The 118,306-nt window shown below is 36.0% G+C and overlaps 5 protein-coding genes and 2 long non-coding RNA genes across 9 annotated transcripts; 4 read left to right on the plus strand and 3 right to left on the minus strand.

Moving 5' to 3' along the window:
• Positions 1–14,105: 14,105 nt before the first annotated feature.
• LOC114299217 (uncharacterized) lies at positions 14,106–15,908 on the plus strand. The gene is made up of 2 exons (XM_082890616.1): positions 14,106–14,843; positions 14,949–15,908. Exons 1-2 carry the CDS (start codon positions 14,106–14,108, stop codon positions 15,906–15,908), a joined length of 1,698 nt encoding a protein of 565 aa, XP_082746742.1.
• Positions 15,909–35,851: 19,943 nt separating this feature from the next.
• Positions 35,852–39,462, minus strand: LOC114299234 (uncharacterized). Its single transcript, XR_003642245.2, has 5 exons — positions 39,119–39,462; positions 38,532–38,639; positions 38,351–38,415; positions 38,121–38,223; positions 35,852–36,153 (listed from the first exon to the last, which is right to left on the minus strand). It is a non-coding gene; the product is annotated as an uncharacterized LOC114299234 (long non-coding RNA).
• Positions 39,463–40,822: 1,360 nt separating this feature from the next.
• Positions 40,823–59,291, minus strand: LOC114299218 (1,4-dihydroxy-2-naphthoyl-CoA synthase, peroxisomal-like). The gene is made up of 5 exons (XM_082890617.1): positions 59,268–59,291; positions 57,761–57,916; positions 49,594–49,644; positions 41,308–41,430; positions 40,823–40,939 (listed from the first exon to the last, which is right to left on the minus strand). Exons 1-5 carry the CDS (start codon positions 59,289–59,291, stop codon positions 40,823–40,825), a joined length of 471 nt encoding a protein of 156 aa, XP_082746743.1.
• A 3,716-nt stretch (positions 59,292–63,007) lies between these two features.
• On the plus strand, positions 63,008–69,375 carry LOC145801542 (uncharacterized). The gene is made up of 2 exons (XR_014343151.1): positions 63,008–64,835; positions 67,914–69,375. It is a non-coding gene; the product is annotated as an uncharacterized LOC145801542 (long non-coding RNA).
• LOC114299236 (polygalacturonase At1g48100) lies at positions 66,487–72,486 on the minus strand. Its single transcript, XM_028243926.2, has 7 exons — positions 71,919–72,486; positions 70,348–70,479; positions 68,832–69,065; positions 68,684–68,728; positions 68,393–68,600; positions 67,590–67,780; positions 66,487–67,102 (listed from the first exon to the last, which is right to left on the minus strand). The coding sequence occupies exons 1-7, from the start codon at positions 72,291–72,293 to the stop codon at positions 66,710–66,712; spliced, it is 1,578 nt and encodes a 525-aa protein (XP_028099727.2). The 5' UTR covers positions 72,294–72,486; the 3' UTR covers positions 66,487–66,709.
• Positions 72,487–83,224: 10,738 nt separating this feature from the next.
• Positions 83,225–88,693, plus strand: LOC145801540 (uncharacterized). 2 transcript variants are annotated; one of them, XM_082893319.1, is made up of 5 exons: positions 83,225–83,487; positions 84,316–84,408; positions 84,858–85,091; positions 85,542–86,832; positions 88,456–88,692. In XM_082893319.1, exons 2-4 carry the CDS (start codon positions 84,326–84,328, stop codon positions 85,627–85,629), a joined length of 405 nt encoding a protein of 134 aa, XP_082749445.1. In that variant the 5' UTR covers positions 83,225–83,487; positions 84,316–84,325; the 3' UTR covers positions 85,630–86,832; positions 88,456–88,692. The 2 variants fall into 2 exon arrangements, with proteins under 2 accessions (XP_082749445.1, XP_082749444.1); XM_082893318.1 differs by lacking the exon at positions 83,225–83,487 and adding an exon at positions 83,531–83,916 and having other exon boundaries at positions 88,456–88,693.
• A 240-nt stretch (positions 88,694–88,933) lies between these two features.
• LOC145801541 (uncharacterized) lies at positions 88,934–92,720 on the plus strand. Of its 2 annotated transcripts, none has more exons than XR_014343150.1 (4): positions 88,934–89,178; positions 89,253–90,287; positions 92,308–92,339; positions 92,471–92,720. XR_014343150.1 is itself a non-coding variant. In XM_082893320.1 (4 exons), exons 1-4 carry the CDS (start codon positions 89,131–89,133, stop codon positions 92,638–92,640), a joined length of 357 nt encoding a protein of 118 aa, XP_082749446.1. In that variant the 5' UTR covers positions 88,934–89,130; the 3' UTR covers positions 92,641–92,720. The 2 variants fall into 2 exon arrangements, 1 of the variants encoding a protein (XP_082749446.1); XM_082893320.1 differs by having other exon boundaries at positions 89,253–89,359.
• Positions 92,721–118,306: the final 25,586 nt, after the last annotated feature.

The raw sequence follows: 118,306 nt of genomic DNA on the forward strand, positions 1-118,306 counted from the left end.
AATCCTCACTTCTCCTCTACTTTCATTGTTATTGTTACTAGTTTTACACTCCATGCACTCTGTCTTAGTTCTGCTTATTTGGAAATCTTTAGATTCAAGAGTTTTTCTCCAAATCTCCAACTTTGTGTTAACTCCTTCTCTAATCTCATCCACTAACAAGATATCGTCTGCAAAAAGCATACACCATGGCATGTCATCTTGAATATTTCTTGTCAACTCATCCATAACTAAAGCAAAAAGATAAGGATCTAAGGTAGATCCTTGGTGTAACCCTACAGTGATAGGAAATTCATTTGTCTTTTCAGTAGGCGATCTAATAGTGGTCACCACCCCTTCATACATGTCTCTAATCACATCAATGTAACCTTTTGTCACCCCTTTCTTCTCTAACACCTACCATATTATATCCCGGGGCACTCTATCATATGCTTTCTCAAGGTCGATAAACACCATATGAATGTCTCTTTTCTTTTCTCTATACTTTTCTATTACCCTCCTCAAAAGATAGATTACTTCCATTGTTGACCTGCCAGGCATAAACGCAAATTGATTCTCTAACACCTCTGTTATGTCTCGCAATCGGCGTTCCATCACCCTTTCTCACACTTTCATTATATGAAATATTAGCTTAATTCCTCTATAGTTGTTGCAATTTTGGACATCTCCTTTATTCTTATCAATTGGCACTAAAATACTCTTCTTTCACTCATCTGGCATATTCCTAGTCAATAAAATTTTGCTAAACAACCTAGTCAACCAAGCAACCCCCTTTTTACCCAAACATTTCCAAGCTTCAATAGGGATATCATCAGGTCCTAAAGCTTTATTTGATTTCATCTTCTTAAGTGCAATCTCCACTTTAAAGTTCCTAATCCTGCGATAAAACCTATAGTCTTGGTTTATCGTATTACTGGTTATTTCTTCTCCTATTGTCGTACCTCTATGTTCCTCATTTAATAGTTTCTTAAAATAATTCTTTCATCTTTTCTTAATCTCTCCATCCTTCACTAACACCTTAGAATCCTCACTCTTGATGCACTTAACTTGATTAAAATCTCTTATTTTCCTCTTCCATATCTTAACAAGTTTGTATACCCTCTTCTCTCCCTCTTTGCTATCTAGTCTAGTGTATAGGTCATGATAAGCTTTCAACTTAGTCTTTCTCACTACTTTTTTGACCTCCTTATTAGTTAATCTATAGCTCTTAAGGTTTTCCTCAGTTCTATCATTTTGTCACTTTTTAAAGCACTCTTTTTTTTGCCTTAACTACCACTTGCACCTCTTCCCTCTACCACCAAGTTTTCCTAGAGCTGGGCTCCGTTCCTTTTGACTCTTCAAGCACTTCCCTTGTTATTCTCCTCATACAATTAGCCATCAAGTTCCACATAGTGTTAGCATCATCTTCCAAGTCTCAAGTACCTTCCTTAACCATTCTATTCTTAAATATTTCTAGTTTATCCCCTTTTAGGTCCAACCATCTCATCCTACGACGCCTACCATCATTTTTAGCTTAGTATTGCCCTCTAAAACATAAATCTAGTACCAAAATCCTATGTTGAGAGGCCAAACTCTCTCCAGGAATCACCTTACAATTATTGCATTTTAGGTGGTCCACTTTTCTCACTATGAAGTAATCTATTTTGCTCTTAACTGACCCACTCTTAAAGGCTATCAAATACTCCTCCATTTTCTTATACATAGTATTGGCCACCACCAGGTCATAAGCCAACGTAAAATCTAAGATACTCTCTCTAGCCTCATTTCTGTCACCAAAACCGTAACTACCATGCACCCTTTCATAGCCTAGTTTATCTATGCCTACATGGCCATTAAAATCTCCACCTATAACCAGGTTCCCTCCTACGGGTATCTCCTATAAGATCATCAATTTGCTCCAAAAAATCCCTCTTAGTCTGATCATCTAATCCTACTTAAGGGGCGTATACACTAATAACGTTTACTATATTCTCTCAAATAACTAGTTTAACTAATATAATCATATCCCTTTTCCTAATGACCGCCACCACATTTTCTACAAGACCCTTGTCAATTATGATTCCTATCTCATTCCTGCGTCTATCCTTACCAGTATAATATAATTTAAAACCGGTATCCTCAATTTCCTTAGCTTTCTCACCCGTCCACTTAGTTTCTTGTACGCAAGCTATACTGACTCTCATCCTAATCATAACATCTACCAATTCCATCATTTTACCAGTTAAGGTTCCTATGTTCCAAGTGGCTACCCTAAACCTATAGTCTTGGACTAGCTTCTTTACCCGCACTCGTCTAGAGAAACGCGGGAACCTTTGCCCATTTTTCACCTCACCCAGGCATCGATGCGGCGCCCCTTGCTCACTTTTCGAAACACCCGGATACAGGCGCAACGCGTCACTTGAGGGGAACGACCTAGCATTTTAATGATTCAAAGTAGGATTCATTGTCGTAAGGGATCCGAACGACTTTTTTTACGTGTTGGCTGTCGACTACCTAACACACAACCTTCCTCCTTAACCCGAGCTTGGGGATTAAGATAACATGAATTATGATAAAAGACTTGGCATGGCATGGGTCCCAAGAGAATTGTAAATTATTTAGTGGCAGGCATTGTATATACATGTCACATTTATATCTTTGTTAAGATTTAATATTGTGTTAGATTGATTCTACTGGGGTTTGGCTCACCCTATTGGGAAAAACCATTTTTAGGTGCAGGTGATATGCCTCTGCCAATGACTTAGCTTGGGAGAACTGTGGAGCTGAAGCTCACTTTTGTTCATTTTGTATTTATTTTCTTTTTAAGCCGAGGGCTTTATGTGTATTGAGCTTCTGACTCATTTTGTTGTAACCAAGCCTGGTCGTGGAGAGATGTAAACCTTTAGGGCATTTGGATATCTGTTAGCTTTCATTTCTTATTATTGTTTGTAACACATGTTGTAGATTCAAGATGAATTATTTATGAATGTATAATGCATGTGTCATCCTTTGTATATCAACTCTGATTAATGAAAGTATTTTGTCTCAACTTTATTTTCTCTTATGAGATGAGTTTATTCTGATTATTTTGGGCACGTTACAGTCACTATGTCTTATCTCAACTACATGATGGCTAAGCTTGACAATGTAATCACATATCTTAACTACATGAAAGCCAAGGCAAGCAAAAGTTACTCGATAGTACCTTCCAACCACGACTTTGTTGATTTGGCAAAATATGGTCTATGGAACTTCATCATGGAAAACTCAAAAGCTTTATCGAGGATGGCCATTTTCTTCATGTCTCAGCCTCGCATGATGATCCAAAACTGAATATTAAAATTATTTGACAAACTTTTGCAAATATAAAAAGAAAAATTGTTCAGCAACCTAGCAACTTGGCTGGACCTCGTCTGAAGTACTGAGCATTATTCCACGTGCTCTCATAGTTGTCATTTTGTGCCAAAATTCAACTAGCCAAATGAACTCCCTCATGCCCATCTCATTATGCGTCCCAACAACCTAGCTCCATTGTGAATGCAACATGCCATCCAGTAACAACTCAAGCACAGAAGACCCGAGTCCCATGAAATCTCGATAACGTTTTACAAACTTTCAAATTTCTTAAAGAATGGTATTTAACTTGTTACAATCATGGCCATATCTTGTGGGTTTAAAATAGCAACTGATCGCTGTCACCTTGTGGTTCAACGATAGTTTCTCAACCATCTTTATTAATTTAACAAGATGGATTATGTCCATAACATACAGCTTCAGTAGCCATAACTATCAAACATGATTTATGTTAGGCACAAATTGGACGTCATTAAATGCATCCACGAGATAACTAAATCCTTTGGCTTCAACAATCAAAATGCCGAGGAAATCATTGACATCGACCATCTTTATTAATTCAGCAAGATGGACTACGTCACAACAAACTGCTTCAGTAACCACAACTATCGAATGTGATCCATGTCAGGCACAAATCTAACATCATTAAGTGCATCCATGAGATGGCTAAATTTCTTGGCTTCAGCAATCAAAATACTAAGGCAATCATTCACGCCGCTTGACAAGATCTCGCATCTAAGAAGCTATTCAACAATATCTCCTTGAAGAGAACAAACATTGTTGAGCATTGTAGACAATACAAAGAACGTGAAGTTTTGTTACGCATACAAAGCTTCAAATTGAAGACCTATGCTTAGGTTCGGGCATAAACATTCAACTAAATCACAATTCGAAAGAACTTAATAAAGATAAAGAACGTTGAACCACAGAAGGCTTACCATGACTATGTTTTGAATATTCTGACCAAAGGTCTCCTGATTAGATTGCCCTTCCAAAAGACGAATATCCTCTGGAATTCGCATGCTTTAAGCTATGGCCAGTACAACGCCAACATCTGAAAGAATAGACGCGTGGTCAGTGACCGATCTCCTATCATCAGCTAGAAAAAGTATTCATCTGGGGCCTTAGCTATGGCCTCTACTTGTTCATAACGTCGGCAGTTCAAGGGAGGTGCTTCCTCATAAAGGCGTTCCACTGATTTACAAACGCCTCCTTAGTTTGCCTTTCAGAATGTCATTGGGGACAAATTGGTTTGTCTATTGGAACGGCGTAAACTTGCTATAACTGGTTCAAAGGAATCTGATGACACAATGTCTACTAAAATCAGTACGGCCTCTTCAACAATTTGTTCGGTGTACTAGGACGATTGGTCTCTCTTAGCAGAAGTGACAACAACAATTTTTTCTCTTAAGGCACTTCGACTGTCTCAATAAAAAAAACGGAGGCAAATGTGGGTGAAACAAGAGCTACCCTAGGGAGATAGCAGTCTATCAGCCCTTTCATTAATCAAGAAGTCACTCAACTAAACCTCCAAACAGTTTGCAGAGCTGGAAGGTTAATACCCTATGATTCGTTATGGAAATTGGTGTTGATCTGCAGTTTGGCTGAGAAAATAAAAAAGCCATGGTCAGAATATGCAACTCACAGGAGTAATATGCAATAGAAAAATTTTCAAAGCTGAAGAAGAATGACCTGTACCTAACACTCGAGGCACAGTAGCGGCATCATCCAAGCAGTCGGGAGAAGCAAATTCCCTATCTCCCAGAACCATGACTATATCTTCTTTGTTTATTGGAGAAAACCCAAGAAGCACCCAAGCAAGGGCGCGATCTCGCTCATGATTTTTGGAAACCAGAAAGAAAGCACCATAATGGGATTGGTAAAAACTGTAACAATATTAAAGGTCCTTTACACCTAAGATTGATGTTCAAAAGATTGTTCAGGGACATCGTTCCATTCACAAAACTTGAAGAAATTGGTATTCAGAAGAAATTAAGGAACTCCGCAGTAAAAGAGAAACTCACAAAGAAGGGAATGAAATGGAGACCTAACTCCGCCCTTTACAATAGCAGAGACTAGCTATAGAATCCAATCATCCAATCGAAAATAAGTAATTTTTGCCACAATCAATGGAAAAACTGTCCAAAGGACAGTACTTCGGCAACTAGGTTGCCAATCTCTTGCCTAGGGCAAGGAACAAACCTACAAGGGTTTTTTTTACTAAAAGCTATCCACGAGACAGTACTTCATCGACTAGGTTGTCGATCTCTTGCCTAGGGCAAAGAACAAATGTATGAGGGTTTTCTACTAGAACTTGTCCAAGGGACAATACTACGATGACTAGGTTGTCGATCTCTTACCTAGAGCAAGGAACAAACCTATAAAGTTTTTCTACTAAAACCTATCCAAGGGATAGTACTTCTGCGACTAGGTTATCGATCTCTTGCCCAGGGCAAAGAACAAATCTACGAAGGTTTTCTACTAAAACTTGTCCAAGAGACAGTACTCCGGTGACTAGGTTGCCCATCTTTTGCCTAGGGCAAGGAACAAACCTACGAAGGTTTTCTACTAAAACATGTCCAAGGGACAATACTCTTGCGAATAGGTTGTCAATCTCTTGCCTAGGGCAAGGAGACAACCTACGAAGGTTTTCTACTAAAACTTGTCCAAGGGACAGTACTTTGGTGATTAGATTGTCAATCCTTGCCTAGGGAAAGAAAACAACCTACGAATGTTTTTTACTAAAACCTAGTCCACCGTAAGCCCTAGACTTCCTGAACTTGGGGGCAAATAGCGAAAAAGCCCTAGCTAGGCTAGGCATATCGGAGAATGATTAAGCCCTAGCCGAGCCGAACGAGGCATCAAAAATTGAGTAAGCCCTAGACGAGCTAGGCATCAAAAAATGAGTAAGCCCTAGTCTTACTAGGCATCGAAAATTAAGTAAGCCTTAGCCGAGCTAAGTATCAAAAAATGAGTAAGCCCTGGTCTTATTAGCCATCAAACACTAAAGTCCTTGATAGGTTTGGCACATTGAGCAATGTTATCAACATTTGGATTAAAGGAGCATGCTTGGCTCACATTGAAAGCCATCAACCAGTACAAAAATCAATCTCACCAACACACTCTATGCTTTTACAATATCAAGGGTGATGGAAAACCAAACAACATATCAAAGCCAACTATCACACAAAAGCAATCTTGCTAAAAGCAAGGAAAGGCCTACAAGGGTCTACTCTCAAAACTTTCTTAAAGGTAGTAGTTTGATGACTAGGACGTCAGCATTCTTGCCTAGGGCAAGGAAAGCGTATGAGGGTATACTATTAAAGTCTACTTAAGGGTAGTAGCTCAGCGACCAGGTCGTTAACTTATCTAACCAGGAGAAGGGAAAACTTGTGATGGTCTTAGCAGTAGATCGGCAAAACAAGAAAGATAACATACAAATAAGTGACCACATCAGAATGATTGCAAAATCAAAGGCATCACACATAAAGATCTGAGGGCATGTGAAAAATGTTCACATTATGCAAGTCAAAGGAAAATAAAGTTAGTTTATGACAAGTTCAGGACAAAAAATTCTTTCGGTTACAGAATAAAGGAGTCTAAACAGGGATAAGAGAAGTTTCCACTTTTTCTCACTTCGATTGATTGAAGCGAAGACTTGGGGGCAATTGTGGAGGGATAAAAATTAACTCATATGATGTGGGCCCACCCAATGCCTACATGGATATAGAATTAAGATAATAAAATAATACCTTGCAATATAACATGGCAACTAGCCAAGTTGCTCTGGCATACATGCATCAGATGGATTTTGAACCATATAAGCGACTCATTTTCATTGGACCAAATTGATAACTTAAGCTCATTGGGCAAAATGAGTGGCAAGTTAGCCTATATAAAGGGATGTAATCTTCAACTCCTAAGAGGGTATGTCTAAACTATTCTATTACTTATTCAGTTTGATTTAGATATATGTTATCTAACTTGATTGTTGGAGTGCCCTCTGGCCAGCAACCACCGGTCGAGAGGCACTAACAGTTTAACCTTTTTGCAGATTCGGAACGGTGCTACTCAATTCTTTATTAATCTTTCAATTAATATTTATGGAATAATTTCTGCCTCCACAAATATATATGAATAATTCAAAAAGAATATTAAAGAAAAAATCAAAACTTTACATAATTGTCTATGCCTCTGTTTGGGAAGTGAGTTGGTTTTTTTGGCTATTTTAGCTTGGGTTAAAAAGCTTGGTTTGGGAAGGACTTTTTGACTTTTTGGGTTTTTTGACTTTTTTTGTGAGAGAAGAGTAATGATTATGGGTTGGATGTGATGTTTTGTTTGTTATGGCTAAAATAACCTATTTTGTTTTTTGTGGCTATTTTAGCCCTAAAACCACTTGCCAAACACCACCATAGGCTTTTTTGTGGCTTTTTGTTCTTAATTCAACTACAACATATTTGTATTTAATTTTTTAAATAAATTTTGTTTAACTTTTACTTTTATATATTTTTATTATCCAAATGAATATTGGAATCACTTCTAATTTTATGTTACTAATTCTCCTTCCAATTTAACTATTATCGTTAATATCAAAACAAGTATTTATTTTATTTTCTTATAATTTAATAATATATATCATAACACGATAGGACTAAAATTTATCAAAATACACAAATTATCATCATGCCATCATCATATCATATCATATAATATACATTATTAAAAGTAGTGTTTTTTTCATGCTTAGGTGACACATTATAAGAACTTACTTTTTTCTGAGAAAGCTACGTCAGCCTCTTTTTTTATTATTTATATTGTTTTTAATTTTATTTTTTTAATAGATTTTTATCTCTTCTGAACAAATCCATGCAAATCTCAATTTCAATTGCACAATACTTTTCTCTTTTCACAAAACCAGACAAACTCAAAAATCCAATTCAAGTTTTACATAAAATCTAACTACAAAATCTATATAGATTATATTTTGAAAATTTTCACTATATCATTTTATACAATCAGAAAACCTGCACAAATTGTTGGATGCACTCTCTCATTTCCTCTACCACTTCCCAAACTCCTCTTCATCTCTCTTTCTCTCCAAAACACATCTCTATCACCAATCTCTCAATGATTTGTATTGTTTGATTTTTGAATTTCTTATTCGAACATTGACAGAGCGTCTCTCTTCCCCGTAAGTCTTCTCTCTCTCTATTTGCTTCTTGATTGATTTTTTTTTATACGTTTTTTAAAAGCAAGAAAAAAAATATATAAATTCTATATAAAGTTGTGAGTTTTTACTTTTCTCTATGAATTCCTTTACCTCTCTTTAGGGCTTAAACCTATAATCTAATATCATATAAATTTATTATATATATTTATTTAAGTTATATTTTTGTAGCATGAAAGGTTAAAATTATCAAATGAATGTTTTTTTTTGTGTTATAATTTAAAATTATTGTATATATTTATTTGATTTATATTTTTGTATTATATTTTTATATGTTTATTAGTTCGAGTTATCGTGTTGTGTTATTTTCGATCCATATCTAGTTCGTATTGTAATTAGCACGAAAGGTTAAAATTATCAAATGAATGTTTCTTTTTTTGTGTTATAATTTAATATAATTTAAAATTGTTATAAATATTTATTTAATTTATACTTTTGTGTTATATTTTTATTATTTCATGTTATTGTATCGTGTCATTTTTTATCCATGTCCGGTTTGTGTTGTATAAATGTGTCATGTAAAAAATTTCACTATTAACTAACAATATAATAACCAATTTTAAATGGACTCTATTTGAGAAATACTTATTTTTATATATATTTTTTATTGTGTATTCGATTTTATCGTTATTAGATTTCTTTTATATAGCTGATATTTTAATTTAATTATTGTGATATTAAAAACAATTATCTCGTTATATAAATAAGACAAAATATGCTTAATTATGTATATTGCACTAATCAAATTAATTTTCTTTTACATTTTTTATTTTATGTCGATATTATTGATGTCTTAATATTAATTTATATTTAATTTTTTATTTAACATGAAATTATTGATTACAAAATATTTATATTTAATTTAAATTTTATATACCTATATACAATACGTATGAATAATTCAAAAAAAATATTAAAGAAAAAATTAATACTTTACATAATTAATTTATGTATTTTTTTTTTCTTAATCTAGTCACAACATATTTGTATTTAATCTTTTAAATAAAATTTGTGTAGATCTATTTATACATATTTTTATTTTTCAAATAAATATAAAAAAAATTTAAATTAAATAATTAGAATAATTTTTAGTTTTATATTACTAATTTTCTTTCTAATTTAACTATTATTTTTAATATCAAAATGAGTGTTCATTTTACTATCTTATAATTTAATATATATCATATAAAATCGTTATATAATAATTATACTTTTACAGCACAATAGAACTAAAATTAGCAAAAGAAACAAATAATTTAACTAAATTTATTATACATAAGTATTCAAGTAACACTTTTATAAAACGATAAGACTAAGATTATTAAAATAAATAATTAAAACTAAAATTAATATTATTCTTTTGTGACACATATCATAATACAATACACTATGAGTTATAACCAATTCAAAATTTGTATATTATAGAATTTTTCAGTGTTTTATTTTTGTCAGAAAAAAATATTTTGAAAGAAGTGAAATTCATGATTTTTGGTAAATTTGATTAACACAATTAAGGATTTGATTTCAGGTTGAGAATATACTTTTTTTATAATAAATTTAAAAGAAATTATTTTTATGAGCCTTTTACATAACATCACGCATAATGACAAAAATTTTCATCAGCCATTAGCAAATCTGTTTTATTTGACTTTCAATTGTAAAAATTTTTATACATAAAATATTAAGACTCAAAATTAACTTTTCATTTTAAGAATAAATTCCCCACGGGTCACCTAATAATCATATCATATAATATATAATATTAAAAGTAATATGTACTCTCAATTTTTTTTTTCTTTCCTATGTGGCATCTCTCTCTGTTCTCTTTTTTTTTTTTTTTTTTTTTTTTTTTTTTTTATATATATCTCATTTGTGATGCATTACTTTTCTCTCATACTTTTTAAAAATGTCACACTAATATATCTTTATACTTAGTGCTAAAATCTAATATGTAAAAGAATTCTACTTAATTTGAATTACCTATAGAATTAATACTTTGTGAATTAATTTTCTTATATTAAATAATAAAATAAATACTCATTTTGATATTAAAAATAATAATTAAATTGAAGGAGAATTAGTGACATAAAATTAAAATATGTATAAATAGAAGTTATACAAAATTTATTTTAAAAAATAAAATATAAATATGTTGTAGTTGAATTAAAAAGAAAAAATGTAGAATATCCATTCATTTTTTGTAATACAAATATGATTCAAACATATAACTATCGATGTCTAGGGCTGTAAATCTGGTCTATGAGTCCATATCTTCGGTGTGCTTAGCCTGATTAGGCCCGGACCTGAGCTTAACCTGATCCATTGGGCCTAGGACATGTGTTCTGAAGCTTAATCCGATCTGTGGCCTGATCCATTGGCCTACTTTAGGCCCACTCAAGGCGTTGGCTCGAGGCTTAGTATCATTTTTGGTAGAAAAAAAAAATGATGAAAAAAATGGTTAGGCCCAACTGTCGGCCCACCTGATGCCCAAATACCCCTTAGGTCTGGGCCTAATTTTCTGTCCCTTGGGCTAGCTCGAATTTTGGTGGGAGCCCGTGCGGCCTAACCTGAGCCAGAGTGAACTATTTATATCACTAAAATTGATCCCAAAATAGACATATCAAGTCCAAATACTCTCTAAAGTTGAGTTGATATATATAAGGCCTCGTTTGGCATCCAAGCATTTTAGCCTAAAAGTCAAAAAGTGAATATAAAAAAAAAAAAAAAAAATCAAAAAGCCTACCATTTTATCCTACAAACCTATCTACAATTTGAAATCATGTGTGTCTATAAAAGCCTACCATCTATTATTTTAGCCTAAAAATCTAATAGTATTGATGAGAATTGTAACAACCCGACCCTCATATGTGCTTGTGATATATGTTAGTCCTTTATTCTGTGCTGTTAAATGCCTAAGATGAAACTGTACAAGAAAATAAGTTCAAGTAACTATGTTGTAATGCCTTGTGGAATGAATTGTATCTGTTAGGAAGGAAATGTATCTGTTACTACTAGAATGATAAAGTAGAAATAGAGGGCCTTAGCGGCTTAATAAGTCAAAATTGATCATATATTTGGAACCAGCATAATTTTTAGGTAATATTAAGCACTTCTGTGAAATTTCAATTTTCGGATGTGTAAACGATTGATTTTCGTCTTATTCCCTTTTTATGGAAATATATATGTGTGTTCTTGGTCATTTGACAAACCAAGGAATTCATAACTCTAAACCTAAGAATTGAAGGGTAGAGAGAGAAGGTCCTCAAGAAGGTTGAGATTTGGGCTTAAGGTATGTAAATGTTTGTCTAATTTTCATCCACAACCCTTCTTGTCATAATTTATGTGAAGATGTTTCTATAATCATGTACCTAAGAGTTGGGATTGTGGTGTTGTGAGTATGGGAAGTAAATTAGCAAAAATGACCTTACTTTGCATGTTTTGATTCAATTTGAAGTACTTATGAGGCTTTACTCTACTTCTTCAATTGACTTGTTTGAATTCAAGTAAGTGGCATGATTTTATGTTTATGTATTGAGATGTGAGAACAAGTAGGAACCTTATGAATTGGAGTGAATTTAAGTTGTGGTTTCATGATTTGATTTTTACTCAAATGAAACATGTAATTTGATCCTTGTTCACATGTATTCATATGCTTTGAGCTTATATATTAGTAATTTAAAGCTAGATATTTGAGGCCCTAAACATGTCTACAAGAGGAGGAATTGTGCAGAATTTTCGGACTTTTTGGTGCAGAATCGCCGCACGTGCGGGGCCTAAGGCCGCACGTGCGGGAACCTCAGCCGCACGTGCGGGAGTCAGTGCCGCACGTGCGGGAAAATGGCAAAATTTTGGACTTCAACACTGCAAAAAAAGCACGTGCGGGGCCTCAATGCCGCACGTGCGGGAGGTGTGCCGCACGTGCGGGAGATCCTAGCCGCACGTGCGGCTCAAGTCAAAAAAGTTGGGATGCTCCGTTTTGCGTGTTGGGTCCTCTAATGTTGTCAAAACATGCAATTTATATTGCTTGAATGTTCGTTAATTCAATCAAAGTAAGTGAACCGAATGTTGATTTAACAAGGATAAAAGGGACTAATGTGATTTTTTGTGTGTGTAGGAAACGCCTCAAAAGGAGGTGCACCGACACAACACAGTGAGTAATAGTACTTTAATGTACCTCTACTCAGTATTTATTTTTATTGACATTGTGGCCCTTGTTGAAAGTATTGTCATATTATGTATTGACGTTGTATCTTGACGTTACGAACTTCACTATCAAACTTGTGTTGGCATGAAATGATATATTTGCTATAAGTGATCCAATACGAAATTGTGGAAACATTGAAAAAGGTTGTGAAGTTGCACACATCTTATGTGAAAGCTTGTGACTAATGAAACGTATCAAGGCAATTATGAACTCGTGAACCAATGTGGCTTAGAGCCATTTGTGAATCAATGTGGCTTGGAGCCATTTGTGAATCAATGTGGCTTAGAGCCATTTGTGTATCAATGTGGCTACGAGCCCTAATGTGAAACTACGTGACCAAGGGTCAATTGTGAATTGTGAATCAATGTGGCCAAGGGCCGATGTGTGAAATGTGAATGATACTATTGTAAGCTTGTGAATCAAAAAGAACCAAAGGGCTATGTGATGGATTGTAAATTATGAACCCAAGGACCCTTTCTGAATGTGTGAAGTTCTTAGGCCAGGGGCCACATTATGACAATTATAAACCGATTATGTTGTCCCAACAAGCTGTACAGAGACAGACTGATTACATGATTTCAGCATTAATTATGTTACAAGCATACCAGTACTATTGTTCACTGAGCTTGGCTCACCCTGTGTTATGCCTGTTTCTGTAGGTGATCAACCAGGAGGTCGATCTTAGATCGGCATCGTCATACTTTTGTCAGCCTAGGCACAGCCAAGCTTGGGGTCGGGACCCTACTTTTGCGGAGTTGCTAGATAATGGCTTACACTTTTGCTATTGGCTTAAGGTATTATGTACTTAATGATTTTGTTATATACCCCACCTCGGGGTTGGATTTGTATATGCCTGTAAATAACTAACTCTCAAATGTATTTTGGCTTTTGGTGTACTTGTCCTATGAAATGTTTATGATCCTGGCATGACTTAGTAGCTCAATGGATGTCATATTTTCTGGTTTATATCACTTATTATTACAGTTTCCGGCCAGGCCCCTCTTTGGAACCAGGTTAAGTGTCCTTTTCTGCTTAGGTCATGCCCAAACTTTTAGGGGCAAGTTAGGGGCGTGACAAGTGGTATCAGAGCACGAGTTGCTATCCCACACACAGATCCATTGAGCCTTAGGATGTCTAGAAAAGACTTAAGCATCATGCATGGCATCCTGAGAATGTATGAAAGATCGATGGCAACGTAGAATGTACTCTGCTAACGCTAACAATTTGAACTTTGTTTGCCGGATATAATTGAATGTTATGTAGGTTATGGTGAGAACAAGGGTAGAAGATTCGGACGAGGCTACCTCGGCACAGTTGGACCGAATGGAAAGAATGATTATGGACATGGCGGAGACCCTAAGGCAACAACAGCAACAACCGCCACCACCACCAGTACCTCCACCTGTAGTACAAGATGTTCATGTTGAGGACCGAACCATCACTCTCACAAAGGAGTTTAAAAAGATGAAACCACCGTCATTTAAGGGGGGAATAAAACCTATGAAAGCTGAAGCATGGGTACTGGGAATAGAGAAATTGTTCGAAGTATTTCCATGTACTGAAGCCCAGAAAGTGCAACTTGCCGCCTTTACTCTTGAAGATGAGGCGCGAAGATGGTGGATGCTTACAAGAGCAGTGCATCGGGACTTAACATGGGGTAGATTTCTGGAGCTGTTCTATGATAAGTATTTTCCTCAAAGCATGCGAGATAAGAAGGTGACGGAATTCGAGACTCTTAGACAAGGAAATAAGACTGTTGCAGAGTATGAGGCCCAATTTGCTGAATTAGCTCGGTTTGCACCTCATATGGTAGATACAGACTATAAGAAGGCACGAAAATTTGAAGGGGGATTGCGGGGTGCCATTTTAGACCGGGTCAATATGCTAAAATTACCCACATATGTTGAGGTACTAGAAAGGGCTGTTATCGCAGAAGGAAACCTTGCGGCCCAGAATCGGATTTCCGAGTGGAAAGGGAAGAGACAATACAACCAATGGTCAAAGAGATCCGTTACTCCACCCGCTAAGAAGCACAATTCAGGGAACTTCAGCACCACTACTACTACTCAAAATTCCACTCCGGTGTGTCCAGACTGTGGAAGGCAACATTGAGGAACTTGTCACTGGAAGACAGGAGCATGTTTTAAATGTGGAAAAACGGGACATTTGGTAAGGGATTGCCCACAGTGGGCTCAACAAAAAGGCAATAGATCCGCTACAAGTTCCGCGGGGTCTACACTAACCCCCAATGCGAAGGCGGCTGCCAAACCGAGTAATAACAAAGACACTGCAAGACAAGGTAGGGTGTTCGCTTTGGTTCCCGGTGATGTACAAAATACAGCAACAGTGGTGTCAGGTACATTTACTGTTTATGGTCAATTTGCGCATGTATTGTTTGATTCTGGCTCCACTCACTCTTTTGTGTCGAAACTCTTCGCTCCTAATTTAGATAAAATTGAAGAAAACTTATCTTACATGTTGTGTGTGTCCTCCCCCTTGGGAGAGTCTATGATTTGTGCTACTATATACCTAGCTTGTGAACTTCAACTTGGGGATATTCGGGTGTATGCTAATTTAGTGCCTCTCGATATGACCTATTTTGATGTTATTCTGGGGATGGATTGGCTAAGTGCTTACGGTGCAACTATAAACTGTGTGACTAAGCAAATTAATTTCTATCCTCCGGGACAATCAGAGTCTATGGTTCAAGGACAGGAAGTGATTTCGCCACCTTATCTGATATCTGCCGTGAAGGCTTGCAACTTAATACGAAAAGGTTGTCAGGGGTATTTATGTAGTGTTTTGGAAGGGCAAGGGATGAATGAGAATATTGATGTGATCCCAGTGGTCCGTGAATTTCTGGATGTTTTTCCCGAAGAATTGCCGGGCCAACTAATAGATCGAGAAATCGAGTTTATAATTGAAGTGGCGCCTGGAACCCAACCCATTTCGAAGACACCCTATAGGATGTCACCAGCTGAAATGAAAGAGTTAAAGGTTCAATTACAGGATCTGCTTGACAAGGGATTTATCCGCCAGAGTATATCTCCTTGGGGTGCGCCGGTATTGTTCGTGAAAAAGAAGGACGGAACACTTCGGTTATGTATCGACTATAGGGAACTGAATAAGGTGACAATTAAAAATTAGTACCCCTTACCACGGATAGATGACCTATTTGATCAGTTACAAGGGGCACAAGTTTTCTCAAAAATTGATTTACGGTCTGGTTACCATCAATTGAAAGTTAAAGCCGATGATGTGGAGAAGACAGCTTTTCGAACCCGATACGGTCATTATGAATTTTTGGTTATGCCCTTCGGAGTTACAAACGCACCAACAACATTTATAGATCTAATGAATCGCATCTTCAAGCCCTATCTAGACGAGTTTGTGGTGGTTTTTATTGATGACATCCTTATATACTCGAAGAGTGCAGAAGCTCATGAGAATCATCTTCGCCTAATTCTTCAAACACTCCAGGAGAAGAAACTGTATGCAAAGTTAAAGAAATGTGAATTCTGGCTACAAGAAGTGGCATTTTTGGGGCATGTGGTGACAAAGGAAGGAGTCTCTGTTGATCCACACAAAGTTAAAGCAATTGTGAATTGGCCAACTCCCACTAATGTAACTGAGATACAAAGTTTCATGGGGTTAGTTGGATATTACAGGAGGTTTGTTCAAAATTTCTCCAAAATCGCTGTGCCACTTACCCAACTGACACGAAAAGGAGTTGCATTCGAATGGTCAGAGGAACGGGAATCCGCTTTCCAAGAATTAAAAACAAGATTAACGACAGCACCAGTTCTGGCTTTGCCATCTGGTATCGAAGGATTCGTAATTTACAGTGATGCTTCGCACAAGGGGCTTGGTTGTGTGCTAATGCAAAATGGAAGGGTTATTGCCTATGCTTCTCGACAACTGAAACCCCACAAGAAGAATTATCCCACACACGATCTCGAATTAGCGGCAGTAGTTTTTGCTTTGAAAATATGGCGGCACTATCTTTATGGTACAACCTGCGAAGTTTACACTGATCATAAAAGCCTCAAGTACCTGTTTACCCAGAAAGAGTTGAACATGCGACAACGGCGGTGGCTTGAGTTGATTAAGGATTATGACTTGCAGATCCAATATCATCCTGGTAAAGCTAACATGGTGGCAGATGCACTTAGTCGGAAGAATATGGGGGATTTGGCAAATCTGTTGGTAGAAAGAAAAGAGTTGAGGATCGAACTGGATAAAATGAATATGGACCTGGTGGTACGTGAACAGGAGGCCATACTAGCAGCAGTAAGAGCTCAACCCACCTTGCTAGAAGAGATTAAGTTACATCAACTGGAAGACGAGACTTTAAGGAAAATCTACGAAGAGTTAGAGGCAAAACCAACATCGGGATTCAGTTACGTAGATTCGGTACTAAAGTTTCAAAGTCGAATATGCGTCCCCAATGTGTTGGAGCTTAAACGGAAGTTGCTAGGAGAAGCACATGCCTCGAGATCATCAATACACCCGGGAAGTACTAAAATGTACCGAGACTTAAAACAAAATTTTTGGTGGCCAAATATGAAAAAGGAGATTGCGGAATTTGTTTCTAAGTGTCTACAATGTCAATAAGTAAAAGCGGAACATCAAAGACCAGCAGGATTATTACAACCCCTTCCAATCTCGGAATGGAAATGGGAGCATTTGACCATGGATTTCGTTGTGGGGTTACCGAGGACTCCTCGAGGTATGAATTCGATTTGGGTCATTGTAGACCGATTAACCAAGTCTGCTCACTTCTTGCCTGTGAAGACTCAATATAATGCGGATAAGCTGGCAGTACTGTATATAAATGAAATTGTAAGGCTTCATGGTGTTCCAGTGTCAATTGTGTCAGATAGGGATCCCAAATTTGTTTAAAGATTTTGGCAAAGTTTACAGGAGGCTATGGGTACCGAACTTGCGTTCAGCACCGCTTTTCACCCTCAAACTGATGGTCAATCCGAGAGAACCATACAAACTTTAGAAGATATGCTCCGATTGTGTGTATTGGATTTTCAAGGAAGTTGGGAAACCCATCTACCGCTGATAGAGTTCGCCTACAATAACAGTTACCATTCGAGCATTGAGATGGCACCTTATGAAGCTCTATATGGAAGACCGTGTCGTTCCCCTGTATGTTGGGCTGAAGTTGGGGATAGGGCATTGTTGGGTCCTGAAATTGTGCAACTAACAACTGAAAAGGTTAAAATTATCCGGGAGAGGTTAAAAACGGCACAAAGCAGGCAGAAGAGCTATGCAGATAACAGACGAAGGGATTTGGAATTTGAAGTGGGTAGTTATGTGTTCGTGAAAGTCACCCTGTTAAAGGGACATCCGAGATTTGGGAAAAAGGGTAAATTAACACCCTGGTATGTTGGCCCTTTCCAAATTCTAGAAAGAGTGGGTTTGGTAGCTTACCGAGTGGCTCTTCCGCCGAGTATGAGTCAAATACATAATGTGTTCCATGTTTCCATGCTTCGAGGATACCTATCAGATCCATCTCATGTCATAGACTATCACCAACTTGTGTTAGATGATAAGTTAAGCTATGAAGAAAGACCACTTCGAATTTTGGAGCGACAAGTAAAGCAATTGGGCAATCGGGAAATTCCAATGGTAAAGGTAGAGTGGCAAGAACATTATGGCACTGAAGCTACTTGGGAAAAAGAGGAGGATATGCAGCAACAGTATCAATATCTGTTTCCGTTTTGAGGTAAAAGCAAGTTTGAGGGACCAAACTTTTTTAAGGGGGGGAGAGTGTAACAACCCGACCCTCATATGTGCTTGTGATATATGTTAGTCCTTTATTCTGTGCTGTTAAATGCCTAAGATGAAACTGTACAAGAAAATAAGTTCAAGTAACTATGTTGTAATGCCTTGTGGAATGAATTGTATCTGTTAGGAAGGAAGTGTATCTGTTACTACTAGAATGATAAAGTAGAAATGGAGGGCCTTAGCGGCTTAATAAGTCAAAATTGATCATATATTTGGAACCAGCATAATTTTTAGGTAATATTAAGCACTTCTGTGAAATTTCAATTTTCGGATGTGTAAACGATTGATTTTCGTCTTATTCCCTTTTTATGGAAATATATATGTGTGTTCTTGGTCATTTGACAAACCAAGGAATTCATAACTCTAAACCTAAGAATTGAAGGGTAGAGAGAGAAGGTCCTCAAGAAGGTTGAGATTTGGGCTTAAGGTATGTAAATGTTTGTCTAATTTTCATCCACAACCCTTCTTGTCATAATTTATGTGAAGATGTTTCTATAATCATGTACCTAAGAGTTGGGATTGTGGTGTTGTGAGTATGGGAAGTAAATTAGCAAAATGACCTTACTTTGCATGTTTTGATTCAATTTGAAGTACCTATGAGGCTTTACTCTACTTCTTCAATTGACTTGTTTGAATTCAAGTAAGTGGCATGATTTTATGTTTATGTATTGAGATGTGAGAACAAGTAGGAACCTTATGAATTGGAGTGAATTTAAGTTGTGGTTTCATGATTTGATTTTTACTCAAATGAAACATGTAATTTGATCCTTGTTCACATGTATTCATATGCTTTGAGCTTATATATTAGTAATTTAAAGCTAGATATTTGAGGCCCTAAACATGTCTACAAGAGGAGGAATTGTGCAGAATTTTTGGACTTTTTGGTGCAGAATCGCCGCACGTGCGGGGCCTAAGGCCGCACGTGCGGGAACCTCAGCCGCACGTGCGGGAGTCAGTGCCGCACGTGCGGGAAAATGGCAAAATTTTGGACTTCAACACTGCAAAAAAAGCACGTGCGGGGCCTCAATGCCGCACGTGCGGGAGGTGTGCCGTACGTGCGGGAGATCCTAGCCGCACGTGCGGCTCAAGTCAAAAAAGTTGGGATGCTCCGTTTTGCGTGTTGGGTCCTCTAATGTTGTCAAAATCTGCAATTTATATTGCTTGAATGTTCGTTAATTCAATCAAAGTAAGTGAACCGAATGTTGATTTAACAAGGATAAAAGGGACTAATGTGATTTTTCGTGTGTGTAGGAAACGCCTCAAAAGGAAGTGCACCGACACAACACAGTGAGTAATAGTACTTCAATGTACCTCTACTCAGTATTTATTTTTATTGACGTTGTGACCCTTGTTGAAAGTATTGTCATATTATGTATTGACGTTATATCTTGACGTTACGAACTTCACTATCAAACTTGTGTTGGCATGAAATGATATATTTGCTATAAGTGATCCAATACGAAATTGTGGAAACATTGAAAAAGGTTGTGAAGTTGCACACATCTTATGTGAAATCTTGTGACTAATGAAACGTATCAAGGCAATTGTGAACTCGTGAACCAATGTGGCTTAGAGCCATTTGTGAATCAATGTGGCTTGGAGCCATTTGTGAATCAATGTGGCTTAGAGCCATTTGTGTATCAATGTGGCTACGAGCCCTAATGTGAAACTATGTGACCAAGGGTCAATTGTGAATTGTGAATCAATGTGGACAAGGGCCATTTGTGAACAATGAAATTATGAGGCCAAGGGCCGATGTGTGAAATGTGAATGATACTATTGTAAGCTTGTGAATCAAAAAGAACCAAAGGGCTATGTGATGGATTGTAAATTATGAACCCAAGGACCCTTTCTGAATGTGTGAAGTTCTTAGGCCAGGGGCCACATTATGACAATTATAAACCGATTATGTTGTCCCAACAAGCTGTACAGAGACAGACTGATTACATGATTTCAGCATTAATTATGTTACAGGCATACCAGTACTATTGTTCACTGAGCTTGGCTCACCCTGTGTTATGCCTGTTTCTGTAGGTGATCAACCAGGAGGTCGATCTTAGCTCGGCATCGTCATACTTTTGTTAGCCTAGGCACAACCAAGCTTGGGGTCGAGACCCTACTTTTGCGGAGTTGCTAGATAATGGCTTACACTTTTGCTATTGGCTTAAGTTATTATGTACTTAATGATTTTGTTATATACCCCACCTCGGGGTTGGATTTGTATATGCCTGTAAATAACTAACTCTCAAATGTATTTTGGCTTTTGGTGTACTTGTCCTATGAAATGTTTATGATCCTGGCATGACTTAGTAGCTCAATGGATGTCATATTTTCTGGTTTATATCACTTATTATTACAGCTTCCGGTCAGGCCCCTTTTTGGAACCAGGTTAAGTGTCCTTTTCTGCTTAGGTCATGCCCAAACTTTTAGGGGCAAGTTAGGGGCGTGACAAGAATTTTTTCAAAATAAAAAAATGCTCAAGTCCCATAATGTGTCTTCATGTTTTCCCAACAATCTATTGACTCCCACAGCCAAACAGCAAGCTGTCGCGTCAGCACATTATTTCCCACAGCCAAACAGCAAGCTGTCGCGTCAGCACATTATTTCACCTACAAGTGAGTACAAATTCACGGTCAAAATTGTCAATTTACGTATTTTTTTATTTTATAAATTATTTCATTTCACTTTTTTTTGTAAAACGTTAAAAAATTATTTTCAAACATACTAGTCTTTTTTTACCACATATTTTAGTCAAAAAATCAAAAAAATTATTAAAATAGCATGTTTATTGAAATAGCATGTTTATTAAAATAGCATGTTCTCAAATGAGGCCTAAGTATTCAAGTAATACTTTTATACCATTTTTTAAAATTAAAAAAAAAAACTTTTAATAGAATGGATTTTTATTGATAAATCCTATTTAGAAGTATTATACCCCAAGAAGTTCATGAAGGAATTTTTTAATCCACACTTAGTCCCATGTATTTATACTTTTATTCCGTAAAGTAATTTTTCTTGATTTACAGTATTTTCTTAGGCTCTTATACCCTTAAATTTAATATTGATACTTAATGTTGGGGGAGGAGAGAGAAGGGAAAGGACAAAGGCATAGGAAATTTCATACACAAATTAAATAATATTGATGTTATTATTTATATATGTGAATATATTTTTAATTGACAATACATTAAAAATAATGTAAACATTCTCTCTCATCTGATGTGAATATATTTTTAATTGACAACACATTAAAAATAATGTGAACATTCCCTCTCATTTGATGTGAACGTTCACAATACCTTTTTGAAAAATTATCTCTCATCTAATGTAGTGATGTGAACGTTCACAACATATGAACCTTCTTATTTTTTAATTGACAACACATTAAAAATAACGTTCATTATATTTTTAATTGACAACACATTCTTATTCATAACATGTAATGATGTGAACATTCACAACATGTAGATATTTTCTCTCATCTAATGTAGTGATGTGAATGTTCGCATTCGTATGTTTTAGTATAAATATTCACATCATATAATTGACAACACAGTGACAAAAATTCATTTCAAATTAATGTGAATATTCATTACAATTACATGATGTGAATATTCACATCATGTAATTGACAACACGATAACAAAAATTTATTTCAAATTAATATAAATATAGTGACAGTCAACATCTTGATGTATGAGAATTACCAAAACATAATGACAATCAACATTAAATATCAACATTAATAGGGGTAGGAGAGATTGAGGGTGTTTGGTCTTCTTACCTCAAATAGGATCTAATTGAATAGAATTTTTTGAAAGAGAATTTATCAAAAAAAACCCCTTTATAGAATGATAAACTAAGATTGTCAAAATAAATAAGCAAAATCACACTTCAATTTTAAATTAAAATTAAAATTATTCTTTTTTAACACATACAGCATAATATAAAATATTATTTAAATAAAAAAAATAGCTTATGCAATCTGATCACCTGTTAGTTTTGGCTTCTTTCAAGTTGTCATCTTAATTTGAGAGAGCGTTTAGGGTTGGTAGATCCATTTTGAAATCGATTTAGGTGATTCAAACAATTCACTTTTTAGGATTGATTGAGTAGAATATTCATGTAAAAAATTAAGATGATTGAATAACTGTAACTATATGTTTGAATCATGTTTATTTTTAAAAAATATATGACAAATATAATTTCAAGAATAGCCATTTATTTTTTATAATACAAATCTTATTCAAACGTATAACAATTAATAACCAATCATTTTAATATTTTACATAAATATTCTGCTTGAGAAGTCAAACTTTTTTCCTTTCAATGATAGATCATGCCACATCAGTTTGAATCACAAACCACGACACATACAACATGAGCAATACTAAAATCCAAATATAAAATTTTAGAAAATACATCAATAGTTTAGATTTACTTAAGGTATGGACTTACAACATTAACTTTAAATATCAACTATAGATTTGATATTCCTATCATTTTTAAATAAATTACACTTTGCCCCTTTATATTAGATCACTTTCCCACTTTGACCTTAAAATTTATTTTTCTTCACTTTAACCCTTTATATTTCAATTTTTTCTCAATTTACTCCAAAAATTAATTTATATTCAAACTTAGATAGAAAACATCATAACAACTGTCACATAATATAAAAAAATATATCATTATATTAGAGTTTAACTTTATATTAGAGATGTAAGTTATATATAATAAAATATTTTTATAACACGTGATTGTTAATATGTCATTTTTTGTATAATTTTTAACAAAAATTAACTTTAAGAATAAATTAAGAAAAGCTTGAAGCATGAAAGGTCAAAGTGAGAAAAAATAAACTTTAAGGGTCAAAGTGAAAAAGTAATCAAACAAAGGGGCAAAATGTAATTTATCCATTTTTTATTGTTCCCTTTCTCAGACCATAGAATTATTGATATAACGTAGTTTCCAATTGACGGGTACTCAATTTCTGTTTTCCGAAGAAGACTCATCTGAGATCAAAAAGTTGCTGTGTGGGTGAAAATCTGACCACACTGCCTGTCTAGTGATCAGCTGGAGAGCACAAGCAGAATAGATGGCTTAAGCAACCTGAAACAGAAAGAAAAAGCTCCGGCGGTGGTTCTTCCACCCGGGGGCACTCCGACGATCAAGTCAATATATCTCTCAAAGATAATCAAGTACTAAACTGAATACTCAAAGTATAAATTACATACCTTAGACCCACGGGGGTGCCTCTCTTTTATAATATATTCAATCCAAGTCCCACTAGAAGTATGACTTCTATGAACTTCAATTTACTGTTTACTCTGTACTCTTCAAGAGATAAAGATAAACTCCCTAAGAGCTTTATCCTTATCTTGGTTAAGTCCCCTCTTTGCCTTAGGACTCTTGCCCCTTATCCCGGATTCCGATATCTTCGGAGATGACCTCGGCTTCTCCGAGATTACCTCGGCTTAACTACCAGGGCACGTGGCACCTCGGCTGACACGTCGGCGTCACCATGCTACGTGTTGGTATTCAGAAAATATATCCCCACAACTGCCCCCTAGGTTCTATTACCTCGGCATTCTGAGGTGATGGAATCTATTCCGAAATTTTGTCACTTCTTTTCTGAGTAATGGCTCAAAAACTATTTAGCCAAGATTATCTACTTTCAGCCGACGTGTTCTCTTCGGAGAACAAGGCTTCGGTCGTACTCTCCCACGCACATGAGCTGTCATGCATATCTAACTGTTTCTTTTACGTATTTCATCTTTACTGGAGCGTGTCAGTGACGCGCCTGAAGCTGTCTGTTCATTTCGTCTGCGCCGTCTGACGCGTGCGTTACCCTAGGCGTAATGATTGCCCTAATTTTGCCGCCGTTTCACATTTTTGACAAAACTCTTTTTTGCCTCTTCTTTTCCTTCACTTTTTCATTCCGTCTTCTTGCTCTTTCTCTCTCTGAAAGCTCATTCTTCTTCGAATCTGCCATCGCTTCAATCTCTGTTCTGGAACTGCGCTTAATCCCTCATTCTTGCAAAGCCTTCTTTTGCTGTTGCAAATAATTTCTGGGTTCGGCGAGCATTGCCTTGGCTTCATTTGTCCTAGTAAGACCCTTTCCTTTAATTCTTCCATTCTCTTTATGTGCTTTTGTCTGTCTGTTGCCATTACTGATCTTGTTCGAGGTCTTGGATTTATTTGTATCTTGAATTTGTGGTTTTACCTTGAACTTCTATGCTTTTTTCATCATTCTCTTTACCGCTGTTTTTGATTTGTTTCTACATCTCTATTGTTTCTGAGAACTATACCTCTGTTCTTGAATCTGAAACTTCGTCTTTGTTTTCTCTTTTTTGTATCTGCCCCAGATCTGTGCCCTCGATTTTTATCTTCATACTTCATAGATTTGGGATTTGTCTGTAGAACCCTTAATCTTTAGGGAAACCTGAAAAACGCCCATCTTCTGAAACATATTCCTCTTAGTTTAAGCCGACATAATGGGTATGTGGAGGCATAGGGTAAATACCCCAACAAAACTTGAATACTTTAGGCAAGAATTCTCTATCCCAGCCGACGTTCACCTTAAGCTGGCTGGAGATAATGATACCATCGTGCCCACAGACCATACAATGCCTTTTCCAATAGTTGCTTTTACCGAATGTGGACTTCGGCTTCCACTTGATCCCCTTTTTCGTCAAGTTCTCCATTTCTATAAGCTGAACCCTATGCAGCTTACTATCAATTCCTATAGGGTAATTAACGGTATTATAGCCTTGGCTAGGCAAGAAAACCTTAGAATCACCCTAGCCGACCTTCAATATTGTTATACCATGTGCCCTCTTGATCTGAAGGATAGGGGTTTTGTCTATTACCTTAAGCCGAGATCCACTCAGTACAAAATTATAGCCGACCTCCCAGACTCCAACAAGGGGGCTGGAGATGATTTTCTCATTGCTTCTGGAAATTGGGAATTTGGCCCAGATGAAGATGTCCACCTCTACCCTCTTCCTCGAACAATCACAGAGGGCAAGAGTAAGAGCCCTGAGTCAACACTTAGTTGTTTTTACTTAAGACTTTAATACTTTTTGTTTCTGACGTCCGTTTCTTTGCAGATCTTCATCAGCCACCGAAAAATTTTCGTCAATCCTTCTTCCCAGGAACAGATCTGAAAACACTTCTTGGCCTTCCAATCCATAAACGAAAAGCTCCAGTATTACTAAACTTCATCCCTACATACAAATCCACCTTACCCGACGTCCCAAGAAAAAGGAAGAAGAGTCTTTCTCCACCCACAGCCACAACCTTAACTGCTTCTACATCCCGAACAGATCAAGAATCCACATCTGACCCAGCCGATCTTCCATCAACTTCGGCCCCCTACTTAATACCAATTCCTGAACGTAGACGCCGACGAAAGCTTGTAAAGACTGCCGAAATGGTTCGTCCAAGGCCTGTCGTCCAAGACCTTCTTACCGACCTTCCAACTGACGCTGAAGCCGCACCAACGCAATCAATGCTTCCACCCAAACCAAAGAGAGTAAAAAAGGCTCAGCCTAAGGCCAAGGCTACAGATGCCGAGGCTGAGGATGCTTTGCCAATTTCTAAACTAGCAGAAAGCAAAAAATCAGCCTCTACTTCAACCAAGAGATCTGTTGAGGGCCAACCCTCAGTGTCTACACAATCAAAGCGGCCAAGGTCATCGTCTGCGACGACCTTGGCTTCGAAGAAGCCCGACATCCCCTGGGCCCCTGATCTATCCCTGGAGGATAGGCCCATCATGGCTAGTGAAAGTGCTGACGACATTAATGTTGCTGTCGCCCTTAGCACTGCTCTTCTTCTACCAAATGACTTGGAGCGAAATAGCAAGCTTAGTGAGTATGAAAATTATGCTCTTATGCTCCAACACTCCGCTCAAGTAAGTATTTCTGTTTGTACTTGTGATTTTTCTTCTGTTCTTCACTGAGAGTACTGTCTCACATTTCTGTTTTTCTGCAGGCCATTCAGCATGCTCACTCATTTTCCATGCAATCCTTTGAAAATCGTCAAAGGTTGATTGATATGAAAAGGGAAGCATCTTCTATGAAGAGAGAGATCAAGTCTCTTGAAGCAAAAATGAAAAAATTGGAGGATCAAGCCGAGGCTGCAACTAAAGTTCAAACTTTAGCTCTTGAGAAGGCCGAAGCTGCTGAGGCCGTTAGAAAAGTTGCTGAGGCCGAGAAAAGAGAGGCCGAGGTTCAGAAGGCCCAAGCGGAGAAAGAACTACAGCAAGCTCTGGCCACCAAAGAGGCCGAAATCAAAGAGGCCGATGAAAAGGCCTATGCTCAAGGTATGGCCGACGTCGCAGAAGACTACAAGTTTCAAGTCAGGCAGGCATGCAACAGGGGATTTTCCCTTGGTTGGATGTCCTTGATAAAGAAGCTTGATCTTCCTGCTGACTCGCCATTGCGCCAGGCCGACGCTATTCCTTTACCCTTTCCTCCACCTCCTCCTCAAGGTGGATCAGAGTCTGAGGCCGAGGCCGTGGATGAAGATGAAGAAAAAGATGATGGTGAGGCCTTGGTGAGAAAACCCAAGAATGCTGCCGAAGCCAAGTCCCCTCCTCCTGCTGAGCAGGTTATGGACTTAACTCAAGATGAGGGGGGTGATGATGCTGAGGAAGTGCCCAGGGAGTCTGTTCAAGGGTATCTATCATCTGACCTCCTTCTGACTGAAAGAAGTCTTGACACAACATTGGCAGAGATAGATGCTGAAATACAAGCGGAGAAAGTGGCCGAGGAGATTCCACCTGAATCGTCAGAGGTCCCCGTTCCTGCGGTGGTTGATACTGAAGAATCTTGAAAATGTTTTTTTTTTTTTTTTTTTTTTGCGCTTTGTACTTTTTTACTTTCTGGATTAATGCAAAACTTCTTTCTTTTGGCCGACGTGGTTTCTTCAATATGTAACTGTAACAGTTCGTCTTCTGGATGTTTCAATCTTGTGATATTCTGTTGACTGCTTTTGCATAGTCTTGTACTTATGAAATTTTTGCATATTTCCTCATGTTGCTTCCTTTGTGCAATCTCCTCGGGGTTTCATACCTCGGGTATAACCATAAAACTTTGACTTCGACAAGATACTATCCTGCAAACTTTTCATAAATTTCAACAAGTATAGAACATATATTTCAGAATGTAAACTTTGCAAGCTTCTTCTCAATTCTTGACAAGTACTAAATGATAATCTTAGTCTGACCTACTTGTAAATTGCTACAAATTTCAACAAGTAATGAACAATATACTTAGCCTTTATTTTAACCTGTAACTTTCTGTATACCTCAGCGGGTGGTCATATGTCGGCTTAACATAGACTTGTAAATTGCTACAAATTTCAACAAGTGTTAAGCATCTTCCCTTGGGTTTAAACAACCCACATATTGCTATGAGAACTTAAGCAATAACCTCGGCTTATCTTCGTCTTGTAAATTGCTACAAATTTTAACAAGGGAAGATAAGGAATCAGCTTAATTCCAACTTGTAAATTGCTACAAATTTCAACAAGTGAATTAAGGAATAACATCGGCTTAACTTCAACTTGTAAATTGCTACAAATTTCAACAAGTGAAGATAAGGAATCAGCTTAATTCCAACTTGTAAATTGCTACAAATTTCAACAAGTGAATTAAGGAATAACATCGGCTTAACTTCAACTTGTAAATTGCTACAAATTTCAACAAGTGAAGATAAGGAATCAGCTTAATTCCAACTTGTAAATTGCTACAAATTTCAACAAGTGGATTAAGGAATATCATCGGCTTAACTTCAACTTGTAAATTGCTACAAATTTCAACAAGTGAAGATAAGGAATCAGCTTAATTCCAACTTGTAAATTGCTACAAATTTCAACAAGTGGATTAAGGAATAATATCGGCTTAACTTCAACTTGTAAATTGCTACAAATTTCAACAAGTGAAGATAAGGAATCAGCTTAATTCCAACTTGTAAATTGCTACAAATTTCAACAAGTGAATTAAGGAATAATATCGGCTTATCTTTGCCTGAGTTTGATATGTCTTCGAAAACATCCATGCATAACTTTATCAATCGAACATGTTGAAAGGATTCTGAAAAGACTTTATTGATAACATCGGCCAAACAATGATGTTTATCTAATGATAGAAAAATTTCAAATTACAAGTATTCCAAGGTCTGGGCAATGCTTTGCCCTCATTGTCCTCAAGCCGATATGCTCCATTGCCTAATACTGAAGTAACTCTGTAGGGTCCTTCCCAGTTTGGGCCAAGCTTGCCCTCCCTGGGATCCTTTTTGTTCCCGACGACTTTTCTTAGGACTAGGTCGCCAACTTGAAAATCTCTTGGATTAACCTTCTTGTTGTAAGCTCTGGCAAGCTGTTGCTGGTATACTGCGAGCTGAATCGCAGCTTTTTCTCTTCGTTCTTCCAATAAATCCAGGTCTCGGGCTAACAGAATGTCATTGGTGCCATTCTCTACTCCCTGGGTTCTGATCCCTGGGATGCCGATCTCCAATGGGATGACTGCTTCTGTGCCATAGGCCATGGCAAAGGGGGATTCTCCTGTTGATCTTCTCGGCGTAGTCCGATATGCCCAAAGTACGTTGGGCAGTTCGTCCACCCACTTTCCTTTTGCTGCCTGCAGCCTCTTCTTTATTCCATCCAGGATTACTTTGTTGGATGCTTCTGCTTGCCCATTGCTTTGAGGAAAACTTGGTGTTGAGAAATAATTCTTGATCTTGAATTTTGCACAAAAGTTTTTGATGAGTTTGCTGTCGAACTGTGTCCCGTTGTCGGCAATAATTGCTCTTGGAATCCCAAATCTGGTGATTATGTTTCTCCAAATAAAATTCTTGACGTCCACATCTCGGATTTTGGCAAGAGGTTCTGCCTCTATCCATTTTGTAAAGTAGTCTGTTGCTACCAGCAAGTATTTTCTCTGCCCAGTTGCCTGGGGAAGTTGTCCAACCAGATCCATGCCCCATTGGGCAAACGGCCAAGGGCTGGATACTGGGTTTAGGTCGGCAGCTGGCTGATGTATCAAAGGTGCAAACTTTTGACATTGTTCACACTTCTTTACATAAGCTTCGGCATCCTTTTGCATGTAGGGCCACCAATACCCCTGGGTAATGGCCCTGTGGGCTAACGATCTGCCCCCTGCATGGCTTCCACAAATTCCTTCATTAATCTCGTAAAGGAAATCTTCAACTTGCAAAGGATGTACGCACCTTAAAAGTGGTCCAGTGAAGGACCTCCTGTAGAGATGGCCTTCCGTTGTTAGACTGAATCTGGCCGATTTCAGCCTAATTTTATGTGCTTCTTTATGGTCTTCTAGCAGCTTCCCCTCTTTTAGGAATGCGATGATTGCATCCATCCAGCTTGGTCCAAAGCCCACGCACATTGCTTCTTGTTCGGTGCTCTGTTTATCTATGCTCGGGGCCGACATGTAGTCGATCATGATTGTCCTTGTTTTTCCAGTTTGAATTGAGCTGGCCAAGTTGGCTAACGTGTCGGCGTGGGTGTTGTCATCCCGGCTTACTTGGAGTAATCTGCAGTTTTGGAATAGGGCTGCCAGTCGGATGACTTCCTTTGCATATGCCGACATTCTTTCGTCTCTGGCTGCAAATTCTCCTGTTGACTGGTTAACAATCAATTGTGAGTCACAAAAAACAATTACCTCGTCTGCCTCTGCTGCTGCTGCTAGCTTTAGCCCTGCGATTAATGCTTCATATTCTGCTTCATTATTGGAGGCTTTGAACCCCAGACGGATGGACTGTTCTACAATTTCTCCGTCTGGAGATATCAGCAGTACTCCTGCTCCTGCTCCCTGGCGGTTTGAACTTCCATCGACGAATAGTCTGAATGAATCGCCGATGTAGATGCTGCATGGTCTGAGCTTTTCTCCCTCTTGCTTTTTTGTCTTTGACTGGAATTCTTTTTCCTTGTCGGGCCGATGCTCATCTTGGCTCGACGGAGCCCGAGGTGTGATGGCTTCCGGTGTGAGTTCTGCGACGAAGTCGGCCAAAACTTGGCCCTTTATTGCTGTTCTTGGCCTAAATTCTAGGTCAAACTGGCCTAGTATTACTGCCCATTTTGCTATCCTTCCTGTTAAGTCTCCTTGATGTAATAAGGACTTCAGTGGGTGCTCTGTTAGGACCACAATCTTGTGTGCTTGAAAGTAATGGCTCAATTTCTTTGAGGCCATTACCAAGGCTAGCATTAATTTTTCCAGTGGTAGGTACCTTGTTTCTGCGTTAGCCAGAGTCTTGCTTACATAATAGACAGCCTTTTGCTCCCCTTTTTCCTCTCGGATTAACACTGCACTGACTGCGTGTTCAGAGACTGCTAAGTACAAAAACAATTCCTCCCCTGGGATTGGGTTAGAAAGGACCGGGGTTGTGGTCAAGTACTTTTTTAGGTCGGCTAAGGCAGCTTCACATTCTTCCGTCCATAGGAAGTCTGTGGCTTTTTTCACCAGGTTAAAGAAGGGTCTGCACTTGTCTGAGCTTCTGCTGATGAATCGGTTTAGGGCTGCGGCCCTTCCAGTGAGCACTTGAACTTGCTTTGCCGATGTTGGACTCTGTAGTTCCAGGATGGCCTTGATTTGGTCTGGGCTGGCTTCAATGCCCTTTCTTGTTACCAGATATCCTAGAAATTTACCTGACCCAACTCCGAAGGCGCACTTTGAGGCGTTGAGTCGGAGTCGATATCTTTTGAGTATGTCAAAGACCTCTTTTAGGTCGGCAAGATGACCTTTTGATTCCTTGGTCTTTACGACCATATCATCGATGTAAACTTCTACCGTTTTGCCAATCAGGTGTTTAAACATCTTTGTCACTAACCTCTGATAGGTTGCCCCTGCGTTTTTCAGCCCAAAAGGCATTACCCTGTAACAGTACAGGCCTTTCGGGGTGATGAACGCGGTCTTCTCCTCATCTGGAGGGTACATAGCAATCTGGTGGTACCCTCTGTATGCATCTAAAAAACTCATCCTTTCATGTCCTGAGGTGGCGTCTACCAGTTGGTCGATTTTGGGCAGAGGAAAGCTGTCTTTCGGGCAAGCTTTGTTGAGGCTGGTGAAGTCTACACAAACCCTCCACTTGCCATTCTTCTTTTTTACTACTACTGTGTTGGACAGCCACGTTGGGTACTGGACTTCTCGAATGGCCCTGGCTTCAAGGAGTCTGTCTACCTCTTCCTCGACTGCTTCGACGTGCATTAACGTCGGTCTTCTGGCTCGTTGAATCACAGGTTTTGCCGATCTGTCGACATTCAGACTGTGGCAAGTGACCTCGGGGTCAATGCCAGGCATTTCATAAGGTGTCCAGGCGAACGCCTCTATGTTTGCCCTTAAAAAATCTTCCAGTTCTTTTTCTTCTTCTCTGGCTAAGCCTGAGCCGAGAAGAAAAAATCGTTCTTCGTCGCCCTCCTGGACGAGGATTTTCTTTAGCGCCTCTTTGCTTTTCTCGGCTGGTTCTTTCCCGACGTCTTCAAGGACTTCCATGTCCTCATCTTCAACTTCTGCTTTCTTTGGCTCCCGTATATTACAGGTGGACTTTATTGCTGCCATGGAGAAATTTTTGGCTTGTAGTTGATCCCCTCTGACTTCTTCAATCCCATGCTCTGTTGGGAACCGGAGTAGTTGATGCAACGTCGAGGGAACTGCCCCCATTGCATGCAACCACGGCCTTCCCAGTATGATGTTGTATGGTGAGGGTGTGTCAATTACCAGGAATTCCGTCCTGATCTTCTTAGTGCCGGCTTGTACTTCTAAGCTTGTTGCACCCAGTGGCCATGTCGGCGTTCCGTTAAAGCCGACCATCGGGCCGCTTGATTGTTCTAGGTCATCGGGGTGAAGGCCTAGCTCTTTGTAACATCTGACATACATGATGTCACAGGAGCTGCCTTGATCTATTAGGATGCGTTTAACTTGGCACTCCCCAACCTGGAGGGATACTACCAAGGCATCATTATGCGGATGTTGGACCAGTTCTAGGTCGGCTTCAGTAAAGGCTATCATTGGCCCTTGGCATTCTTCTGGCCGATGTCTCTTTTCCCCGACTTGATAGATATGCTGTAAATGTCTTACCCTCTGGGTTTCTCCTCTGACTTCGTTTTCGTTGACCCTTGAGTGGATCACATTAACCACCCTCGGTTCTCTTGCTTGTGGCAGATGTGCTGGGGGAGGGGGTGCCGCTGGTGCTTGAGGCAACCTTGCCTGTTCTTCCCTTGTTCTGGCCTCATCGACCAGGTCCCTCAGAAGACCTTGTCTTACTAGGTCTTCCAAGTGTGCTTTTAAGGCTCTGCAACCTTGAGTTGGATGCCCTTCTTCATTGTGGTAGGCACAACGTCTACCAACGTTCCTTCCCATGAATTCCCCTGGTGCTCTTGCTGGAGCCCTGAAATAAGGTTGATTTCGAATCCGATCCAAGATTTTATGGATTGGGATCCGGAATACTGTGGTTACCGCCTGTTTATTTCTTAATTCTATTTCTTGTTTGGTCGGCCCATTGTTGATTCGGCCTCGCTTTGGCGAGCCATTTCCCTTTTCTTGTTTCACCTCTTTGTTTCCCGATGTATCTTCTTCGGCCCTGGCGTATTTCTCAATTCTTGCCATGAGTTCTTCCATGCTTTTTGGCAATGTTTTTGCCAAAGACTTCCGTAGGGGGCAGTCATCTTTCAGGCCGTTCTTAAAGGACACGACTGCTACTTCCTGGTTGCATTCGGGTATTCGGTTGAACACCTCGTAGTACCTCTTCGCATAGGCCCTGAGGCCTTCTTCTTTGGTGATTCGTAGAGCCATCAAAGCATCAACCCTCAGGGGTTGTAGCTTGTTGGTCACGAATCTGGCCACAAACATCTCGGCCAAGCCTTCCCATGTCTTTATGCTTCCTTTTGGTAACTTATGGAACCAATCAGATGCAATTTCCCCAAAGGATGAGGGGAATACTTTACAGAGCAATGGCTCGTTTCCGCTGTATAACGCCATTGAATTCAGGTATAGCCCAACATGAAAGTTTGGATCTGACTTACCATCATAGATTTGAAACCTCGGCATACTGAATCTTTTGGGCGGTTCGAATTTGTCCAGTTCCACCGAGAAGGCTGTCTTCGGTTTCACTGGGGAGTTTACCTCGGCTTCTGCATTCTGCTGCCTCCTCTTGAGGTAGTCCCTTAAGTCTTCTTTGCTCCTCCCTGGAGCTCGGCTGTCTTTGGATTTTAGTCTTTTTGGTACACTGCTTTCGGCCTCGTGGTGGGGTCGTTTGGATCTTTCTTCATGGGATGTGTCAAAATGGAGTACTTGCCCCTGAACATGTCGATGTTCTTTGGGGTCTGGATTCTTCATGTGGTGTGTCCTTCGGGACTCTTCTTGCCTCGGCTTTTCCCGTCCGACTTCCCTGGAAGGCCGGTGAGAATGCCTTCCGCTTCTGGTATGCTGAGGGACTTCGGGGATTGTTTTTCTTACCTCCTTCTGAGTGTTGTTCGCCGGCATCGGCGTATCTTGCAGCGGGTATGGTGGCTGCATAACATTATTCTGCATCATGAAGTTGACGACTGACTGGAGGTCCGCCAACTTGTTTGCTAGTTCTTTCACTTCCTCATCCCTCCGTAGGCACCTGTCCCTCCATACCTGTAGGTTATCTTCATTGTAGTATTTTTCTTGGTTTGCTCTTTTTGACGTGTCGCCTTCTGGGATGACGTCGTTCTCTCTGTGACCCTGGTCACGGGCTTCTGCATTGTGGTTATCTCCTTCGATGTCAAGATCAATTGGGCTGCCACTCCCAGTGGGAGCGTCATCCCTAATATTTTGCTGTCCGTTACTGGCCATCTATTCTTCCTTCGTTCCCACAGACGGCGCCAAATTGTGTGGGTGAAAATCTGACCACACTGCCTGTCTAGTGATCAGCTGGAGAGCACAAGCAGAATAGATGGCTTAAGCAACCTGAAACAGAAAGAAAAAGCTCCGGCGGTGGTTCTTCCACCCGGGGGCACTTCGACGATCAAGTCAGTATATCTCTCAAAGATAATCAAGTACTAAACTGAATACTCAAAGTATAAATTACATACCTTAGACCCACGGGGGTGCCTCTCTTTTATAATATATTCAATCCAAGTCCCACTAGAAGTATGACTTCTATGAACTTCAATTTACTGTTTACTCTGGACTCTTCAAGAGATAAAGATAAACTCCCTAAGAGCTTTATCCTTATCTTGGTTAAGTCCCCTCTTTGCCTTAGGACTCTTGCCCCTTATCCCGGATTCCGATATCTTCGGAGATGACCTCGGCTTCTCCGAGATTACCTCGGCTTAACTACCAGGGCACGTGGCACCTCGGCTGACACGTCGGCGTCACCATGCCATGTGTTGGTATTCAGAAAATATATCCCCACAGTTGCAATTAATCCTTATCAATATATATTATTGCAACTTTATTTAAAAAAAAAAAAAAATTGCCAAACTAAGTCCTATAATTGTTAATCTACCTATATTGTACTATTATTAAGTGAACAGTGTAATCAAGTTTTAAATCTAAAATCTTGAATTTCATTAAGAACATGCTTTCACTTAAACTACAACAAAATGGTTCTTTAATGACAAAATCACTTCGTCTCCAATAGTGAAATTTTCGTCACCAAATTGATCCGTGACGAAATAATTTCGTCACCACGTTCATCATCAATTCGTCGTCACTAAAAGTACCTGATGACGAAAATTTATTTTGTCACCTATTATTGGTATTTGGTGACGAAATATTTTGTCACTAAATGTTAAATATTGTCACCTATAACGTCCATTTCGTCTCTAGAATTAAATAAAATTTTATTATATTTGTTTTGGGTGACAAAATATTTTGTCTTTAAAAATAGACATAGAATTTTTAGTGACGAAAATATCGTCACCAAAAGATGGGAAAAAAAAGACCCTTCAGTGACGAAAACTTTTGTCAACAAATATTTTAATTTAGTGATGAAATAATGAAAATATGTGACGAAATTATTTATTGGGATTAGAAAGTTTTAGTGTCAATTTTTTTTTCGTCGCCAATAATAAATAAATTTTAAAAATTGGGAGGGAGGGGGTTATATTTGCAATTGATATATTTTTTTCAATAAACAATACCTGTACATTTTAATAATCTATTAAATAAAATATCTAATACAAATCAATATAAAATTAAACTGTTCATTATCATCAAACAACCCAAGCAAAATACATGTCTCATAGTATCAAGAAATTAATATATAACATCCAAACTATAACATCTATTCTATTAAAATAAAAAGTTACAACACAATCAAAATAACTTTTGCATTTTAATAACCTGCTGAATATAATATCCATTACAAATCATTACAAAAATCTGTTCATTTGGTAATAGCAACAAAAACCTGTTCATTTTAATCTATTCAGTAAAATATCAACAAAAAGATAAGATCCATCACAATATAATCATAACCCACAACAACATAGTCAAAATACATGTTTGATAATATCAACAAAAAGTACAACTACCCTGGGATGGATGTGTGTAATATCAACAAAAAAACTCTTGCTATGTAGGTTACCAAATTCGTTCATCTCCAATCTGCCATTTAAAAAAAAAAAAAAAAAAAACAACAATAACAACAAAAGGTTAAGGTAACCATTCACTAAATATGTTAATATGCAACCTAGAGGAGAAAAAATAAAAATTTCAAAGTAAAAATTTCAAAGAGAGTAGTCCTTTCACACAATCTATCCCTATAGACTGTTTGGATTGCACCTTACATCAATTTCAAACAGTCAACTTTAAAGTAAGAAAAAGCACTCAAAAGCTTATGATGTGGATTTTACAAAAGGGAAATGATAAACTTCTACTTAATTTGTTGTACAGGAATCAAAGTCATCATCACTAATTGGCAAGAGGTACTACAAGGCAACTGCCATTGAATAACACAATTCAAAATATTCTCAAGGATTTATATCGTAGAAGATACAAGACATAAGGGCCTTGGTATGATTATAATACTACAAAGCAGTGAATAGTAGAAACCTAACACAGTTTGAATGAACAAAAGAAAGCATTATCTACCTAAATGTTGAAAGGATTTGCAGAGCAACAGCTACTGAATAAGTCAAATTAGAACAATCAACTCATAGATTATATACAGGAAACTACATATGGGTGCCATGTTGTAATCATAATAATCGCGGAAAAACTATTCTTTAATTAAGAAAACAAAAGAAAAAAAAAATTGTTATTTTAATCAAATAAAAGCTGCTTGGTCTAAGGTAGCAAAATTTAAGAACCCTGATATAAATCAAATTTGTTCAAATTATTTAAATTTTCTCAAAAACAAAAGGTAAAAGTTTATTGCTATTTTTTAGACAAGAATAATATATTCACTATAACCAAATCTCATAAATAAAAAGGAAGCGATGTATGTACTTAAGGCAGTGTGTGCTATTTGCATTGATGTAGACAGTCTGCTTATTTGATTCCTCTAAATATAAAACTAAGTTTGCAAGACATAATAAGATAAATTCTTGTGACAAAAAATAACAATAATAATAATTCAGCAAAAACAAACTGCCCTTTGTTTATCTGCTCATTCTTGTGTTCATACATGAAGATCCAGTGATACAACTACTTTCACTTTATGAAAAAAGATTCGAGGCATATTAGATTTTTCAGCATAAGACAAATCTTACTACAATGGGCACATCGGACATAAAGTTTAAACTAGTAAACCATGGATTCCATGCTAGCAGATACAAACCAAAAAAGGCAGGCAAACACACATTGAAACCGACGTGTCTAAAATATTCATAAGAGGCCATTCAAAAATGAGATTTCCGAGCGTCTCAGAGCATGAAAGCTCTCTCAACCATTCCAACAATTGCACATTCTAAACAACTTCTTAGGAAAAGTAAATAAAAAGGATATGTTGATATCATTTTCAAAATGTTTCCAAAAAATGTATGCAGGGAAGTTTTCTGAGAACACCCCTTTTGTAGGAAACACTTTTTAACTGTTTCTGAATTTTCAGAAACTGTTTATGCACAAAAATGAAAATAGTATGAACATGATGGGAGTTTCCGAACTTTTCATTGTTCTTATTTCCAAAAACCCAACCAAAAACAAAACAAAAAATCTGTAAATGGCACCAAATAGGGTATGATTTGGGTACTGATAATTGAGATGTTGATTTGGGAACATGTTTCTCCAGTTTCTTCTTCTTCTGTTCTTTTGGGTCAACATCAGATGGTAAGCATTTATTTTATAGTCTTTATTTCCTAAAAAAGAAAATGACCAAAATTGGCATGGGTTTAATTAGATATTTTAAGCATTAATTTCATCAAGAAAATATCCCTTCATAATAAGACTGAATTTCCAAATTATCCCACTAACAACTAGAAGATGGGACAAAGCTGTGGTCCAAAATTTCATATTCCAAAAAAACATGGAAACAGTGATAAAACAATGATCAAATTCAATGGTTTTTTACAGCCATCTGGGATGAACAGATAGACTGATATTGACAATTTAAAATAATTCACCTAGTCAGTTACCTTTTCCTCCTCTCGCTTGCGTTCCTTTTCTTTTGCCTTTTCCAGCAAGTGCACAAGGTGTTCCTCAAAGACCTCCTTGGCAAAACTGTCTTCTCCAATTGATCTTAAGTCAAGACCAAGACAGAAAAAATGAAACCAAAGGAATTTAGGGTAGTCAATACTAAAGAACAATGATTTCCAATAAATAATGTACAATATCTTTATACAAAGAAAATAGAAAAGCAAAATACCTGTACTCTGAGCTTTCCTCAAAGAGTTGTTTGCTTTCCTCCCAAATAGAAGATGCAGTGATTTCCTGCGATGTCACAAAAACAAACCAAGTTGGATACAATGGCCCTGACTCCTGTGAAACCTTTAGACAATCATTGCACAATAGGATTTGTGACCCACATCATTAACACTCCCATATACCTTGATGGTGGACAAAAGATCAGTGAAGTCTTTGGCAAAACGTTGACGCTTTTTAGCTTGTTTCTCCTCCTTTTCTCTAGCTCTCTCAAGTAGATCCTCAAACACAAGCTGCATACAAGTACAACATTAGAGGTTCTAGAAAATGTGAAATATTCATAACTTAATAAGAATCTCTGTAAATCTCAAGTAAGGCAGAACCAGTGTCTGTTTAAAGCAATCAATAACATGTTTGTACGAATTCATAACATAGATGTAAATAAACCAATTAAATTGGACATCAACAATAGTCTTGGCAGTAATTGAAACCTTCATAGATACATACTAGTGACACCAAAATAGAAGCCATCAAAAAAAATAAAAAAATAAATTAAATTTAACAACATCAATTCCAAAAACAATTGAAGTTACGAGACTTGGTAAATTGACATTATTAAGTCCCATTTAAACATTCATAACAAGCATCCAAGTTAAAAACTAAACCCCAAATTAAAAAGCCCCAAATTTTGAAATTGAAAAACCCTAAACCCTAATTTTCAAATTGAAAAGCCTCAAATCAAAACTCAAAACCCTAGTATCTAAACATGCACCTGAAATTGGACGGTGGGAGGAGAGGTGCGAGAGCTCCGGTCAGAGGGAGAGGTGAGACGACTCCATTTGCTTCGTTCGTGGGTCTTCGTCGACCGGAGGGAGAAGCGAAAATGAACCAGGCTGCGAAGGAGGTAACTACGAAGGACTGCTCGAGCGACGCAATGGCTGTCACGAGCGAAGCAATGGTTGTTACTCCAAAGGACTGCTCTTCTCTCCGTCTGTCTTCCCTCTATCTCTTCGTCTTCTCTCTCTCTCTCGAACACATCTCCCTGCTAGTTGTTCTCTATTTTTCCTTTTTCTTGTTTTTGTTTTTTCTTTGTTTTGTTTTTGTTTTTTGTTTTTTGTTTTTTTTGGGACAGGGAGTAGAAATTTAGGCAAGAAGAAATTTTAATTTAGGAAAATTTTTGGACGGCTTGTTTCAAATATTGAAAAGAAATTTGAGATAAAATTTTGAAGTGAAAATTGGTTTTAATTTATATATTTTTTTAAGTTTTGTTATTGATGTTTGTAATTTTACCATTATTAAAGTTTAATTAATATTTTGAATAAAAATAAATAAATTTAAGAAATTTTATGATTTTAATTAATAAATAATAATTCTATTAAAAAATAATAATTATTATATTCTTAATAATTTATTATTTAATTATTAATATTTTTTTGAACTGATTATTAATAGTTATTTCAAATCGTAACAAATTTAATTATTATTAGGAAACATTCAAAATTATGTAGTTTTAATACAAAATATGACATTTCCCTTTCTGTGACCACAATTTATTGGTCACCAAAGGTTTTGAGATCTCGCTTTTTTTTTTCCCCCTCTCCCGCCATTACTTTACGCGATCATATTTTTTTTTTGTCGCAAAAAATTACCTATTAGCTACCAAAATGTTGTTGGTTGCAAAAAACACAACTCGTTAGTGACCAAAAAAATGTTAGTCGCAGAAATTTAGTTCAATTTCTTGGTTCAATTTATTTTTTATTGATTTTAAGTATTTGGTGACGAAATTTGGTTTTCCTCTCTAAAAACAATACATTTGGAGATGAAATTATTTCCTCTCTAAATTTTTTTTACAATGGTGATGAAAAATTTCGTCTCCAAAATGGTGCCAAATCTTCCGCCAAATTTTCCAAGGTGAGAAATTCTTTTGTGACGAAAAATAAAATTTAGAGACGAATAAATTTTTTGTCACCTGTTGTTTTATTTGATTTTAAGCATTTGGTGACAAAATTTGGTTTTCGTCTCTAAAAATAGTACAATTGGAGGCGAAATCTTATTTTCATCACTAAAACATATATATTTGGAGACGAAATATTTTTTCGTCATGCATTTTCGTCACCAAAGACTTTTTTTGCTGTAAGCAACATACATATGATGATAATAAATTCTTTATTATTTGTTTTTATTATTAGTTATCTAAATTGCACAAGTATCGTTGTGCCACCCGCTAATATGATTAACCTAAACTCTCTAGGCACATTAGAGAAACATAAGCAAATTAATTGTTAATATGGCCATAAATAGATCATAAAAATAAACAAATAGATTATAACACAACAACAATAATGATTTATTCCCTTTTCCATTGTTTACCAAGCCTTAAAAAAATTTGAGATTTTTAATGATCACATAGAATCACTTAAATCATGAAGGTCAGTGTGTCAGATGAAATTATTTCATGGGACGAACCAACACAAGATTATGGTCGTCGGGGGAATTTTGAGAACTCTGGCCGTCTACACTTCATATATGCCGTCTTTTCCTCATTACCTTCATCGATTCCATAAAACATCAGAATGACATTCCCTCCAAGTTCCTACACATCAAATGAAAAATTAGAACTAATCTAAAGATCGATACAATCTATTTGTACAATATTCATGTATCAAAAAATCATTGTTGGCTTTATGGGACTTAATTATTGAATCAATAGTGTCCACAACTGCAACAATTTGGTTATATCAGCTTGCAGTGCTTATATTAATAAGGATAAGTGCCTAGATGAAATTCACAAAACGAGACGCAAATGTGAGATAAAGGGTCACAACTACAATAAATTCATTGAGTCTCACATTTGTGTCTCATTATGTGAATTTCACCATTTGTCTCACATTTGTGTACCATTTTGTAAATTTCGTTGTATTGCTAGCATTGTCGTATTAACGGAGTTTGAAATAATGATACCTGGAGTGTAGAATGGCTGTCATCAACAGCATTAAGAGCGGATTTCAACACCCGAATTGCAGTTGAATTGTTTCTTAAGATCTCTCGACACCACTTAACCGTTTCTTGTTCTAACTTCTCTAGCTATATATAGAAATAAACAAAACACGAAATGACATATGCACGTGGATGTTACATACTTATGTAGTGCATAAGATAAACAACTAATGGGGAGAGAGAGAGAGAGAGAGAGAGAGCTTATTAGCTATGTTATGCTCAAGAACTAAAAATGAAATGGTATACATGGTTGTAATTTGAATTCACCGGGACAACTATGTTGGCAAGTTCCATTTTCTTTGCTTCGAAAGCAGTGTAGAACCTTGCCAGAAACCACATTTCACGTGTTTTTTTAGGCTCAACCTATCTAACCAGAATTAAAGTTTTACAATACCAAATTTAAAATTTATATTGTAAAACTTTGATCAAAACACATTTCCCATATGATCAATGTAGCTCGCTTTTCGTGCTCATTTCAGAAGACGAATAGCCCTACAGTTTGGACTCTTGTGGTTCTAATTTTGATTTCACAAGTGTAATGTGAAATAATGAAAACACAAAAAGACTCTAAATCCAGCAATTCGTTTTGAAAAATCGATATTTGAATCAAATGCCAAAAATGGACTGCTTTGCCAGATTTCAGAGTCGCTACCTAAATATTTTTGAAAAATTTAGGAAACTCAAGACTTGTGTCAAAGGCCATTAGTTCGTCATCACCAAAGTGTCTCGGCTCAGGAACTTAGGTACGAGAGGGGAAGGTCATGAATTGAGCACCCCACTCGCCCGATCAAAGATCAGCCTCTACTAATCATGATGTGATTTTTTATTTACATTATATGCTCTTGTTCTAATTATTAGATATTTTTTACTATGTGACACACACAAATATAGATTAATTTGCAAGAATTGAAATATTTGATTTGGTGTTTTATTTGAAATTGTTTTGTGAATTTGCCACTTGAAAATGTGGGCTTAAAATGGACATTAATCAAACTATCCCAATTCAAGCAACTAACTTTTACCCACAGGCATTCAAACAATTATATCATTTAAGCAATTAGCCTCATGAAAGTATGCTTTGACATGGTAACACAAACATTCGATGCAAGATGCTAAAACACAAATTACTCACTTAGTGCTCCGAGCCAAAACAAAGCAAAATAATTAGAAAAAATATGCATGCTCCTAATTAATGCATATAACTAAATGCAACACACACATTATGTATTTTATAGACTCAGCTACGAGCATGGCATATGATTCCATTCAAGACATGCGATAAAGCACATATTCAAGTAATAAATTTGAACACGGACATTGGGTTGGTATGATGAGCCGAACCTTGGATGCATGCAAGACAATGGATGCAGCGTATAAAATACTAATTTGAAAAATGATATTCTATTCTAACCATCGTAAGCAAGTAAGTAAAAAGGAGAAAAACGTAGGGTTAGAAGACATATAACTTATTACACATTTGCCCTCGTACAAGAGGGTGCGAATCAAAATCCGAAAGTCCAAATTAAACTAATTATTACAAAACCAAATGAATAAATAAGCAAATAATTAACTAGCTAACGACTCTATTACAACAAGGATAATCATGAGAAGTAAAATAACTATCTAAGTTAATTAGCTATAACAATTACAAATAAACAATAATGATAATTACAACACTAATAATTAACAAGACTAATTGTAATAACAATAATAATTACAACGCTAATAATCGGAGCATTAATCTACAACATTAAGGTAAGCAAGGATGCACAAGGGTTGCATACACAGTGTCCAAGAACAACTCTGTCTGCCTAGGCCTGTTCTATTTTACCTTCAGCCACTGCCCTCTGTTTTCTGTAAAACATATTGCTAACCAAACATTGATGGCCGGCCGTGCCTCAATGAGGCCCAGCTGGGCTCCAAAAGGGCCGACCATGCCTTAATTTCATGCAAAATCCTGTTTTGTGCTCTGAAGTGAAAACAGTGCAGACAGAGTTATTCTAGACTCTGTTTGTCCCTCTTACACTTCTTTGTCATGGGAAAGCCTAGAGAGAAGGTTGGAATTGTTTCCAAAACCATCAATGAGCAAGTTTATTGCTTGATGATTTCAGGTACAATTTGGACAAAGATTGATAAATGCAATGAACAACAACCAACCATCCCTCCTATCATGGAGTGAACTCAAAGAGGGAGGTAGAGATACTTCAAGGTTCATCAAAACATTATGAATTGATGTAAGACAACCCTTGATACAATGGACTCAGCATAAGGTCTGGCCGAACCCCAAGCAATATAACTCATTTTCTTTATGTGGGTTGGTTCATTTTAAGCCAAATTCATTAGTCTTTACCATCCTTTAATCCATTAAGTCCAAGGTGATTATTATGTCTACTAATAGATTATGTCCACTAAGTGAGAAACATGTCAAACGGGAGGTGATTCTCAACATGAACAAGAGACTATGCCGTTGACAATGAATCTCCGTAGAGATTAAACCATTAAGCATAGATCTCTAGTTCACGTTTTGAATAACTGTCAACCGATTGAAATAACTCTCAAATGAAAGAAATGAATGGAAAGTTGATTATTAAAATGAGGTTCTTAAACATGGAAATTAGTTAAAGAAAAGCTTATAACAATATACAACAAGTATGTATGCAACCTTATGAGACAACAATCAAGCTAATCAAAGCATGAACTAACTAAACAACCTAGGACAACCTTGAAACAGCACTTAACGGATGAAAAACAGTGGCTCACAATGCATGAAAAGAGCCTACAAAGCTAAACAACAAAGAGAGAAAAAAAAAGAAGCTAGTAAGTAAAAACGAGGAGGGTGGCTAACCCTTCCACTTTTGAAACCTCAAAGCATGATTTTTAGCCTTTTTTAAACTCTGAAAAATAACTTAGAAAGCAAAGGAAAGGGTGTAAAGGCAAGGGTTTGGGCTATAGGTAAAGGTGTAAGAAAGAGTGTTAACTATAAGAACCTGAATTTTTGGACAACTAATTAGTTTCTTAATCATAATATTAAGTCAATTAATAGTGATTATTAAATAATTATGTCAATAGCATCATAATTAATACCAATATTAAATTCCTTTAAATAAAATTATTTAGCTTTCTGTGATTAAATTTTTGTATCTAAACACAGTTGTGGGCACTAAATGAGTTAAATAAATAATAACCAAGTTGGTTAGAGGATAGAAGGGGAGGGGGGGGGGGGGAATCTAGTGACTAGGATATATATACATTGATTTTCATTTTGAAAAAAAAAAATAATAGAAGTTAGATTTGTTGTGTTGAGTAGAACATTTTGACTGCCCTTCTTCCCAACAAGGCTGCTGTCAAGGCATGCCATGGCATGCATAGAAACATACTCTAAGCCTATTCTTGTAGATGATAGTTCCCAAGCCAAGAGAAAAAAAAAAGAATAAAATAAAATAAAAATAAAGATTGCCTCCAAGCTTCTATATATAGTGCACTATTCACCCCTTTTCATTTCCACGGTTGAGGAAAAGAAAAAGAGAGGAAGAGTAGAAAAGAAAAGAATAAGAGAGGAAGAAAATAAGGTGCTTGGTGGTTACCAATTCAAAGCAAGTTTTGAGAATCATTTGTAAAAGCTCTCTTGAGGTAGGAATACTCAACCTCTATCCTCCCTTAGATATTTTTCTTAACTGAATCTATATATTAAAAATATGCAAGACTGTGCATTGTTAATACACAATAGCTCAATGCATGTTTACATTTTAATAGAATGATAATCTTATGATTATATGATTTCTATCCTTCTTGCAAGCATGAATTAGATGGTTTAGCTACTGATTTTTCTCCTTATGTGTTCAAATATTCTCCATTGTTTGAAATAATCTTGCATGCATGTGAATTTGTGTTCACTCTTCATAAATATTATTTTCATCTATTCCCTATTACCACTAATGAAAGTAAATATGAAGGATTAGAGTTTCACATGGGAATAGTAGCAAGAAATAATTTTTATAGTCTTGCATATGATTCATGGTGAATACAAAGTGTAGTTTTCGCAAAATAATGAACTTCCTGCAAAACAGATTTTTAATCCGTTTTGAATAAACCCAAACAAACTCATGAGAACACTTTCATAAAATCTGAAACTACTGGAGTTAGCTTAACATGTTTTCATGGTGCTAGAATATCAAAAAAAAAATTATTTGACAGCGTTTCGTGGTCAAAACATATTTTTAACTTCATTATTGTCTGGAGGCAGCAGCAATGCTGAATTTACCAGGTCACCGTTTATTTTACAGAATGAGTTTCCAAGTGATTCAAATTGAAAAAGTTATAGATTTTTAAGTTATCTTTTAAATTCCACTGGTTTCATAAATTTTTTTTTAAGCATTGAGAGAGAAACGTCAATTTTTTCAAAATGTGACAGAATCTGTCCAGTTTTCTTAGAAAAATTATTTGACCATCTTCCGTTGGGTTTCAGTCTTCAAACTCTTCTAGAAATATGTTTTAAACTCAAATATCTAGCAAACCATTCTGACCATACCTCGTTTTGACACCATTTGAGGCCCCTTTTATTTTTCAAACATAGATCACATGTGTTGGAAGTTAATATAACTCACTGTCCTAGAAAAACCAGTTTTCTCCAAATTTTATTTCTCCATTTTAAAATCATTTTTAGCCTTGGTATTCTTCTCGAAATATTTTTCTAACTCGATGAACTAGCACCAGTTAAAATACTGTAATGGTTGAACTTTGTTTGGTATGAGTTTCATATTTTTTTTGTCCGACCATACAGTGCTGAAAGAAGAAATGTGTGAATTCTTAAGAAATTTTGTGATGATTCCTAAGATATTCTATCAAATTTATTTTGGTTGCCATACATGATTGTGTTGTGCTATATAAACATTATGTCACTATGGTTTTCAAACTAAAACTCGCACATGCATCAAAATGTGAATTCGACGAAGTAAAGAAATACAAAATTGAATCGATGATACATTAAAATTTAAAACTGATAGAGTCAGCTCAGTTTAGAATCTTGCGCAAGTGAGTCGCAAATCCTAACATGACACGGGAAGGTATTTCGGCTCTTATCGATGTAGGCGATATATGGTTGGTGGTGCGAGTGTCATAACATAGACCGTTCCTTTGAGGTAGACCGTGATGTCACGACTCGGGTACGTAACCCTGGTGCGTGGGCATCATTGGTAGTTACAGCAAATAACATTTGAATATTTGACCAAGGGGGAGTCAGAATTGCCCGTGGCCATTGCTTAGCGGTTGAGCGGAAATAGTGCTCCGCGGTGAGTTACTTAAACTTATCTGATAAACTAAATCTATGAGAATTTAAAAAGAAAGGTGGGCATTTTCCTTATGATGAAATATTCGCTTGCCATTATTTTTATTTATTTATTATTTATTGTTATTATTTCAACTGATAGCATTCATGTTATGCTTATTAAATGCTACTTGTTATTCTGTTACTACACATTATTCATTAATTGTGAGTGTTATTTTCGGGGTGGGTATTTTCGAGTTATAGTATCTTATTGAGATCATCACTCATTGGCATTTCCGTTTCCTTGGTGTTTTATGCCAGGTACCGAAGAAACCGAAGGGAACACTGAGGCCTTGCAAGGCAACATTTAGCCTTGGTTAGCTTGAAGAGTGCCCAAGTTCCATGACCTATTTTCTATGTTTTTCTAGTTTTCTTTTTATGTTTGTGTTTTATTTATTTATTTATTTATTTATTTATTTATGTACTAAAACTAAGTTTTAAGTTTTATTGGATTTGTAATTTAAGAACTTTCAATTTATGGGTTGTTAATTAGTGGATGTTAGTAATATTGGTGGCAACATTGATTCTAAGTTCTAAATCTTATTATGATGTCCTAAAATTTTGGGGCGTTACAACATGGTATCAAAGCTTAGGTCTAGACACCCTTGAGACCTTGGGTAAACTTAAGCACACGTCTCTTACTACACTTCAATTAAAAACATTTTATGATCTAAAGCCTTACCAAAAGTATAATATTGTCGTATTTCCTCTGTAGGATATCGAGCCCACTCTACAACGACGACTGGCTCTCGGATCCAGAATCTGAGCCAGAAGAGGAGCCATTACTAAGTGATCTAGAAATATGGGCGGAGGTTTCTTAGTCTGAACCAGAGGAAGAGGATCCGGAAGAAGAAGTGATGGAAGAGGTGAACGAGGAGGTTGACATGAAAATAAACTTTATGGAACACTTAGCCGTCCTTTCCCTTGAAGAGCGTGAAGGAGGAGAGAGTGAGATGGAGTCGGACCCCATTTCCTCCATAGAATATGCCTTCTAAAAAAATGAGGTGGACTCGGGAAATGTGACGCAGGAGGTGGCATTCCTAATTGGACTTAGGATGTATGTCAGGCTAGAACCAATAATACCTTGCGAGTGGAAGTATTGAAGGGAGGATGACAAATACATGGGAACTGTAAGAGTTGTCCGGGAATTTGCTGGGGCCATGTACGAGGTCGACCCTTTACCACCAGCCTTGGCCGACAATTACACCAACCTCTTCCACCAACGGGACATTTTCTTAGTAGCCCTACTGGCCGGAAAGATTATCCCTACGGATGGGACGATGGACTTTCGCGATCCACTCACTTACTAAGAGGTCCCCATGAGGATTCTGAGCCAAAGCGTAGGATTGGAAGGACCTAGGTTGTTAGTCCATTTGAGGTGCTACGGACTTTACGATGAGAGCTGGGAGTATGCCTGGCAAGTACATTAACACTATCTGTGGCTCTTCAATTAAGAGGGATTGAAGAGGGGTAGGCTAGGTTGCTTAACAAATTTGTTGCGATTTCATTGTAAAGGCCTAGTCTTACAAATATTAGTAATGGGGTAAGAGAGTCCCCTCGGTTATGTAATCGATTTTTTTTTCTTTCTTTCTCTTATGAATGTACTGATCTTTTATTATCATTAATGAAATCCTAGTATTTAAAAGTTTGTGTGTTGGACTATTTTACTTGCATTTTATCTTTAAATAGATAATATATATAAATAATAAATAAATAAATAAAGGGTGTAACAACAATATCCTTCGTACAGAAAATGACAGGAAGAACTAGGGCAAACAGATCTAATGACAACAATAACAACGACAACAACAACAGTGACATCATGAATTTCGTTCGAGTAATTACTAATGAACTAAGAAACCAACCTAGGTGTCATGACCCAAACCGGCCTCTATAGGTTTAGCATTGTAACTGACCAGTAATCCTAGGATTACCGAAGGCCTCTGAGACAAATTAACATAATATTAGGGACTAGCGGAGGCAAATAACAAATATACAACGTCCATTGAGTTGTGCAGACTTATATGAGATAAAAAAATTTAAAACTTTTTATATACGTATATACACATCATCCTTATGTCATTATATATATATATATACAGATTAGACAAAAAGGGGCTTAGCCCTATTTACAAAATACACAAGACTTATTTAACCAAACAAGAAAATGAAACTTAAACTTTAAATCACATAGCCATAGCCACTTGACATATCCGGAACCTCCATGGGAGGCACATAGGTTGGCTGACAAAAATAGATTCTAGGCAGACGCCTCTAAGCCTGGTTACGCGCTTGATCACCTACATACATAAATAATACAGTGAGCTAGAGTCCAGTAAATAATAACAGAGTAAAGGGTTTTGATGAATGATGTCCATACTAGATTCAAAAATCATAATTCTGATTCATAAACAGATTCATATTCATATTCTTGTTCAAATCAAATATAGAAATCAAAGTTCATGCTTAATCATACGTGGTACATCCATTAGCGCTAACAGAACAGATGCAAAACATATGGTGGTTATGAATAACCAGTTCCATAAAGGAACCTCCGGATCCGGATAACAGAGAATAAACATGCTAAGCCCCATGATGGAGCCTCCGGTACGGGTAACATATGGCAGACATAACAAGTTCCATAATGGAACCTCCGATACCGGCTAACAGAGAATATACATGCTGAGCTCCATGATGAAGCCTCTGGTATGGGTAACAGATGACAGACATAATAAGTTCCATAATGGAACCTCCGATACCGGGTAACAGCTAACAAATATCACATGATGTTAAGGATGCCATGAATACATTGTTAGAAATTGGACAATCATTCATTGTACAGAACATATCATTTTAGAAAATAGATCTTAATTCATCATACAGAAAATAAATAAAGTTGAACATAGTATTACTAAGTTATTACTCACAGCTAGTTGCAGAAGCAGATCAGACAAATCAGGCAGACAATAGAGCGTGACCTACAGAAGCACATAACATATACACATTGAAATACAATATCAATTCCTTGATCAAACTTGACTTTTCTTGTCTTTTTCTGTCTAAATAGTCCGGAGTTCTACTATCCTTATTCTTTCTTATTTAAATGATTCGGGTTCTCATTTCACATATCCTTTCATTACTAAAGCATTATTTTCTGAATAAACCAATTTCTTACTTAGCTTCTTAATCAAGTACTACTAAGTTAATAATGTATTCTTTTAATCAACTAATTAATGTTGATTGTTAGCTTATTAATCTTTATTGAGTCATAAATCATGTCTAGAACGCTTTGGGAAGAGATGAGAATAAAAATATGAACTAAATGCAACTTTCCAAAATATGCTGAGAATAGTTATTCGCTCGAGCGAGCCTTCAATCGCTCGAGCGGTCTGTAAAAGACTATAAAAAGTACTGGAAGTCTTCAATTTGCGCTCGAGCGGCAATTAGTTCGCTCGAGCAGTCTGTAAAATTCTAGAATTTCGAACTTCTCAAAAATGGCTTCCAAACGCATTTTCAATTCTTTTGAAATCCATGCATATCTTGATCAAAACCATAAAAATGCCTTAGAAAATATAAACACTTATTTATTTATAAATTATTTGTTCAAAATCTTGAAACATAAAATTAATTTATTTAAATCAAAACCTTACTTAATTTCAAAATCAAAACCGATGAACTTATGGTTTTCTAAACTTCTTTTTCAAAATCAAATGTACTATTAGAATATCAAAATTTGTAGAATTTGTTCATGCATGTAGGAACTAGACTCAAACTCATGTAAGGTATTCAAAAACAAATCCAAAATAATTAGCTTCCATAATCATGAACATGCATGTAATTCATTTTATGTTCAAAACCCAATTTCTTCCTAATTCCATGAATTTAATCCCAAATCCTTCTCAATCTCAAGAAATCTATGATGCATGTAAATTTACAACACCCATGATAAATGTTCAATCGCTAATTTTTAACATAATTTTCAAACACTTTAAAAATTCAATTAAACTTGTATATATATAATTCAACCTATCAATTTCATGATTCTACTTTCAATTTGAGCGAAATCATTAATTATCATTATGAATCAACTTTGGGTTTTCAAGAAAAATCAAGACTTCCAAGAAAAATTAAAACTTCTCACACCACTTCTTTTTATTCTAATTTTCCCTTTGATTATACACCCAAGGTTCATAATCCATAAACTTATCCCAACAATTAAATCCTAACACTTCAAACCCTAAACCTCCAATTTCCATGATATAACACCATATGCTCAAAAATGTAGATTTTGCATTTATATAATCAAAATATCACAAATCTATCTATTAATGCAAGTATTGAAAAAGAACTAGGACCCCTACCTCAAGAATCAAACAAGAGAGCAAAGCTTTGAGAAAAATCCTTTGCAAATCCGAATTCCAATTGGTTGAAAATGTTGAGCTTCAAGTTTTTTTCACTTTTTGGTAAGAGATCTTGGCCAATTCTTAGGGAAATGGAAGGTATTTGAGGTCAAAAACCTAGGGTTTTCGAACCTAGGGTGAGAGGGATGAAGAGAGGAGATGAAAGTGTGAAGAATGATCTAGAAAAGTGCCTTTAAACTTGCTAAATTCGCGCAGTACACTCGAGCGTCGATTTTCCCGCTCGAGCGTACCTGTTTCCAACATAGATTCCAAAACTTCAAACGGGCATGACTCTCTCATCCGGACTCCATTCTAGGTTTTTCTTGTGTCCAAATCGAAGCCCCGGAAATAAGCTTTCCAATGGTTTTAGCCTCACACCCAAATTCAAAGTGTGGAAAAATAAAAGGGCAAAAGAGTGACGGCTGTTCGTAGAAAAAATTATTAGAATTAAATTCTTGGTTCACTCTTACTTTACCATTATGTTACCACTTCGATCAATGTCCCAAAATAAAACAAGGAGGTTCCAAATATTAAATTGAACTTATTATCATCATCAATTTTTGATTTCTTAAATCATTTAAGCCTTCAATTTCTGATTAGACTCAAAATTTGGTCATTAAATTACATATTTGAATTAGGCACCACATAAATGAATTTAATTCATAATAATCTAAATTCTCAATCCTCTTAACTTAATTAACTCCAATTCAGACCCAATTAATCAAATCTCAATTTTATAAATCTGAATCGAATATTTAATTAAACTCCCATATGGTCCAATACTCAAAATTCAAATAATTCAATTCACTATTTGCACTTTCTTGAGCCATTTAGGCTTTCAATTTCTAATTCCAAAATAAATCCTCAATAGAATCGCATACAAATCAGTCTCCATAATTTTCATAGATCTCAGATTAAATTAGAATAATTGGCACTTAAAATCCAAATCTCCTTAATTAATTAAGTGCTAATCATTATACGTGATGGGGTCGTTACACCAGGCGTGAAAACAACAAAGCAGAATTAATAGCGAAATTTCAAAAACTCAGGCCCCGAAAATTTTTCGCAGAACCCAATCCCTACACGGCTGAGGCATGGATAAGGCAAGTGAAGAAAATATTAGAGATGCTAGAGATTTAGAATGAGCAGGACCAAATGTCCCTCGCTTCATTTCTCTTCGATGGGGAGGCTGATTTTTGGTGGACAATGATTAAGGAAAGCCGTCAAGTGGCAGAACTATCTTGGAGATAGTTCGAGGAGTTATTTATGGAAAAGTACTTGCGGCAAGAAATGATCTAAGAATTTCTCCAACTGAAACAAGGGCATGACTGTGACACAGTATGCCAATCGATTTGAGGCCCTTTCTCGCCATGCCACAGCTATAGTGGCAAATAAAAGAGACAAAGTAAGGCGCTTTGAGTGGGGACTTGATTCGGGAATCCGAGACAAGTTGATGCAGTGCAGCTACCTACTTATACACAGGTAGTAGATAGGGCTCTTACTCTAGAAAGAAAGAAGATGGACACTACAAGGAACCAAGGTCAGCAGTCTTGAGCCAACCAGCAAAAAAATGGAGGACCCTCAAGAAACAATAGGACCCCTGCCGCTTCTGTACCTTATGCTAGGGGGCCACAACAATAGCAAGGGTATAATCCTGAGCAACGTAATAGGGAAGGGGCCAGAATGTGCTATGAGTGTGGCCAAGAAGGGCACTTTAGGAACAACTGTCCTCAAAGGTCAGGCTACTACATCAATCAAGGAAGAGCCACTCAACGAAACAAACATGACTTGAGGGGAAGCTTTTCTTACTCCCAAATCAAATCAAAACATCATTGTGTGCCATCATAAAAAAAGGGGAGATTGTTAAACTTATTTATTTTGATGATTTATTTAATTTATTTGAAAGAGAAAAATAGAATCCAAAATTTATTTTAATGATTTATTTAATTATATTTTAATTTATTTGAAAAAGAAAAATAGAATCCAAAATTTATTTTGATAATTTATTTAATTATGTTTTAATAGAATCCAAAATTTATTTTGATGATTTATTTAATTATGTTTTAATTTATTTGAAAGAGAAAAATAGAATCAAAATTTATTTTGTACCATTATTTCTCACCTAAACTTTTATCCTAAATATTGTTTGAATGTATTTAATATTTGCTTAAATCAGGAATTAATTTCAACCTAAAAATAATGCCAAAACCAGAGGTTCAAACAATCCAAAACAAAGGTTCAAATAGCCCAGCACAGCAACATGCCAAAAGGTTCAAACAGCCCAGCACAACAGCAGGTCAAAAGGTTCAAACAGCCCAGCACAACAGGAGGCCAAAAAGTCCAAGTGGAAGATATTCAAATTAATAATGATGGAGTCGAAGATATTCAAATTAGTAATGATGGAGTCGAAGATATTCAAATGAATACAATAGCTATAAACAGCTATAAATTCAAATGAATACAACGGGTATAAACGGCTATAAGTTTCATTATATATACCAAAGTCTCTAATGTAAACAAGTTACAAAAAAAATTAGAAAATATTCTTTGATCTATAATCACTCACATCTATTCTCTAAAAAATTCTCTAAGAAGTGTTCTTCAATTTTTGTTTACATCCTCTTTCAGAAATTAAATACTGAGACGTATAGCTTTAAGCCCATCTTTCCTGTGTAAAGTTTACAGAAAAACCAGAGTTTCATTTTTATATCTATGCTTGAGAGATAATTCTTGTATCTTTTTGTGAAAGCAAAAACACCTTATTTTCAACCTTGTAAGAGTGTAGTACACTCAATGTACTTGACTTAGAAAGTCTGTGTAAAATCCATAGAGGATTGCTCCATTTGTAAAGAGTTTGCTAGCACCTCTGTGAAGTTAGAGCATAGTGGAAAATCTCAAGTGAAGCTTGAGGAATGGACGTAAGCCGAGTTGAAGTCGAACCACTATAAATTTATTTGCCTCTCTCTCCCTTATCTCTTTATTTTATTTAAATTGCCATAGCTATATTTCACATTTTCACTGTGTTAAAATCATTAACTGACATAGTTGTTAGAACACTTGTTTTAATTATTTTTATTTCATTAACTATATTTATTTATTGTGCTAGTCATAATTTTTATTAAGGTATTATTATTTTTATTTGTAAAAACATAATTCACCCCCCTCTTAGGTTGTCTTTTGGGTAACAAAGCAGATAGAGAGCTCAATGTTATGCACATAGTACTAAATTAAGTTTATTTACAAATGAAAGATTTTTGGATGCTGGGAGGATAGCACAAGGCAATGCCATGTAGTAATTTCAACCAATCACAAATAGCTATGCCCCTCGTGTTGTTTTCCAAACACTAATATAAATATGTGGATTCCACTGTCTAAGCCAATCACAATACAAAAAAGGAACCACTGTGGCAATTGTTACGATCCAAACCCGCCCCTATGAGTTTAGCGTTGTAACCGGCTAGTAATCTGCGATTATCGAAGGCTTGTTTTACAATAATGAAAATAATACAATATAAAGGGGCTGACGAAAGCCAATTAATAATACAAAATATCGTCCAATGAGCTATGGAGACTTAAATGAACAAAACAAATTTCATACACTTGGAATTATACAAACACTTAAGTCCATAATTCACTAATAGACAAAACAAAACATGAAATAGGGAATTAAATCCCATTGCCAAAATAGTAGTAATAAAAGTCATAAAACACACGTAATCCTTAATTACAAATCAAAAGGGTGAATTTGAGCTACCCAAGCTTTGACACATATTGGTTCAGAACCTTGTGGTGAGGCACAATGGTTGGCTTGACAGAACAAGATTCGGGTCGACGTTGCCAACTCTGATCTGGTGCTCAATCACCTACATATATATAATAAACAATAAGTTAGAGTCCAGTGAATAACAACTGTGTAAAGGAGTTATGAATAATATCCTTTCAATAATTGAAACAGTCAATTCATCAATAAATCAATTTCTCAATCAATGTTTCATATCATATCAATCATTTCGATTCATATGTGGTACATCCATAGCAGAACAATCCATAGGTCTTAAAGACCGAACGATCACTTGATGGCCATCAATACAATAACAATAGTTCCAAGAATTGGAACTGACAGAGATCTCTATACCAATAGCAATAACAATATGCTATGGATGCCACGAGTACAGTTCCACAAAATAGGACAATCATTCATCAATAAACATTATCATTTCAGTAAAACAATACATTTTTATCAATCAAAAAATAATTATAAGGGAACATAACTTTACCATAGTGTTACTCACATTGGGCTCCTCAAAATATGTGCTAAAATTGCACTACAATGCGCCGTCCGACCTAAACAAATAAATTCAAGTACAACAATTCAATTACATTCATATTCTTACAATTCTATTCAATTCGATTACTTGATTTCTATTCGGTTTCTCTCGTTCAGTTCTAACTTTCATTCTTTTTTGTATAATTCAATTCCAAAACCCACAAAAATAAGCTTGAACTTTAATTTTCAATCATCAAATACAACCAACCAAATTCAATTGTTCAATTTATAACCGATAATATGTAAAGCAATTATAAATCATAAAATGTATGTTCAAGCTTCAATTCAAGCTTTTAAATGAGAATTTCTTTGAAATTATGAGAGACCAAGTAAAAGATCATGTGTATGAAATTAATTTGTCCATGAGATGATCAAATTTCTTAGACTCGAGCATATTCAAGTATAAAAATCATGAATTCCCAACTTCAAATAAAAATCATGATTACAAAACGAAACCGAAATTTTCAATTAAAAGAGCACAAACTTTAATTAAAGTATGAAATCATAGAACATATATTGTTTGAGTTCCAAATTCATCTTCCATGGAAAATTCTTTAAGCCATGCAAGAAAACTTAAAAATACGGACATGAATTTCCAACTTCAAACACAATCACAACTTCAAAAACAAGCCCAATTTTCCAATCGAAAGCTTAAAACTTCAATCAAATTGTAAAAACATAAAATATATAGTTAGAAGCTTCAACTTAAAAATCCATGAGGAAATTCTTTTGAAATCCTTAGGAGCCATAGAAATCATGTAAGAAAATAAGTGGTTAAACAAGAATTTCATGAAATGAAACATGCATGTCAAAATATTGAACTAAATTCTTCAAATCTACCATGCATGTACATAATATGAGCTCAATCCTTACAATTTCTTCATTATATTGTTCATTCGTATATTCTACTTCATTTTACTCCATAAAAAACAACAATTAGGCTTGATTCCTTCTTAATTCAACTTACGTTCCATAAATTCATGAGTGTAACATCTCAATTTCAAAAAATTAGAAGAGAATTCTTACCTTAGAGGGTTGATTTGTGAATAGCAAGCCTAATTTCCCTTAATTCTTTTCTTTCTCCTCTTCTCCTTGAATTCCCTCCCTAGAAGTCTATCTCTCTCTTTACGGAAGGCTCAACAATGCCCACTACCTCTCCTATTTCTTATTAAATGGGTGAGTAGAAAAACAAGTCCTATTCTATATACATGAGTACATTTTTGGCTAATTAATTACTTGAATTAAATTATAACAAATTCACTTTAATTAAATTAATTCTCAACATATTATGATCTCAATTACACTAAATTTAATTCTACTAATGTGAATTAGGCTCTAATTATCCATCTCTAATCTCAATACAAGTAATAAGAGCCAACATGACTTTACGAATCAGAGGAAATCAATTTTTAATTAAACTTCTCAGATGATTCTAAAAATTCTAATTAACATATCCATGTACTCCATTTTGGTTTCTGAACCCATTTCAGCCGTCAATTTCAGTTTCAAAGTTGTATTCTCAACAGATAATTTCCTAATTTGGACAAATAACACATGGGTAATCCAGATAAATATCTATGTTAGCGGTGATATGTAGCCGTCAATGTCAGTTCACATTATGTTATCAATTTCAGATATGTTATGATTTGCAATTAACACATTATGTTATCAATTTCAGTTTCTGAACCCATTTTGTCCGCAATTAATACGTGGGTAATCCAGATAATTATGATTTGCATTTTTGGGGTGTTATAGCAATTCCCTCTGGGTATGCAATAATTGTTCCTCTACAAATATTAAAAATATAGCAATAATGCTATGTATCAAAGAAGGAAAAAAAAAAAAAAGAAAAGAAAAAAGAAAGGACAAAATGTAAGATGTGTAAATCAGATTCATCCTCGTCAAATTATGTTTGTGAAGCTGACTCATTGAACCTGCGTTCTATATTAAACAACAATAATGTTATTGGTTTAATGATTTCATCACTTGTGCCAGTTACTAATATAATGTTGACTTATAAGACAATGTTGACTTATAAGACGATAATCGAAACATGATAACAATATGAGATCATTGATTTATAGTACGAGTAAATCTAAATACCAATAATTTTCACACAATGGGTCACGTATGATACGTGAAACAAATAGTGGATCCCGGGTATGATGGATGCCACTCATCTTTTACCTCACATCTCTATCTAACTTTGTAAAAAATTTCTGTATAACTAGCACAACTGGTACAAATGCATGTAATATCATTCACAAAGTCATTTTGCATTTTCTGAAAAATCACCAACCACAGTTTCACTCACTTCACTACTAAATTCACACCCCCAAAAAAATAAAAAAGAGATAAAATTTGAACCTTGGCAATGGGTTCGCCAACAGCTTTCTCGTAGACCATGTCGGTGAACTCCTTGCCATTGTCATCACAATCAACAAGTCTCCAAATAGGGTCGTGGGTTGGGACTTCACCGTGTATACGGTGATATCTATTGTTCATTGGTGCTGTTTGGTATAACTGTAAAAACAGATTATAAATTATAACTTAACAGATTATAGATTATGACTTTAATCAGAAACTGTTAATCTGTTTGGTATAATTGTTGGATTATAGATTTAAGTTGCTGAGTAATGTTTGTTAAATAAGATGTGATGTAGCTTTTTCAATTAACTTTTATTTTTTATTATTCACTATTTGTGTATATTTTTCATAAAAAATAATAATAATATTTTATAGTCCATTTGGGTCTTTTTCTATTTTTAAAAAAATAAAAAATAAAAAATTCTAAGAGTATAACCATAAATTAACATGTCCACTGATAATCAGAAGCAAGGGGTGAGCAGCTTTTCAAAATCAATTTTTTTTGATTTAAAATAAGCTATTAGAATCAAAAGTTGTTTGTAAAAAGTTTAACCAAACAGTCCAAAATAACTTTTTAAAAGTCAGAAACCATAAATTGACTCAAAAAAATCCCACCAAACACCCCATTGAAGAAGAAGAAGAAGCAATGCAATTGCACAACCCAATCGAACCACTGATGCTCATGATGAGAGCAATATGGTTGGTCACAGAGGCCAGTCTCCTTTTCATGGTGTTGATTTCGTTCTCTGCCATGGCTTGGTTTGTGTGTGAGCTTTTAATTCGCTCTGTTTTTGAAGGATATCAAAATTGTGTGTTTTTGTACTTCTTCACAGGATAGTGGTTGGTTGGAAATCTTGGGAATTCGTTTTCTGAACTGGTAGGACAGATAAAATAATTTTTCTTTCTCTTTTTTTTTTTCTTTATTAAAATGCGGTTTAGCCATGTGATTTAAGGCCAAGTTTGGCATGATTAAAAAAAGACAAAAAGTCAAAAAGTCACTATCCTATTTAAGTCACATCATCTTATTTAAGTCACATCACCTCTCTAACACATCACTTCAAACTCAACCCAAACCCAATCCATATTTCATAAAAAGTCAAAAAGTACACTTATTTAGTCTTCCCAAACTAAGCCTTAATCATCAAATTAATTAATAATTTTTAATGATATTTAAATTTTATTTTAATTAATAATTTAATAATTATATCATTATATAAGAGAGTTATATAATTTTTTTAATTAATTATGTTAAATAAAAAAAATTGACAATAAAACATTTTTAATTTTTTAAATCATACAAAATAGGAAAATTTACCCAAAAATCCTATTTTCTGAAAAGTTGAACAATTTAGTCCTAAAAGTTTTCTTATGCATCATTTAGTCCCATTTATACATCATCATCAAAACAACATCAAACATCCTCATCAAAACAACATCAAACATCATCTGATATTTTTGATGTTTGTGGGTGTTTCAAACATCAGATTCATTTTTAAAAAAAACTCACCTTGTTCACTTTTCCATCTTCCATTATCACAGCTTTTCAACAGACTCAAAAATTTCACAAACTTCAAACTTCAAAGATCTAACTAGAAAAAAAAAAAAAAAATCAAGAAAAAGCGATGCTAAAACGATTGAATTCGAGTTGAACCTTGGTGAATTCTCGAGAAATCAAAGCTTTAGCAGAATCAAGCAGCGGAGAAAACAGTTTCGAAAATCTTCCGAAATCTCAGGCGCGAAACAGAATCGAATCGGATCGGATCGGATCGGATCGGCTGTTGCGCGATGAATCTGATGAAAGAGATCGACGGCGGCCGATTGGTCCACCATTGTTAGGGTTTACAAAACACGTCGGAGTTGAGAGAGAGAGAGAGAGAGAGAGAGAGAGAGAGAGAGAGAGACAGAGAGACAGATTCAGGACACCATCAAGATGTTGCTCTGGTTCTGTCTCTGCGATTGCCGGTGGGATCCAAACCCAGATTCGATGATGTTTTGTTCATGATGTTCTGACGTTGATGTTCATGATAGTAAACATTAGATTATTGAAATTTGATGTTCATGATGGTAAATGAATCTGATGTTTCATTCTATAATTTCAAATATTATTGAAATTTGATGAACATTAGATGTTTGAAATCTAATTTCAAACATTGTAATTTTTCACATTATTGTAATTTGATGTTGTTTTGATAATGATGTTGTGATATTTGATGTTGTTTTGATAATGATGATGTTGTTTTGATGATGATGATGTTTGATGTATATGCCCTCTATGGTCAATTTCCCTATAACGGGACCTTTCAGTCTATAAAAAAATTTTTAGGACTAAACAATGTATAAATTATTAATTTGAGATTTATTGATGCATCACCCTAGAAAATAATTTATATTTTAAATAAATTTCAAAGAGTTATACAAATAGTCCTAAATTATTTAGAAAAAATTATCCATCGATCCAATTAGACTTGTTACCCAATAAATCTTAACTCTCTTTTGTCAATATGTCAAATCATTAAAAAAATTATTATGAGTTATTATAGCATTCTTTTTTTTTTTTTTACACATAAAAGATTAAAAAGTTAATTAAAATAGTAAATTCCAAAACAAGCCCTTATTTAGAATGTTTGGTTTTAGTTAAAATAGTCAATAAAGACAAAAAAAATTTAAATAATCAATAAAATAAAATGTCACATCTTACAAGTCAATTAATTAAATTTTCTCTCATAATTATCTAATTAACTTAAAATAATAATAATAATAATAATAATAATAATAATTCTAGTAACATCACAATTTGATCTCCTTACACCAATTTTCTCATTTCAATCAATCAAATTTTCCTCTTTACACTTCTCAATCTATCAAGTTTACCCTTCTTCAACCCTACCTCTTCTTATACCAATTTTCATATCTTCTCTCTATACTCTACTTTCCTATCATTTCCGCCATTGCCGCTACTCCTCGCCATTGTCACCATTGTCGGTCTCCACTAGCACCCTCTCCACCAGCGCCAATGCAGACGCATCATCCTCTTCTTATTCGCCTCGCAAAACCCTAACCGCTCTCTCTAGTCACCATCTTCAAACCTTTAAGATCACCTCCCACCGCCACAAACCCTTTCCCTACCCCCCATAGTCGCCAATGCCTTTGTCCCTCCCATTCATCCCTAATCTCTACAAACCCATCGTCGGAGTCACCGACGCCAAATCTCACCGAATCGCCAGAGAGAAAGAGAGAACGAGAGAGAAAAAAACTAACCAGATCGCAACTCAGATCAGTCTCGCTTCCCTCGCCTCTCTTTTCCACGCTGCAAAACGATATCTAGTTTGTGCAGATCTGTGTATATCAACAACATGAAGAAGCTGATGAGGAGAAAAGAAAAGACGACAGACATGAGATGATGGGAGAGGAGTGGCTGGCGACAGCTAAGAAGGGTGGGACAAGGGTTAGTGGTGACGGGCTGGCCGGCGGCAAAGGGGCAGCAGCAAGTGGACTAGTAAAGATGGTGGTGATGGGGTGTAATAAAAAATTAGGGTACCGTTTGGTATAGTTTTCAAATTAAAGAAAAGTTTGGTAAATTGTCAAAAAGTCAAAAAATTAAAAAATTATTAAAAAATTAAAAAATTATTATTATTCATCAAAAGTTAAAAATTACGGCTGCACAACTTTTAATCTTAATTTTTCCCTACACATTAATTTATACAATTTTTTAATACACATTTTTTTTATAAAAAGTTAAAAAGTTAATCCAAACCTCTATATTTTTTTTTTCTCAATTTTTTAGTTCAAAAAGACAAAAAGTGCAACACCTCAAACAATCCATTTGGATAAAAAAACAAAAAACATGTTTGGTTAATCAACTTTCAAAATTCGTTTCAAAATTATTTTTTCTCTCTTACCTCTCTGTTTTTTAAATTTTTTTTATCATTAATAAATCAATCAATCACTTTTTTCCTCTCCTTTCTCCTCTTTCTTTTCTCATTCTCTCACATTCTATACATCAATCATCAAATTTTCTCTTAGGGGTGGTTTCGGATGTCCTAAATAAGTGTACTTTTTAACTTTTTATAAAAAGATGTGTAGAAAAATAAAGAGGAGATGTTGATTGATGTGACTCAAAAAGAATAAAAAGATAAAATGATTGACTAAAATAGGTTATGCCAAACCACTCCTTAGACTTATTTATTCAAGTACAAATAAATAAATAAATAAGATTATAAATCATTTCAAAATTATTTTTAAAATTCATAACTAAATAAATTTTTAATTTTTTTTAATAACTTATCTTTTAAAATGTAATTTAGAACTCAAAACTTATTTAAAAAACTAAACAAAGCAAAGCCTAGGGTTTTCAAAATTTAAGGTGAAAGGATATTTTAATAATTTTAGACGGTTTGGCATGTGAGTTGAAGATTATTTTAATCACAAAAAATAAAAAAAAATTAAAAAATTAATGAGATAAAATGTCACATTTAAGTTATAATCATTTTATTTTTTTCTCTTATAAAAGTAAAAAAACTCATTCTAAATGAGGCTTTTTAATCCAGACTAAAATAGTTAAAAAGTCAATCCACTCCTTAAACAAAGGCTTATAGAAGGATTGAAATGTAATAAAAGAAAAATTAAAATTAAAGAATATAATGAGTTGGATTAGTGGTGTAAGTAATTTTTTTTTTAAAAAATTATATTTTCTCTCAAACACATACAGTCGTGCTAGGGAGCTCAAATTTGAGCTCCTCGAATCCCCTTAATCCCAGAAACGATGTCGTTTTTGCATTTTTTTTTTTTTTTTCTGGTTGAATCAGAAACGAAGAAGATGAAGAAGGAAGAAGGAAGAAGGAGAAGAGAAGGAAGGAGGAGGAAGAGGGAGGAGGACTGGAGAGGGCCCTAATTACAGGGGGAGGAGGAGGCGGAGGCGAGGCAGAGGCGGGGGCTGCCGGAGACGACGATCGGGCTGCGGAGACGATGATTGGGCAGAGACGGGGGCTGCCGGAGACGATGATCGGGCGAGGCGACGCCTGGTGACGCTGCGATGAGCTGCTGCGAGGACGCCCGACGACGATCGGGCGGCGACTGCAAGCCCTCTTCCCCTCTCTTCTCCCTCCCCCTCTCTCTCTCTCTCTCTCTCAAACACATAATATTTTCATCTCATAAAATAATTAAATAACCCAAAAAAAAAAAAAAAAAAAACACTAAAATAGCCACCATCTCAATTCAGCACTCAAAAACAATCAAAACAACATTTGTACGCGTATTGTCCGTGTAATTAACAAAACAAAACAAAAGTGGTTAAAAAATAGCAGACGGAGCAACCCAAAAAAAGCCTCTTCGAACCTTCCGGTATATTCCTATTTTTCTCTCCTTCTTCTTCTTCTTCTTCTTCAAAACGCGTCATTTTTCGTATCCCCAAATCCCAGAATCGGAGAGCACAATCATCAATGGCGACAACAATGACCACCACCACAACCCTAACCCTACATCATTCCTCTCCATCCCCTTCCTCTGCTCCCCAACACCAACAACAGCAATCGCAAATCCTCACTCTGCGACTCAATCGCAGGAAGAAGAAGGTGACATGGAAGGAAGGCACCGTCGACAACGAGTTCCTCCAGAAGAAAAGCTCCAAGAAATGCTGCATCTTTCACAAGGACAAGCCCTTCGACGAAGACGACTCCGACGATGATCCCAACGATGGCCACGATCATGATCATCCCGATGCTTGCTCTTCAACCAGTAATGGACGAAAGTGAATTCCCAAGATTTTTATGAATTTATTGCATACAAGTTTAAATTTCAATTCCCCCCCAAATTTAGGGCTTCAATAGTTTTGCAACTGTTACTTATTCGTTTTTAAACTCTTTACAATGTTTTAGAAGAGTTTATTATTGTTGATTTTGTGACTTATTTGAATGTTAGCTTGTATTTCTTCTTTGTATTTAGAAGATTCTGTTTGTTTATATTACTCAACCATTTGTTAAAGATTGTAAGCTCTGGTTATCTATAAAGTTTTTATTTTTTTTGGGCAAACTATAGGATATGATGTTAGTGGATTAGTAAGTTAGATTATAATGATAGGGCCGACTCGAAACCTGAACTTCGGACTGTCCCAAGGGACAACTACATGGACCACTGGACCAACTGCCCTGTCCAACGAGCCATGGTATTCTCAAATTTTGCATTCCCAAATTGCCTTGCAACTGCCTCACTTTTTTATTTCAAATTTTTGTAATTTTTATTTTTTGATTCATGTAGATTTTTATTTTGTCAGTTGGTAAAGATCAAATGATTATGTTCTGGTGTAGTTGAAATGAAATGTAAATTAGTGAGCATCATAATTTTTCACAACTCAAGCCTTTGTCTGAATTATTTGAGGTTGGCTGCATCATAAATCTTATGGAACACAATAGCACAAACAAAAGGGGTTGAATACAAGTTATATTATTATAGTGTTTCCCGCTGTGGAGTTTATTTTGTGTTTCGTTTACACTGCATACATGTGATGGAAAAATGCGTAATGTTAGATGATCGTTTTGATCCATTGACAACTATGAGCTCATCAGTTATGTGACTACTATGTGCTCATCATTTATGTGAGCTCTGTTGTTTCCATGTGAATTTGATTATCAAACTAAAAGCAAATTTTGTTTTTTGTCAAGGTAAATGTTCTCATCGCTGGTCTTGATTTCAAGATCACAATGTTCTCATTGAGAATTGGCAATTTGGCATGCAAATAATGTAAATTTATCTATAAACATTTAATTACACCCCTTTTTTTGAAAATTCTACATTTGTAGCAGCCCATTCTTTCCATTTGCCCATTGTCCATTGATGTAATTCATCAAGTATTGTTTTTCCTTTTATATTGTCTCAAATGTGGATGTGCTTAAGTTGAATTGAGGTGGGTAGCCCTGCAGGTGACTAAAATCTCAAGCATGCAAGTCTATTACCTGCAGGAGTGCATGGTTTGTGGTTGATGGATCACTTATTATGAGAAGGTCATGAATGCTCTGTTATTGAGTGGTCTTCATTGTCACATTTCTTTTGGAATCTTGGTAGCTTCTCAGCTTCCCAGAAGGTATTCATGTCTAATCTGGTCAAATTCCCTCTCTTTTAGTTATGTTTATCTATACGGTAGTGAATTTTATACAAGGAATTATGAAATCTTCGATGAATTATGAGCATCTTAGTTTATTGGATGGTCATGTTTGTTGTTGTGTTGCCCTTTCTTCTATTTTCATAAAAAACTTTATTTGTAATGTTGACTTTTATCAGAAAGTGTTGGCACAATGTTATTAGAAAACACTAACACCCTAGCGATTTATGTTTTCAAATGTAAGTTTCGAAACGTAGTACACTTTTGTTCCAAAACAGTGAATTTAGTGATCCAAAGCGATTTCATAATTTTTTTTATGTTCTTTATTAAAAGTTCTCTTTAATAGGGAAAAAGTCAAATATAATGAACTAAAGCATTGATGAAGTGGAGGTTTTAGATTGATAAAATGTAAAACAATGGATCATAATGCTCATAGAACTTTGTTTTGAAGAAAAAATTTCGACATCAAGTTAAGAAGTTTACCCTTATCGTATCACATTTTACAGCATGTGGCTTACCATGTTTCCATTCTTGTTATTTACCCAAAAAAATGTTTCCATTCTTGTTGTTCATACTAGAACGATTTGCGTTCCAGGTAAATAGGGCAGGAGTAGCTGGAAATAACTTGAGAAAGGACTGAATTGTTCTTTTTGCCCCAGCTGGGGTTTGTTTCATCCAAGCAAAAGAGATGCTGAAACTCAGAGTGTTATTCAGCCTCTGATTTTGAATTTAAAAATAAAAAGCTCACTGGTAGATGGTTGGAGATACTTTCTTTTTCTTTTTAACTATAAAGAGATTATTATAATTTATATGTAAAATTTTATATCGTTGTGCTGCTGTGTGGAATGGGTGGGCTGTTGAAGTACATTTATTTTTTCTTAAATTGTGTCTATCCTTTCCGTATGATTCGTGTACAAGTAATAAACTGTATTTTATTTTCAAGAGAGATTAATTTCTATGGCTAAATAGTATTTGTCATGGTCATGGAGCTGATGAATGGCCTGAAGGCCCTGAACTCACAGTGTTATCTGCTCTTTTCTTAGATTTTAATTTCTATGATATCCATGTTCTAGTGTATATGTATGTCTTATTTATTCTCATTCTTGCTCTGCTGACTGCATGAATGTGTTTGGGTTTGTGTTTTGAGATAAATTTTCAAAAAAAATTTTGGGCAGAGAGTTTAGAAATTTTTTTGGTTTGTTTGGTTGTATATTTTGAAAATAGTTTTGGAGTTTTAGAGTTTGGGATGATTTGATATTTTGTTTTAGTTGAGTAGATGTGTGTGGGAGAAAAAGTGATTGAGAAGGAGAGAGGAGAGAGAAAAAGTGATTGATTGATGTGTAGGAGAGAGCAATTTTGGAAAAAAATTTCAAAAAATTTGAATCAAACAAAATTTTAAAATTTTTTCTCAAAAATTGTATCTTGAGAATATTCCAGAACTGTGCATAGTAAGTCCTTCATATAGTTAATTGATCCCCAGATGATGCTTACCCATCCATATTATAGTTAGGGATCTGAAAGTCATTTGCTTGTCATTTACTCTGACCACTAGAAGAAACTTTAGACATAATGTCTGTCCACTTGTACATTCTCTATTGATTGCAAATTATAAATATATTGAATTGGTGACTTATTTATCACAACCTCGTAATCAAGCATGTATTATATCAAACTCTTAGCTGCTAACAATTTTGTATTCTTACAAAATAGGAACCAATGTAGCCATAGTAAAGAAGAATCCCAACAACTATTACCAAAATATGCGTATTAGCTTACTACCTAATGGTATCAAAGGGGTCAGGAAATCAGCCGACCACACAATTGAATGAATACACCAGAATATACCTAGGCTAAGCTTAACATGAATCATAATAATTTTGAATCGTGTTGCTTGATGGCTTGCCAACCTGTAAACAATCGATCGGAGGCATAGTGGGAGAGATCAACTCTCCAAAAGTCTGCCAGCAGAAGACATCATACATGTGGTACTGTTCTTGTAGTGGTTTTAGTTCTATGTCAGTCAGAGTGACATCCATGCAAGGTAGGCTGTCACTACATGCAAGGTGTACTGGTTTTACAGTATAAGTTCCTCGTATCTTTTCGTATGTGATTCCTGATAGGGCCACAGCAGATGTTTGGTTCTTGCATGTGCTTTTGTCACAATAGTATTGGTCAATTACGATTGGGAATTGGACTTCAGAAACTTGAACGTTTGAGAACATTACTCCTTGCACAGACCCTGACCCACCCTGCGAATACATTAGAACGAAGTGAGCATTTCAATTTTTGATTTTATCAAATTAGCCGTTTTGGACTAACTCAGATTATGATTCATAGTTTGAATTTTGATTACCACATAAATATTTAATTCTGTTGAGATCATGAGATACAGAATTGATCTTGGTGACTCAGAACCTATCTGAAAAGTCAAAACTCCCCTAAAATTTAGGGTTGGTTTGGAATATTTTAAATAAGTGTACTTTTTGACTTTTTATAAAAAGATGTGTAGAAAAATAGAGAGGAGATGTTGATTGATGTGACTCAAATCAGTGCACTTATGTTAAAAAGTGCACTTATATAATCAAGTTTTTTTTGCAATTTCTTAATTGTGAACGATGGACTTGCATGGTTTTGAGATTTTTTTTCTTAGTTCTATGGAACAAACTTGTTCAAATCACTTAGCAGTCTCATGTACATTTAGTAGTCAATTAGATGAATTGCACATGTTATCTTTACCTGCCATGTCTTTATCCTGACACCTGTCATTGTATTTTGTATACTGACATCTCGAACAGTAATGTTCGAAACGCAGGCCTTGGTGCCCTCCTTTCCTAGCCCTCCAATGCTAATTCCATGCCCAGGTCCACAGTTCACATTGTGTATGTATACATTAGAGCATCCAGTTTGTATAGAAACACAGTCATCTCCTGCACAAAGCATTGAAAATTTGAAACATGAGATCTCACTGCACTATATGGTTGTTGCGCACACCTTTTATCATTATCATCTATGTTATCGTAAACTGTTGTTCTTAATGCTAATGTTAGACTCTTTTGGCAGAAGAACACAAAAAGTAAAAGGAAGAAAGCAGATGGTCCTTGATGCTAGAGAAGACGAAAACAAAAACTGAATGAGGACAAAAGGGAACGTGCTCCTGTCTGCGGGGTTTGTGGGTTAAAACCTAATCCCATGCTGGATTGTTCATTGATGACACGTGTCTATTGCCACATGTCAAAATATTAGTTGTTGGGCTTCAATGGTGTGGTGGGCATAGGGCGACAAGAAGGATAAGCTTGTAGCATGATCTGGTGAGAGGAGTTTGTCCCAGATATGTCAATTTTATGAGGTCTGTTGTCCAATAGCATTGTCATCAAATGGACCACTAGGTGTTTGGTGGTTGAGACCATCTAACCTCAATCCTGGACCTGTAACTCTTGGAATATGGATTTGCTGAATTTGGAGTTTCGGCTTTAGTGAAAAGTTTTAGTTTGTACCAATTTGAAAAATAACTACCCGCTTTATTGCACAAAGAAAATTACCGCAAGCAAGATTAGAATTGCGGATTACAACATTCTGAGAGTTCTGCAAGTGGATGCCATCGGTGTTAGGGCTGTCACCGGGAGATGCGGCTTTCATGTTGAAGACTGAAACACCTACGCAGTTGTCAAACTTGAGGTGGCACTGAGGACTGTTTTGAATCGTTATGCCTGCGACAGTCACGTTGAAGCTCCCGTAGAATCTCAGTGCCTGTGGAGCCAAAAGTAACAATTATTAATATTTTTGCAATGGTTGAGAAAGAAAGCACATCAGATTTCACAGGTGGTCCATACAGTTGGTTTAATACTCGGCATGTTCCCACCTAGCGAATTGCTTATCTGCCACAGATTTGTCAAAACAACATTTGGGGTCAGGCTTTTGGATAACGCTGAAACTAGATGTGGACACAGAAATGATGAGGTAGGAGGAGTAGAAAATTACCGGAATTGTTGGGTTTTCTTCTATAGAGTTGTTTAATGGGATAATAGATAGTGCTGATTCATATCCGGCTATGGAGGAATTGTATGGGGAATCTTGCCACCAGACCGAGCCTCTTCCATCGATGGTTCCCGATCCTTGAACTGTGATTCCTACTAGTTTTGTAAACTGGAGCCATTGGAAGAGACCCGCACCCCAAGCTTTGGAGCTCGTCGGAGCAATAATGGTGCCTTCAAGCTGAAAAAATACCCAAAAAAAAAAAATTTTTTTTGCATGATGGGATGGAAAAACGAGAGGCGACGATGCTTAGAAGGTAAATTTGTGTGGGGGCGTAACAGGCCACACAACTGTAATTTTGAAGGCATTGAAGCATTGCGTCAAAAGCGTATAGCAAAATTGAAACCCAAACTTATGATGTAAGATCGAAGTTCAATTTTCATGATCATTGGAGACGTAAGTGATCATCTATTTAGATCTTTCTTGTCGTAAGAGTTTGTTTGGCATTTTTTAAATAAACGTATTTATTTAGATAAATATATTTATTCAAGTCATATCACTTATTTATTTTTTTATGTATCTTTCAATAAAAAGTTAAAAATTGCATTTACGTCTTGTTTATTTTAATAATTTTTTGATTTTTTAATTAAAATATGAGGTAAAAAAATAATATATTTATTATATTTTTTTGATTTTTTACAAAAAAAAAAATACGCAAAATGTAGAGAAAAAAAAAATATTAATTTTTTAATTTTTTTAGTAATTATTTAACTTTTAAATTAAAAAATTGAGTTATCACGTGAGAATTGAGATAATCTCAAACAATTCTTATAAGATCAGGCAGAGTTTTAAAAAGGAAGGGTATTGTTGGACTCGTGAGGTTCATCACGGGTCTTGTTTTGATAATTCGAATCGTGTAATGTATAGAATTTGTTGGGTATTATATTCTTGTAAAATATCATGTTAATCGGATATCGATAGCCATGTAATCAAATCAGTTTTGTATGAAAAAAATGAATAGTAAAAAATAAACGATTTATAAAAAATTGAGTTATCACGTGAGAGTTGAGATAATCTCAAACAATTCTTATAAGACCAGGCAGAGTTTTAAAAAGGAAGGGTATTGTTGGACTCGTGAGGTTCATCACGGGTCTTGTTTTGATAATTCGAATCGTGTAATGTATAGAATTTGTTGGGTATTATATTCTTGTAAAATATCATGTTAATTGGATATCGATAGTCATGTAATCAAATCAGTTTTGTATAAAAAAATGGATAGTGAAAAATAAACGATTTATAAAAATTTGATTTGATCATATAGTTATCGATATCCGATCAATATAATTTTTTATAATTATATAATAATTGACGAGTTCTACATATTAACGGTTCGATTTATTAAAATAAGACCTGTGTTACTCTTAATCTGATCACATTATGAAGGGAAGTATTCCCTTTTATAAATCGGCAGTATCAAAATCTTGAATTATGAAGGTAGTGGATATTATGTCATTTGATTTACCTGAAAGACAATGTTTGATTGGCAGTAGGGGCCAGAGAATGAGATGGGTCCCACAAGAAAAGTGAACTGTGATGGGACCATGACCGTTGATGCCTGCACTTTACAAGCAGCTGCCCATGTAGCTTGAAACGCCTGCGTTGCACCATATATTATTTTCATTGTCTAACCAAAATGTAGAATTTTATTAAATTTAAAGTAATAAAAAATCAAAAAACAGTTGTTAGTTTTTGTACACAATTATTGATTTGGAAAATCTTGACCAATAAACTGCCGTAACGAGAATCATTTGATGAGTGGGTCCCACGTGATTTTTGTTGTCCTGTATTTACTACTCTGGAATTTCTGTTTTCTTTTTCCTTATTTAGAAGTAATTTATTTTTGTTAAATAACACAGACGTTTTGAAATTTAAAAGAAAATATAGTAAATTTTATAATTTTAATATAATTATATTGATACAATGATGTAAAAATATAAAAATAAAAAATAGATATTTTTTTTTTGTATAAAAAAGATAATAATATTAATTTTTAATCATATAACTATCAAATTATTGATAAGAAGAGACTGAGAGTGTTATATGAATTAAAATCTCAAAATATCTCAATATAATTATATCAAAATTATGAGATTTATTGTATTATTTTTTTAAATTTCCAAAGAAGTCAAGTGTAATTTATCCATTTGTTCTTGTATTATTTTATTACAATATAATTTTATGTATTGGAATTTGTTTATTACTAATGCAGTAATTATTTGTGAAGAATATGCCATCACTTATGCTTTAGCTTCTTTTTTTTTTTTAGAAAATTACAAATCAACGGGCATTACAAAAAATAATTACAGATTCATGAAAAAATTTAAAATTTTAATTATTAATATTGAGAATTTTTTTTATGAATCCGTAACTATTTTTTGAAATGTTCACTGATTTGATATGTTTCTATTTTTGTTTTCAACTTATAAATTATAACATAATTCGTTTTCTTTGCATTTATTTTTTGCTCTTTAAAAAACAAAAACAATGAAAAGTTTAAACTTCAAATTGTTTTTATGCAAACAATTTTTGAAACAGCTCTGATTTTTTTTTTTTTCCTTCAAAAAATGTAAATATAAAAGCAAAAATGATACTAAACAATCCAAAAGGGAGCTTCTATGTTGATACAACATTTTTCTCTCAATTCACACACGATTGTTAATTTTAATATTGACTTTTGAACAAAATTATATGATTTAAAAACTAACTTCCGAATGAAAATTTCTGGTTTGGAAATTAACTTTTAAACCAAAGAAATGGTTGCATAATAGATTTTTGTTTGGAAAGTTTAGTTTGGAAGTTGATTCCAAATATATATATATATATATATATTTTAAAAAAGTGTGAATTGAGAAAAGGTGGTGTGTGGAAATAATACTTCCGAACATAATGAGAAAAATTTGACCATAATACCCTTTTAATAACGTGAACAGCCTACTACTCCGCTACACAAAATTTGACTATAATGCCCTTGTAATTGTGAATTCTATTATGCTATTTAGTTTGTGAACACATATAAAACAATTTGAAGGGTACCTTTGTGTCATCACCAGTTCCATCTCCCTTGGCTCCAAAATCTAGTACGTTAAAGACGGTGGAGGAAGTATCTTTTTTTGGTGCAGGAGCCGGGGATGGCGGTGATTTTGAAGAAGACGTGGGAGGAGGTCGCGGTGTTTTTGGAGGAGATGGAGGAGGAGAAGGTGGTGGCAGTGGTGGTGCTTTGTGTTTTAATTTACCGGCATTGCTATGGTGACTCTTTCCATTCTTGGACAGAGAAGCTGAGATAGCTCTGTTTTGCCTCCAATGTTTGCCTCTTCTGGCACTACAAGTTCCCATATGAGAAAACAAAACCAACAAGGCAATGAATAGCATAAATGTGAGGCTTCTCAAACTAAGTCCTCTCATCTTCATTGTTTTGAGAGAGAGAGAGAGAGAGAGAGAGAGTTGGTTGGAACCTTAGATAGCTAAAAGAAGGAATGGTTAGGAGTTAAATAGGAAGAATACAATGGGACTGTAGAACCACAAGCTGAGGATTTACCTATAATGAAAGGCATTTTGTTTCATTCTATTATGCTAGCCTTTTTCCCCCCCCCCCCTCTTTTTATTAATGATTTTCCTTGTTTGTTTGTGATCATTTAGTTGGGGCTTGGGATTTTTTTAGCTCATCAAGGGACCCATTATTTGCCACGTGGCAATATGTAGTTGCATGAGACTCATCCACTTGCTCATGCAAAAATGTCGACTATATCATTTGGAAATTGATGATCTTCTAGATTTTTCTTATAGAATGAATTATAACAATGATGTGACAAAGTGTTTATTGAGTAACCTCGAAAAATTTATATGATGCATTGTTTATGTAGTGTTTCAAAGTAGTAATTAGTAGAAAATTTAATGGGTATTTTTGTTGGGTGGTTAAAAGACAAATAATAATTCATTTAGTATGTGTTATAATTTTTTATTTATTGAGAGTATCATGTATATAATGTCATATAATATTTTTTGAGTATTTAATATTTTTTTTGATGTCAAAAGTTTTATTTTTTATATAAAAAAACATATTGATTTTTTTTAGGTGATAAATTCAAAATTCTACCAAATCATTCTATATATATATATATATATATATGTATATGCTAGGATAAATTATAAATATACTCTTTAAGGTTTGCTTAAAATAGGAATTGCCCCTTATAATTTTAAAAATTACATCATATCCCTTCAAGTTTCTAATTGCATAACAAGTTCAAAACCAGAAAGGGCAATTTATATTTTAAGTAAACCTCCGGAGATGTATTTGTAATTTGCCCTATCATTTGTCTATAACTAGAATTACAATCCATGTTTGGGCAAATTATAACTGTGATTTCGTAATTTGTCTCTTATGTTTATTTGATCATTGTAATTCTTATTATATTAGCACTGTTTTTTTGGACCCAATATTGATTCAAAATTAGAACTCTTTTTTTCTCTCTCTAAGTTTTCCTCCAAGGGAAGAGGAAGACGACAATAGTTCTCCTACTTCTCTGATCTCCTTCTTCTCTCATTCTTTTTGATCTTCCTTCAGATTTGATGTTTACCTCACTAGACCGAATATCTCCGCCTTATCTTCTCCATCTTTGAGCCCAAAACTTTAAGATTTGGCTTCAAATCTTTTCACAGTCCGAAGACCAATGCTGAATAACGCATTTGTTGTATGCTAGGCGACCACCTCAACCTCAATGTTTTATCTTAACTTGACCAGCGGAGGTGGGGTCTTCAGATTCCAAATTGAAGGTTTGGATGAGTTTGGTGATGACTTAGATTTGATTTTTTTATTTTTTTTTTATTAATTTTTAGCTTGTTGACATAATTTTGCTTCTTATGTGGAGGTGTTTGTTTCTCTCTCATGTGAGGGCATTTTCCTTTATGGAATCCTGGATCTTTTGTTTGTCAGAATTTTTTATTTAACAGAATTAACAGAAAAAGATATAATTTTTAACTATTCTTCTATATAATAATAAAAACTGTTAATTGAAATATATTTCTTGCATATTATTCTCCTGGTTATTAAAGCTAAAACATGCAAAAGATGACAAATTGAGCTCCAAAATAAACCCATTTAATTAAAATGAAAAAAATTATCTTTCAAAATAATAATTTGTCTTTTTCTTCAAATAATTTTATTAATCATGATCTTACAACTAAAACAAACAATCTTTAAACCTAATGCAACGCTATCCTAGAAATAGATTTCTGAATAATTTTTTCAATCCGATCTTTTATCTATTGTGTAATAAAAATTTTCTTTCCGGTCTGAAAAAAAAATTCAAAATTAATAGAGGTGACAACATTTCATTAGAAAATCATCTGTCCCATTTTATCTCAATACAATGATAACGCAGCATTTTAGTCACTTACAGCACAATAAAAAAAGATACTAGTCTGTAGATATACATGGGTCATGGTATGTACATAACTTCAAACACATCTATCACTTAATATATCTGTTATGAACAGTTAGTTCATTTTCCGTTATAATTAAAAAGATAAAAAAACCATAAATAAATACCACATAGGGTATTACAAAAAAATCTTTTGAATCATAATCAAAATAATATTATAATCAACAATATAATGAGTCATTACTAACAATACAATGAGTCATAATTAAATCATAGCTAACATTACAATATGTCATAAATAAAGACAACAGAAGGCGTAAATCAGCTATATACAATTCTCTATTACTTTATATGTGTCTATTTGTATAGTATATTATTTTTTATAAAAAAATAATGGATTAATTACTGTTTTTACTCTTATAATTTGATCTAAATTTCACTTTAGTTCTTACTCTTTTAATTTGAACAATTTAGACATTACACCTTAAGTTCAATTTTAATTTGATCATTCCATTTAAATTTTTTTAATTTTATTTATACGTTTACACCTTAAAAAAATTGATAAGTGTCTCAAAAATGTTAATTTTGATCTCCAATTTAATGGAATGACTTAATTGAAACTACACTTAAAGTGTAGAGATCAAATTGTTCAATTTAAAATTATAAGAAGGTAGATTTAGATTAAATTATAGGAATAAAAAGTGTAATCAACCCAAAAATTATCCCTTCATAGAGTTCATTAGAAAAAAGAAAAAAAAAAAGAAAAGAAGAAGATTTAATATATATATTTGGAAACAACATTACACCTACACAATTTCTTCCTTACAAATCCCCCTGAATGACATGACAAACTTTTTTGAAAAGTTTTGAGAGAAGAGCGGAATGTAAGAGCGCAAGTTGTCAATTTATCTTTTTTTTACCACGTCATTTAGAAAATTTGTAAAAAAAAATTATGTGAATGAAATATTTTTTATTTGGAAAGTAGTCAATATTTAGGGGATGCCATATCCATATCTGCTTCTTCTCTGGCTTTTTTTCTATGGTTTCAATATATTTGAAAATTTATTGATTAGTGAATTTGTTAAAGAATTTTCAAATAAAAGCCAAAAAGACACACGTGACGTGGAGGGCAATTGATTACAACAGCTCTCGTTATGATCACATGCAACCTTCACGGGCTTTAATTATTCTTTGTACTTTGTCTTCTTAACCCATCAACAATGAAGCAACTATTTTATTTGATGTGACCATTGTCGCATTTTTTTTTTTAATAGTAAATCATAATAATATTTTTTAAACTATATAGCTCATATACTTCATGAATTTTAAAATTTAATAGTTAATCACATCAAATTATTATCTTGTTATATTTAACATTTTTTGTTAAATATTTAAACAGAATTAGACCATTTGTAAAACAAATGGCATGTTTATTAATTTTTTAAAACAATAATTATCTTATCTTAGTGCAAACTACAAACAAATTACTAGATAAGAGCATTATTATTTTAAAATTTTAATAAATGTATTATTTGTGTAAATTCCTAACAAAATCATAATGAAGGGGATTAAATATAACAAAATAATACTTTAAAGAGGTTAATTGTATTGAGTTTAAAAGTTTAGGGGGCAAAGTGCAAATTAGTCATAGTTTAAGAAAGTTTAGTGTGATTTATCTACTTTTTTTTGTTATAAAAAATATCCTTTCACTTTTAAAACCAGTCATATTCAATAACTGTTGAATTATTTTTCTCAACCTTCAAACTATTTAAAAATATTATACGATGTTTTTCATTCATCAGACCGCCACTCAATCATCAAATCATCTGAAAATTTAAATATATAGAGACTGGGGGTAGAGACAGACTAAAATGTTGACCTACCAGGGTAATGGTTTTCAGAACTTTGAAGTTTTCTGTGACTAAACAGAAATTTTAGATAGAAAATCCATACTGTGCATTAAAAAGCAACAAGAAAAATGATATGGAAGAATCAAAGAAACCTCTATGCGCCCACAGATTTCAACTTACACACATATATACAAAACTGCAAGCATCAAAGTGTCCAATCCTCATTAATTTTGCTTCACAATAATTTATCAAAAAAGTTTCAAAGAAATGAAATGAAACACCCCTCTTAGGTTACCTATGTATTTGATGGATAGCTTTAAGAATTTTAAAAAAAAATTGCTATAGCACTCAAAATTTTCTTAGAGCTTATTTAAAAATAATGTACCAATAATATATTTATAAATTACGATCATAATGATATGCCTTATATTTTTAAATGAGATAATAATTTCTCTCCAACCTACGTATGTGTTAAGAGTTTAATAGGAATTTTCAAATTGTGACATTTTGATCGTTTTTCAAATTGAAAGTTCAAAAATTTTGTTTATTCTGTTAAAACTCTTGTATTATTGATTGATGTAGATTACAAGATTGATTGTATAAGGATTTGTATGTTACAAGCTATTATATAGGAGAGGTGTGAGGTAAGTGAGTGGTGGTAGTGGATGGTAGTGGAGGTGGTGGGTGGTAGTGGAGATGGTAAGTGTGTTAGGTTTAGTGGGGTGGATGTAGTGGGTTAGGTTAGTGGGTTAGGTTTAGTGTACATTAACAGCCCCCCTCAAACTCAAGGAGGATAGGAACTAACCAACTTGAGTTTGAAGAGAGTAACAAAACAGAAAAATAAACTGATAAATAAAACAGGATAGGAGACACGGTATGGTCGTGTCAGACCGATGTAGCAGACAGTTTATGGGGTCATGTCGGACCGTTGTAGCAGACAGTGTGTGGTCGTGTCAGACCGATGTAGAAGACAGTTTACGGGGTCATGTCGGACCGTTGTAGAAGACAGTTTACGGGGTCATGTCGGACCGATGTAGCAGACACTGTGTGGTCGTGTCAGACCGATGTAGAAGACAGTTTACGGGGTCATGTCGGACCGTTGTAGCAGGACAGTTTACGGGGTCATGTCGGACCGTTGTAGAAGACAGACAGTTTACGGGGTCATGTTGGACCGTTGTAGCAGGACAGTTTACGAGGTCATGCCGGACCGGTGTAGAAGACAGTTTACGGGGTCATGTCGGACCGATGTAGCAAGTTGTGGTGGTGCACCAAGGGGGCGACTTAGGGAGTGCGCCATGAGGTGGCTTGAACATGATACTGTGTATAACCCCCCCTCAAACTCAAATAGGTGTGAAGATAGAAACCTATTTGAGGTTGAAACAAAGGGATTGATAAAGCTGACCGGTGTAGAAGACACTGTATGAGTGTGTATATAGGCTGCCCAAAAGATATACATGGATGTAGATATCAAGCCCTTAAAAGTCGTGCCCTCAAAAGGTGTGCCCGCATCCTCAAAAGGCGTGTCATCAAAAGGCGTGCCCGAATGCATCAAAAGGCGGGCCATGAAAAGGCGTGCCGGTTGGCGGCGAGAAGAGGCGCGCGATGCGCGTGGCTGCCTCGGCTATTTAACCAAGACAGAGCTGAGGCAGAGGCGAAGACAAACAATTGGCGAAAATCCTCTTAAAAACTCTTCGTTTTGCTGAGAAGGTTTTGCTGAGAAGATACTCTGTAACACTCTCTATAACACTCTGTTGCCCAGAAAAAATGGCTTCGTCGTCCCGTGGTCTGCTGACTCTCTTTCCCGACCTGAACGAGTCCACAGGAGAGAGAAATGGTGCGGTGTCCCGTGAACCTCAACCAAACACCACGGGGTTTGCTCCGTTGAACTTTCCGATGCAGTCGGTGGAGCAAAAAATGGCAGTGCAGTCGGATGTGGAGGCCAATCAGTATACTCTGAAGGCATGTGTGGAAAGCATGACGGCGGTCACAAACTTGTCGAACCGGCTGCAGAGTAGGACAAATGAGGTGCAGCATTTAAACTCCCAGCTGGCTCTGCTCCAACGCATGTATAAGGATGCGCGAGCAGAGATGAGCGTGCTAAGGGCAGAAAACAAGGAGCTGAAGCGGAAGGCCACCGTGATGTTCCGATTTGGAGGGCCGCCATATGCTGCAGTGGAGGAGCAGGGAGTACTGATCATGCCCAGTGGAGTGGGAAACACGGAGGCAACACCGTCAAGGGCTGCTCAGGACGGAGGCAAGAAGAAAAGACCGGCGGCAGAGTAGAGAAGAAAAAGCCCACTGTTTCGTTGTTTGGTGTTTTTGTTGTTGTTGTTGTTGTTTTTTTTTTTTTTTTTTTTTTTTTTTTTTTTTTTTTTTGGTTTTTCTTTTTTTTTTTTTTTTTTTTTGTTTTGTTTGTTTGTTTGTGTAAAATGGTGATCGGGATGGAGCCCTGGCATGAAAAAAAGACAAGTGTGGGGAATGTTTGTGGTGTTATTTGGTGTTGTTGTTTTGTTGAAGAATAAAAATAAAATAAAAGAAAACAACAGATAAAGAAAATAGATAAAAATATTTGGGGATGCTCACTAACGAGTTGTAGAATAAGGAAATATTGATGGAAAAAGAAAATAAAATAAAATAAACAGAGAGATAGGAAAAATATATTATAAAAAATATATAAATATATATATAGATTAAAATAAAAGAAAAGTGAGAAATAACGTGGTTGTCCTTTTTTTTTTTTTTTTTTTTTTTTTTTTTTTGAAAAAAAAAAAGAAGATAAAATAAAAAAGATATATATATATATAAAAGTGAGGAGAGAGAGTGAGTGGGCGGTGGATGCAAAAAAAAAAAAAAAAGTGGGTGGAATCAAAATAGTGTTTTGAATAGAAGATAATGAAAAAAGAGAGATATATATATAAAAGGAGGAAAGTGGGGAACAAGGAATAATAAAAAAAAATAAAAAAAAAGAAAAGGTGTCTGTGTGGCTGGCAGTCACTCCCGTGGCTGTGTGTGTGAGTGGGGTTGGAAGAATAAAAAAAAAAAAATAAATAAAAAAAAATAAAAGGTGTCTCTTGATGCATGTGCGTGTCGGCCGTATGTGTTGGTATCATTGTATATCATGGATTGTACTTCGGTATGTATGATTCTCTGAAGCCAGTGCTCCTCACTGGATTGTAGTTCGGTATGTAAGTGTTATAGTAGAAGGAAACAGTGCCTGTATAATACCCATAGACTTGCACTGACTCTGGTTTCCAACCATCGTATCCGCTCCTGTACAGGTACAAATAGCAGACTTGGTAGCGGCGACGAAGGTGGAGAAGGCGGCGCGGCGCAACGCCGAGCTATCTGCGAGGGCGGCGCAGCTGAGCGCGGAGGCGCAGGCAGAGCAGGCTCGGGCGAGGGAGCAGGAGGCCATGGCTGCGGCGCTGCAGGAGCGGCTTCAACAAGCCATAATGAGCGGCGGCGGCGGAGAGAAATGACAAGCGAAGAGCACTGGCGGCGAGTAGAGAACCAACGCCGGAAAATCTAACGGCGGTGACAGCAAGGCAAGTAGCGCGGTGGCGCCGATCGGCAAGGTAAGGAAGAAGGCCAACAGGGTACGAAACAGATGAATGAAATGAGATGTTTTGGGAGGTGTGAATCAGGTTTGTTTGAGATTTGGTTATGTAACAGGTTAGGGTCCGGCGGGCGGTGAAGGCAAGGTTGCCGCCCGCCGGAAGGTGAAGCTCACCAAGAGCTAACCTATTGCTCTGATACCATGTTAAAACTCTTGTATTATTGATTGATGTAGATTACAAGATTGATTGTATAAGGATTTGTATGTTACAAGCTATTATATAGGAGAGGTGTGAGGTAAGTGAGTGGTGGTAGTGGATGGTAGTGGAGGTGGTGGGTGGTAGTGGAGATGGTAAGTGTGTTAGGTTTAGTGGGGTGGATGTAGTGGGTTAGGTTAGTGGGTTAGGTTTAGTGTACATTAACATATTCATTGACCTATTTAATATTGGGTTATATATATATATATATATATATTTAATTAGATCCAATATTACACTGGTATGCGGGTATTTAAATTGTAATTATATATCACACTCTAATTAATAATTCTTTGTTTAGATCCGTGATTTAGAATAAGACAACAAAAGAGAGATAGAACGCCGGCCTCCTCCAAAGCTACATGCTCTAGGGAGCCTTCTGCTATCTTATGACATGACATGAAATCATCTATATGTTCATAACAACAACAAAATGGAAAAAGAAAAATATGAAGTGTAATGTGACATTAATTATTATTGTTAGTAATTAAAAAAAAAAAAGAAGGTGTAATCTGACATTATTTTTTTCAGTTGTGACTTTACATTCCAGCCATGTCTGTCCCTACCACTTTGACCTTCTCTTATCCGTCCCTTTCCTTCCACAACCCCCTCTCTCTCTCTCTCTCTCCCATTTGTAATGGGTTAGCATTAGCAGTAGGGGTGTGCGCGGTGCGGATCGGTGCGGTTTGAGAGAAAAATAGAAATCGTATGGCGGGTGGCGGATTGATAAAAGTGTCACTAGAATTTGCCATTTTCCTTATCAAAAACCGGCGGTTCGGTTGGCAAATAATGGCGGATTTGCCTTGGCGGTTCGGGCGGATTGGCGGTTTATAAAAAATATAATTCAAATTACAAAACTTAAATCAAAGAGTAAAAAAAAGACGAGAGACATCGTGATGTTAAGCATCTTGCGAAGCTTTCTTCTGATGCAGCAAGTGTAGCAACAACATGATAATATCAACGACTATGCCATCAGTTCATTACAAGTATCTGTGGAAGCTGCAATGATCAAATACAATACATAAAATTCCCCTCGAGCATTAATGTAATACTATATTCTAAGGTATAGACACTACAAGAATCTGCACTTTTAGCGACCACTTTTCGCGACCAATATAAAAGTTGGTAGCTAAAAGTTACCTTTTGGCGACCAAATATTAATTAGTCGCGAATGATCATTATTTTTGACGACCAAATATGAGTTGGTCGCAGAAGATCCTATGTTGGTGACCAAAAAATGAGTTGGTCGCAGAAAGTGATGTGGTTTTGGCGACCAACTACAAATTTGGTCGCGGAAGGTCACATTTTGACGACAAAAAAATAAGTTGGTCGTGCAAGATCAAAAATAAGTTGATTGTGGAATTGGCGACCAAAATTTTGGTCGCTAAAAAACTTATTTTTAGCGACTAAAAATATTTTAGTCGCTGTATATGGAGTTTTGGCTACTAAAACTATTTAGTCGCCGAATGGAAAATGAAACATTATTTTTTATCTTTGGCGACCAAAATTTTGGTCGCCAAAAACTTATTTTTAGCAACTAAAAATATTTTAGTCGTCGTATATTGAGTTTCGGCTACTAAAACTATTTAGTCGCTAAATGGAAAATCAAAAATTATTTTTTATCTTTTGGCGACCAATAGTTTGGTCGCCAAAAACTTATTTTTAGCGACAAAAAATATTTTAGTCGCCGTATATTGAGTTTTGGCTACTAAAACAATGTAGTCGCCGAATGGAAAATAAAAAATTATTTTTTATCTTTTGGCGACCAAAATTTTGGTCGCCAAAAAGCTTATTTTTAGCAACTAAAAATATTTTAGTCGCCGTATATTGAGTTTTGGCTACTAAAACTATTTAGTCGCAGAATGGAAAATAAAAAATTATTTTTTATCTTTTGGCAACCAAAAGTTTGGTCGCCAAAAACTTATTTTTAGCGACAAAAAATATTTTAGTCGCCGTATATTAAGTTTTGGCTACTAAAACAATGTAGTCGCCAAATGGAAAATAAAAAATTATTTTTTATCTTTTGGCGACCAAAATTTTGGTCGCCAAAAAACTTATTGGCGACTAAACTTGTTGTCGCAAAAAAAAAAGAAGAGTTTTTTGCGACCGTAATAGGTACCGTTGCAAAAAAAAAGTAAAAATATATATATATATATATATATTGTGGCTTTGAGACATTTTCATATATATATATAGTCACAAAATAGTTTAAATAAATGCAACGTCATTTTTCTGTCACAAAAAAAAATTAAAAAAACAATGTCGTCTTACTCTTTCTTTGTGTCTGTCTGTCTGTCTCTCTCCCATTGTGTTCACCTTGCTCACTCTCTCCCTCTCATCTTCTCTATTTATTGAGCTCTCCACTACAAGAAAATGCACTTTTAGCGACCACTTTGTCTCTCTCTCGCTCATCACTCTGTCTCTGTCTCTCTCTATCTGTCTCTCACACATCTCTTTCTCACCACCCATCTCCTCTACCACATTCACCACTACTGTAAATGTCATTCCACTACCACCATTATTACCAATGTTGTCACTCCACCTCTACGACTACCATTACTACCACCATCACTGCCACTACTACCACTGCTACCACTACTACTACTACTATTACCTCTCCTCCTCTACTACCACTCCATCTCCTCTACCACTACCATAACTTCACCACTAATCTCCTTCGCCATCACCTCTTATACACCACCTTCACCACTACTGCCGCTCCCTCTTTTCTACCACAAAAAATTAGCTCTTGATTTTTAGTAAACAAAAAAAAAAAAAAAATGGGCCACAAAAAAATATTTTCCATTGACCATAAAAAATTAACTTTATTTTAATAGAAAATATTTTTCATTAAAATATTACCCTACTTCTACCAAATAAAAAAAAAAATTCATTAAAATAAAGTTAATCTGTCTGTCTCTATCTCTCTACACGTCTCTATCTCTCTAAATTTCATTAACTTTATTTTAATTGAAAATATTTTTCATAAAAATATTACCTCTATTTTTACCAAATAAAAAAAAGATTTCATTAAAATAAAAATGAAACTAATAAATTTTCAACCTTAATAACTAAGAAAAATAAAAAATAAAAAAAAAAATTCTGCAGTTTCAACCAAAAAAAAAAAAAAAAAATAGCAAAAAATAAATAAAACTATGGCCTATCTTAACTCTCCTCTTCTTTTCTTCTTTTTTTCGTTTTCCCGCTCTTTCTATTTCCCTCCTTTCTTTCCCCCCTTTTGTTTATCGCGATCTCAAATCCCCAATCCCTAACAAAAAATCCCCAAAATACGATACTATAGGGAGGGGGAGAGGGAGGGAGAGAGAGAGAGAGAGAGTTGATCGGAGATTCTCAAAAATGGGGAACTATCACTTCGTGTACAAGGACGTGGAAGGAGCTTCGACTCAATGGGACGATATTCAGAGAAAATTAGGAAACCTCCCTCCAAAGCCCCCTGCATTCAAGCCCCCATCCTTCAAGCCCGCCGAGGACGAAGACTCTAAACACAAAGACAAAGCCCGCCACCGCGACTGTGACTACCACCGACGACTACGACTCTGTTAAGTTCTCTTTCTCTCACTTGTTTGCTGCTCTCACTCTGCCCCTTTCCCTCTCCTTCTAATTTTTGAAACCCTAACAAGTGATTTTTTTAAGTCTAGGGTTGGTCAAAGTCGTCTATCTCCTATGGGATTTTGATTTTGATTCGATTTGTTCATTTCCAAGTTCTTTTTCTTTAATTTAATTTATGTGTAAATTTTGCACACCTTCAAACTGCACGCAACTGTATGCTTAATGCCTACTGATTTTTCCTTCTCTTCTATTTCAGTCCCTTAATTTCATTTATCAAAAAAAAAAAAAAATTTGCGCCCTTTAATTTTCTTATGGTGGTTTCATCAGCAATCCCCTTGTAATGCAGAAACCTTGCTGGAAATAGCTTCACTGGTGGCATCCCTTATTCCATATCTCAGATGACTTCCCTAAAATACCTGTTAGTCAAGCATCCGAAATTTGATTTTTATTGTTCATGGAAAAACTATTTAAAACTTCACACTTAACCACTGGTTGTTACATTGCATTACCAAACAAGGGAGGAGAGAAAACACAATCTTTTATTTCCTCTTGTAATTTAACAAATCATTTCTTTTAAGTGATGTGCATTTTTAGTAAGATTGGCTTCTTTGATTTGTTTCTTAATTTACTAGCATTTAAAAGATAGCTGTAGTAAGTATGCTTGCTTTTAATAGCTGTAGTAAGTAATCTGATTTCAGTCTTGGCATAAAGATGCTTGTGAGACCCTGAAAGATTAGAAATTCATTACTGTTGGTCTTAATGATTATCATAGTCTTGGTAATAAGTGTTTTGACTTCACTACTCTATCTTGTTGCAGAACTTTTGTGATGCCTTCTAGGATGTGTATTAATCCAATACATAATAATAAAGGGCTTTTTCATCAGTCAGACAATGCAAATTCAGAGGAAAGGTAAGCTTCATTTGGCTTCTATTGTAAAGAATCCTTGGTTGGTTACATCACAACAGAGGGAACAAAAGAAGAAGACAATAGTTGAACACTGGCTGTTGTTTTGTTTTCAATGAAATTGTTTGCATAACACTTGTAAATAATTTCCTTGCATTTCTTTTCCTTTTATTAAAAGCAACAACTTGAGGCTTATGGTTCAATGCATGGTACAAACACTGACACAGGATTGGTGTCTTGCATGCATATTAGGCACTTCCTAGTTTGCTTATGAATAAAATAAACCAGGACATGTGTGCTGCACTCACAAAATAAAATAAAATGAAATAAAAATAGTTGCCTCATTGTATTAGCAGTTGTAACTCTCTCGTGTTAAAAATTGAGTGGTATTTTCAGAGAAATAACTAGAGGTGTTGTCTAATGTATGCTGATATTTGTGTCATTTTATTTATTAGGTGGGCTGCTAGCTCCTGTGCCATGGATTCGTTGTATGATTTGGAGCTCATTTCCAACACTGTTCCTGTAGTTTTTGACAATTCTGAAACATGGCATCTGGCTCTATCAACAAGCTTGAAGTTGGGGAGTAGAGGGATGGCCCATGTACAAAAAATTACTCGTGTTGATCTCAAAGAGAAAAGTCAATATTCAAATATCTTGCTCATTAATCGAACTGCTAGCCCTCTTGCATGGTAAGCTCATTATTGCCATATAATATTTATTTTGCTTTGCTTAGTTCCACAACACCCCCATCCCCACAAAACTGGTGAAGGACAAATTGAAGAAATGTTTGCTCCATTGATTGTTCAAAGTCTCTGTAGTAGTTACCCTGTATTCTCACATTATAAGGGTTTGGAGGAGACCAGCCTAACTTCTTTATATATTAGTTATTGACTGAAAAATGATCAAGGCTGTGATAGGGTCTTATTCATTTACATAATTAAATTTTAAAAACCAATTTTAATTGAAATGAACAACAAAACCATTTTGAATTAGTTCAGATTTCATAAGTAGTAATTATATTGTTTATGTCATATGCCATGCAATATTATTGTTCAAATCTTTGAAAAAATCACACCTGTGTTGGTAGAGTTTTTCATGTTTTAATCATGATTATATTATTAATCTTGATAATTATTCAGGTTTATGGAGTGCAAAGATCGAAAAAACCACACTGCTACAATGTTGCCATATTCATTTCTTCCTTCAATGGCTGCCCAGAAACTATGACATGCAGCAGAAAAGGTTTACCATGTACAATCTTTTTAAGTTATGATTATCTACTCAGTTCAGGTGAAATAGCACATGATTTACCATGTATTGGCTATTTGCACTGTCTGCTAACAAATACTTGGTCCAGTTATCTTGTTAATATCTTTTGACTGCACATAAAGTTTCTCTTCAATTAATGCAAGAAAAAAGTAAACTCAAGGAAGCAGTAAAATTCTGATATTGGCATAATTTCATGGTGGGCCCTATTAGAACTATGCATAATCATTGTATTATTCTTGGTAGAGTCTTATATTATGATTATTTAGGTTAGGCATTGATCTGGTTTGTTTCATATTATCTAGTAGTGTTCTATAGGTCATCAGTATATTGCTAATTTCAGAAATTTCTGAAAATGGGTTGTAGTTGCTGCCTGTAGGTTATAATTTGGGTCAAGTTTTATATGGGTTGTTAAGTATGATTTTAGGTAAGTTTTGAATGAGTTTTAAATGCCAAAGTCTTTATTTTTTAAATTTTGGAGTCAGTCCTTTTGGAATTATGAGTTCTGTATAAAGGTATGTACTTCTTATTCAACAATGATGAGTTTAGAATTTTTTTTGAGAGCTTTTGAAGCTTGTTTGGGATGGTCTGTGCGATGCCTGCTTGCAGGAATCCATGTGTGTTGCCTACTCTAGTTGTCATCTTCATCATCATAATCATAATCATCATCATCATGATGCACTTTAACCGTTAAAACACGCTGAACCAGATCTGTTTCATCTTCCTTTTCCTACCATTAATTTTGTTTACAACACTAACATTTTTTCTTCAATTCTTCAACCCTAGCTTGCTTTAAGTACTTGGATTATTATTTTGTTAGTGGATTATACCAGTGGACTTGGTGGACAATTTCATATGATAAGAATTATTTATTTTTATGAATTTTGGCAATATGATAATTAAAGATTTAATTTGAGTATTTTGCATTGTTGGTTTATGTGGTTGGACTTTTAGTCTTGTATGCTTATTTAAATGAGTGTGCGACGTTGCCATGGAGCTTGAGGCGTGACAGTTAGGAAATGGAGACTGTTGGTTTATCAGGTGGTATGGACCTAATAGCCGTAATCAGAGCCTCAGGAAGAATTAGTCATGCACGGGGTCTCAATGTTCCTAGTTCGGGTATTGTTGGTGAGCAATTCATTGAGAAGATTCGTAGGGTAAGAGGTATGATTTAGATATTGGATCTGCATTTTTTTTGATTAATCTGTTTGAGGGAAATCTCGTTTCTTGCTATTTTAATATTTTAAAAAGACATCCTTTAGAAACAACCAAAAGAAAAAATGGAAAAAGGGGCATGTAAAATTGATGGCATAGTTAATAGTTCATGTTGACTCTTCTGTTTCCCTTTTTTTATTTTTTATTTTTGCTTTTACTTTCCTTTACAAATTGTAAAGTTTACTCATGATGCAAACTGTAAGGTCATCTATAAATAGTAAAATTAAAGCAGCGAGAATGTTTGGAAATTGGTTGGTTTCAAGATGGACACACTTGGAACTTTTCTTAATCACATTTTGGTATTTGTTGTCACTGTTTATGCTTATTTTTAAGTTAGTATGGATATAATTAGCTTTCGATATGAAAAATCAAGTATTATAGGTTAAGAGTATTTTGATTATTTCAAAATTTTCTTGACATGGAAGGTAAGGGCATCCATGGGTCATTCATAGGTGAAGTTGTGTATTGGGTCATTCTATATTCTTTCTATCTGTTTTAGATGAGTTTTAAAAGTCAAAATTCTAGTCAAATTGAAAATATGTTTCAATTTATTGATGGATGATTTAGAAATGCTTCAGAAACCACAACAATAAAATGTAATGACAAATTAGTGTTGGTAATGAGGAAGACATGGTAGACTGAGGAAGGTGTGAAAAAATGTACGGTAGCATGGTGTTTTGTAGAGCAAGTATAGAGTGGATGAAAGGATAGGCCATCATGTCATTGGTGCATCAAATGCAGTAAACTGTTTTGAAGACCTTGAGACGTACTAAATGGGACAGGGGGTTGGTTTGCTCTGATGAATAAGGAGAAAGAAATACAAAGTGAGTTGTTTCAAATCTTAAACATGAATAAACTTGAATTTAAAAGATAAATTGTAGTTACAAAAATGGCTGCTCTGATGCTGGATCCTAGTCATATTAGATCTCAAAGAATGATACTCTAATTATCCATGGCCCCAAGGGAGTTGTGGGAAGAAAAATAACCCTCTTTTAACTGAGTACATTTAAATGAAGAAGTCGTAAGGACATGTTACACTGCAGGTGAAGCGGGCCAACATATGATGTACCAGGCTCATTAATCAAGCCTGCTACACTTGCAGGCTCTAAAAACTGCACTTATTTTAGTCTGGAAGATAAGATTGGTTCTTAGCCTATAGTGCAGCTAGCTGCACAGCTAAATAAGAATCGCCAAACTGCTATATGAAGCCCATCAAAAGCTGATTTGTGAGACACCAAAACTCATGTAGTGGCGACTGTCTGCACACCCTCAACCTCAAGAGTGCTGCCTTGAGCCTTCATTGATCTCCAAACTCACCTCACTATCCTCTCATTCCTGGCCTTCTTCAGTATCCTGAACTTGGTAGATTTCAAATATAAGAGCTTGAATAAGTTTGGTATTGTTAGAAATGGGAAAAAAAACTATATGTTTTTTAGTAAACAGATATAACATCCATTTTTACTTCGTAGACTATGCTTTAGTAATTTGTAGATTTTCATTTTTCAATTTTTTTTACGACTTTAAATGTGTAGTATGATAGGGGTAATTCATGTATTTGTTGTTGGTTCTCAGGGTTGGAGGCTTCCAGATATGATGTTTGCAACCAATTGTAGTTTATCTGATGCATGCAACACTATAGCAAAACAACTTGAGAATGTTTACTCATCAATTGCGGCAAGTTTTTCTTCTTACTTCTTTTACTACATATGTTTGATATTCATGTTGTTTGTGTTGATATTGGTGCACCGCATTGTGATGTGAAGTTTGAGCTCAGTTCATTCTAAGATCTTTAAGTCCTTCACAAAAGGATAGTTTTTCCTTTAAACATGGAAAGAACCTTTGACCCTCTACTTAAGGTAGGGGTTTTATTGATGTTATAATTACAGATGCATTACTAGATTGAGATATGCTAAACAAAGACATGAAATAAGTTAGTTTGCTCTTAATCAAGGTAAGATTGTTTGTAAATGCTTCCTTTTTTACCCTGCCAATCTCTTTTGAAACCTCCTTGGCAGTACACCCTACTCATACCATGTCACATGCAGCCATATCAAAAACTGTGACATCACTGGACTCGTATGAATTTTCTGATGCTGCTACTGTAGTATATTCATGGTGGCAGTTCCAGTTGTGTGATGTGTTTATTGAAGCCGTCAAGCCCTACTTTGCCAGTGATGCTCAAGCATTTGCTTCTGAAAGGAGTTATGCACAAGACACCTTGTTGGTGTGTCTGGAATAACTAATTGGATGATGGGTTCTATTGCTGTTTGTTTTGGTTGTTTATCATTTATAATGGTAATAAGCTGTCTTAATACTGAAAAGTAACATCAATTAATGCTGCTCCTCAACCTTTGTTCTACTGTTTGCAGTGCTGGACAAATGAGAAAGTACAGTATGAGATGGATATGATTGAGTCAGCCGTGAAATCACTCAGGTCACTCAGGGCGTTGATGCCTGCAAAAGAAAGGCATGAAAGGTAAATGTTTAAATGATATGTTTTTTTGTTTTTCATTTTATTGTAATAGAATTTTTATTTTTGGGTTATTTATTTATTTTTTTTCATTCATGAAAAGCATCTAAGCTTTAGTTGTTTATTCTTTTTTTATTCCTCATATTTTAGGCCAGGGAAATATTCTAATGTTTATTTTATGAAATACCTATTTGCTATGTATATAGTTCCATTTCTGATTATACTACTTCTGTGTAAGCCAAAATTCCTTTCCTTGGATTGTAATGACAATGTTTAAATAGTGAATAAGAAAATAAATCGTTACGTAGGAGTGAGATTTTTTGAATTGTTACCAACAAATACTTTGGAAATAATATGTAGTTGCCTTTTCATAAAGAAAATTCTATAAGGAAACATGAAGACTGGTTAATACTTGGTAATGGGACATGTCCTATATAGAATTTTGGTCATGGAACATTCTGTGAGGGGACATTGATGAGAATGTTCATTATTATTGTTTATATTTATAGTGCTGGTTAGAATTTGATTTGAATTTTTCCGAATTTGAGTGGTCATATGTTGTAGTAGTGACTGACCTTCCAGCATGATTGAAATGTGTTAAACAAAGATGTTGGTGGCCCATCTGAGAAGTTCTGGGGTTTACTTACTCTCCTTACTTGGTGGCCCATCTCAAAAATTAGATTCCATTAAACTTTGAGTCAGAGAGCTAGTCTTAGCTTTTTGCTAAAAGAAAATTTCTCTGAAGAGATTTTCCTCTTTAATGTGTTTTCAAAATTCCTCCCCTGGGAGTATTATACAGATCCTTATTCACTTCTTTTCTTGAAAAAACACTCTCTGGTTGGCATGATGAGTTACGTAAAGACATTGAACAGCTGTGTATGCAGCAAACTGGTCCTGGTTACCTTGTTGTGGCTACTCGAATGCATTTTCAGAGGTATATTATTTATCTCAAGTCCATCAGATGAAGTTGTTATCATTAATATTTTTTTTGGTAGGTATGCGTTGGCATTATCTTTTCAAATTGGAAATAAGAATGCATTGTGAATTTATCCCCCCCATTAGGACAGCTGGCTTGGAGCAGGAGATTGAGAGCTTGAAAAAGAAGTTAACTGCTTGCACTAGAGAGAAGTTAAATCTCCAAGAGGAGCTTTCTCAAGTCCTTCCTGTAACATTGATGGGAAGGGCTGGGGATGGTTTGAAATAAAACAAACTTCACATGACACAACTCCTGTTTCTAGCACTAGGATAAAATTTTACATTCCTTAATGAGCTAAGATTAGCTCTAATATCACCCATTTCTATCTTCTTGACTCCTTTCCCTTCCAAACATGATACATAGTACCAGCAAGGGTCAACCTGTAAACATAATCTGTAATAGCCTTACCTCCACACTCTTCAGCAAAAGTCAGGCATTCTTCTACCAGGAAGAATTCTCCTCAAAAGAACAGTCCAAGTATATGCTGAAAAATATTAACAAAAAAATAAATGATCGTGATCAAACCCATTGCACAATACACACATGTTTTCAGAAACAATCCCCCACTTAAACATTCTATCCATTGTAGCCAGTCCTCACTGAACAGCAACCCATTACACAAAGCTCCACTTAGGAACATTTTGAGGCAACCATGCCAATTTATGTCAAGGGACGATAGGGTATAGTGTTTGAATTGCTTGCCAAGCTATTCACCATTACTAGAGGGTAGCCAAAACACGGAGTCAGGCCTATTAGGATTCAATACAAAGCTAGCAGGGTATTAGCTTCAATCTCAGAACAGCAACCAATTGCACAAAGCTCCACTTAGCAACATTTTGAGGAAACCATGCCAATTTATGTCAAGAGACGATAGGGAATACCATTTGAATTGCTTGCCAAGCTGAAGCCACAGTATATTCACCATTACTAGAGGGTAGCCAAAACACTGAGTTAGGCCTATTAGGATTCGATACGAAGCTAGCAGGGGTATTAGCTTTAATCTCAGTAATAACCACTCTTCTACCTCTAGGCCACTTCCAATTCCCAAAATTAATGATAAGAGGAAACTCTACTATTCACAGCCATGCCCATATGAAAAGCAACCCTTTCCCCATATTTCTTATTCAAAGGACCCAAGGGATGCCAATTATCAAATCGCGGAAATGTAACAGTCCCATCACCAATGATATATTGATCAAAGGCTGCCCCACAGCTCTTAGTTCAAAAAACTTCCTGACAGTCCAAGATGCCTCAGTAGGAAGACACTTACCCTTAATTACACAAGTATGGACTCACTTAACCCACAAAGAATCAGCTTTCTTACTTAAAGCCCACAAAGGTTGTCTTAGCATAGTGGCCTTATTCCACTCTCTCAAATTTCTGAATCCCAAGCCCTCTTCAGCCTTTGGTGCACAAATATGCATCCACTTCACTTTTGCACTGTAGTACCTAAACTCACTCCCTGTCCACAAATATGCATCCACTAGAGAGAAGTTTGTTTTATCTCTATTATTATTTTTAAGGAAAACTCGTCAGATGTATTCATTCATATCATATCTGGTAGGTAGGGTAGCAGAATGGATGAATATGCTTTCCCTTGATGTCTTGGGAAAGAGAACAGAAAGGAGGCACAAATGTTATGCCACCTTATTTATGTGAACTGCAAATTTATATTTTTTTTTGGTACACGTTAATCGTTTGTGTGTGATTACTTAGATTAGGGGCCTTGATCATCAGTGCTGATTGAATGTCAGCTCAAGCTGCTCATCTACAACCCAAAGTTTAATCTAAAGCTAAGACCATCAGAATCATTCATGTTTTAATTAATCTGTGGTATTATTCGTTAAAATAAACTTTACCAACTTTATTAAAAAATCATATATAAAAGTGAACTGAATCAATGGAGCTTTGATAGTTAACTATGTCTGTATTTGTTATGGTTGTTAGCTTATTAATCATCGTGTACTGAAATTTGCAGGTACAGCAATAGGTACAGTTTTATTATGCCAGGTAGTTGTCTCAATACGATGTACATGTTTATAGGATTTAATTGATTTTTGCAAAGATACGGGTTTGCAATCCAGTGTTGCTGCCACTATCATGCTTCTCTGATAAATTTTCCAATTCTGTTTCTTTATTAGGTGCCTTACATCACTACTGCTTTGATGGATGCGAAGCGTGGCACGGAAGGGCGCAAGGATTTTTTGATTGGCTATCAAGGCAACTTAGTGGATTAAGCAATTTTCCTATTGCTGTAAATCTGAATTATGTATTGTTTCAATTTGTTATGCTAGATGGATGTGACTTGTGAATGAAAACTTAGAATAGTTGTATTGTGTCGAATGTTAATGATTCAGTTAATTTGAAGGATGCTTTAAAATTATAGGTTTATTATGGATTGAATGAATTATTAGGAATTACAGGTGTATTGTTTTCCTGCTTTGGCGACCAATTTATTAGTCGCAACAAATAAATTATTTTTTTTTCGCAAAAAATGACAATTGTCGACCAAGAGTTTTGGTCGCAAAAAATACATCTATTGCTGACCAAAACAGTTCTTGGTCGTGGAAACTCACTTTTGCCGACTAAAAGTTTTGGTCGCGAAAAGTAACAAATGGCAACCAAAACTTTTTTTGGTCGTGGAATGTCACAATTGACGACCAAACTTTTTGGTCGCGGAATGTCACGATTGGCGACCAAAATTTTTTGGTCGCGGAATGTCACGGTTGGCGACCAAAATTTTTGGTCGTGGAATGTCACAATTGGCAACCAAACTTTTTGGTCGTTGAATGTGATAATTGGCGACTAAACTTTTTGGTCGGGAAAATATCACTTTTCGCGACCAAAGTGTTTTGGCGACAAAATAAATTAGTCGCGGTAATTAAATATTTAGCGACCAAAAATTTAGTCGCGAAATCCAACTTTTGCCGACCAACCACAATTTTGGTCGCGAATTACTTTTGCCGACCCTCAATTGGCGACCAAAGTAGCGACCAAAAAAATTGGTCGCGGATAACTTTTGCCGACCAAAAATTGACTTTTAGCGACCAATTTTTTTGTTGCCAAAAGTGTTAATTCTTGTAGTGAGAACAACAAGCAAACTTAAGTAAAAAAGAATTTTTAGAATCCTATAAAACATGATTTAATAGCGGTGCGGGTCGGTGCGGTTTGGAAGAAAAATAGAAACCGGCGGATTGATAAAAATGTCACTAGAATTTGCCATTTTTCTTACCAAAAACCGGCGATTCGATTGATAAATAATAATGAATTTGCCTTGGCGGTGCGGTTCGGTGCGATTTTGACGGTTTCGGCGGTTTTGGCGGTATTATGCACACCCCTAATTAGCAGTGATAATAGATTATGTTGAAGTTAACAGTAAATACATGCCTGAACTCATATTCAAATGTACTTAGAAAGTAAATCGTACATGGAATAAAACATATATCCATTCTTATGTTTGGATATCAATAAAGGAAAAGAAATGTACAATGTTATAGAATTATCATTCAACAATTAAAGAGAATAATCATTTTGTTAAGAGGCTATAGATTAATCCCAAAATCATTCTAGCAAACGAGAATTTCTTACCTTCTTGCGCCCTTTGCAATATGTATTTGCTGAATTTATGATTTCAGCTTAAGAAGTGAATGGTTGGAGAAATTCCAACTATCAACCTAGAATTAAAAGTCTTAAAATTGCTTTAATTTAGAAAAATAACTATCCACTCTCTCATTTTGTTGTTTTGATGAGAAAATTAACTACTTTCACCATCTTTTTTATTAGGTCAAATGATTGAAAGTTTTCTAATTTCATTGTTGAAGTTGAAATTTCAAATTTAGTAAATTCACGTTCTCTGTCTACGTAGAGCTCATGTATTTCATATGATAGCATAGATGGAACAAATTTAAAATTTAATGACAAAATATAGTAGCCTCAATTAAGCCTTCCTTGACATGATTTATCCCATGGGTGTGAAAATTAGCACAAATTTGACTTCAAACAGAGAAAAAATTGTCTCCTTTCTTTTGTGAAGGGAATATATTCCATAAATGTAGAAGTGGTCCTGTTCAGGTTCAAAGTTCAAACTGCTTATTTTACTTTTAATATACATATTGATATTAATTTTATGATTAACATAAAATAGCACATTAGGGATACCTATAATAGACAAACACAAAAAAAGAAAGAAGAAAGAAGCGACAACCGGCATGGAAATTCTTTGAACGTAAAGAAATATTTAAAATTAATGGCACGCATTGATTATCAATATTTTTGTTCCGCTCATTTTGGATCAGTTGTTAGAATATATTATAAATTATAATTTTTAAATAAATTATAAATAATAACTTTAAAGCATATGGAATGATCAAATTAAAGATTTAAATTGCCGAGCAATATTTGTTTAAATAAACTGTAAAATGATTTCTTACCCCTTTTTTTTGCCGTTGTTAACCATAGAGGTTTAGGAGTGGAAGAGAAAAAAGAGGGGTGAGTTGTTTTATAGAGATAAAATGGCAATATTAAGGTTTCGTTTGACTAAGACTTTTTTTGCCTAAATAAGCACAAAAATTAAAATAAGATAAATAAGTTAATAAGATAAAATTATTGGTGGGAGTGGGGTGCAAACCACTGTTGGTGATTCACAATGAGAGGTTTAAAACTGAACCAAACTGAAATTCAATTCACTCAAAATAATTCTAAAAAACAAACAAACAGAGCACTATTCATTTCTTTCTCTCACACACTTATCACTCTGATACATTAGCTATTTATAGATAAACTAGCAATATGAACACATTTAATGCCAATACAGCTAGTAGTGTGAAAGCATTGAATGCAACTACGGCTGTTGGTGTGAATGCATTGAATGCAACTATGGTCATCTTGATTTTTAGCCTCCACTTTTGACAAACAATTTTTATATCAAGATTACTTCACAACATCCCCCCTTAATCTTGATTCTCAATGCGGCTTCATCCCGAGCATTATCTTCATTTTGTTGAACAGATCATTTTTCAATGGCTTTGTGAAAATATCTGTAAGCTGATCTTGAGATTTGCAAGAAAATAATTTCACCTCTTTATTTTTCACATGCTCTCGAATGAAATGATAACGGGTGTCAATATACTTACTACTTTCATGATAAACTGGGTTCTTTGCCAATGCAATTGCTGAGCGATTATCAACATAGATCTCAGTGGATTTTTCTTGTGGAAATCCCAAATGCTTCAGAATGTTCAGTAACCATAGTGCATGGCACACAGCTTGGCTGCAACATACTCAGCTTCGCAAGTCGATAATGTCACAATGGCTTACTTCTTGGATGACCATGTGAAGGCTGTATCTCCCATAAAAAAAGTAAATCCTGTAGTACTTTTTCGTTCATCCAAGTCACGTCTCCAGTCGCTATCTGAGTAGCCAACAAGACTGAAATTATCAGTTGGTTTATAGAATAAACCATCATCGACTGTACATTTGATGTAACGAAGAATCCTCTTTGCTGCATAAAGGTGTGACTGATCTGGTGTTTCCATATATCTGCTAAGTAGTCTTATTCCATAGAGTATGTCTGGCTTGGTGCAAGTAAGATAGCGAAGACTTCTAACTAAGATTTTGAAATAAGTTGGATCCACATCACCTGCCTTTGTACCTTTTTTGAGCTCCACTCCACTGTCTATAAGAGTATTCACTCGATTGCAATTCTCCATTCCATATCTCTTGAGAATTTCCTTGGCATAGCCACTTTGGGAAATAAAAATTCCATCTTTTCTTTGTGCCACTTCAATGCCGAGAAAATGAGCCATCAATCCAATATCTGTCATTTCAAATTCTTGGACCATGCTTCTTTTAAAGTCTTTGATCATGGTTGGATTGTTTTCGGTGAAAATTAGATCATCAACATAAAGACAAGCAAGCAACATACTTCCATTAACTTCATTCTTCAAATATAGTGCGTGCTCATATGGACATTTTTCAAAACCATTGTCATGAAAATACTGATCAATTCTAGTATTCCATGCATGCGGAACTTGCTTCAATCCATAAAGTGTTTTCTTCAATTTGTACACTTTGTCTTCATGCCCATTCTGAACATATCCCGAAGGTTGTTCAATATAGATTTCTTCTTCAAAGAAACCATTAAGAAATGCAAATTTTACATCAAGTTGATAAATCTGCCACTTGTGTTGGGCAGCCAAAGAAATCATTAGCCTGATAGTCTCCAAACAGGCAACTGGAGCAAACACCTCTCCATAATCAATTCCAGCTCTCTGCTTGTAACCTTTTACTACTAACCTTGCCTTATAGCGTTGTACTTCGCCTTGTGCATTCCTCTTTGTCTTGTATACCCATTTCACTCCAATGGGTTTGTGCCCCTCTGGTAGATTTGTAAGCTTCCCTGTGTCATTTTTCTCAATGGCATGAATTTCTTCATCCATTGCTTTCTTCCATTTATCTTCTTGGATGGCTTTTGAGAAAGTAAGTGGATCACTAGCTGCAAGTAGGTAGAACAAATTCAGATCTGCTTCTTCTGTAGCTTCATATATCTCCTGTAAATTTCTTATTGCTCTTGGTTGTTTGAAAAAACTATCATCTGATGATGCTGATGTTGATGATGATGATGATGTAGCACTTCTGTGAGAAACTGGCGATCTAGGTGCTAGTATTCTATGTGGAGGAGTTTGTGGCTCATTTTGAACTTCTCTTGTAATTTCAATCGGAGCTTTTGATGTTTCATCTTCAAGAATGAGTTCTGTATCTTTAACAACATCTTGATTCTAGTTCCAAGTTTCTTCTTCTTCTTCAAATATCACATCTCTACTCATGATCACTTTTCTGGTAATGAGATTATATAACTTGTATCCCATTGTTCTGTCTCCATATCCAACAAGGATACATTTTTCTCTCTTATCATCGAGCTTGGTTCTTCTTGCTTCTAAAATCTTGGTGTACGCAACACGCCCAAATATTCTAAGATGGTTGACACTTGGCTTATGTGAACTTCAAGCTTCTTTTGGAGTCATAGAGTAAAGGCTCCTGGTTGGACATCCATTCAACAGATCACAGCACATGATACGGTTTCAGCCCAAAATTGTTTGGGTAGTCCCTTTCCTTTCAACATGCTCATTGCCATATCTAAGATTATGCGATTCTTCTTTTCAGCAACACCATTTAGCTGTGGCGTATAGGGTGGTGTTGTTTGATGCTTGATTCCACACTCATTGCAATAATTCTTGTAAACATCTAATGTATATTCTCCACCTTGATTTGATCGCAATGTCTTGATATAGTAGCCGCTTTGCTTCTCTACGAAAGCTTTGAATTCTTTGAAGATACTGAACACCTCCGACTTTCTTTTAAGAAAATACACCCATGTCTTCCGGCTATAATCATCAATGAAGGTGAGAAAATATCTATTCTATCCATTCGACATTCTCTTCAATGGACCACACACATCGGTGTGCACTAGCTCCAGCGGCTTTGTTGCTCTCCACTTCACTTCTTTGGTAAAGCTAGTTCTGTGATGCTTGCCAAGAATGCAGCTTTCATAGACCTCATTAGTATGAGCAATATAAGGAAACCCTTTCACCATATTCTTGCTTGACAACAGCTTCAAGCTTCCAAAGTTGAGATGACCAAACCTCAAATGCCATAGCCAGTCTTTGTCTTTGATGATGGCACTTAAACACTTCGCAGCATCATGTTGGATGTTCAATGCAAACATCTGATTCTTGGACATTCTCACTCGAGCGATCAAATTACCATGATTGTCTTTGATGGTGAGATGACAATCTTTCATGCTGATGTCGTACCCTTTCTCTAGGAGTTGTCCCATACTCAAAATGTTGTTCTTCATGGCAGGAACATAATAAACATTGGAGATGTAATCATGATCTCCATTCTTGAGCTTAATCAAAATATTACCTCTTCCTTTCCCTAGAGTCTTTGAAGAATCACCAAATGAGACTTGTGCTTGTACAGTCTCGTCAAGCTCAACGAACAGCTATTTTTTACCACACATGTGATTACTGGCTCTTAAATCTAGATACCAAACATTGTTTTGGTTTTTAGTGTCTCCATGGTGGACAAACAGGACTATTGGTCCAACTTTGTTTGTTTCCTTCTCGGCGAAATTTGCTTGCTCTCCAGCTTCTGTTGTTGCTCCATTTCAACATTCATTGTTGTAATGCCCAAACTTGTGGCACTGGTAGCACTGAACATTGCTTTTGTCAAATCCTGGTCGGTTGTTGTAACCACCTCTTTTACCTCTTACTCTTCCTCTTGGAGCAAAGTGTGGTTGACTTCTTCCTCCTCTGGCTGGACCTCTTCCGTCTCTTCCTCGAAAACAAAAACTGTCACGACCCAAACCCACCCCTGTAGGTTTAGCACCGTAACTGGCCAGTAATCCGTGGATTACGAAAGGCCTCTGAACAGATTAGCAATTAATAAAGGGCTGCAGAAGCAATAATACAAAATAGACAAGGTCTAATGAGCTGTGATAACGTATATGGGACAGAACATTTCAAAACTTACTTATAGATATATAAACATACCAGTCCAGATACACAATATTTACAGAAGTGAACTTCCCAAGATCTGACTTTACAAACAGTTACAGAGACTAGCATGAAAAAAAAAAAAAAAAAAACAGCCATGGCATTAGACTTCGATCGGAACTTCCTCGGGAGGCACAACGGTTGGCTGACAAAAACAGTACAAAAGGCCGTCAACTCTAGCCCTGGTCATGTGCCGGCTCACCTACATACATAATATAAACTGTGAGCGAAAGCCCAGTGAATAGTAACAGAGTAAAGGGATTTTATAAATAATATCCATCACAAGTTAGAATCCAGTATTTAAATCAGAACATATTCAGATTTCAAAACAGATATAGATTCAGATACACACTCATGTTCATATTCAGATTTTGCATTAGATCATACGTGGTACACCCATTAGCTATCAGATCAGATTGGTCCAGAGACCCACATACATAGTTGGTACCAACGACCATAAAGGTCCATAACTTGCGCGCAAGTAGCCATGGTATTGTTACCCCCAGGCAAGGGCCACGTGCAGATTGGCCGCGGTATTGTTACCCCCGGGCGAGGGCCACATACAGATTAGCCGCAGTATTGTTACCCCCGGACGAGGGCCACATGCAGATTGGCCGCGGTATTGTTACCCCCGGGCGAGGGCCACGTGAACTAAAGGTGCCACAAATACTTTTCAGAAAATTGGACATTCATTCATAATTCATAAGATAACATTTCAGAAAATAGATCATATCATACCAGTCAGAAAATATTAAGTTAAACATAACTTTATAGAGTTATTACTCACAGTGGGCCTTGAGTCAGACAGACAGAGTAAACTTGGTCAAATGGTACGTGGCACGTGACCTACACAACACATAACAGATGCACACTTGAAACACACGTTCTAATTGTACAAAACTTATTTCATTGGCTCTTAGCGTGTTTCTAATCTCTTGCCCTCACTATGGCCCCGTTTGGTGTAGCTGTTAAAACAGCTTATAGATTATAACTTAAGAGATTATAGATTATGACTTTAATCAGAAGTTATTAATCTGTTTGGTGTAGGTGTTGGATTATAGATTTAAGTTGCTGAGTAGTGTTTGTTAAATAAGCTGTGAAATAGCTTTTTCAATTAATTTTTATTTTTTGTTTGTCTATATTTCTTATAAAAAAAAATAATAACAATCTATAGTCCATTTGAGTCTTTTTTTATTTTTTAAAAAAAATAAAATAAAAAAAATCTAAGAGTATAACCATAAATTAACAAGTCCACAGCAGAAGCTAATAATCAGAAGCAAGGGGTAAGCAGCTTCTTAGAATCAGCTTTTTTGAGTTAAAATAAGCTGTTAAAATCAGAAGCTGTTTGAAATAAGTTTAACTAAATAGTCTAAAATGACTTTTTCAAAGTTAAAAGTCATAAGTTAGCTTTAAAAAGCTGAAACAAACATCCCCTATAGAGTCTTAAACATGGCCTAGGAATGCCTAGGATGGAATGAGGATGCAAAGACGCACTTTAAAACACTTTTCAAAATTTTTAGAAAATAGGGGTCTCGCTCGAGCGTGGCTTTCTACGCTCGAGCGGACATGCAGACAAAGGATCTCTGCTCGAGCGTGACTTCCTTCGCTCGAGCAGACTGTAAACTACAGTAAAAGTACTGGATGCACAAAAATCATGCTCGATGGGCACTCGATCCACGCTCGTGCGTAAGACACAAGTCCTTGCTCGAGCGTGCATTCCCTCGCTCGAGCGGACTGTAAACATATGAAAAGTACTGGATACACGCATTTCACGCTCGAGCGTTACCTTCCACGCTCGAGCGGGGTTCATGTATTCAGAGTGTACGCTCGAGCGTAAAGTCCTACGTTCGAGCGTGGGTTCAAAATCTGAAATTTCCAAATTGAACCTCCAAGCTCAAAACCAACTTTTAAAGCATCAATTTTGATTCTCTTGGGCTAATTTTCTGAAAAACTCTTGTAAACTCATAGTATGACATGTTTTGAAGATCAATTTGCTAAATCAAAGCCCAAAGGTAGTTCAATTAAACACAATTTCAAGGAAAACTTCAAGAACATAAGTTAAATGTATCATGCAAGAATCTCCTAGAAACCAAACCCTCCAAAACATGATCAAACTTGATAATTTGATGGACAACAAGATGCATGACCACAATGAGAGTGAAATTAACACGTGCATGGAAGAAATCTTAGAATTCAAACTCAAAACATGAAAATTTATGCATGCATGCATGAATGGACTCTCAAAACCACACTTTGAGCTAAACCTTGACTTCAACTACCAATTTCACCAAGAACCTAGCAAGAACAACCCCCATTCATAAATAAAAGGATGAATTCACTACCTTTAGGTCTTCAATTCCAAGTGTGGGAGCTTAAACATGCAATCCTCCTTTAATTCTCCTAAGTTCTCCAAGCTAATCTCTAGATGAATTCAATTCCTCCCTCACTCCCTCTCTCTCACGGTTTCTAGCAAGGAAAGTGGCTGAAAATGGTGTATGAATTCAGTCTAAACATTGTATGAGAAAGTGGCCCACTCAAGGGCAATTTCGTAAATAATTGGACTAATGTAATTTAACGTTATTTAATCTAATTTAATCGCTTCGAACCGAATTTTAATTAAACCTACCATAAAATTCTATAAATTCTAGCTAGCACATAAATCAAGTCAATTTCTGATTCGGACGCCGATAAGGCTTTCAATTCGCAATTTAAAGTCAAAGACATAAACAGATCATTTTATCGCAAACAGATAGAAACACGTAAATAACGCAATACACATGCATATTAATTCCAAATCTCTCATAATCTACTGTTAGACATAATTAAGTGCGAATTAACGTTAATCAGAGGTTGGGGTTATTACAAAAACTTCAGTTATTGTAACCACAACCTCTTCCTCGACTTCTTTGTGAGCAAAGTGTGGTTGACTCCTTCCTCCTCTGGCTGGACCTCTTTTGCCTCTTCCTCGAAAACCAAAACTTCAGTTATTGTAACCATGACCTCTTCCTCGGCTTCTTTGTGATGCCCCCCCTTGCTCGTTTCTATCATCTCTGAAAGACAACTTTGATTGAAAAACTTGCTCTAGAGAACTTGAGGGAGTCTTCTTGTTGATCATTTGTTCATGAATCTCAAGTGTGCCCATCAACTCATCGGTGGTCATGGCACTGAGATCGTTGGACTCTTCTATTGCTACAACCACATGCTCAAACTTGGGACTGAGTGATCGTAGAATCTTCTCTATCACTTGAAGAGATTCCATCTTCTCTCCATATCTTCTCATCTTATTAACAATGGTCAATGTTCTGTTAAAGTACTCAGAAATTGACTCATTCCCATTCATGTACAGCATCTCGAATTCGCCACGTAACACCTGGAGTCGAACTCTGATCGTCTTCTCAATTCTACAGTGTAAATTGCGAAGAATACTCCATGCCTCTTTAGAGGTTGTTGTTGTTGAAATCTTCTCAAAACTTGACTCATCAATGCCTTGATAGAGTAGATACAAGGCCTTTTTATCTCTCTTCCTTGAATCTTTTAATGCCGTCTTTTGAGTTTCATTTAAATTTCCTTCATCTTCGAGAGTAGCTGGCTCGTCATATCCTCGATCCACTAACTCCCACAAATCTTGTGAGGTTAGTAGGATTTGCATTTGAATACTCTAATTTTCATAGTTCTTCTTGTTGAGTTTTGGAAACTGGGGCTGAAAGAAGTTGTTTGTATTGGCCATTGGTTATCTTTAAAAAACTGCAAATTTTCAGGATGGAATTTGTAAATTCTGACCGCACAGATGTGTCTAGAATATTCCAAATAGTTCGAAAGCACTATTGGTTCACCAGAAATAGACTCTGAATGGCTCAGATCAAGCCAAAATAGTTTTGACGCTTCAGATCTGCGACTGCACCTTAGCCGTGTCGCACTAGATTAATCCTCGGTGTGCTAATTTCAGTGACTCGGTCAACGGTGTAGTCAACTCGGCTTGGTTAGCAGCACGACTTAGGCTCGGCTCGGTCAGCGGCTTCGGTTAACGGTGGCTTGGCTCGGCTTGGTCAAAGCTAGTCAGCGGCTCAGATGATATCAGCGGATGACGTCAGGTCGTCTGGTGCGCCCGCGTGTGGCACGTGGGATCACGCGTCTTCTTCCTCTGGTAGCGCGTGTGCGTGACCACGGCGGCAAGTGTGAGAACGACATCAGTGGCGTGTGTGGCGCGTTCAGAGTCGTCTGAGATTTGTTTTTGACGCAGTTTTCACGGTTATGCTTGTCTCATCGGGAGTTTTAAGCTGATGTGATCAAAAGTGGATTTTGACCACTTTAATTTATGGGCAATTTTGAAAAACACACGTTATTCTTGAAAATTTTAACGAATGTCTGCAAATTCAAGCTACCTTCAGCTCTGATACCACTGTTGGTGGGAGTGAGGTGCAAACTACTGTTGGTGATTCACAATGAGAGATTTAAGACTGAACCAAACTGAAATTCAATTCACTCAAAATAATTCTGAAAAACAAACAAACAGAGCACTCTTCCTTTTTTTCTCACACACACTTATCATTCTGATACATTAGCTATTTATAGATGAACTAGCAATGTGAACACATTTAATGCCAATACAGCTAGTAGTCGGAAAGCATTGAATGCAACTATGACCGTTGGTGTGAATGCATTGAATGTAACTACGGTCATCTTGATTTTCAGCCTCCATTTTTGACAAACAACTTTTATATCAAGATTACTTCACAACAAAAATGTCATGTCCAAACTATAATCATTTAATTTTTTTCTCATAAAAAAAAAGCAACCCAAACGAACTTTTTAATCCCAAGCCAAAAAAGTCCCATCTCTAAAAAGCCAACTAAAATTTTTTTTGCCAAACGACAACTAAGAAAGAAGAGAGATATTCATGTAAATTTTTAGAAAACCAATAGAGATGTATTTGTAATATTGACACATATGATACTGGATAATTTTTATTAGCATAAATTGCATTTTTTACGTTTGTAATTTGATTCAAATCTTACTTTATTCTCTATTGTTTCAATTAGAACAATTTGGTCTCTATATTTTAAATTAAGATTCAATTAAGTTTTTCTATTAGAATTTTTGTTTACTTTTTCTACACATACATCTCAGGGAATTGATAAGTGTTCAAAATTTATTGATTTTAACATATAACTTAAACGAAATGATTGAATTAAAATTATATTAAAAATATAAGGATCTAATTATTTGATTTATAACAATAAGCACCAAAATAAAGTTTAAATCAATTACAAGAGTTAAAATGTTATTTATTTATTTTATATTAATTACCTGGCTTCATGGGTGTAGATAGCAGCCTCATTCCGTCCGACATCCCTCCAATCCTACTGGAGGATGCTGTTAGGCCTATAGAGATTTATCACAGGTTTTATTTTGATAATTTGAATCATGTGATGTGTAGAACTCATTGATTGCTATGTGCCTGTAAAAACTCACTTTAATCGGATATTGATAGTTACGTGACCAAATCAGTTTTGTATATAAAAAAATAGACGGTAAAAAAATAAATGGTTGATAGAAATCTGATCCGATGAGATAGTTATCAATATTCGATCAATGTGATTTTTTACAGGCATATAGTACTTGACGAGTTTTACACATTGAACGATTCGAATTATCAAAACGAAACACATGATAGAGTTTTACGGCTCCAACAATACCCTCTAGTCTGATTTGGAACCGGAGGGAAGCCAGTCTTTTTTTTACACAGGGTACGTGTCTTGCACCGACATGAATGATTAGAACTCTTACAGTTGTTTCATATATATATATGAGATTGGCTCCTCTCCGGTTTTAGTTGTTATAGTTAGACGGTTTAGTTCGGTTTATTATGAATCCATTTTATATGTCATAATAATTTATGTATTTTATTTTGTAAATTTTTAAAAGAAATTATGCCTCCGTTTGGGAAGTGGGTTGACCTTTTAGCTTTTTGGTTTTTTTGGCTATTTGAGCCTGGGCTCAAAAGCTTGGTTTGGGAAGGACTTTTTGGGTTTTTGGCTTTTTTGACTTTTTTGTGAGAGAAGAGTGTAATGATTATGGGTTAGATGTGATGTTTTGTCTGTTGTGGCTCAAATAGCATATTCTGTCTTTTGTGGCTCAAAGAGCCAAAAGAGCCCAAATGAGTTCTTCCCAAACGACACCATGTGTACAAAAAATTAAGTCGATCAAATATCAAAAATTACTTAATCGGTTCACATTTGTTTGAAAAATACTTAATGAATTACTTTCAAAATTATGTTGGCAGTTAATTATTTTTCAGATAAATATGATTTGATTAAGTGACTCATATCTGATCTTTCTAATTTTTTATATGCACGATCTTCTCAAAGAGACCTACAAATAAAAAATTTAAATCATCAATATGAGTCCAAAATAAACTCATAAAAAATCAAACTAAACCGCATAATTAAATATTCAATTTGAGAGAATCCAATTCTTCTTGAGGACAAAACAGCCGCACGCTATGGTGTTGTTTGGCAAGTTGATTTGTGGCTAAAGTAGCCACAAAAGACAAAATAAGCTATTTTAGTCACAACAAACAAAACACCACATCCAACCCATAATCATTACATTCTTTTCTCACAAAAAAAGTCAAAAAAGTTAAAAAGTCAAATTTTTTTTCTAAACCAAGCTTTTTAGCCCATGCTAAAATAGCTAAAAAAGTCAAAATGTCAAAAAGTCAATCCACTGCCCAAACGGAGGCATAGTACATAGTAATGTATCTTATATTCTTATTCATATTCATCATTCAATATACTATGAAATCCCTACATGTTTCACGTTTATTTTTTCTAATTTTCTAATTTTTTTTAAGGGGTGGTAAGTAAATTATTTGAGTGTAAATTTCATTTTTAACTTTAAAATTTTCACCCAAATTTTAGTTTGGTTTCTTATTTTCTAATTACAATAATTAAGTTATTATAATTAAATTATGTGTTTTAACGTGGTTCTCTTGTCATCTCATCATTTGAAATTTGAGTGAAAGTTAAAATATTAGGTACTAAAGTGAAATTTAAGTAAAAGTTGGATGGTGGAAAATGTAATTTGTCATACAATTTTTTCTCTCTAATGCCTTTGAAATGTATTTATATGAGCATTTTCTGTCAAAATTTTTAAGACTAAGTAACAGAAGAACTACAATAAAACAAACTAAAGTAAGAAGACTTAATTGTTATGATTTAAAAATAAGGGATCAAAATAAAATTCAGATCAAAGTTTAAGAAAAAAATGTGTAATTTACTTGTGTTTGGTAACGTTTACGTTTTCAGTTTATATTTACAAAAATTTTATAAACTGGTTTTTGTTTATTTTTAAAAAAACGTAAACTATAAACGCGTTTGGTAATTGACAAAATGTTTACAAAATTTAAAAAATATAAAAAAGAGTGAAAAATGGCAAGTAGTGGCAAGTGGCGGTGAAAGACGGTGGGTGGTGGGTAGCTGGTGGTGGTGGGTGGTGGCGGGTGCGTGGGTGACGGTGGCGGTGGCCGGTGGTAGCGAATGGGTGGTGGTGGTGGCGGTGGCGGGTGGTGGAAAGTAGTGACGGTGGGTGGTGGGTACCTGGTGGTGGTGGGTGGTGGGTGGTGGCGGGTGGGTGGGTGACGGTGGCGGGTGGTGGGTGGTAGCGAGTGGGTGGTGGCGATGGCGGTGGCGGTGGCAGGTGGTGGCAGGTGGGTGGCAGATGGCGGGTGGTGGCAGGTAGGTAGCGGATGCTGGTAATGGGTGGGTGGATGACAGTGGCTGGTGGTAGGTGGTGGCGAGTTGGTGGTGGTGGTGGCGGTGGTGGCGGTGGCGGGTGGTGGTGGCCGGTGAGTGGCGGATGACGGGTGGTGGTGGGTGGTGGCGGATGGGTGGTGGGTGGTGATGGTGGTTGAGTGGGTGACGGTTGCGGGTAGTGGGTGGTAGCGAGTGGGTAGTGGTGGTGGTGGTGGTGGTGGTGGTGGCGGCGGGTGGTTGGTGGTGGTGGCAAGTGGGTGGCGGATGGCGGGTGGTGGTGGTGGTGGCGGCGGCGGGTGGTTGGTGGTGGTGGCAAGTGGGTGGCGGGTGGTGGTGGTGGTGAGTGGGTGAGTGGGTGACAGTGGCAGGTGGTAGGTGGTAGCGAGTGAGTGGTGGTGGCAGGTAGGTGGCGGGTGGGTGGTAAGTGATGGTGGTGGTGGTGGTGGGGGCGGGTGGGTGGGTGACAGGTGACTGGTGGTAGTGGGTAGCTGGTAGTGGTAGGTGATGGATGGTGGTGGCAGGTGGGTAGTGAGTGGTGATGGCAAATAGGTGGCGGGTGGTGGTGGCGGGCGATGGATGGTAGTGGCGGGTGGTGGGTGGTGGATGACAGGTGGGTGGTGGGTGGTGGTGGCAAGGGGTGGGTGGGTGGTGGCGGCGAGTGGATGGCAGGTGGGTGGTGGTGGCAGGTGGGTGGCGGGTGGTGGTGGCGGGTGGTGGTGGCAGGTGGGTGGCGGGTGGTGGTGGCAGGTGGTGGTGGGGGGTGGGGGGTAGGTGGTGGATGGTGGTGGCAGAAGACGGTGGTGGAAAATGGTGGCGGTTGGTGGCTAGTGTTGGGTGGTTAAAAAAAAAAAAACTGAAAACTCAAAATGGAAACACATTTTTTGTGTTTTCATTTTTTGGTCAAATTTATAAACTGAGACCACTGATTCATAAATCAAAAATTTTACCAAATAAGTTTTTATTTGAATTTTTAAAATTTTTGTAAATATAAATAGAAAATTGAAAACGTAAGGTGTCGTTTGGTAACACTTACGTTTTCAGTTTTCTGTTTATATTTATAAAAATTTAAAAAACTCAAATAAAAACTTGTTTGATAAAATTTTTGATTTATAAATCAGTGGTCTCAGTTTATAAATTTGGCCAAAAAATGAAAACACAAAAAATGCGTTTCCATTTTCAGTTTTCAATTTTTTTTTTTTCAACCCAACACTAGCCATCACCCACCAACATTTTCCACCACCGTCTTCCGCCACCACCACCCACCACCCACCCCCCACCACCACCTGCCATCACCACTCACCACCCACCAGCCACCACCCACCTGCCACCCACTCGCCACCACCACCTACCCCTCGCCGCCGCCACCACCACCACCACCACCCACCACCCGCCATCACCCACTACCATCCATCGCCCACCACCACCACTCGCCACCTACTTGCCACCACCACTCACCACCCACTTGCCACCACCTACCACCACCAGCCACCCACCACCACCACCACCCACCACCACTCACCACCACCACCACTACCACCATCACCCACCACCCACTCGCTGCCACCTACCACTTGCCACTCGCACCACCACCTCCACCATCACCACCCACTCGCTACCACCCACCACCCGCCACCATCACCCACCCACCCACCCACCATCACCACCTACCAACCACCACCCTCCATCCGCCACCCACCAGCCACCACCACCCACTCGCTACCACCCACCACCGTCACCCACCCACCCACCCACCACCACCACCCACCACTACTAGCTACCCACCACCCACCGTCACCACTTTTCACCACCGTCTTCTGCCGCCACTTGCCATTTCTCACTTTTTTTTATATGTTTAAATTTTTTTAAACATTTTGTCAATTACCAAACGCGTTTATAGTTTATGTTTTTCTAAAAATAAACAAAAAATAAACAAAAACCAGCTTATAAAATTTTTGTAAATATAAACTGAAAACGTAATTGCCACTATCCTTTCAAGATTGGTTGGTGTGTTACCAAACGACACCTTATTATTTTACTATAAAAAAAAATATACATGTGTATGGCCCCGGACACCCAAAATAAATATAAAAAAAAAAAAAATTAAAGAAAATGATAAGGACCAACTTTTTTCTTCTGTAATTGCCACTATCCTTTCAAGATTGGTTGGTGTGTCATTTGAGTTGTATTAATTTCATCCTCAAAATATTAAATGTCCATTAAAATAGTCGTCAATGCATATCATCAAAATTAAGTGTATTTCTTGAACAAAAAATCACAATTGTTAAAAAATAAAAGTTAGGGATCATGAAAATTTTTTCATGAAAGATTTATGATCTTTGGATTACCTTGATTACTGTGTAGTGCTTTATTCTAAGTGTAATCTAAGGGTCACAAAGCTTTCATGATTATTTTCATGAAAGGTTTTTAATGATACCTAACATTGCTGTTGTTAAAAATACTTTTGGTTTCTAAAGTACATGTTTTATGTCATTTTAATTCCCAATATTTCAATTGTGTTAATTTGTAAACTTGTTTTATTTATTTAATTTTTCCGGCTAGTGAAATTTTAAAATCTAAATATACTCCTGATTTTAATGATATATATTGACAATTTAACCATAAGCATCATTTTATCACACATTTTGATTCAAAGTTAACGTAATTAAAATATTTTGAATCAAAATAACACAAAATATGGAGACCAAAAAAGTTTAATTATGTTTGTGTCTGATATCCTAAAGGTATATTTGGCTGCACGTATGAAGTTGGATATTTCATTTTCATTTTCATTTTCATTTCCTTGTCTTTTCCTTTTGTCATTGATGAATAAATTAATTTGTTCTTTAATTAACTTTTTATAAGAAACAATTGGGTATTTTATGTCAATTCAATTTTATGTTGTTTCTTCAAAGGATTTTGACCTATTTTTTTCAATGTTGAACCCACATTATAAAACCTTTATTTTATTTTATTTTTAAGATTGCCGGTTTTCAAGCATAGTAATTGATCGCCATTAAAGTAATTATTTATACTTCAATCCATTTCTGTTTTATACAAAAGAATTTATCGTCGCTGAAACAAAAAAAAAAAGAAGCTGACAAAGTGTTGTTCATATATAATAATTAAGATCAACATGCAACAGCATGACTGAATTTAGTTTTATGGAAAGATACATAGTATGATTTTGAAAACATACGACAAAGTAAATATGCCACATTAGGGTTTTAAAATAAAAACATTTGTAGTTACTTGAAATTTAACCTATTGTGATTGACTAGACTTAGAATTGGACCATCCAATTATATATTTAAGATTCCCATCTAAAACAAAGTTATACATTCAAGTTTAAATGAAGACAACTCAGCTATGAGACTTTTATTAAAATAGAAATTGGAGAAACCAAACTGTACCTAGGTGGTTAGTAGTATCTTTCTTACTGTATATGAATATTATTTTTCGTGCATTTGTTTAAAGTTTTTGTACGGGAAAGAAATATACCTTCTCGTATAATCCTGTTGACTAAGTCCGTGCTCCTCTGTACGACGTCGCTTTGTCACCTGAAAACACAAACGTGAGCTAGCCGGCGGGTGTGTGCCAGAAACCCCTCCGATGCCTAAGCCAGCAAACTTGACAAATAGACAAAGCTCTGTGTATTCAGAAAGCAGAGTTGTGTATTACCTCCTCCAAGGTAGAGTTGTGTATTACCTCCTCCAAGGTGATGTTTGTGAGCTTTTATAGGTTTCGAGTGGCACAATCCTACTAGGACTACTACTCCTCCATGTAGAGTCCTCCTAGGATTCATACTCCTGAAAGATAATGCTTATCCTTCAACACCCCCTCACTGCTTAAACCAAGTGAGATGGTTTTTACCATGGCCGAACTACCATATGACCGAAATAAAATTGGCTATGCTGAGCCACAGAGTAGGCCGAACTATCCTTAGTTCGGTTTTTTCCTTTTACTCCTCCTTATCTCGGTTCTCTCCTGTTCAACCCATGGAGTGTTTAGACCGAGCTACCGAGTAGCAAGGTTTGACCGTTCTAATCATAGCACATCATGACCGGACTACCCCTGAGACCGGCCTAACTCCAAGTTGCTTCCGGACCGGAGTAACTTTACAATTCTTGGGCCGGAGTAACTTTATCTTTCTTGGGCCGGAGTAACTTTACAATTTTTGGACCGGAGTTACTTTACAATTCTTGGGCCGGAGTAACTTTACAATTCTTGGGCCGGAGTAACTTTATCTCTCTTGGGCCGGAGTAACTTCTCAGCCTTGTTACCCAGTCCTTCGTACTTTGGGCCATAAAGTTCATCTCATAGCTCGGCCCAATTTTCACCAAAAATTACCCTCTCAATTACCCCTTAATTCCATCTGCATAGCATGATTGGGATTACCTGTCTACCAGCCGAGTTTGAAGTTTTTAAGCCTTTCCAGCCGAGTTAAAAAAAAAACATTTAGCCTCTCCAGCCGAGATAAAAAACCCTTTAGTCTCTCCAGTCGAGCTAAAAACTCTTTAGCTTTCTGGCCGAGCTTATTTCACTCCGGGCTCTACTTGTCCGGTCAAAACGCCTCTTCAATCACAACGACTGTAACACTTCCCTTTCCAATGACACGTGCCAGGCTCTAATAGGCTGTGGGCAGCTGTCACGCCGCCCTCGTACTACGAAAAATTTGAACAGTTCCCGCTTTTTCTTTGTCGCGTCCTTTTCACAAAACAACCCCTCTATCCTTGAATCATTCACCCACACTTTTCACCTTCTTCTCTCTTCGTGCCTCTGCTTCTCCAACCTGAGCTCGTGTTCTTCATTGGTCCTGTTGCTCCCATCACCAGCTTCATCTTCTTTTGGTAAGCTCCACAAAATCTGTTTTGTTTTTCTTATTTATGCTTTCCATGTTTTTGCGAAACATGCTTGTACATTTTTGTTTTTGCTTCTGTACTTTCATGGAAAAATCAGTAGAACCTATGAGTATATGTTATATATCCTATAGAAAACTCGCTTTTGATCCAGAATCATGTCCCAACCGAACTAGGAAACTGTTTGTGCTATATAGGTAGATCAATTCAGACAATAACCGAACTAGATACACTTTAGCCGAGATACGCTTACCGAACGAAGTTCTGTACTCAGTAAACTAGGAACCTTGGTATTCAACCGAGCTAGACCTTTGGGGCTAAGCCAGCTTTTTTAGTTTCTAAACCAAACTCAGAAAGCTGCCCGTAGAGGCTCAACCGAAGTAACAAAACTTATAGTTCAACCGATTTAGGCCTTTGGGGCTAAACCAGTTTTCTTAGTTTTTTTTAGACCGAACTCAGAAAGCTGCCCCTAGACGATGAACCGGTCTAACAAAATTGTTTCCAAAGCCAGTATGCCGAGATGCTTGCCAAGATCTGGCTAATAAAAACCCTGCTCAAACCGAGCTACCAAGCATTTGCTGAACCGAGATAGAACCTGTCCTCAAAGCCGAAGTAGGGCTCTTTTACCTTGCTTTTAATTTGTAGCACGGTCCAATGATCTGTGCTTAACCCCTTTATTTTCTACTTTGCAGACTTAGGTTGCCCAGGCACTCCTTCGTGCGCTCAACCGAGCTACTGAGCACAATTTTTGCACGAATATAACTTATTCGTAAATTATACAACAAATGGGTAAGTATAGGTATCTAGTAAATACTTCGGGCGGCCTAGCCGAATTCAGAAAAGATTATAATATACCCGATGACGTCTACTTGATCTTAGCCGAAAAAGATGTCATTCCATGGGGTAATGAAGGCTTTGTCCCCTTCACCCTTTTGTCAAGTATTGAAACCGGACTACGATTTCCAGTCCAACCTTTAATCTGTGAGTTTCTTAGGCAAATTAGATTATGCCCTACCCAACTATCCACCAATTCATACCGCATCATCATGGGAATAGCCGAACTGAACTGCCAAGCCGGACTAAACCTTGGCCTGGCCGAAATCTTCCACCAATACTCCATTGGTTCAAAAGAAGATGGGTGGGTCTATTATCTAAGAATACATCGCCGTCGAGAGAAGATAATAAAATATGCACCGGACAAAGACTTAAACGACGACGATTTTTTCTGGGTGTCTGGGAACTTTGAGGATCATCAAGCCCAGATTCCTAGCCGACCTATAAATTGGAAAAAAGGAGAGCCCGGTAAATTTACTCCGGTTTTCTTGCTTGCCTTTTTATATTTCGGTTTTTTAATCTTTCAGCCGGACTAACAGTTGTCTTCTTTCGCAGATTCTACCCACATTCACTCTTTATACAGTTACCCAAACCTAGCCACTTTGCGCGTCGTACTACGGTATCCAGAACGTAGTTGGGCCAAATTGCTGAAGTTCGAGCCGACCTACAGATATAGTGGTCGCCGAAAAGCCAGAGTGACTAATTTTCTTCTTGAAGACGCCCCAGAGCCGGACCCAACCTTACCACAAATCAGACTAATTCCGCTCACTGCTGAAGAGGAGATGGCCAAAAAGAACAGAGTAAGGGCTCTCCTGACCGAAACCAACAGGGCCGAAGTACCACCAGCAAGTCAAACCCAAGAAACGGTGGTGGCCCTTCTTATTCAACAACCGTCCTCATCCCGCCGAACCAAGCGCGCCTGGACCGCCGAAACCGAACAAAGTTTGGTTGATGAAGAAGAAACTACTCTTCCACTAAGCCTGCCACCGAGCCCCCAACCGGAGCCTTCTGACCGAACTACCACTTGTTGGGTACCAAAACTTACCTTCAACAACCGAGATATCCAAGACTCTGACTCGGTTGTTGCTGAGAAGGATTACCAGTTGGCCTTCAACCTGGCCAAGAGTGTGTGCCTTCCCAAAGATATGGAGCACCACCAAAAGCAATTGAATACCGAACTGAAGGCCATCCGGTCTTCAACAAAATCCATGATCTTGGTAAGTAGCTCTGTCCGTTTTTCTATCTAATTTTTCCAACTTTCACTTCGGCTCAAGGGAAGTATTTGTTTTGTCAGGCCATTCAGAAAAACAACATCACTTACAGGAAGGTGGTTGAGCTTAGGAAAACAACAAGGCAAGCCATGGTAGAGGCCGAAGCGAAGGCGACCGAGCTAGAGGAGGCCAGAAAGCAAATGGCCGAGCTACGAGCTGAGAACGACCGATTGGCCGGATTGGTTAGTTCGGCCGAGGCAGAAAAGCAGAAGGCTGCCATTGTGCTAAAGGATAAGTATCTGCGCGAGCTGGTGAAGATTGAAAGGAAGAAAGATACCGAGATAACCCAGCTGAAGGAGAGCGCAAAAGGAGCCGAAAAGAAAGGTTTCAAGAAGGCAGAGGATGCTTACACCCGGCAGTGTGAAGCCGCTAAGGAACTATTCTTCAAGTGCGGCTGGAGGGCAGCTGTTGAGAAGCTCGGTCACGATCCACAGACCGAGGTCTTCAACCCTCCAGCCTACTTTATACCGAACTCCCTAGTGGAGTATGCTAATGCCATACAGCAGCAATTTCTTGAAGGCTCAGACTCTGATGAAGACTCTGCCTCTGAGGACACTCCGGTTGTCAATGCGAACCCGTCAGTTCGGTCGGAGCCCATGGTGGAAGACCTAACTATTGAACAACCAAGTGAAACCGTGGTTTCGACCGAAACCACCCTTGTGACCGAGAACGAGCTCCCGCCTGAAACTGGTTTTCATGTTGATGCCGATGCTGCCTTTGATGCCGAAATTGAAGATCTTTTCTCTTGATTTTGTACATTTTTTTTTTCGCTACTTTTTTTACTTTTGTAACCGGGCTACGGCCCCTCCGTTGTACTTGCTTCCGGATGAATGAAAATTTTCATTAACTCTTACTTCGGTTGATGTGTACGTTTTGGTACTTATTATGATTTTTCCACGATCTTTGTGCTTTCAACTGTTATCTCGGTTTTTGCTTGCTTAAACTAAATATGCTTACCAGCCAACCACTCCTTAGCCGACATAATTACTTCGGCTGAGGAGTACACAGAGTTGTTTAATCCAGCCCACCACTCTTCAGCCATGCCCTTACTTCGGCTGAAGAGTATAAAGAGTTAGTTTAATCCAGCCAACCACTCTTCAGCCATGCCCTTACTTCGGCTGAAGAGTATAAAGAGTTGATTTAATACAGTTAACCACTCTTCAGCCATACCCTTACTTCGGCTGAAGAATACAAAGAGTTAGTTTAATCCAGCCAACCACTCTTCAGCCATACCCTTACTTCGGCTGAAGAGTAAAGAGTTGGTTTAGTCCAGCCAACCACTCTTCAGCCATACCCTTACTTCGGCTGAAGAGCATTAAGAGTTGGTTTAATCCCGCCAACCTCTAAGTTTGTTTTTCCAGCAAACTTAAAATATTGTTTGGTTATTCCGACCAAACGTCCTGCAGCCTGGATCCTTATCCTGAGCTTAGGAGGGGTGTTGGTTTATTCCAGCCAACCACTCTTCAGCCATACCCTTACTTCGGCTGAAGAGCACTAAGAGTTGGTTTAATCCCGCCAACCACTCTTCAGCCATACCCATACTTCGACTGAAGAGTATAAAGAGTTGGTTTAATCCAGCCAACCACTCTTCGTTTGTTTTCATTTTTTTTATATATTTATTATACGTTATATTAATTAGACTTGTTTGGTATAGTTTCTTGCAAACGTTGATAATTAGAAAACAAAAGTCAAAATCATAAATTATAATATCATAAATTATCTCTCCGTTTGTTTTGACAAAACATATTTTTCAATGAAAAATATTTTCCAAAAATTGGTGGTTGTGGTGGGGTGGTGGTGGTCATGAGGTGATGGTGGGAGTTGGGATCCCCTCCTTGCAACTCCTCGTTGCAACTCCTCGTTGCAACATTTAACGGCTGATTTCAATTATTTTATTTTATTTATTTATTTGTTTTATGGCCATTGAATGTTGTAACAGCTGATCTTAGCCGTTGCAAAGAAAATTGCAAAGAGGAGTTGTAAGGAAGGAATCCGGACTCGATGGTGGTTGAGGTGGCGGCAACAACGATGGTCATGGTAATAGAGCGATGGTTGGTAGTAGCGAGGCGGTGGAAGATATGGTGAGATGGTGGTGGTGACTGCAATGTGGTGCCAATGGTAAGATTTTAGTTCTGAAAAAAAAAAAATTACCTTTAAAAAATGAAAAACATTTTTCATCCTATTCTCAATTGATCATAAGAAAATGTTTTCTATTAATTTTTATTTTTCTTCATAACAAACAGCAGAAAATATGAAAATATTTTTAAAAAAATAGCTTTCGCTGAAACAAATTGAAGGTAATAAACAAATAATAAAAATCAATATGGGTTTTTGATAATTACAGGCTGGTTGTGCAATTCCCACGGGAACTATGCAATTCAATTAAGTTTCAACAATGATTTAAATCACTAAAAAATACATTATTAATAGCACTAATATATTGAGAATAGTAAAAAAAATAAAAAATAAATAAAAACAAGGCATAGAAAGTGGACGAGATCCACTGCTATATCATTAGTGTTCCCTTTAATGATTCTTTTTTAGTGCTCTTAAGCATTTTTTATTAAGTTTACAGCCACGCCATCAAATCTTTGTAGAGGAAATCTTTTCAACCTTGACCACTAATTTTTATGTTTATTTTTATTTTTATTTAAAATAGTGCCAAAAATGCTTATATCAATGTTATGTTTTCATTTCATTTTCTAATGTAAGTATAAATATTATGTTTTGACTCTTTTTTCTTTGTTCTCTTAACTTTGCTTCCTATTAATTAAAGAGGAAAAATTACACTGATAGTTCCTACATTTTATCTCGTGTCATTTTGGTCCTTATACTTTTAATTAGCTCAATTTTGACCTTTAATTTTAGATTTTGTGTCAATTTGGTTCAATTGATAACTCCGTTAGTGTATTTAATGAAAAATTATCATTGAATTGGTTGAAATTAATTCACTGAGTTAAACAAGTTTATAATTTTGCCTTGAAAAGTATAACATATGTCACTTATGTATATATTTTTCATTGAAAAATGTTAATCATATTATTTAATTTTGATGATGTCTAACATATTATTTGCAAAATCTGAATTTTTTAATATACATATTATTTGACACAAAATATTATCTGTTTAAAATATATATATTTGTTAAATATTATTTAAATAAAAATATTTTTGAAAACTCTACTAGTCACTTTTTGAAAAATTAGGCTGATCACTATTTACTTTTTGACAAATTTGATATGGAGGGGAAGGTTATATTTAATTTAAAATCTCTACAACACATACAGAAAAAGAGTATATATGATCAGATCTATTATAAATATTACTTAAACGGATTTTACTATATATGCAAATATTTGATTAGAATATTATATAAAATGCATATAATATAAATAAAATACATCACATGAGCAATTAAATTTTTATATTACATTGATTATATCATATTATAATAAAACAAGAAGAAAAAGATGGAGTTATATATTATTATAAAGTAAGATGGAGCAAATCATTTGCTTGTTTGAAAGTTATGAACTTTATATTAAATTGTCTACAAAAACGGTGGCTCCATGTTTGAAAAAACAAAAAAAGAAAAGAAAAAATTAGTTTTACTTTTATCTTTTTAATTATTAACATTTGCTGACTATTTAAAATCAAAGAACGTGCTTATGTAAGCCATAACGTCAGCAAGGAGCGTCCAATGGGTATATTTTTGTGTATAAATAGAAGGGTTGCGTGTGAAGAAAAATCAAGAACTTAAAGAGAAAATTTTCTTAAGCTCCAAAATTATGAGTATATTGTATTCTGCTTTTTCACTTTCAGATCTAAGTCTAGCCTTTGTTCTTACACTTTCATATCTACTCTTTGTGAGAGAATTATTGTAAAAGAGTGTTTAAGTACCACTTATTCTTATTCCTTATTTTTGTGAGAGATTTTGTAAGGGTAAGACATTTATTGTTGAGTGAGGCTCAATAGATAAGACTAAGTCCTGTGCCAAATCCACAAGTTTGGTGGTGTATTTATTCAATTGATAGTACAGAAATTCTCAAGGAGGTTCCTCAGGGAGTGGACGTAGGCCTGGCGTGCCGAACCACTACAAATCGCAGTGTTTGATTTTCTCTTCCTATCTCTCTTACTTTTATATTAATAATTATTATTTTATTTTTTTTATTTATTAAAATTCTGAATATTGTGTTAATTTTAATATTGTGAAATTTTTAATAACCCAATTCACCCCCTCTTGGGTTGTTTATCTGGGATAACAAAAAATACAAACAAATGTAAGTAATTGGATTAAATTGAGACAAAATCAAAAATTCAAAGCTAAAATCGAGTCAATTAAAATTATAAAGATCAAAATGACACAAATATCAAAATATGAGAACTATCAATGCAATTTTCCCTAATATAAACTGTAAACATGCATGTACTCTTGTTTGCTTCTACTTAACTATTTTGTGAACTTTGATGAAATGATCATAACGTATACCTAATGTTTAAATTTATCAATGTTTCCGTATCACAAAATGACCTGTTCATTTTCAGTTCAAAATAGACCAATTGGTGACATTTGGCATGAGATATATTGGTCAAGCAACAATTTATTTACTTCTCTCTCTGTTGTGATATTGATAAACAAAACAGGACACATCATGACAGTTCAATTTAACCATTTAAAAAAAGGTTGTAGATATATAGACAAGGTGT

Source organism: Camellia sinensis, chromosome 10 (assembly GCF_055761805.1).
Source record: "Camellia sinensis isolate YWXY chromosome 10, ASM5576180v1, whole genome shotgun sequence".
In the NCBI taxonomy this organism is placed as follows: domain Eukaryota; kingdom Viridiplantae; phylum Streptophyta; class Magnoliopsida; order Ericales; family Theaceae; genus Camellia; species Camellia sinensis.

What these genes read in the sequence shown, in the direction of transcription:
- LOC114299218 (XM_082890617.1), bottom strand. Translation starts at nt 59,291, where the DNA reads ATGGAAGATGGAAAAGTGAACAAG. An exon ending in AAGATGGAAAAGTGAACAAG is followed by an intron (nt 57,917 to 59,267) that starts GTGAGTTTTTTT and finishes CTGTTTTTACAG; the next exon opens with TTATACCAAACAGCACCAAT. An exon ending in TTGGCGAACCCATTGCCAAG is followed by an intron (nt 49,645 to 57,760) that starts GTTCAAATTTTA and finishes GTGCTTCTGTAG; the next exon opens with GTCACGCTCTATTGTCTGCC.
- LOC145801540 (XM_082893318.1), top strand. Translation starts at nt 83,897, where the DNA reads ATGACTTCCCTAAAATACCT. An exon ending in ATGACTTCCCTAAAATACCT is followed by an intron (nt 83,917 to 84,315) that starts GTTAGTCAAGCA and finishes ATCTTGTTGCAG; the next exon opens with AACTTTTGTGATGCCTTCTA. An exon ending in AATGCAAATTCAGAGGAAAG is followed by an intron (nt 84,409 to 84,857) that starts GTAAGCTTCATT and finishes TTTATTTATTAG; the next exon opens with GTGGGCTGCTAGCTCCTGTG.
- LOC145801541 (XM_082893320.1), top strand. Translation starts at nt 89,131, where the DNA reads ATGATGGGTTCTATTGCTGTTTGTTTTGGTTGTTTATCATTTATAATG. An exon ending in GTTGTTTATCATTTATAATG is followed by an intron (nt 89,179 to 89,252) that starts GTAATAAGCTGT and finishes TACTGTTTGCAG; the next exon opens with TGCTGGACAAATGAGAAAGT. An exon ending in GTACAGTTTTATTATGCCAG is followed by an intron (nt 92,340 to 92,470) that starts GTAGTTGTCTCA and finishes TTTCTTTATTAG; the next exon opens with GTGCCTTACATCACTACTGC.
- LOC114299236 (XM_028243926.2), bottom strand. Translation starts at nt 72,293, where the DNA reads ATGAAGATGAGAGGACTTAGTTTGAGAAGCCTCACATTTATGCTATTC. An exon ending in AAGAAAACCCAACAATTCCG is followed by an intron (nt 68,729 to 68,831) that starts GTAATTTTCTAC and finishes AATCTGTGGCAG; the next exon opens with ATAAGCAATTCGCTAGGTGG. An exon ending in TGCCGAGTATTAAACCAACT is followed by an intron (nt 68,601 to 68,683) that starts GTATGGACCACC and finishes TTGGCTCCACAG; the next exon opens with GCACTGAGATTCTACGGGAG.
- LOC114299217 (XM_082890616.1), top strand. Translation starts at nt 14,106, where the DNA reads ATGGCGGAGACCCTAAGGCAACAACAGCAACAACCGCCACCACCACCA. An exon ending in CTACTCAAAATTCCACTCCG is followed by an intron (nt 14,844 to 14,948) that starts GTGTGTCCAGAC and finishes GATTGCCCACAG; the next exon opens with TGGGCTCAACAAAAAGGCAA.